This window comes from Anastrepha obliqua, chromosome 4, assembly GCF_027943255.1.
Source record: "Anastrepha obliqua isolate idAnaObli1 chromosome 4, idAnaObli1_1.0, whole genome shotgun sequence".
Classification (NCBI taxonomy): domain Eukaryota; kingdom Metazoa; phylum Arthropoda; class Insecta; order Diptera; family Tephritidae; genus Anastrepha; species Anastrepha obliqua.
Genome location: NC_072895.1, coordinates 71,769,295 through 71,913,473, shown reverse-complemented (window position 1 = coordinate 71,913,473; position 144,179 = coordinate 71,769,295). Strand labels below are relative to the sequence as shown.

The following is a 144,179-nucleotide window of genomic DNA, read 5'->3' as shown; positions in this document are numbered from 1 at the left end:
TAGATAAAAACAAATTGTATTTAAAAAGTTTCAAGTGTACTTTCGACAAGACCAATTGTACTTTAAACAAATTTGTACTGTAATATAACATAATCGATTCATCAGGAAGCAACTTTATTGCATCTGGCGCCTTATTATCTGTGCTTAGCCCAGTAGAAATAATATAGGGGCAAATAAGTCATGTTAATTTCTAACGGGGATTGAACCGGCTGTTGTTGAACAAAGGATGCAGTATTTAGAGGGCCTAATTAAAGACTGTTAATATCGTTCACGCTGCACACCTAAAACTTTAACATTTAATTTAATAAGAGCACGAAGATTAATATGCACGTATGTATGTTTCTTTAACATAAAGAATTACTTGTTTGTTTACAGAGCCGCAAGATGGCGGCACAAATTTTTTATTATAGTAATAAAAAGTGACTGCAAGTAATTCTTTTATATTTAAATAAATCTAAAACTTCCAAAAAAAAAAACAAGGTTTTCCATTGCTTGTCCAGGGGCGACCGCTGTTATAAAAACACTTTTTCCACCATTTGGTGTGTCATACCCGTTATTTTGCACCCGGGCTATAACAAATGGTAGTCACGCACAAACCCATTCTAACGACGATTTCAAAAACCATTATATTTGACACATTTCAAAAACTTATTTTTAAGATTTTTTTCGAATAATTTTTTGTTTATTTACAATTATTTGGTTTTGACTCCTTATTATTTTCAACATGCGGATTTTGAGTACTTTCTACTTTCTATATTCGTATTGATTATGTTCCGACTTTTTTCTTAAAATTTTATGTAAAATCCATACCTGCTAGAAAGAATGTCGAAAAACGTTCAATACAAATTAGCCCGCCCCAATGTACATATATATGTACTCCCAACACATTTTACGAGCATACGGCATATGTTTTTTTATCGAAAACACTGTATGTAAATAAATGCGCTCACACGTAATCAATTTTAATCAATTTAGTTGTTACCTGTTGACAGTCAAAGTATAATTAGCATTAAATTATGGCAGGGTGCACTCCCATACATGCAAATGCTCTATTTTTGCTTTTCACGGATGGAGAGAAAAGCTTCGAAAGTGCTTCCTGACTTTAAGCGACTAACAAACAACAACTTGTGCCGCGTCCACATACAGTTGGTAAACAAATAGAAACTTACGTATCAAATTTCTATATACAAGCAATCAGGGGAATCATCAATATTAGTAGGAGCGTTTCTTCTCGAGGTTTGGATGGCAGAAGATTTAAGCTATTTGTACACAAAAGTTAAGTCTCAGAAGAATTCTGATAGTGCCATCAGCGAATTGAAGACAAAGGTTCTAATTCAAACCATAAGTTTATATGTATATGCATATGTACTTATGTATAGAAGTAGACATTAGGGACACTTGAGCAAATATTCCTTCTACTCACTTCAAAGCTATTGTTTATGTTTATTAATTATTCTGTTAAGAATGCACGAATACGACAGGTGACAAAAGCAAAAACAAGCCGCACAGATATCGAAACGAGAAAACGGAAAGCTTAATATAAATACTGAAAACAATTTGTAGAAAACGGGTCACTGACATTTTACTAGATTTCAATAACAAATTTAATTGACATTTCTAGTCAACTAATTGAGCCACCCAAAACATAAAAAGTAAATAGAGAAAAACTACAGGTATGGGAAAAATTTGCAAGTATATAGTTATGTACATACATATATTTATGTACATCCATGTATATGGCAGTATACAAATTTATATAATAATCTTTGTTCTGTTGCAAGCAATTGCGAGGATTTACATTTGCTAGCGGAATAAAGTGTAAATAATTTGAGCAAATAACAAAATATATAAGAAATTTTCAAAAGAGCAGAAAACTTTGGGAATGCCGTATTTGGTTTTCATCACATATCATTTTATGAATGAATAAATTACTGATATCGTGCGAAATCGCAGATGTGTATCGCACCAGCCATATGAAATCAGGAAAACAGGTCTGAAGATCGAAAGCTGTGAAAGTGATAAGAACTGCTAAGTAAGTTGCTAATTTATTTTGCACGTTCATGTAAAAGGTCAGTTACATGTAATAAAAATATTAATTTATTAAAATCAGTAATAAATGAAATATATTTTTGGGAATGTATGAAAATACTCAAAACATGTTAACAACCAAATGCATGAGCAAACATATTAGGTGAAGTAAAAAGTTCGTTATGAAATTAATTAACCAGCCGGTTTTCTTGACTAATTTTCAATTGCTGGGTAACGCACTGAGTGCTACCTTGATGACAACATTTTTAATAAGTATGCGAAGATTTTTTAATCATCGACATCCTTATTACCAGAACAGAATCATTAGGATCGCATTTTTTGTTTGTTTTTTTATTCGATTTTTTATCTTGGCTATAGTGGTACAATCCGTGACAAACGATATCACATCAACATTTAGACAAGTTTTGACTATTTTTTACTTGTTTTTGAATGTTCATTATTTTAGTATAAAGGTACGAGTATAGCTAAGTTTGGAGCTAATTTATATTAGCACTTTATTATACTAAAATTAGATAAGCTTTAAAACTGCATACTAAGAATCTTTTTAGAAATTCTAACTAGAAAACATAGAAGTGGGATATATTATATGTTGAATATACATCACTAAATAATGTAACGAATTTTCTTCTTTTTTAGCTCTAATTATACACATAAGGATTTGAGCAAACATAAAACTGTTTAGAAAGAATTATCAAGCTTAATGCCACCTTTAGAGCGCCTTATACATAGTATGATAACCTGATGAATGTATACATCGCATCACTAAAACATTTACGCAAAACATTTACAACTTTTTACTCCACCTAATACTAAACATATTAATCTGAGAACTTTTTTGTAAAAAACAAAGCTTAGCACCTTTCAACTAACCGCAATTTAAGAGGCAGGCCAGTTGTTTATTAGAGTGAAGGAAATTAAAGGGGTGTTATATCTTTGAGATGCGAAAAAGCAACAGTGTGCTGCTTGTTTTTTAATTAAAATAATGGTTCCGGGAACACGCATTAGTTCTGTTGCTCGAGAGCCTCAAAAACTAGAGGTCGTGCACTTATGAACTTCTTTGATTTCCCAACCAAAAGTGAAGTTTTTAAAGATAGCGGACTTGATAGCTCAAAAAATTCGATCTATTGGCTTGAAATTTCCACAAAATACCTAGAAAATACTTCTCATCAATCACAAGTTAAAAAAAAAACAGTCTAATATAGTCAAATGGCGGTTTATAAGCGGCTGACAGTCAGCAAAAAATCGGGTTTCAATTTTGGAAAATAAAAAATCCGTTAACATGGCTGTGGTTCATTTATGAAAATTAAAATTGGTCCAATGTCTCACCAAACCGAAATTCACACTAAACAGTCTATCATTATGAATTGCCGGCTTCTTCGGATGACATGTGGGTTTGCGACGCTCAAATACCAGCATTATGTGTTTTGTAATAACCGCGGAGCTGCAAATGAGTTCTATCTGCAAAGGTAATTTTTCGATTAAAGTGCTCATGCTCAACCAAGCCTTCTTCTTCTTAATGGAGTGAACAAAACGACCAATTTTGTAAATGCCCAACCATAAACTAAGTTTTTTACACATTAGAGATGTTATGTTAGCCGCCAAAGTTAAAAAAAAATATAATTTAAATTGCAAACATGTTCTGACAAACTCAGTTTAACTAGGGAGAAAAAAGTATTTTTAAATAACATTTATTAAATAGAAAATATAAAGGTATCAAACATAATTCCATGCCATCAAAATAAGAGTTTGCAGGGATAAAAGGTGTTGGCAAAAGTTGGTTGAAAAGCAATTTTTTGCTTTTAACAGGACTATCAAAATTACAATAAAAAAATTTATGGTTAACTCTCAACCCCTCAAACATATTAATTTCGACACACTGGATACAAAAACAGAAACAACTTTAAATCGGAAAAATTAGCAATGCAGTCTGCATTTGACTATAAATCAAATGAATTGCCACATATCATCATAAAAATCTAATATAGTTTTTTATGTCACACCCAGACCAATGACTACCAATTAACAAAACCGCAAACCGTGGCATGCGTGGTGGCAGCGTCGAGCACTCAAAAAACAGACAAAACAACCTGGCGTCGACGGTGATCATAAAAGTAGAAAATTTTCAGAATAGAATTGATTAAACTTAAAATTTTTTTTAATAAACAATGACCTCGCGTGACCCCAGCGTTAGCATAAGACTAACGATTTTTGTTTTTTTTGGTCAAATTGCGCAACTAGAACACATAATTGAATTAAAAATTGCAAACCTGCATTGGTTCATATATATGTACATACGCACATATGTAGATGTGCATATTTGTATAGGTGATGTGTACAGGTGATTCACCGCTTTCATTGTCAAGCTCGTAATCGCCCAGTTGTCGCGGGTACTGAAAATTCGCAAATTAATTTCGTTTTTTTTTTCAACGCCATGGCGCGAATACTTAATATTTTTGCCTATGCATAGAAAACTATGTATGTATAAGTAATACCGTGCCAGAGCTTGCCTGCATGTCACTACGAGTACGTTTTAATATTTGTTTATTAATTTTTTGCATGCTTACGAAAATAATTTGCGTATTGCCGCCCGTACGCGATTTATTCGAACGATCGTTCGCTTGGTCGGTTGCGGTATACTTGTGGGGTATCTTCCGGTACGGAAGGAACATTTAAATTTTCGAAAAAAAAATTTTGCACTCGCATTACTATGTACAAGGGTAGCTTGGCGTAACCCTGTGGGAAAAATCTGAAAAAATATATACTTCAGAACAATTTAGAGCGATTTCTAAGCTGTGACATGCGTATCGACATCGAAAAATAAAAGCAACCCATCGAACTTATCCTACATTGTAAACGCGACTACGGCTGCAAGTGCAGCAGGTTACTGATTCGATTCAACGAATTTGAATTTTAATAAATTTGTGCCACATTTGAATTCTAATAAAATGTACTCGATTAAATTTATAAATTGCAAATATACGTACGGTCATGCGCGAATAAAAAGGGAAAGGAAATAAAAAAAATAAAATTGTTTTCTACTAATGATAGGCTAGTCAAAGGATGATAGATTACCAGGTTTGGCCACTCGAAGCGAACTTCTGAGATTAACTTCGGTTGCCACGTCAACGGCCACTCGGCAGCCGAATTATGCCCGCTCATTTCACACGTATTCACACACTCGTCCAACAAGTCGTTCTGTAGACCACAACGATGTAATGAGCGGCAGTTATGTTGATTTTTTCCGTATATCACCAACACAAGCTCATTTTTTTCGTAAAAAACCGCTGCCATGACCTCGGTTATGTCAGCCAATCAGCTGATCCTTTCAAAATCGCTCAGAGCCAGTTAACGGTTTCATGTTGGCCACACCTTTGCATTCTGTGCATCGTGACGCCAGCGCATATGTTCTACTCTATCGACTAGTGCGGCAGCAGCAGAAGTGCTAGTTAGAACATAATTTTTTTTATAGACCTAAACCGTCGCATATAACACTGGTTTGGAACACTCCATGGCGTTTTGTTTGGCAGATGTACAGAATATATAATTTACTAAAAATTAGCACGATTTCCCTCAGGAACCATTATATTGTATTCGCCTTTATTAAACAAAATAAATTCATATAGATCGGGTATAATGATGCGGTAGTTAAACACAACTTGGAATAAAAAAGTTCGACAATTCGTTAATTTCATCTAAATGGTTTTGCTGAAAACACCATATGAACTGGTACAAAAAAAAGAAACCATAAATAAAAAAACAACAAAAAAACCAAATAAAAAAACTGCCGCATTTGGCCATTGAAAATTCACTGCAATATGTTGAAAAGCCTTTACATTTCTCTAGTGGTATCATCTTGGATATACTATTTTTTCTTTGAAAATTAAGCGGGAAATGCATTTAACATTAAGGATATAAGATATCGATATATGCTAACCCTTTCTTTTTTCTTGGCTTATCTTCTATATGTGGTTTGAATAAAACCATGTGACATGAGTACCAATAAATTTGTTGCAAACGAGATTCTTCGGAAAAATTAATTTCACAATATTCTGAAGCAAATGCGTAATCAAGATCGCAAAATTCACGCCTTGGCGCTATTTTCTATAGGATCATCTCACCGATAGGGTTTATGCAAATATACCAAAAACTATGGAAGTTTTGTATAACATTCAGCGCGAAAATACCGAGATAGTGCCCTAATAATACCTAAATACCTCCGAAAATTTTACCGAAGAGAATAAGCATCAGCAAGTGTGCACTCAGAAGACATTTGGGAAACATAATTGTAGAAAAAATACCATTTTTGATAAGATACCACTACATATCGTGCCGCTTATGAAACAAGAATGTGTAACAATAAAAATGTTGGGAACTCAAGTTTCAAAGTTTGTTGCTCTATGAAAATTAGGTTTGGTTTCTGATAAAATAACAATTATTTGTGGTTTCCTTGTACGCATGGTATTATGGGTTTTGGTATAACATAGAGCATCTAGAGGGTCATGGAGTAAACCGATTGGCTCAAAATTGGAAACTTTGCATAAGTGAACGTGAAGTAGTCAAGTACCCACATACATATTTAGAAATGCACCAATCTGCTATTAGTAGTTTTCCCCGTTGGGAATATTTTGAATTGCTGTTAATTGCCAGTTAAACTTTATTTACATAGTTTTTCAATTTGATTTTGTTTGTTTCTAGGTTTTTCGATTTTTGTTTTGCATTACTGTCACTTGCGAAATTCAATGTCAATAAAACAAAAGGTGATGCATACTAATATATTTTATATGAATTTGTCAACGCACTTTTTGCTTAAAATTATATTGCAGAAATGATTGTGGTAACGTGTAAATCTGAAACAAATCTTAAAGCAATTCATTTGGGAAATATCGCTTTTATAATATTTATTGAAATTCGTCCTTAAAATAAGTGCATTTAGGACACATATTACGAAATTAAGGGACCTTTCTAAAAAATCGAATCAAATAAAGCTTAAAATATAGTATTAAACTTCTTTATTGTCCTTATTTTTATCTTCTGATGATTGATTTTTTTGATAAAGATTTAGGTTGATTCTGGATGCTCATTCTGTAGTAAAAACTTGGTGTTTCGAAGCTCTGCTTTCTTCACTCAGTTGGAAAAATATACCAAATTCTATATAAGTAAATAAATAAACAATAAAATACAACAATAATAATAAAATTGTATTTATTCCGACTAGCAGGTTGGCCACTAACGGGAAGGAAGTATGTAATGGGTTTCGGATAATGATGCGCCAAGAGAAGAAATTCCGTGTATTCTGTGGTCACAAAAAGGATAGCAACACTTTGCCAGTTTTGACAATTACATACATACTTTTTTTGTCGGAATTTTTAGAAAAATTCTGGGAATGCAATAGTCCATCTAATTTTATTATATTATTGTGCAAGTTTAATTTGCAATCAGAAATCCTTTTGTGGAATACAAATACAATTTTGTTTGACTGAATAACTTTACATATAATATGTACAGCAAGTTTTTTTGTCATCCATGCTAGCGATTTAACAAAAAATAAAAAATAAATGTTGAGCTAATTTTATTATAAATCAATAACTAATAATACAAATATAATAACAACAATAGTAACACTGTGTCGAAATGAATATCAAAGTGCACATTCACGCCTTATTTATATAAGGCTTATTCTGCGTGAGATAGGAAATATATGTCGCGACTCAAAACTTTGTTTTAATTTACACAAAGTTTCAAACTTGGAGAATGAACTTTGTTGTCATAAAATAAGTATAAAATTACATATGAAAAAAAAAATGCCAAAATTTGTCAGTAAATTCCTATACTATAATTAATAAACGCACTGAGTATGTAATTCAAATCAATTTGTAAGGAATATAATAAAGCATAATATAAAAAAAGAATTAATGGCATATTTTAAGCGCTTAAAATAAATTTTTAAGAACATATTTGGGGTAGCCTTCGGTAAACTCTTCTTGGGTAAGGCCTTCTGTTTTCAAAAGTTACGGCAAATCCGACGGTAAGTGTACTAACTACGCATTCACTTTAACTTCTGCTCGATAACTTAAGCCCTTAATAACGCGCAAACGGGTTCTCGCGGGTATACTGACGATGTACTCAAATATTTACAAATACAACCAGCATTCACTACTTTCTGTGCTAATTCACACATTTCAAAGAACGTGCATAAACTTAGGTCTTAAGTACTACAATAGACGTCTAAAGCCATCGTACTTGACCTAATGCTTTATCGATTTCAAACTTCAACTGAATTGAAGTAAGAGAGGACCTCACTTTAGATATATGTATGTACAATTAAGTTTAGGAACGACGCAGTCTTGCCAGCTTCCAAGTTCTCACACACACCACATCATCATCACTGCTTCAGCGGTCTCTCTGAACTTCATTTTCCTACAGAGGAAAGGCATTTCCTTAAGTACATCCGGGAGGGTGTATGATACTTTAATTCTGGGATTTTCGTGGGATGTTGACTGATAAAAATGTGTGCAACCAAATATAATTGCTAAATATTATTTAATATCTCAAAAAAGGGAAAACAAATAGTAATTCATCACGATATTGCGAAGTTGTACAAATTACATCAACGATTCCAAGAAAACCATCACCTACAAAAACGTAGACAAACACAAGGAAATCGAGAGTGAGTAATATGTTGTCAGCAAAATAAATATAATTATGAATACCATTTACTCCAGAGCTAAGAGAAGCAATACAAAACAAATTGACACTTTTGTGAAATCATCTGCATGAAATAATTGTTTTCTTTAAAAATATTTAAAGAAGCAATTAACAGCTGTTAATGTTGACACCTGCTTAATATTGCATGCTTTAAGAGGGAATCTGCCGAAGTGACGAAACAAAAAACAAAATAATTATAAGAAAAACAAAACAAAAACAAAAAATAAAGATAAAATAATCTACATAAATTCGCGAATTTCAGCTTAAGCCTGAAAACCCACAGCATTTAAAAATCAAAGAGAAACAAACAAAAGAAAAATTTAACAACGAATTATTTATTATTTATTGCGCATTGTAGTATACAAATTTCAGACTAAAATGTTTAAAAATGTATTTTAGTTAATTTTTATTGAGATTCATCTTAAGCAGCCAGTGCCAGTTGGGACATGGTTTAGGAAGTAAGCCAATAACAAAACTAAAATATGAAGCGCGAACGTCAAACAACCTGAATATGATTCAGAGAAAAAGCTAACCAAAAAACTACGAATTACAGAGAATTTAAAAGGCAAAGCGCTTTTGGGCAAGGGAACCTGTTCGCTTGGATTCCCCCAAAAAGACAACAAATAATATCTCAATGTTATGGCGCGAAAACGAGATACTCGATGATTGAACTTTATTTCCACACAACTATCAAATTTTCGAATGCAATTCGCAGAATCCAGACCCATGGAAAAAACGTAAATAGTTCGTTTCCTGTTACCGAAAATTAAAATTCAGTTGAAACATATGTACATCTGGTGCATACTTTCAATGGTTATTATAAATTGAGATGACGTCAATGGTTGTAGCTGCATATTACTTAGACAGATGAGCTAATTGCGTGTGCATTCCCCGAGGGGAGTTTGACGCCATTAAAGAAAAAAAAGTAAAACAGAAATTACAGCATGGATAGACAGGTTTTCAGCGTCACAACGAGTAATGTAGAAAAAACCGTTTGCGGTGGAGAGTTTATGTGAACAAAATTCATAATTCCCAGAATATGTAAGATCGCTTTGTGTATTTTTTTTGGAATGCAGAATATGAATCCGTAGCTGACTGAAAAAACCAAATTGTGAATCCAAAATTGAGGACATACAATTAAAATAATTGGTACCAGTCGCTGATTACGAACTCTTAATCATAATTTGAAATTTCAAATTGGCGGATTCATTATGGAAACATAAAAGTCACACCAAAGTTGGTTAAAAATGTCATTTATTTCCAAATACATACATTTGTGCTATTACTGATCGTTGGTTTAGTAAAATCTGTAGATTGTTTTTCTTTTTTTTTTTTGAATTTCAATTGCAATAATTTTTTAAGTGAGCAAATAAATATGGTCAGTGCCTGTAATTAAAAAAAAAACGTTATCTACATTTGATTGTTTTTTAATTCTTAATATCTAAAAAGAAACCTTTAAAAGTAATTACCACATTTGCATTTTCAATTTAGTTAAATATTAATATATTTGCTCAGTTAAAAAATGCTCACTTCTTTAAGTAAATCAATCACCTTTCTTGCTGAAAAATAAGCATAAGACAGTTCACGCTCCATCATCTCACGCACTGAATTATAAAAATTGTAACCAACTGAAGAACTTGATATAAATAATTATTAATAACTCTAGAGGCTTTGTGCAAAACTCTATCGGAATTTTGTAATTTTTCAAAATTATGAAAATAAAAATTTTAATTCACTTAAAACTTGCACTTTATTATACTTGAGTTGAATGGAAGTGTATCCCCAAGTTTAAAATTTGATAAACTTTTGTTCCATTTTTCACAAAGTTTGAAACTCTAATCCGTATTGACTTGATTGTTGTGGATTCTTATGTATTCTAATAAAAAATTATAGAAAAATGATTTGTCAATTTATCCGATATAAAATGTTATTCCTATCCTATTATTTTCAACACAGTTTGAATTTATACCATAAATACAAGACCGATGTGCATTAAAAAAAAACTTTCACAGCAATATGATGATAATGAATAGAGCAAAATCTTTTAATGACTTTGGCCTAAATTTTTAGTCTCCTGGCTCACTGTACATTGAATATTTAAAGCCCGTAATAATGCGGAATACAGTTACCAATGAAGCATCTATTTCTAAGACGAATTGCCATTGTTTGTGTAAGAGGTGAACAAGTGCGACCGCAAAATGCGAAGTAAATTATAAATATAATGTGTTATGGTTTTGTAGAACAAAAAGAATCGGAAAAAAAATAAGTTTTTTATTTTAAAATCTTCAAAAAGATATTAATATTGAAAACAGATTTTTTCCCCGTCACAGTGACGTGTTTTTGATTGTCTGCAGATTTTATCTTCACTTGTGTAACAAAAGATTCCTAGCAACAGAGGAAGCACTCGAATTATTCGCGAAACGAGTCGTTCCTCATGCAGAATAAGGCTAAGCTGTAAATAAATCGAATCGAATGTTTAGAAAGTTCTAAAGTACTTTTCATTGTGAAGTTGGCCAATCTTAAAAGCTTTTAAGAGAAAATGCAATAAATAAAAAAAGTGTAGAAGTAAACGTTCTTGCATAGGTATGTACAATAACTCAAACGTGGCCCTAAGCCCATGTTGATGGGACGTTCGCGCCCGACGCTTATTTTTACTATATAACGTCAAAAGAAAATTAGAAAAAGTCATAAGGTATCTTCTAAGCTTTAACTAAACATATTCGAAGAGATTTTTTCAAAATTGTTTATTTTAATAATATTTTATCATAAGCAAATGGTATGAAACATGCAGCGTGCAATAGTGTCATAGAAAATTCATGATTTCTCAACGAATTGGCCGGACAAGAATGGCCCATCAACATGAGATTAGGGTTAATGGTACATAACTATCCTTCAACTTTTAAACAGGTTTCATAGGTTTGTTTGGAATACAGGATGTTTTGTCATTTATTTATAGTGTACTCAACTTAATCACATAATACAAAATTATATTATATTTATATTCAACATTTTTATACTGAGAAGTAAAAATAAACAAATTCGGAGAATTCATGTCAAAACGGATAATCGTATGCATGTAAAGGTATGTGGCAGGATCTCATTATATTTCAAGCAGGCGGTGAACATGCACATTAAATTCCATGAAAACCACAGTTTTTAGTTTGGTATGAGTTTTCAATCGATTAACGTAGTTCATGCCCAAAGACTCCGTCAGGGATACAGACAACTAAAAATCAACGCCGTCTGATTGTTAAATTGCATGAAAAGTGGAAAGATTTTAGAGAAATCGGCAATTTAATGAAGACTCATTCTACAGCGCAATACACAATTAGCAGGTACAAAAGTTACTCTTCGATAGGACATAAAAACCAAAGGAAGAAACTTAGTGATCGCGAAGAAAGCATGATTTTAAACGAAGTTAAAAAAATCGCTTTGTATAAAGGAAAATATTAATAAAGTCGTTTGTGATGAAACAGTTCAAAATGTATTCAGAAAAGATAACTTCCACGGTTGATGTGCGAGAAAGTAGCTCTTCATTAGTCCGAAAAACAAGAGCGTCTGCATGAAATTTGGCACTAAATATGTAAATAAATCGAATGTTAGGCAAAGTAGGGGACGCTTGCGTATAGAGCACAATTTTGGTTTCTGTCAGAACAACAACCCAAAGCCCACAAGTTGCCAAGATGTAGCTCATCTACAACTGCCCGAAACTACTCACCTCCCTCATTTGCCTTATTTCAATATAATCGAGCATGTTTGGGAGGAATTTTCCAGAAAACTAAAAAACAAGGTTTTTCGGAATATAAACGAACTGAAGGAAGCTCTGAAAACCGAATGGTACGATATTTCACCAGACATATCTATGTAAAAGACTTGGTATAATATATGCGAAGACGTTTAAGAGTAAGAAAAGACAAAGGATTAACCACAAAATATAAAAAAAAATTAAATACAAATGCACTAGACTCTAAATAAATGGCAAATATGCGTTTTGTGAAAATTTATTATTGTACTGTTCCGAAATCCTGTGTTAAAGTTGAACACTGAGTATTCACGATTAAGCGTTGGTGCCGCTGTATATGCTCTTTTTTCACTGCATTTGATAACCAAAATTAAAGTGTAAGAAAAACCAACTCATTCCGTAAAATTACATATCACTCAAGATGACTAAAGGTAAACAACCACAAAAACTTACATGGAATTCTACTTGACATAAAAATCGTATCGACTGGCTGGCTCCTTGAATGGCAGACCGACCGGTAGTAATTTTATACTTGGCGTATAAAAAAATAAATTAAAAACAACACAAAACAATAACAGAAGGCAACAAATTTATTCAGCTGTCGTTGCCAGATTGTCGCCTCATAATTATGTACATATGCATACATATATATGTACGTCGCACTTGTAGGGAGGCCGGCCCCAACTAGCAGCATTCAGTAGATCCACTTACAGCTTCAGTTGACGTAGTACTCGTAGTTGCTGTAAGGAAGTGTGTGAGAGGACATGTTGGCGACAGCTGGAAAGAGTGGTCATAAAACGCACGCGTCACATGTCACTGCAATAAACAACACTGCCGTACTGCAGCAGCCTTGCTCGGCTGCCTACTCGCCCTTCTACACATTTATAGCTTGCCGCCTGCCTCCTGCCGCCTGCCTTCCTGTGCACTTGTATTCGTTAACCCACTTTTTCGATGCACGTAAATAATGGCAAGTGTATAGGCGTTTGGTGACTTGCATCGGATGTTGCATCTACAAACTTCATCTGCATCTTCTTTTGTTGGCTAACCACATGACACAAAGAAATGATGTATATGCAAAAGCCCAAATATTTACGTGCATTAAAGGGTAAGGGCTTAGGATATATTAAGTAGGTGAAATGCGAAAGTAGTCAGAGAATGAACAAAAGCAAACAACTACAAATCTCACACATTGTAACTTGCGTGCCGTAAATTGAAGTTATTGCAAGCGATAATGTGTTGTTATTTTTAATATTCACAGAGGCGGACAAAATTATTCTCACAATTTTTTTATTAAAAGTGTAAATCGTGCTGAGGGGCCGGCATATGAGCACTTACAAGTATTTCATTACCCAAGAAATGAAGATTAGGCAGAAAGTGGTTTGAAACTATTTGATTAAGGCTAGTCACAAGAAGAAGCTCCATGAGTTGACTCATGCATCGATGCAAAACAGACTTTTGGAACGAATTGACCCCAGCGATTCTTTACGGAAATCAACGAAGAACACCTCTTTTTGAAACAAATTATAACTGGTCATGAATAAAATTTCACATTCGAGGACAACCGAAAAAGTTCGTAGTCGAATCGCTGTGAACTGGCGCTAAAGGTGGGCAGAATTGAGGGAGAGGACGGTCTTTCTGTGCGCTTGTTGATATTGGGTAGTCGAAAAAGTATTTTCGTATTTTGTCAATAGATGTCGTTGGAGTCATCTATCTCCAGTGCTACCAATTACATTGTGTCATATCATATGGTGTAGGAAAGGTGATATTTTAAGCTTCATTTAACCAAAAAAAAATTAAATTCGGAGAAGTTAAAAAAAAGTTATAGCTGTTCAAAAATGAGTGAAAATAATGAAGAAATTCGCTAAATTTTGAAATTTTTGTATAAAAAAGGGAAGAATGCCACGCAAGCCACCAATGAAATTTGTGAAGTTTCCGGAGACAATGCTGTACCAGTTCGTGTAGCACAACAATGGTTCGCTCGCTTCCGTTCTGGAAATTTCGATGTGAAAGATGCACCTCGCTCAGGTCGACCTATCGTTGAAAAAGTCGATGCAATTATGGAAAAGATTGACCAGGACCGTCACATAAGCTGCCATGACATCGCCAAGGCACTAAACATTCATCATCAAACGGTTTTGAGTCATTTAAAAAAGGCTGATGGTTACAAAAAGAAGCTCGATGTTTGGGTACCACATGAATTGCCTGCGAAAAATTTAATGGACCGAATTAACATCTGCGATTCTTTGCTGAAACGAAATAAAATCGAACCATTTCTGAAGCGAGTGGTAACAGGAGACGAAAAGTGGATCAAATACGACAATAATGTGCGAAAAAGATCATGGTGCAAGGGTGGTGAAGTTCAACAAATGGTCGCAAAGCGAAGATTGACGCCTCGAAAGGTTATGCTGTGTGTTTGGTGGGATTGGAGAGGGATCATCCACTATGAGCTGCTCCAGCCTGCTCGAACGATTGATTCTACACTTGACTGTCAACAACTGATGAGATTGAAGCAAGCAATCGAAAAAAAAAACGGCCAGAACTGATCAGCAGAAAGGGCGTCGTCTTCCATCAGGACAACGCTAGGCCACACACATCTTTGATGACTCGGCAAAAACTGGGAGAGCTTGGCTGGAAAGTTTTGATGCATCCACCATATAGCCCTGATCTCGCACCATCGGACTACCATTTGTTTCGGTCAATGCAGAACTCTCTTAATGGAGTAAAGTTGGCTTCAAGAGAAGCCTGTGAAAATTACTTGTCGCAGTTTTTCGCTGAGAATCCACAAAAGTTTTACACTGATGGAATAATGTCTCTAGAAGAAAAATGACAAACGGTAGTCGACCAAAATGGTACATATTTGGTTTAATGAAGTTCATTATAAATATAAAAAAAATGAGTTGAAGTTTGATTAGAAATACGAAAAGACTTTTTCGACTACCCAATATTACCAGGGTATTCCTACTCTGAGCTTCTGTTGGCAGCAACACTCCTAAAATACGAGATGTACCTATTATTATTCTTGTAGATATTGTCGCGTAAAATAAGAATCAAAATATAAAATTTGTTGAACACGCCCAAAATCCTTTTGGGGGTGTGAATATCCAGTTCAGCGTACCTGTGCGAGCTTACAAGCCTGTACCTTAGTTGATGATCAACCGGTGTTATCGGTTTTTGAAACAAGAAACTTGGACCATTCGAAAGGTTTAACTCCTCTTGGGCTATTCAACTTTTCATGAAAACAAAATTATGCAACACCCTAAGCAATGGGAAAAAAAAATTGTTCGTACTAACATAGTATAAATGAAAATTATGTCAACGGAAAAATGTAGTAAATTGTTAAAAAAATTTTAAGAAGTGACCATTTGTGAATACTGTATAGTCATCGAGGGTAAAGCCGCTGATTTGCTAAATTTTTCGTGTCGGCATCGGTGTTCACACACTTTCTTCCCAAGTACTAAGTAATATTTATCAAGAAATGCGTAAAATATGCAAATGCATTCAATGTGGCAAAAAATATCGTATGCGATAAAAACAATAAAATTAGCTTTATTACTCTTTAAATAATACTTAAAGCGTGTGCGAATCGTGTTTGATATGTTTGCATGCTTACAAAAAATGGCACGATATTTTTGTCACGCGAATTAAATGCAAACGAATGGAAAATTTATAAAAGAAAATATATGCAGAAACTGCAAAGGTTTGCAAAAGTATAGCCGTTTTGGTAAGTGAACTATTTTACATAATTTCAATTTATTTAGGCCTTACTAGCATATTCAAAACATTTCTAAAAAAATTCAGATTAAAAAGTTGGGATTTTTTATGAAAATTTCATGATTTTTTCTGAATTTTGCACAAAGTTTGGATCATATGGATTTCGCTAAGGAACGAACTATATTTTTTTAAGGAAAATTAGTTAGAATTAAATTAAAAAGAATTAGTAGTGCGTGGGCTTATTCGTCGAGGGGAAGAAAGAAACAAAGTACAAAGGAATATTAATTTAAACAATTTTAAGAATAATTTAAAATAATAACAAAATTTAATCAGAGTGTAACAAACAAAATGTGTTCAAAAAAATGAGCAAAGCTTTAATTTAAATTATTTGTGTGTGGCATTGGGGCGCAATTGATAAATAATAGTACAGATGAATTAATTCTTATGGCCACATCGGGCATCACAAATTATAATTGAGAACATTTTTATTGCAAAGTATTTTTTTAATGGCGTTGCCTCTTATTTATTTCATAATCTCGAAAGTATTGAAATTGTCTTATAATAAATAAATCGAATAAAAATGTCAGCTAAAATCAGAAATTGTTTGCCTTTCCATTTCAAAAAATTTAATGTTGTTAAGGGAGTGTTAGGGTAAAATCCATTATTAAGTATTTCACATAAAATATAAATATTGGTAGGTTATGTCTGCTGAAATTCGATTCAGGCCATTGGTTAATTTCATGTAATGTCAGCCATCTGCTGCGTATTCACAGAGAGAAGCAGTTTTTATTGGAACCCCAACGGCTTCAAACCGCACGATCTCGCTATCCGTTGACAATAATATGTAATGTGTTTGTGATAATTATGACATTTTATTTCGATAATTATCACAAATTATGAAGTTTGGGTTTGCAAAATATTTGCAAAGAGGTGGAAATTGAGAGAGTACAGTGACATTTCATTCTAAGGAAAGCTACGAATTCTTGCTGGAAAATTTTTACCTGTTTTACCTGCAATAATAATTTGCCAGCACGAAAAAGCTTATTACGAACTTTGATCACTTTACAGTATTGAAAAAAGTAACAAGTATTGAAAAACTTAGAAGATTTGCGAAATGTGACCACAGCCGAGTTCACCTGATTTTGAATTCTAGATTTTTGCTATATTCTTTATTATTCACTTCACTCCTGGTGGATTCTAACGTTATCTATTTTAGATATTTCTAAATTCAAAAGGCAACACGATTAGGTAAAAATGAAAGTGAAGATTTTGCGTGCGGATATGGTCTTGAATCGTTTCCTTTTTTGTTTTTACAAGTGAAATATTGTGCCCTAGTGGAACTGATACTGCAAGACATAACGACGACACTGCTGTTTCTTATAAATTAGAAAGGTCTTCTCCGAGCACTAGCCAAGGTTTTAACAAGGTGCAAATTATTGATGATACTTCTTCAAATTCATGTTAGGAAACGTAACACAAGCTCCCATTTTTTACTCCACGGGCCTCAGAACGGCTCTCTGCGCCTCCAAAAATATGGGCCAAGTGGCCTACGAGGAAACATTGAATACCTTCTGGCTGCCAAAAGGGGTAAGTATTCCACTTCAGCACTAGCTGCATTTTTTTTATAATGTACGATTGGCTTTAAAAACTAGACTCGTTTAGGTATATGTATGTAACGGGTGATTTTTTAGCTATTATATTTTTAAACAGTTGGTTTAAACAGCTGACGCACGTTTCGTGTTTTGTTTCACTGTCAGATTGAAGATCAGCCAGAAGAATTGCAAGAGCTACCAAGGTATCCAGAAAAGGTCATAGTTTGGTGCGGTTTATTGGCTGGAAGTATCATTGGACCGTACTTCTTCAAAGATGCTGCGAATCGCAACGTAACTGTGAATGGTGAGCGCTACCGTGAAATGGTATCCAATTTTTTTTGCCTAAAATGAAAGAGCTTGACTTGCATGACATGTGGTTTCAGCCACATGCCACACAGCACGCGTAACAATGGACTTGTTGAGAGGTGAGTTCGGTGAACATTTTATTTCATGTTCGGAACCTGGCAATTGGCCACCCAGATCGTGCGATATAACGCCTTTAGATTATTTTTTGTGGGGCTATGTTAAAGCTCATGTCTATTCAGACAAGCCTGCTTCAATTAACGCATTGGAAGACAACATTAAAGCATTTATATGTGAGATACCGGCCGAAACATTGCAAAGAGTAAGCCAAAATTGGACTAAGCGGATGGACCATTTGAAGCGCAGTCGCGGTCAACATTTGCATTAAATAATCTTCAAACCTTAAATTATATGGACTATACTATCGATTTAAATAAAAATTTGCATTTTTCTGAATTTTAGATGTGTTTTTTTGAAAAACTTTCCTATAGCTCTTAAAAAATCACCCTTTATGTTTGTGCCACCTCGATGATGAGATATGTGAATCAGTAGAAGATTTAATATACTGGTGCCAGTCAACTGGGTTAAAAGAAAATGCCAAGAAAAAGGGGTTAAGTTTGAAGTAAATTTTCAAATGATGTAATAATATCTTTATTAAAAGTTTTACAATAAAAAACTAGTATAGTAATTTCAAAATTTTGAAATTTCATTACTCTCTCCATGGTTCGTCGCAGCAAATGAGATAATACATAATAAATAATCACGAGATTCCGGGGATCTAATGTGGTAAATAATTACTGAAAAGAATGACAAATAGTCACACACTTATAAAAACTTGCATAACTAATAGTTGTCTAGTTTCAAAATTACTACATAGCTGCATACAGAGAAAATGCGATTATTACAAGTTTATTTCTATAAAATATAGATAGTTAGTTGCATGCTAAGTTGTAATAGGAGGGGGAGCAAATGAAGGAGCAAATATATGAATAATTGAAGAGTTAATTAGCGTTAAAAGTATTTTCACACAATTAATTAAATAATATGTGGGTTTCAGTAAAAAACGTATACACAGCTATTTTACACTTTTTTGTTTTTGTTGTAATACTAGTATATACGAGGTCTTATTGTCAAACAAGTACAACAGCGGTAGACACGATTTTTCGGTCTGGCTTCTGAATCTCTGGTTTTGAATCTGAATTTTAATTACTTTGACGTTACTAATAGTGGGTAAAATAATTTTTGTGATCAAAATTTGCTTTTGTAGAGCCCAGTCCAATTTTTAGGAAAATTATTTTTCATAATTTTATTATAAATTTCAATTAAAAATAAATTTCCTGAACATCAGAGCCTTTTTCATTTAATAATTATTAGTAATAGCATACAAATGTTAAATGATAAAAAATCAAGTTTAAAAGTGAGTATTCTTAGTCATGTTTTTGTATGCGCGCTGTTGCTTATTCGCTCGCTCTTAAGGGGGTAGTATGGTTAATTCGGTGTAAAACAAGCATATTTTTCGAAATTTTTTTTGTCGACACAGTTGATTTATTCAAAATTTTAAAATTACTTCATTATAAAGTCATATTTAAAGAATATTGTGTGAAATTTTCATTGATTTTTATGAAGAAATGAGTTGGTGGCAGCGAATCTTCGCGGACGTCTCATAAAAAAGTTTTATTGCGGTGTCCCTCAGAACTCATTACTGGATCAACTAAAATCAAAAAACCAAATTGATTTCATCAGCTAATAAAGTTTCGCAGGTAACAACGCCGAATTTTTTTTTTTTTTTTTTTTTTTTTTTAATTTTTTAAAGCGCTTTGAAGTCAAAACACCGATTTTTCATAAAAAAACTTGAAAACTTTGTTGTTTTAAAATATGACAAAATTAAAAAAAAAAAACTCGACGTCATTACCTCATGAATAAAGTAAAGAAACAAAAAAACCAAATTTGAAAAGAATCGGTGCAGTAGATATGAATCTACAGTGGACACCGACCGTAAAAAAGGCAAGTGTGAGAAAAACGCGTTTAAAGATTTGTGAAGCGTGAAATCCGGTTGGAGAGGTAGATACTTAATCCTTTGTGTCTTTGTCAATTTTACTCTAATGCACTTCAAACTTTCACACAATAATCTTAAGATGTTATAGAATAATTTAAAAAAAAAAAAAAAAAAAATGAAAAAAAAATACCATACTACCCCCTTAACACAATAGTTTAATTTTTTTCTGATTAGTCGGAACATATGATAAGTTTGAAAGATTAGGAATATATTTAACAGGTGGCAATATAAATTAGTTCTTTTCTTGTTGTTTTTGCAAAGCAAAATTATATTAACAATAAAAACCTCAACTTTTGCAAGTGACACCAAAACTATACATTCAAAAACAAATATTTTAATTTAATTTATTCTAATTTAATGATTTCGAAGATAGGCTAACTTTTTGAGTTATTTTATTACAATTTTCCAGTGTAGTCCTTAACATTTTTCGCCTAAATAATACTCCAAAAATGGTCAAATGGCTTTTGTTATTATTATTAGTGTATCTACCTAATGGATTGTTAAACAACAAAAAGAAAAAAATATATATATCTATATAAAGTATGTATGTACATATATTTTAACAAAAAGAAAAATCGCCCATTAACGCGTTGAACACCTTATCGACAAAAAACAGACACTTTAAAAGACAATTTATTGAAATTTTATGAAATTTCAAGATTTCGAGAGTTATAATCATATTTTTAGATTTCTTTTGATCACGCAATTTTACAGGTATTATTATCACCAATTTTTTCTACAAACAAAAACTAGCGTGAATTCGTTCTATGGAAAAAATGCCCATAATTCTTAAGTGCTAATAGAAGACTCACTTAAAATTTGCACCACACCAACAGGCCTAGAACTTCAAAAAAAATTGCAAAAAACTGAAACGTTGAAAACACTCTAAAAAATATCCGTACTTTTTGCAGTTTCACCCACTGTGTGTACTCGTACGCAAAAGTAGGAATTCCCATCAAAATAAGCACTCAAAATGGTACCTTAAAATCTACATCGTATGGTACTTAAGGGGGGAAACCAGTTTAGACTTATCAAAAAATCGACTTTTTTATTGCATAAATTGTTAGTATAACTACTCAAGAATATGTGGTGAAAATTTTAAAGCGAAATTCGCATTATTCCCGATTCTATGAGCACTTAAGTGACTGCCCGTCGGTTCCGTTTTTCTCGAAACTACTTTTTTTCAACTGGTGGACACTCTAGCTCAAAAAGTTATAGACCAATCGTTATCAATTTTTTTCGGAGTATTCTTTATTCAATCCTAATCCATATGAACCTAATTTTGAGATTTTATTATCATTAAAAAAATTTTTTAAGCAAAATAGATGAAAAAATATGGTATGAAAAAATTACATTGTGTTCAAGCGCCTCAAAGATATGCAATTTTCAATATTATTTTATCACAATTAGGTTCATATGCTTCGGAAAAATGTTGTTAACGAAAAAAAAAATGTTGTTGATTACGGAGAAAAATTAATATACAACTTCAGGAATGCCCACCAGCAAGGTACTCGGATGGCGATCGTCCATGGATAACACGCTCTAACGCCACTATTTCCGGCGGAAATGACTTGAAAGAATTTTAAAGTGTACTTAAAAATATGAGTAGAATACCCTCCATGTTTAAAAAATTTCTGATTATTCCTTCCTTGTTCAAAAAATTATTGAAAAACAACAAAATTTCGGCCTCCTAAACCGGTTTCCCCCCTTAAGTGACTACATTTACGATAAGCTACTGTTCCCGCAGCTTCGCACCTTTTAAAGCACATTTAATGGCGATTTTGGTTTCATTTATTTTTTCTGTTAATTATTCGCAAGGCCCAACAATGAAATGAAATTATTAAAAAAAAAGCATAAAAAATTAGCATGAATTGTCACTGAAATTCAGGGGCGGCAGGTAACTAAATGACAAACGTGAACGTGTGGCGCTGCCTTTAAATTGTGTAATTAGGTTGATTAAACTTTTCAAGTTCCTATAGTTATGCGAATGTATGTTTGTTGTAAGCGCGGGTTGCAAAAACATCACAAACAAAAAATAAAAATAAAAAAACAATTAGAGTAGAAATTTATTAATTTCATTGCACTGAGATAATAAGAAATTAAAAAACAAAATTGGTATCGCTAAAGACCAACTCAGCTGTGCAATAGAAAGAGCCTTTCCCAGTATTTTAACAACAAACGATGTTTCTGGGATTTGAATGCAGCAAATAATAAAATATTGATATTTTTAACTCCAAGATAATTAAGAAACGAGTTTTTAATAGAGATTTATATTTATGTATCTATTACATATCACATAAACGACAGCTTCTGTGCCCCCCATAAGCAGGCAGCTAGCTCTCTTGACCGGCAAAACTCCTGTGGCGCTTGGCATCCGGTTATGAGGAATTTTACTGTATTTACAAATAAATATTTTGCCACTTAACTAACGAAAATCGAATTATTCTTAATAAAAACTGGCTATTAACAATTAGACGTGATCAAAATTGTTACAAGATTTTTCGACATTGAAAAAAATTGAATTATGGATTTTGAACATCCAGAAGTATAAAAGTATAGTTACAATAGGTACTATAATTTTTTAATAAATACTATTTTTGGATTTACATCTATTGATGTACAGGCAATAGAAGTAGTAGAACTGTAGTGTTTGTTCGTTAGCGTAGTATTATAGTGACACTGCTCCATTGTCATTTGAAACAAGAGTATTACGATTTCTTCTGCAAGTGCAGTAAATAGCATACATTGCCGTTGCAAGAAAACGAAAAGAAAATTTAAGAATTAATAATGCAATACAACTATATTGCTGCGTTTACAAACATGGCCGTAGTTTTAAAGTATACGTATCTAGACTTGTACCTATACTCCTCGACGATACCTTTTTTGTCAATAAGACGGATGTAAAATTGTACCCAATAGAACAACGCGCTAAAATTATTGAAACTTATGAAAATGGTCGTCCAAAAATTCGGTGGAAATAATCATCCGAATGAGTCGACAATTCAACGGTTGGTGAAAAAACTTCAAGAAACAGGTTCTGTCGAGGATAGAAAAAGGACTGGCAGTCCAAAAACTGAACGTTCTGTTGAGAATATTGCTGCTGTAGTACAAAGTGTTGCTGCACAACCTTCAACACCGATATCTCGACCTTCTCAACAATTAGGCATTCATGAATCGACTTCCCATTTAAATTATGACATTATTCACATATACACTTAGCGTCATAAGCCTACGCTCCTTTGTGGGTAGTTGAAAAGGTAACCTGTAAAATGTTTTTAAGGTTTTGAAATGATGTATTCTTATTTTTAATTAATATAACGACATTAAATTCATTAGATTTTATTTGTAAAAATTAAAATTTTCAAAAACTATCAAAAATATGATCCTTTTTAGTAGGTTGTAGGATACCTACGGCGTTTCAACAATTTCCGCGTCTATTTTACATAGAGTTTACCACTTTGGTAGGCTCTGCGACAGAAATCTTCTTCCATTTCTACCACACAACATCTTCCAATACCTCTTATAATTTGGTGCAATTTTCCATATATTTCTTTGCAGAAGCGCCCATAAATGTTCAATAGGCGTTTGTGGAAGTTTCCATAACTTTACTTTATGAGCCGTGTGCTTTAGGTTGCTGTCTTGTTGAAAGCAGTATTCATTTGATCACCCCAGCATCCCAACGCCTTGCTTTAAATTTTGTTTAAATATCCAAATAATAAAGTTATCCATTGTTGATCTGTTATAAATGTCAAATCTTAATACAATAAAATATATTTTCCCACCGATATTATTACTATACGTCTAAAGCATTTTAAGCTCCTCCGAGTGGTAATTTGGTATGTTTTCATTTACTTCGTATGCATACTAGTATGCATGTGTTTGTTTGGATGGCTTCTAAGTGACTCGATTGAATAGCTTATGTCTATAAAAATTATTGCATACATTTAGGCATGAAATTACAACAGTATGGTGTCATAGAGAAAGCTTTTTATTTTGTGCTGCCATATGGAAAAAATGTCGATTGAATTAAATCAGTAGTAAAAAGATAATATTTTAAGTGTTTTAAAAGAATTGTGTTCACAATAATAATATGAAAAAAAAAATTAAATAAAAAAAATAAACAGAAAAAAAAAATAAATAAATAAATAGAAAATAAATAAATGAATAGTCAAAACTTTGTAATATGTCGCACTGCTATTATTGTGAATACAGGTGTGCACATACATATATACTACAAAATAAAACATTTGTATTATTTGATATGATACCTATATGCATATCTGTCATTTACATCTTTTGCAGTTGATTCTAAATTAATTTCCTAATGAGTTGAACATTTTCAACATGCAGCCAAGACCACTGAAGGCATATTAATACAAAGTAATAATTTATTAATATAGTAAAATGGTGCTAGGGTCGAAATATTTGTAAAATATGTAATATATGGTATGTAAGTGCAAAGATTATTTTGCATGGACAAAATTTACACAATACGTTATATGTAAAAATGTCAAATAAGTTTAACATTAATTTAAGTGTTTATTTCAATACTTTTAATGTCTTGTTAACATTTGTTGAATTATAGTTCAATAGGTTTAAAGTTTTACTTGTGTTCAGAAATCAATTGTAGAAAAGTAATCTCGCGACTTCTCAACTTTCTGGCTGCTTGGCAACAATCTCGCACCCAATACGTGCTCAGGACTGCCATTTTTTTAAAATGATCTACACATTTCAGACTTTATGTCAGTTAAAGAGAAATTATAAAAGCTTGAAATTGAGATATCAGACAATAGATAATTGCACTAAGTCACTAGACTCTGATTGCACTTTACACGATACATCAATCATCGGTATGAGTTTTCTCACCGAATGCTGCTTTTTCGATTCAAATATGTATTACAAGTATTTCATAGCTATTAAAAATTCCAATCACATATTGTTAAGACAACTCTCTACGGCAAGGTTAGGAGAATGGTATAAAGTGTTTTTAATAAAAAAATTGTTTGCTTACATTAATTAACTATTTTTTCTATTAAAATTAAATAAACAAATTTGCAAATAAGCAGATGGTTTTTTTTTAATTCTTAAATAAAAGCAAAAATATACTCACGGTTCAGCTTCTATAGATTTCAATTTGGCAACATAATTTGATGGTATATAACCCTCTTGACGTGTCTTCTTGCTGCGTGCCAGCCACCAGTCGCCCTGAAAAGAAAAAATAAAAAACAAAATCAGCTAATAATTTCGAAAACGCTGAAATAAAATTAAGTTAGGTAAATTAAATTCAATTGCTCTCTTCTTTTCGAAAAGTTAAGGTTAAGGTTTTTGTTTTTTAATTTTAGGCAGTCAATTCATTTAGTTAATTTAGAAGAAATTACTTTTCACTGGCAGTTTTTCTTCTAGAATTTGCTATCAAACCCTTCAAATGTTGCCGTGTGGCATTGTTGGTGAAATAATAAAGACTATTAAACACAAAGTTAATATTAAAACAGTTTTGCTATAACAAATATTATAATTCTATAAATCTTTTTATACATATTATAGTCGCCCAAGTTCCAAAAATGCGCTTAAAAACTTTCCATTATCTCGCAGCGGTCAAAATTTCTTGCCGAAATATGGTAAGTAATAGGAGAGTACATTAATTTCTTGTCAAATCAGAAATTATTTATTCTTCTTTTAATTCTATTTTTATATAAAAACTTAAAAAAGAGGTCATAGAAAAGGGAGATTATTTCTTGAGCTCTGTCAACTATCTTAAGTAAATTCTACATAAGAAATTCTTGAATATTTCTTCAGGGTTTTTGTATGAAGTTTTCGCTTCTCATAAGAATATACTTTAACTTCTCATAAGAATATAAACTTTAATCAAAAATTGTTTAGCTAAACTAACGAGTGAAATAAGTAAGACATATTTGTATTTGGTATTGTACCGTCTGAGTTTGTATGTTGTGTTCTGCTGTGTACGGTCGGTGAATGAGTTCCAAAACAAGGACAGGGATTGACTTTTGTATTAAATTTCGCAAATTTTTTTACTGAAATGTAATATACCAAATGCTTAAGGTTTGTATTTCCTGAAAGCGAACTTATGAGAGGCATAAACGATTTCAATAGAGCAGATCAAATACCACATAGTGGAACCAGAAAACATCGATCAGGTCTGAGATTTTATTAAACCTGATAAGGAATTTTCTATGAATGAAATGGGAAATTCCTCAGGCAAATGTGTATTGCATTTTGGCCCAGTCTTCAGAACTTCATAAGCCCAATTTAGCCCTCACACGCTGACGGACTACCAGGGACATTATTAAGTGTGTGCGATTTACGCTTTCCGGTTCGCTTCACGACGGTACTGGCTGAAGAAAATGTCCAAGAATTCGACAAATTAGTGCTCGCCGACCGAAAAATTAAATTATAGCAAATAATAGAAGAACCAGAGATTTGTAAAGAATGAATCAGAGAACTTCTGCACGAACATCAGAGAACTTTACACGTAAAAAAGACAAATTAGTGCACACTGGATGTCGCGAATGCTTACACCGTTCGACAAACATATAGAAATAAAAATTGTGAGTAGTGTCAGAGTGTCACAACATAGCGACCGTTGATAAAACCTGCGCTCGTATGATCCGGAGTGCAAACAAGAACCGATGCAGAGGATTAATAGAGAAGAAAAGCCACCACAGAAATTCAAAGTTGAGCAGTCGGTGTTCAAAATGGTGGCTGCTATTTTCTGGGTTAATTGTGCTAATTCATTGCTTGCCTAAAGGGAATGCAATGAACTGTTAGGTCGTTAAGCAACCCAGAAGAGTGTAAAAGAATGCGCTCGTTCACACTATTCGGGTTGTGACAAATGTCTTCAAAGTTACAGAATTCACAGAAATCAACGCCCAGCCTACAGTCCGACCCTGCCACCCAGTAACTTTTCCTATTTGCAAATTTAAAAGATCTTAAAATATTTTTTCAGTGGGAAACAGGTATTAATGGAATTCAAAAAGTGAATATTATGTTTCACTTAAACGGGATTACATTGGAAAATAATAAATATAAAACTATACTTTGCATTTATTAAATACCTAAGTATGTATATCTGAGCCGCCCCTCGTAAATATGAAACCTAAAACATACGAGTGTAGGTATATTCTCAAAAACGAAATTCAGTTACAGAAAATATATTTTAAATAGTGAAGGGAAAAATAAGCGGTCAAACTTGCCAGCAAAAGCAAAATATGCAATAAAAAATGCAAAAAGTAAAAGCAGTGCCAAATGAGAACCTGGCACGCCTACGAAATTGGGTTAGATTGAAAAGCAAATAAATAATGCCAATCTTATCACGGCAAAATAACAAAAGAAAGAGCTGTTGTTAGCGCAGTTTGGATTGTGATTGTGGCACTCGCTCACGAACGTGCATAAATTACCACAAAAAACGCATAAAAAAATTGAATTAATTATAAAAAAACAACCGTACTAAAATTTGGCTTAAGCACAGCTGGTGGATTCGCAGTTATGGGGTGATAATAAGTGCGAATAAGGTTTAAGGATTTTTGAAAATGATATTCAAAAATGTTTATTTGTAACAGTAAATTATTATACTTTCTACTTATACAGATGTAGAGGAATTGCTGTACTTGTAACAAAACGTACCAGAGTTAAGTAGTTTAACCGTTATTTGGTTTAGATTTTATCGCAATGGAAGCAAAAAGGTAGATTAGAGATAAATAAAAATGGAGGGGGAAATATAAAATTTAAAATTGGTACATTATATAACACAATATGGTAAAAATATACTATATATGAAACTACTTATATGGGGAATGGATTGGCTCAAAAACTATTGGACGACGAATTTTTTTGTTGTATATCTAACAACTCCAAAAGCCATATATTTACAATACAGAAAAACTTGTAAATGTTACAGTTTTTTCAGGACACTCTTTCATAGTGGGCGTCATAGGAACCTCTATTTTATCTGGCACAAGTAAATGAAGACTTTAAAGTTTGATACATAATAAATGAAACGAAGCAATCCATTTTGGGAAAAACATATTTTACGGAATAGAAGTGCAGTGCCATCAGGGCTGAATGAACCCCGACTTAACAGAACTCCTTGATCGAGTGATTACAAAATTTCCTTCATTGAGTACTCCTTAGAGTGAACACATAAGGTATGTATTTTATTTTGTACTGGGTAGCAGTATGAAAATAATGTGATAACGGTGTCAAAAACTATATAGTCTATGGCTAAGTTATCGTGTGGACCGAAGGAAATTCGAATTTTCTTGCATTCCCACGACCGGTGCACAGTGTGACTTTTTTCACTTTTAGGATGCCAAAAGTAATAACAGTCAAACCAATGGAGCAATTCATTTCAAATTTTGCAGTGTGGTTGCAGATACCTAAATCTGATTTGAGAATAAAAATGGGCGTGATACGCCCCATTTTTCTCCTTGCCCACATATAAGGTAAAATTTCGCATAATCATATTTTCTACTTTAAAAGCATTTTCCAGTGCCAATTTAAATACAAATTGTTTAGATTTCTTAACTTTAGCTCAGAGGCTTATGACTAATATTTAAAAGATTTCATTCAGCCCCTGGATACCTTTTCCTATTCGAAAGCAATTATTCATAATACTTCTTTCTGGGCCAGCAATGCAATTACATCTTGAGGCAAAGTCCCGCGCTTGGTTTTCGATGGCTTACGTAAGCTGCAAATGTAGGGATCGGATGATATTAGAAGCCTATGCAATAAATCCTCATTGGTTTGAGTTCATGAATTTTTCATTGTATACCATTCGCGATAATTTCTGACATCTTTGTTTCTCGATTCTTGCGCTTCTTCGGAAAGCTGACCAATAGGAACCATGCATAACGATATTATATGTCTTGAATGGAACAGTATTTTATGCAGACTGACTGGCATATTGTACCACTCATATTCCCTCAAATAAAGATCGCGTGTGTCTCTCACGTATACCTCAAAGGCCTCAGCATTTATCTGAAATTCACACCCTAAGCAAGACAATATGGTGAAAAGCCTTTTTAAGAGACATAAGTTAATGCCTGTAATGTCTGCAGTAACTTCTGCATTACTAAAAAAACGTCGTGCTTTGTTTCCGTCATTTGTATTGCCAGATTTCTCTTTTGGCATATCAATTAAAAGCCCACTTTCGTTTCTTGGTCTGGCGATAAACTTTTGTTGCGCTCTTTCGAAAGTCGAGATTTTTTCAACACAGTACCTCTTGACGCTGAAGACAAACACAGCTCTTTAAATAATATTGCGGAATTTCTCTTACCGTTTGATCTAAGTCCCATTTCTGCCGCCATTAACACTTGTTCGCTATTTCATACTGCTAAAAGACTCTTTGCTTTTCTTTTCTTTGTGCGAAGAGAAGAATCGGAAAACGCCACATGTGGTCTACCTACATTGGATCTAATAGAGGATGAAGTTGATGGCCCAACATCAAGACGGATTTTCCAAAGTCTTCACTCTTGGAAAACCAACTATAATTACGGGCTAGAACACGGGCCTTAACTCGGCAAGACCCCTCCCACTTTGAAGAAAATTGGTAACACAGTTTTTATATACGCTCTCCTAGCTTTTTAGTATCCACGTCTCATCCGATCACCGCAAAAATTTTCTCTAACACCGCATCACGACACGTTTCTTTTGAGCTCGTCAATTTCAAAAAGTTCCATCCGAGGAATCGCCAGGAAAACTTCTTTTAAAGCCGTGGTAGCAAATTGTAGCAAAATTTTATTCCAGTATCTGAAACACAGAATCCTAAAGAACATTTCGCTGTTAAAGAATGGACGGAACTCGATGGACCAATATAAGTTTTTCTCAGTAAATTATCAAAAATAATATTAAGCTATGGCTGTTTTAGTGATATTTTACTGAGCGGATTTGTATCGATAGTAAAAACTTTATAATCCTCTTACTTACCCCTGAAGTACAAATTTGTTGAAATTTAATCAGCAAATACTCAATTTTATGAAATTGATACTTATTCGTATTATATCTTTTGACAAACTTCACAGCGATGTTCGGATAATAAATAAAAAATATTCAATTGACGCACCGGCTTGTCTTTGTTAACGGTTATCTTTCTTAAAACTATTGTTTTGATAAATTCTGAGTACACTGTCGTAAAATTTGGTCATTTATACACAACATACATACCGAAAGATAATCATTTTCGCAGAACTTTTTTTTTTTTAATTTTGGCATCGTAAAACGATAAAAAGTCACAGTGTGCGGTGGTTCAACGTTAACGGAACGACTCGCATTTATATTCGACCAAGGAATGTCACTCCAGCAGCACATGGGGTGCAGAATGAGGAAACTTATGCTTTTAGAACAACAACAACAACAACGAATTCTCTTGATAAATTACTTGTTCGTCGAAATTGAGTTGAATCTGCAAAAAGTGTCTTAAAGGCGAAAAGGAAACAAACCAATATTAAAATACTTTTCTGACAAAAAAAAATGTTCTAAAATGCTTGAATTAAAAAATATTATTATATTTTTTAAATATTATTATATTTTTTAAATAAAATGTTTTTATTTAATAAGTTAATTATTTGGAAAATTATTTCATTTTTATACTCATCCTTTTGAGACCTGTGGTTTCGAGAAAAACGCAAAAGAATATAAAAAACGCTCTGCGCTCACCTGAGTCGTTGCCTTCAGTTAATCATAACGCCTCTAACTTTGAGATGTTCTTCTTAGCCGACTTTTATATACTTTTTTTTAATAAAGCATTTGGATAGCCTGGAAATACCATTTGGAAGATAAGAACTTTTTCATGACATACATAATTTGGATTTGGTTATCATTCAGGAAATACATTTATGAAATACTCCGGAATATGTGTTGTGGGTGGGAAATATCCCCATCACCTTCGTACCTGTCACAAGAACTTGGTCTTTCTGCGTATTCAATTGGCGACACTCGCGTTGACACTTGGGTCTACACCGGTATAGATCCTGTGTTCACGCCTACAGTTTCGTATTTGGCCCGATTTCTCTAAAAAAAAACAGATTCCTCGACGAGAAGATGTTTTTGAAGAACGGATGTGTAAACAAGTTAAATTGTCGAACTATGTACATGACTACCATTCGGGCCTAGGTGCGTTACCCACGTTGGGCTTGAAATAAATAGTAAATTATAAAAAGACTGCTATTAGAAAGATCACCCTGTAGCAGATAATGGCAAATCATTGTTTGTATTTCTGTCTTGAAAAAGCTGACATAATCACATAATCATAGCCTCAACAACGACCGCTGTAGCAATAAGAGTATGCCATGGTGCATATAACAAAGGCAACACGTTGATATTTTTCAAAACCGATTTGATGATATGGTTACCAGACGCTACTAAAATGAGACCTAGTAGTGCGATTTAATGCTTTTTGAATTATTCCTTTAGGACAAAACTAAATCATAGACTTATTAAAATAAACAATTAAGGGTGGCACTCTCAAAATAAAAATAACGAACGTTATCCAACATATTCAGCAAGATTTCTTTGACCAAGTCATCACCGAAGGTCATGGTAATCATTGTGCTAAAGTTCCACATAGCACGCACGGCCTAGGTTGATTGTTTCCTGTTCCAGAAAAATATTAAATTGGATTATAAGAGTATAAATAATATATAGAAATACCAATTGTTATTTTTTATGAAGCTTTTAAGGGGTTAGTCTACTTTGTCACTTTAAAATTTTTCAATTTTTTTTTTTTTGCATAATTTGAAAGTATATATATCCAGAAATATTGTGTAAAAATTTTAAGAAAATCCGAGCACTCTAACTATTTTTTTTTTACCTGAACATCATTTCGTCTACCTGCGCGTATAGCGCGCATTAAAAACTTTAAACGCGTTTTTCTCAAAACAACGTTTTCAAAATCTAGCTCCACTGTATCTCAAAAACTAATCAACCGATTTTCATAAAATTTGGATCACCTATTCTAGACATAATTTGCACCAAATTGACGCTCGGGGGTTTTGAAATTTTAAATTTTTACTATATATTTTTTTTAAATATGCGAAAAAAAAAACCGTTCTATCAAAAATTTTCCATTTTTATCAGCCATTTTTTTTGTCTTCATTAAAACCTAATATCCGAGGGTCATTTTGTAGCCAGTATCTTACTGAATCTGAAACATTTTGATTTTTTTGTTTCAGACAAGCCGTTCTTGAGTTCTGATGGAGCTGCCTCACCAACCCATGTTTGAGACGTTACGCTTCACTGCTATTTTTTTACTAAAAATACTATAAAATTGAATAAAAAAAAATTTATTTCTGAATTTTTAGACTTTATTTAATAAATCAAACAAATTTTATATTACTATCATTTATAGTTTTCTCAAAAAAAAAATCACGAATATAGCCTTTTTTTCGAGTCTCCAAAGTAGACTGACCCCTTAACTTACGCCACAATATTGTTGAAGTATACAAAGTACTTGAGGCGCCCGCTACCAATTCTTTTTCGTTCCTAGTCATGCTATCACAAAATTATTTTATTATTTTTTAATTAATGTGTCATTCCTCACTTAATGCTGCAAAATTACATATCAAATCCTGTAAAATGATATCTGGAGCAATGACCAGCATAAGACAACTTTGCTACCCGAAATGAGTTTGTCTTGCTCAAAAGCTTAGGGGTACAAAATAACAAGCTTATCTGGCGGAATTTCGCTCAGTGGACGCATGAATGAAAACCAAAAATGAAAAAAAGGATGGAACATTAGACAGATGTGCCAAAGTAAACTCGTTAGGGTTTTGCTACTTACAAACTACATACAAACTAGCTGAAAATTTTTTTTCCATTAAAGATAGCAAAACTTTGCCATTTTGCTTTGGCAGACAAACTACAGTTTAAGCTCTCCATTCATGCGCATACAACAATGTAATGTATGCTCGAAGTTTTACAAAAGCAAAAAGTAGTATCAGATATATGTACGTACATTAGGATGCATCACTCCTCACAAAAAAATTGCTACGGTTTTTTCATCGGAATTATAAAATTAATTATATTTCAAGACTTCCGCTGGGCCGATTTGAAAGTCTCTCCAAAAATAGAGCTCTTAAAAAAAAATTAGTGATTAAATACTATACAAAAATTTATGTTTAACACGTTCGCGGACAATAAAAATTTCAGGGAGCTGCAAAAATAGACAGGCAATTATTTTTGAAACTAGTTGTAATATGCAAAATCTGATTATACATATTTTATAAGAGTAGTAAGAACATCGTATTTTAACTGTTTTATGAAAGTTATCGTAAGTAAAGTACTTAATGAATCAAGTGGTCATTACTTTGGAATGTATATTAATTACATAAACTTAAGGTTACATGAAATTAAATGAACAAAACTTGGCTCTAAAATTTGAATGCTGCAGCACGTCCGCGAACGTGTTAAAAATGCAAAACAAATTAAATCCGGTGATGTAAGAGTTTGAGCTTAAAAATCTTTACAAACTTTTAGCAACGGCATCCACGGAACAAAGGTTTGCTGATATTTGCGAAAAAGGTGAGAAGATAGCGTTCCAATGATCCCTTAGAAGTCTTATTCGGTTGATATTCAGCTATTTTATTAAAATTTTCCTTAAATCTAGCTCCTAAAAAAGTCAAAATCGCATTATTTTCCGCTGATACAATTTGTAATAATAATAATGTAGTAAATTTAATGATTCAGGTTGAAGAACAGCCAATTTTATTGGTGAATCACTCTGATGTACATATGTATACAAAGTAGAAATCCGCTGAAGACCATTTGAAATACAGGGGGGAAAAAGTATAAAAAAAAAACTTTAAAAAATTTGAGGTGACGAAACAAGAAATTGGAGAGTGCAATCTTATTCGTATAGTAGGTCTAACATATCATTTCTTTGCAATTTCTGCAAAAACATTATTTCACAAGTATCAATATAAAATTTTCAATTGAATCGGACCATGACCGTATGGATTTCAGCTTTGGTATAATATTCTGCTAGTTTAAAGTGTCCAAATATTCGCTTTCTTTTGTTTTAACCGTCGTACACATTTTTTTCCATATCAAAAATATCGAGAATTCGTATATCACGAAGTGTCTATGTGTATGTAAACATGTTTTGAAGTTTTAAAGGCGTTTTTTTCGAAACCATGTTTTTCGAATTAAAGATTTAACTATAGATTTTCAGATTAGTTTTCTAAAACGATGCATTAAAAAATAAATATTTCTTAAAACATGATTTTCTATTCTTAAACTGCTGTCATTTTGCGATAAAATTTTAAGTATTTTAAGAGGCGGCCGCCGTAGACGAATAAGTTGGTGCGTGACTACCATTCGGAAGTACACATGTTCGGAAACCCGTGAACGAAACACCAATAGATATAAAAAGTTTCTCCTAATGGCGGTCGCTCCTCAACAGGCAATGGTAAACCTCCGATTGTATGTCTGCCATGAAACAGATGTTAAAAAATTTATGTACCGCTCAACGATGACCAACCATTTTTTATTTTTCAATTGAAAAAGTATCGTACATACATAAATATATACCAAACTATACACTTAATAAATCACTAAAACTCATTTTTATCATTCTATCAATTCTATATTGATTATATCTATGATTGATATATTCTATTCATACTCTATTGATATTCATGAACAATTTTTTTTAATATAGTATACTGCCATTCGTTGGTAAATAAAAGCACTAATTACATATAAGTAATTGTGTCATTTTTTTCATCACCACTTTCAAAGTAAATGGTTAAAATTTTAAAAATTACTTTTATTCACCTGTTTACAGGAAAAAGAGACGATTATGTGCTCTTGTGAATCGCAATGTACATATTTCCGTTGCTACTTCCTTACTTTGAATGCATGACTCTTTCCTTTATTTATTCCCCTCACCTACCTCACCTAAGCAGCATAAGTATGAGCTGTACAACCGACGTGCTGCTAAATTACAAAAAAGCAAACATTGTAAATAGTAAAATGTCTTTTGTTTTTTCTTTAACTTTGCAAAAACAAAACAAAAATTTTTATTGAATATTGCCTGATATTTATTCCGTCTGCATATCGCTTTTAGCTAACCGCACTATTTACCATAGCAACTGTGTCTGAATAAAGCCATGCGGTGACGGCTGTCGTCTGTTGTCTACCACATATTAACAAATCAAATACGTGTAGTTGTAGCAAACAAAAAAAGAAAGAAAAATGAAAAAATTCCATCTACCTTCTCTGTCCGTAAGGGTCTATGGAATTGTATTGTATATTCATACAGCTACGGTCAGCTAATTAACAACGACATGCAGGTTGGTCAATTTTTTTAGCCCAGGTCAGTTGTTAATGCCCCATATCAAAGGGACTCGTTTATGGAAAGTACGTGTTTATTTAATTATCGATATTTTTGCACCAATTCGCTATCCTTGCAAGCCCACTCAATCACGGAATCGGCAATGTGCAGTTTGGTTATTACTCAAAATAAAATGAATAGTCCAATATATTTTATTTTGGACACAAATTCGTATTTTAACTGTTGCGTGTTTATTTTTTTATCAGCATTAACATCATTTTTGTTATTCTCTAACGCAGGGGTCTTCACACTTTGAAGCCTTAGGGCCAGGGGTCTCGCAACTTTGATACCCTAGGGTCATGATAATTTTTTCGAAAAACAAAACAATTTAATCCAGGGCACCAGGCATCTAGTGGCAAGTAGTGCTACTAAGTACTATACTACGTCATATCTATTTCAGCTATACACAACACTAAAGAGACAGAATTTCCCGTCGATTTTGCAGTCGAAACTTTAAGTACTTTGAACAATAATTTCGATAGTCGTTTCTCAGACTTTCATGCCATTGCGAATGAAATTAAGCCTTTTCAAAATCCTTTTGATTCTGACATTGAACCCCTGGCTCCGGAAATCCAAATGGAAATTATTGATTTACAGTGCAGTTATATGTTTAAGAACAAATATCAAAATTCATCTTTGTTGGAATTTTATAAGAGTCTTCTTTGCATAAGTTTCCTCGCGGATTGTTTTCTGTGTTTGGTACTACGTACTTGTGTGAGAAAACGTTTTCCAAGATGAAATACACAAAGAATGTTTACAGATCTAAATTAACCGATCAGCATCTTAAATCTCTTTTAATAATTGCTACAACTAAAATTAATCCACAACTACAAACAATGGTCGGTGGAAAATCACAACTACATACATAAATCTCATTAGTATTTTTTTCTTTTATTACTGGGACAAATTTCAATTAATTATTTTTTATTTATTAATATGCTTAGGTACTTCATATTTCTGTCGTGAAGTTTTACCGTGCAAGTAAATAAAATCGAGTAATTATCATTGTTTTCATTCTCCTCCACTAAAATTATAACAGCAATAGTAACAACAGTAAAACATTAGCTATCGTGGGTCATATTGATGACAATAGTCTTAAACTGTTGCGGGCCGGATGGATGCCACTAGCGGGCCGTAGTTTGGAGACCCCTGCTCTAACACAATGGTTCCTATTTTTACTTATACCTTAATTGTAAAATAATAGCGTCGCTTCAGTCCAAAATCCGCACCAAACAGTAATTATTTGCGAACGCATTGACTTCTAGTGAAACTGTTGTGGGGGTTGAAGGTGGAGGTGCAGGGCCAAATCCTTCGTCTTCGGACAGACACTGGCGAGTTAGCAAACAAATGTGGGAAAATATTCTTTGAAGAGCCATTCCGTCTACAGCAACGTTTTTAGTAACTAACAGTCCGTATAGAGTTATTGGGAAACATTTGATAAGAAAAATTAAAATATTTTGAAGAAGTAAGTCAAATTTAATTAATATGAACTCGTTAGTATTACCAACTCAAATTTATAATTATTAAACTAATTCGCTCTGGCTCTGTTGCTAATTAGTTGGCCGTGTATGTATGTAAATACATTTAATTCTGCGGATATTACAATTTCGCCATTCTGTGCCACATTGTATTGCATTTGCATTAAAAGTGTGCAGTTACAATTATAGGCCCATATGTACATTCCTAATGTCTACGTATCTAAAGGCACACAAATATGCGTAAGCATTTGAGACTTTAAACACGTCGCGCAATCATGGTGCGATTCACCCGCGCTGCCAACGCCCACCAACCAATACCGCCTACCCCGCCTCACCGAATGCCTAAGAGTCACTATATCAAACAAGTGTCTGTCGGTATGCATGAATATAAAAACGTACATGTGTGAGTGTGTATGCGCGCGTGGTGACTTTTACACACCATTCGTCATTGATTTTTAGAGAATTTTATTTATTTTGTTTCTTCCATTTCATTTAATTTCTTTTGCGGCACTGGCCTCTGCCTGATTGCACCACCATCGCTTCGTTTGTTTGGGAGTATTTTATGTCTATTGCCTTTGCCACTATAAATCTCAGCCGATTTATGCTCGTAAGACGTAACGTTTGTTGCATTACTACTAGTTGTTATTGTTTCTATACGTTTCTATGAATGTAGAAGCTATTATTATTTCCTTCTTCTCTTATTACGTTATTGGTGATCGTGTGTAGTGTACTCAAACTCAAACACTTGTTGATGGTAAGAAACCCAAAAACCAAAAATGAAAAACAAAAATATAAGAAAAGTATGCACTTTTCCACTTATTTTCAACCACAAACCGAATATTGTTTCCATTACTGTTTTATTGCTTGTTTTCTTGTTTTCTATTTCCTTTATGCATTTACTTGTGCTTTTGGTTTGTTTTTGCTTTACAAATTGCTTTGCCCACAATTGCCACCATCAACACTTCCACCAACAGGCGTCACCGCCAATTTGAGTAGGTGCTTTGTTTTTTTGTTTTTTTTCTCTTCACCACATGGTTGTTTTTCTTTCCATCCACATACGCACACAGGTTTTTTCTTGGCAACACTTTCCTTCCCCTTCACACTTTTCTTTTTTATTTGCACGAAGGGTCATTGAACGTGTAAAATTCTATACTTTCATTATTTATATAGTGCTAACATTTATTATTAGAATATCTCTTAAATCTCTGAGATATTACCTCCCACTGGTAACTTTACCTATACGTATATGTAGGTACATATGCATATATTCATACCTATGTATAGTATGTAAATATATTCGCATACAATGAACAATGTAGATAATCAAACCTCCACACATACATATTAGGGTGGTTCGAATTCCAACAAATTTTTCAAATCAAATTCTAATAGTGCGGAAAAGTTGCTATGGAGTAACACAAGTATTTTGGTAAAAAAAAAATTGAAATCGGTTAATATCTTCTGTTCGCGCAACTCACTTAAAGTTTGAAAATTTTGTCGAAAATAGTGCATTTTCTGAACTTTTTGAAAGTAAGATTTAATTGTTATTTTTTATTAATATTTTGTTACTTATGCTGTCAGATTGTTAGTTTTGTCATAATAATTAACTTTATGTTGTTTTAGACAATTATTTTTTAAGATCTAGTGGAGGTGAAAGAGTGAGACTGTGACTCTTGTACGCGATATTCAAAAGTCAAATAATATTGACTTTTACTGGCACTTTTTACGAATTATTACCAAGCTATATCACTTTCTTTAATTGTTAAATGAGTGAAAAAACAAAAAAAACCCGGTTTCATATTTCTCGGAAAGATCATGTTTGTCCAATATTTGGCGCTCCTAAGGATTTTTCTTTAAGAAATCTGCCCTCTTATGCTGACGTTATTCTTTGTTGTTTTGAACAAAGATACGTAATGTCATCATCAACAGAATTACCTTCACAGAAAATTGCTTTTTCAGAAATAGCGAATGTGGTAGCTCAGAAAATTAAGATGCTTTATATGACAGCATCTATCCCTACAGTTTCTCAAACCAGGGTTGAACAAATGATCACTGCATATCATGCAAAATATTGGAAAAAAAGAAAGTCTTACAAAAGAGATAAAGAAAATCCTAAGTTTCAGAAAGCTCATGAAATATTCAAGACCGAAGCAGAGAAAATTTTTGACATTTCTTCATGCAAATGTCAAATGACTGTAACTGCGGTAAACCTTTGTCATTATGTATTTGTCCAAACCCTATTTCTATTGACTGTGGATGTGAAAAAGATCGTAAAATTCCTGTCATAGAACGTAAATTTCTTTTCGATCAAAGAACTGCCAGAGTCGGAAAGATTGGTTCTATAGATGTACTTGAAACTGCAAAACGTACTCGTCGAGCTGAAAGAAATGAAAAAACGAAACATAAAATGACATCCTCTAGTACTTACACTTCTTCTGTTGACAATGCCAAAAGTTTTTCAGATGATTTGGATGACAACATTGAAGATTTCGTCGAGAATCGTTCGCCTGAAGTACAAGAACATGTCAAAGATCCAACATTCGCTCTCAGCCCATCAACATCATACCTTCAAAAGCCTTCTACCTCACAAATGCGCATTAATCTTCCTGAAACTGCAGTAATTAGTGACCGATTTGGTGTTTCGGAAAGAGCAACCGCTGCAATTGCGACGTCAGTTCTGAAAGACCTACAAATCGTTACTGATACGGACTTGACTTTTGTTATAGATAAAAATAAAATCAGAAGGGAGAAATCTAAAATCAGAAAAGCCTTGCAACAGGAACCTAAAACTATGTCCGAAGCCCGAAAAGATGAGACCTTATACCAGGAGGAAGTAGGCTCCAAGCGTTATCGCAAAACACGCAAGGAAGAACATGTCTCTATTATAATGGAACCTGGTTCTCAATATATAACTCATGTAACGCCTATTTCTGGTACAAGCAAAGGTATCACTGAAAGTATGATATCTCACTTAAATGAAATGGAATTTGATTTTAGTGAACTTCTCCTAGTTGGTTGTGATGGCACAGCAACTAATACAGGCTGGAGAGGTGGTATTATTAGGCGTATTGAATTATACTTGAACAGACCAATTCAGTGGAATATATGCTTGCTTCATACAAAGGAATTACCTTTGCGACACGTATTTCAACATTTTGATGGAAAAACAAGTGGACCGAATTCATTTTCAGGTACAATCGGAAAACAACTTCAGGGCGTTGAACACTTGCCTGTTGTTAATTTCAATAAAATTGAGTGTGATTTAGTACAAGTCACATGCAGAGACAATTTGAGTAAAGATCAAAAATATCTTTACGACATTGGGCAAGCTATTCATTTAGGTAATTGTTCATCTGATCCGTCTCTGCGAGATCCAGGAAAACTCTCCCACGCGCGTTGGCTCACTCTAGGAAACAGAACGTTGAGATTATACATATCAAGTGAAGACCCTTCTGAAAACTTAGTTCACATAGTTACATTTATAATGAAAGTGTATTTACCTATGTGGTTTCAAATAAAACTGAACGATTCAATTGCAGATGGTGCGAGACATGTCTTCACTATGATTAAAAATTCTCGGTACTTACCAGAACATCTTCTGAGAGTAGTTGATCCTGTGATACAACACAATGCTTATTTCGCGCATCCTGAAAATTTGCTTTTATCTATGATCACAGATGAAAATCGGAATGTACGTAAGATTGGGGTACAAAGGATTTTAAAAGCCAGAGAGACAACTTCTACTGCGAAGAATTCGGTGCGCTCATTCATTTTGCCAAAACTGAACTTTAATGCCACTAATTACTATGAAATGATCGACTGGTCTTCTACAATACTATCACCTCCTCCAGTACTAAGAAATGTCTTAAATGCAGATCTGTTATCTTCCATTGATAACCAACCATCTATCTCTCAATGGAACTTGTTTAGCTTTCCATGCCACACTCAAGCGGTAGAGCGAACTGTTAAGCTTGTCCCTGAAGCGTCGAACAAGGTATGTGGTTATCAAAATAGGGATGGTCACATACGGTCAACTTTATTTTCTCGTTCTAGTTTGCCTAAATTTGATCACAGTTTGTAATTAACGCATAAAGAGAGTTCACTGTACAAATCTTCACGATCGTAAATTTTTTTAATGATAGTAGCAAACAAAAAATTTAAAAAACAAAAAAAAAATATTTAAAAAAACCAAAAAAACATAAAATATTAAAAAAAAAAAACAAAAAAAAATTATAAAATATAAAAAAAAAACAAAAAAAACATAAAATATTAAAAAAAACAAAAAAAAAATTATAAAATATAAAAAAAAACAAAAAAAAAAGTGGGATCAGATTTTTCACCACGTCCTCGTCGTTGATCCTGGGGAAAGCTAAGCGTGAAAAGCCTTATAGAATGCATGAATAAACTGTTTAAATACAAACTAATCCTTATAAATAATTAAATTTAAACATAATAATAAGTAAAACTTTGGAAAACGACATTTAAAACATAATTCTAAAAAAATTAGGAAATATGCATTTTTCGACAAAATTTTCAAAACTTTAAATGAGTTGCGCGAACAGAAGATATTGACCGATTTCAATTTTTTTTTTACCAAATTACTTGTGTTACTCCATAGCAACTTTTCCGCACTATTAGAATTTGATTTGAAAAATTTGTTGGAATTCGAACCACCCTAATACATATATCGTGTAGAAAAATGCCGTTAAGATTTTATACTTAGATAGCAAGCGTGTTTCTAAGCACTTTTAATTCAAGTCACAACTTTAGTAATTTGCTGCTTTTCACACCTCATTTTGCGCGTTCTTTCGTTGATAAGTTACAGCTGTTGCACATAAATGGAAAAAATTTAATTAAGAGAAGGTATGCGCAACGGTATTACTTTATAGATACGAAATACATGTATTATTAAATTCTACTATCTTAACTTCTACTGTCCTTTTTATTTCGAAAAAAAAATGGCCCAGAATATTTGCGTTTTGATCTACATATGAAAAGCGCCTACAGCTATAGCTTCGAAAGAAGCATCAAAGCAGTACTTGTGCTCTAAAGCAGACAGATAATTTTAAAATTATGAAGAACAAAAAAGTTTTAGTATTCAAGAACGTCAGCCGGAATATATGTACAGGGTGGTCCATGCAGCATAAATATTATTCAATGAATTTTTTTTACTGGATACAGTAAACCTTGCCTTATAGTAAGTAGTCTATTCTGTCAACTCATTTTTCAGTACATTTTCGCGAGTTTAGACACTTTTCTCATCAACGGCCACTTCGATTTCATCTTTTAACTCTTGTATCGCTACTGAATGATTTGCACAACATTCTTCCTTAACTGCTCACAGTGGTATTATGGTGGCAAAAAAATAAATATTTCGACCATTGAATTTCAAAAATCGAATGTTGCAGTTTTAAATGGAAATATTTTCTCCCCTCTTTCAGCAAAGTTACCTGAGGATTATATACTAAAAGCAGATGAATTTTTCATGGTTTCAATGCATATTTTTGGATAAATGGATATTTTATTTTACATCTTTCATTATGCATCTTTCTTCAAAAAAAATTTTGTGGACAGATGAGTCCAAGTTCGTCTTACTAATGCCCACTACGAGGCTCCGATAGATGAAGGCAACTAAAAATAATAGGAAAATAAAAAGAAATTGGAAAGTCGCTGCCACGTTGTCATGCAGAAATCAAAATCCAGTTCACGAACCAAGTCAAAAGTCACGGTGTAACACATCTATGTACCACGAACGAATATCATAAACAGGCTAAACAGTGCGGCGTGCACACATAGTGGATCTCCTGACCATTTTCTATTGTTTATTAGAGGTACTAAAGAAGTAGTATTTGGAATCGATGATTGGTTATGTTGAACTAAATGCTGAGTCTTTCCAATTACAATATTCTTCGAATAGCATACCTTTTTGGATAGCTGCAAAGACATACTTGTTTTTAAAATAATTTGCAGAATAGTTATCATATAAACAATTGTTTAATGGTGTGAAGTGGGAAACACTTAAATAAATCGTAAATTCAAAACCTTATCACACAGGTTCAAATATTATTAATAATTTTTATTGATTGGCAAGTCCAACTTGAATGAGCTGATAGAAGACTTCCAGTACTGTTTCGCATTATGGAATATTTGTTTTAGCGACTTCGCTCTGAAAGCATACTCTTTTCGAGAATCTTTTCGAATCTTTCCAAAAAAGCCTTTTTCACACAACAGTCCTCTGGCCACCTGCCAGCTAAGCAGCTGTTTTTCGTCAAAAATACTCGCATTTCGTTTGCGCTAATTGTGCGGTAACTTTGTGGGTTCACGTACTATTGGGCCGTCCAATTTAGAGACATAATTCGAGATTTTTATTTGAGACACTTTTTCGAACCTTTTTAGCCGAAAAAATTTATTTTTTAGATATTTAGTGAATAGAATATAGCACTCTTATGAAAAAGAGGTGTTTTGTTATAAGCACGAAATTAATACAATCGCCGTACAAAAAATACCTTAGTAGCACATGGGCTGAAAAATACCGGACCTAACACATAGATGGCATTTATTGCATTCACCTTTTGTCAGTTTGTGCTAACCTTAAAAAAACAGTTGTTAAAATTTCATGATTTTCTATTCATTAGTTCCTGAGTTGTGCTAAGAGTGACACTACTTTTGTTATTTTCAAAACAATGGATTAAAAAGAATTTCGTGTTTTAATTTTACACTGCTTCTTGATGGGGAAAAATACCGTTCAAGCGAAGCAATAGCGTGAAAAGTGTTATGGCGACTCCGCTCTATCCGAAACAGCAACAAAATTATGGTTTGCTGACCTCAAACGTGATCGTAGATGATATACAACGCGATGGACGTCCAAATGAAGCGGTAATACCAAAAGCATCAAAGAAATCCACACAATATCAAAGAACGTGTTGGCTTTATATTACACGAGCATTTGACTATGAGAAAACTCTGTCCAAAGTGGGTGCCGCGTTTCCTAACTGTTGATCAAAAACAAGAACGTGTTGATGATTCTACGCAATGGCAAAACTACATGAATTGAATTTTAAATTGCTCCCACATCCACCGTATTCGCCAGATTTGGCTTCGAGTGACTACTGCCTGTTCGCAGACCTAAAACAATGCTCGCCGAAACTGAGGCCTATTTTCAGACAAAAGATAAATCGTTTTACAAAAGTGATATTTAAATGATAGAGCGGCAATGGAATGATTGCGTTTTTCTTGATGGAAATTACGTTGACGAATAAATCTAACTTTGCAATTTTCGTGAAAAAATACGCGCAAACTAGATCTTTAAAATATAAAGCTAGATCCGGACGGCAGAAAAATACCACTCTTAAGGATGGAAACTCTTAAAGATGAAGCCTGCATTCACACAAAATGTACCACAAGTACAGAGAAATGAGCAGGGACAAGTTACAGTTGAAAAGGGTATTCAATAAGGTATTGACCGTGTAATCGCATACAAATTTTCACTGGGCAATCAACACTAGAGTTATGACAGAAGATTACTAAACTATTTTCACTCTCGTATATTCAAAGTCTTGGTTTGTATTTAACGAAGTTCGGGCAATAGGGTAGGGCAGGGTAAGAAGGTTAAAGCAACAGACTAATGGTATAGTCTAAAAACAAATCTGGGTATGGTACAGGCGCCAGCGATCATGATGTATGAGTACTACGTATTCAGCAATTTTCATCCCGTTTTGTAGTATCAAGATTATCACAAAGATGACGTTAAAGGTATAGAATGACATTTTGACGATTATTCTTTAGTAGACACTTGCTTAAAATGCACATAGCCAATACCAATACCAGGCTATTAAAAAGTATTATGGACGCAACAATAAAATGAGTATTATGAACACATTCACATATGTACATGTGTATGTATGAGTATATTTAGGTGTATAAGTAACATATAAATAGCACAGAATGAAATGACAATCCAATGTAAATATGTAAATAAATGTGTGCCCGTTGCAACAGAGGAAACGTCAAAGCCGCTTGAAAAGCCATGCAAATTAAAGATTAGCTTGGAATTGAAGAACGTTAACCTTCCAATGTGATATTCATTTTCGTATTGCCGGGCACGCCCCGAACAAAAATAAACTAAAAGAGCAGACGAACCAAACTGGAAAAGGAAAGGTAATAAAGAAAACAAAAAACGCTACGAAAATGTATAAAAAATATACATTTGAATGAACTGTAAAACAAATAACAACGAGTAAACAAAATGATGCATGCCTTGCCACCAGCAACGTAGAGATAGACCTATTAAACCCTGTAGGAAAGGTATTAAAACCCATCACTGGCGATGTGAATACATTTGGAACCATGACTAGTTCACATTTCTTCACTTTTACATGTAAGCACTTGGTTACGGAGTGTTGTGCTAGATGGTGCCAATTCTGCCCATTTTCAATATTTCAGGACTAACATGTTGAAATTTACTATTCATATCTATGAGAAAAAAAGAAATATTATATAAGTTTCAGAAGCGTAGGGTATTCAGGTGATTTAAGATTTAATTCGTAGAGAAGCAAAGAAATGTTCGATGAATTATAGTAACATTTTACAAAAATTCACAACATTCGACTGAAGAAAGATTGCTTGCTATATTTTTCGGATGTGACAGTCATAATTGGAATGCAATTGTGGATGACAGCAAATTTTCCAAGCAATATTGCCTATTGTACCTACTCAAGGCCTAATAAAGGAATTAAAGGATAGAAAAAGACAGGTGGAGTTGACCGCGTTGGAACAATTGCGCTTAGAATATTGTAGCAAGTTAAACTCCTACCTATTCAGAATCGACCTCGACATACTCAATGTATATATTCCCAGAATGTAAAGGTACCCCGCACGAGATTGACCAGCTATTCACATGCCCCCTCAAACTCACTCCTCTAGCACGCCTCTCCTTTTGTCGAGGAAAGGAACACCGAACAGCTGCAAAAAAATGTTATATATTATTCTCATCGTCCAAACAAAGTGTACATAGTGGATCGTCGATGGTGACTATGGTGACCACATGACGTTCGCATAGATTGTGCTCCGTAATTAGCTCTATCAGAGCTCTTTGCTCGCTCCTTTATCTCTGGCCTTTTCAGGAAGTACTTTGTTTGTTTTGCACTTGTCAGTACTGCACTAAAAACCCGTATGAGCTTTAATAACATTCCCACGACAGTCGCTTCTGCGTTACCAGAACGACACGAATTTATATCCCGCCAAGGACTCTCCAGCAGCATTCCCCGTACTCATATGAGAGACTTTTATGCTACTATAATAAAAACAACATGAGCTTTATTGAGGAAACCTTGATGTACGCGATTGTTCCCTAAAATTGGATCTGGTCTAATTGGAGTTCGTTGCCTTGAACACCACAGTGACCCGGTACCCATACATGGACAAGCTCATACCATCTTGCAACGGAGTTTAACGATTTCTAAGGCCTATAGAACAGCTAGGCTGCCACAACAGACCCTGGTTTTATATCTAGACAGTTTGAAGACAGATGCCGCTATTCGTAGCATGAGACGAAAGCCTGCTTTCAAGTTATTATTTGGTTCACCAAAAAGAACTATGATTACGTACTTAAAAAACGCGACTAATCGATCACCCTAGTAAGAAACTATGTGAGTAAGTACATATGTATTTGCTATATATAAGGCAATTATGGCGCTAAGCAATTTTATTTATGCGCAAGCATATGACGTCTCCTTTGGCAGCGATCCAAGTGGGAAGGAGGCCAAAGCGCGATTACAATGACGATGAGAAGAAAAGTGCCAGCAGCGACAGACATTTTTACGAATTCGAAGTGTGTTATTGCAGTAATGGATGCAATCTGTAATTGTAGACAGAATAAAATGAAAATCATAATTTTATCATTTTCCATACCGCTTTAATTCTAATTCTGTTTCGTATTGCTGCTGTTTTTTTTTTTAGTTTTCTCCAATTGTAAGCAGGCAGGCAGACAGACTGGCAGACGAAGAGTAAAAACGTATAAAATTAATTGAAACAAAAACAAAACGTTGCCAAGTGCTCTGAGCATTGTAATATCCCAGACATTATTGCCACACTTGAGAATCCTTCAACTTTTAACAAACGCCAAGAGGGCAACAAAAGCAAAGGCCAAATTAATCGTACATTCAAATAAAGCTTCAATTGCACTGGATCAGGCGTATGATATTTGTAATTAATTAACAACAGTGTGGAGTAGAGTATTGCGATTAGAATATACAATACGCATTTAATTTGTACAAAGCCATTTGTACATTACACACAATCACACATGTGCATACATATGTAGATGTAATGCAGATAGCTTACAAGCAGCAGATAAATGATTGCCATTTCCGGTGGCTGTTAATTAATGGGAACCGAAGTTGCAGCGCTGCACCAGGCGGAGAGCAGCCAGCATCATTGCATACATATGTCCGCAGTGTATTGTAATAGTTCATGATGCAATTGCTTTTATAGCGTTTTTGTTGTCGTCGTTGTGTTCTTTGTGACTTTTCAAAGGCAGAAAAGACCATATACGACTTTTTAATGCAGTATGTATGAGTGTATGTGTATGTAAGCAAGTGGGCGCCTGTCAGCCATTTGTTTTTTACACGTCTACTTTTTCAATTCTTTAACTTCTTCACGGCATTATTTGAGTGTTTGTTTTAGCTTTCATAATTCCCATTCTCTTACCCAGTTTCACAGAGTACGAATGTAATGTAGGAAGTAATTTACTTAGCTGAGAAAAGAATGCTCGACGCTTGACAAGATTTAACTGGCAACGCGTTATGCTGGCTCGAGAAGCTGTGCATAATAGTAATACAGCAGTGTACATAACAATAAGAGTATTAAGTTTAGTTAAGTGTGGCGCCTTAAAAAAAGAAGAAATATGTATATATATATTTGAAAAGTTTGTTCAGGGTGACCCATCTAGCGTTTGGAATTTATAATATCGACTTTTTATACTTTGATAGGTACAAGAACATCCGTGATGTGTTCGAACATTACAAAAAGGGTGGCTTTTCGTTTGAACAAAGTTGAAAAATAATTAAAACAATCGTAAATCATTTGAAATTCATTTTATATATATATTATATAATTGGCGCGTACACCCTTTTTGGGTGTTTGGCCGAGCTTCTCCTCCTATTTGAGGCGTGCGTCTTGATGTTGTTTCACAAATGAGGGGACCTACAGTTTCAAGCCGACTCCGAACGGCAAATATTTTTTATACGCTGAAATTTACTTTATCCGATGAATTTTTGTGCGCTAAACATGTTTAAGGGTAAAAAACATTCGAAAGTATTCAAAAAATTCACTTTCGTTTTTTGTTTATTGAGACTGGTTTTCGATAAATTTGTATACGCTGAACAGCAGTTTGGGGTGCAAAATTTTCGAAACTCTTTGAAAATTGAATAATTAAACATTTTTGTGTAAGAAACTCTCGAAAATATGCTGAAAAATTAAGTTGACAGAATGAGCTAATGCCAGCCGAGGAAGTAATTTATGTGATTAATGATATTAATTATTGTAATATTAATATTAATATTAATTATTAATTAAACAAAATCATTGAAAAATATTCATGGATATACATGTAGTCGACACATTCAAATTGACTTTGAAAATATGACGGTAATATATGAACATTTTTGTGCTATAAATTGTGTATTAATTCTTTTTATTATTCAATTATATGTGATTTTATACGATCACTTATCTATGGCAAAGATTTCTCCACGTACTTGGCAATCGCTCAAAAAATTCCCGAGTAAATTTGAGCCACAAAATTCTGGAGAAATAGCTTAAAAAAGTGAATCGAAAAACGCATAAATACTGATGCAAAACATGCGGCGAGTCAAATATGAAATAAAGTTAAAAAACAAACAAATAAATAAAACATGTACACTACAAATCAAACATTTTGCTAGTCAAGAAACATAAAATGTTTTTTTTTTTAAATATATATGTACATATGTATGCATATTGATGGATGAAGCACTAATTTTATTTTGTAATTAAGACATTCATTCAAAAAGTTCTGTCAAACACAACAATGTTTAGACCATTTTTTTTTCAATTCTAAAGAATTTGGAATCGAAATATGAGAAAAAATAAAAATATCCATGTGGGTTGTAAGGATAATTTGTTTAAATGCCATTTGGGGAGTTTAAAATGAATAAAGCTGATGATACTGCCTTCTCTCTTGTGCCACGACTTTGTATTAGAATTGTTTTTATTCTTTTATTTTGGCGAAAATTTTCTGGTATGTATGTATTATCTTGTTGGTAAGCCCAATATAAGCCGATATAAGGTATATTCCTTTTCGATTCAGAAGACATTAAATCAAACTACTTTCGCTGGCTCAAGATGTGATTAAGGAAGTGGTTTCGCCCATGTAAGAAAATAATATAAGTCCTCCTTTTGGGCGCTCCATATTCATAGACTTTGGCCGCCTACCTTTGCAAGCTAATTATTGGGTTCTCGGCGAAATTTTTTATAATTAAGGGAGAGAATGAGATTTATTACCGTTTCTATAACTTTTGTGTACCCGAACTTCCTAAAATTTTTAGCACTTATTTCCTAGTAAATAATTTTGATATCATTGAAATACATTTTATATGTTATTTATTTTGGAATGAGAGTTCGTAAAAATACATTCACCATATAAAAAATATGAAATTTTCTTAGAGGGTTTATTTACCTGCATCGTAAAACAAACTTAATAAAAATAAAAATATTCTATTTTCTTAAACACCGCTGTACTGTAAATATGTATTATATTATATAAAAGCACATACGCGTACATTTTATTTCACTACAGCTCACTGTTGTGTTTATTAGTGGCTGCGGGCATTTGTTGTGTTGTATTTTACTTAGATTTTCATAAAGGTATTGCACATACATATAATATATACCTCTTTAACAAAAAAAATAAATCTAATGTTTTGTTGTTGCTGCAGTGAGTGAAATGCTTTCAGTTTGCAAAGGCACAAATATTCAGGTTAAGAAGCTGCAATGTTTATGTGTATAAGTCAAAGTGTTTTTTCATTGCAAGCGAATGCTTTCAAACTTTCCATTTTCAATGCACAACAACAAAACTATGCAAGGCTGAAAGGTATGGCAAAAAAGCAAAAACTTTCATGCTTTCATTAGATAGATGAAAATGGTGGAGTGAGGGCTAAGTTAAAAAAATGTATTTGTATGAGAGCTGAAGAAGTTTATATGTTAATAATTGCTAGGTTTTTTGGAAAATAAAATTTTTATGAAAACTTTTTATGGGTAGCTTACATTTTTTACGAAAGAAAAGAAAAAAATCGTATCAATGGAGCTGGAGTCAATTTCGTCAAATTATTGATGGGAAGAGCCGTCTTGTTTGATTAAAAAAACAGTTCTTTCTGTCCTCATTCATCAACAGTTCCAGGCGCTTTTATCCGATTTCAATGGGATACAGCAATATTTGTACGCTCCTCATTTAGTTCAGGAACTTGGAGTAGCTTCTACAACTTAGATGTAAGAGATCACATGAGTGGGAGTCACGCCATCTGAAGCCTCGTTTGGTATCAAGCAGGTGGGGTGGATTTTCTTATATCTATATAAATTCGTTCTATATAAAAATAATATCGTTATATGGATGCGGAAGACCTCAGCGGAAAAAATTGTCAAAAATCAACGCGAATCAAGCCATTTGAAACTTGCACTATATTATGCTAAATTGAACGCGCTACCGAATACCCAGAAAATTCTGACTAAAAAGTTTCATATTTGTATATGCCGAATATACAGGGTAGGCCATTTAAAGCGGGCCCATTTGTTTCTGAAAAAAAACATTGAAAAAAACATTTTTTTTTGTGTTGATATGAAAAATCATTTATTTTGATTCAAGGAGATTTGTTTCAGCTAGTTTTTGAAAATGATATCCTTCAAATGTTTGCCTCTGGCCTTGATGGCCAAATGTGTCCTTTTTTCGGCGTTTTCCATCGTTTTGACCAATATTTCGGCCGGTATGGCGGCGATTTCGCGTCGGATATTGTTTTTAAGTTGAGTTAGAGTCCTTGGCTTGTTGATGTATACCTTGGATTTCAGATAACCCCACAAATAAAAGTCCGGTGGCGTCAAATCTGGTGATCTCGGTGGCCACGGAAAATCACCATTTTTCGAAATCAACCTTCCAGGGAACAATGGCTTCAAAAAATCGATTGTAGCGCGTGAAGTGTGGCATGTAGCCCCGTCCTGTTGGAACCAGTAGCCTTCCATGCGCCTGAGTGTTGTCCTGGCGATGCCTAATTCCTGAGAACGACGATAACTCGATGTTCGCGGAGCCTCCTCAACACTGGCTCGTACAGCCTCGATATTTTCAGCAGAACGTCGTGTACGTTGTCTGGATGCGTGGCTGGTATTGCTGAGACTACCGTGGTTAATAAATTTTGCGTATAAACGCTGTAAAGTGCTTTTGGATGGCGCACTTTTAACTTTATTTTTTTTTTTAAACGCACGTTGAGTTTTCACAATTGAGAACTTATTTTGGATGTAAAGCTGAATTATTTCAGCGCGTTCTTTTGGAGTGTACTGCTCCATGGTAAAAATTGTCTTGTCTCATTAGTCGATCTGACGTTCCTGTCAAAAGTTATAGGGTTGCCCGATGGGCCCGCTTTAAATGGCCTACCCTGTACAACCGTTGAAAAATACTTAAGAACGATGTGATGTCAGCCACATATGAGTTCCTTTTATCGAGTACGGTGCCGTATCGGTACTTTTTGATCTCGAATATATTTGCTTGGATCACATTCATTCAAATACGTTCATTTATGTACTTATATACGCTTCGTCCAAAATTTTGTGAATTTCTTACAGCATTTTACTTTAGTTGAAACGATTCAATAATGTCGAAAGGCAAAATTGCACTCCAGCTCTTCGACAAGCAATCATCGAGCTTCAAAAGACCGGTTTATCCTACATTGATATTTCAACACAAATAAACGATTGACAAACGATGGCTTTGAAAGCTTTGACATATTTTTCTTAGTAAAAAATAGCCGAAAAGGTTCCCAGAAGAAAGAAAAAATCGTTAGATCGTCAAAACAGGATCCCAGAAAAAGTGCTGCTGACATCCATCGAGAAGTTTTCGTTCACCTTCAAAAGCCAATAACGAAAAGAACAGCTAAGTTTTGATTGACACGGAAGAAGGTATTGTTAACAGCATCACAACGACAACGCTGAAGAGTTTGCTCGAAAGTACATATCCTGTAGTCAAAAACAGTGACGTGGGGCTGCTTTTTGTGGAACGGTGTAGAATCAATTCATCGTAAGATGGATGTGGTCAAGGTATCCAGAATGCTCAAAATATAATGCTACCTTGTGTGGACGAGAATTTACCGGTAATTTGGAAATTTTAACAATATAATGATCCGAAGCACACTTTTCGTGTTGCAAAAAAGTTTTTCGTAGATAATTTGATCACTATTCTGGATTGGGCACCTTCGAGTGCTGACATAAATTCAATAGAATATCTTTGGATCGACGTAAAAAATGCACTCAGTACGTCAAAAGAATATCATCAAATTGGATCAATTATTTGAAAAGGCCGAGGCTGTTTTCCTGTGGAAAGTTATAGATTTAATATTGTCAATGAAAAGGCGCTGTGCCGCGATAATAAATCAAAAAAGATTTTCAACAAAAAGTGCAGGTATACTTCTTCCTTTCATTCTGCATTTATTTTACTTTACTATTATTTTGCCTAATTCTTAAGTATTTTTCTCAAAAGAATTATGCATTGTATTAACTTTTGCAAATGAAGTAAATAAATTTTGTTTTTCTTAGACAAAAAGGCTGATACAGATTGAAAATATTTTAAATTTATAAAATAAAACCTAATATACAAAACATGATTGAGTGATGATGATGAGTGATCTCAAAGCAAAAAAATCTCAAATGAAGACAATTGGATATCGTTCTTAAGTAATTTTCAACTGGTGTATGCTAAGTTGATTTGTTTGCCTTATTAGGTCTAAATCGACACTAATACAAGTCAAATTAGTTTATTGAAAATAGACTTCATTAGTTGGCACACACTCGATTGGAAAGTTATTTGCAATATTAAGAAAACTAACTCGACAGTAACTGAATTGCAAAATCTTATAGTTTTACAATCCAACCACTCGGCAATATGTTAGCTCGGGATGTTTAGTTCTTTATTCTTCAACAGATTGTAGTAGTGCCCTTTCGATAATTTCTGTATGCTATAAATGTTGGTCACCAGATAAAAGTAGTCTCAGATAAAAAAACAACTTATTTTGAATATAATAACACTCGAATCAAATATTTAAGAAATCGTGACTGGTTGTGCCAACAAGCTTCTGAAAACTATGGCACTCATACATACATATAATGTGTAGGACCTGGCAACGACAAAAGGCCATTCATTGAGTTATTCAGCTAATTTTCTAGCTTTCTGGGGATACAAAGAATATACAATCAATTTAAGAACTGACTGGTAGCTTATTAGACATAATCTCTATAATACTCTCAGAGATCTCAACACTGTTATCAAATTTTTTGCTTGTTCACTATTAAACCGCCAACAAATATTTTGCACTCTGAGCGCTCCCAGATTATCATTGTATTCGTTAATAACTGAACGATTTGGCTCAGAGTCTTTATAATAAGGAAATCATTTTATTATCACCAATTCTTTTTCACTAATAACTTCAGCTTGTAATCAACTTTTCTATAAAATCGCTAGGTCGGGTAACTAACTAAATCTATCTATAACTTCAGCGAAATTTGTTACACGGGGGAAGATAAAATATTAAACAAAAATTTTCTCAATAAGTAAATAACGCTGGTACTGGTAAAAAGATTAAACTTCGTTATCTACGAATAAGATTGTACGAAAATTATACGAAACTAAAGTTTCTGAACAGCCAACTACTACGACCAAAATATGTTTAACAACAGAAGAAGCAGCAATGAGTAGAAGAGTATGCGCAAGTATTTATAGGGTCCGCCATATAACTTTACGGAATTAAAAATGCTATAAAAAAGAAACTACTCAATATTTTTCCAAACTGTTTTTTTTTATTTTGAAGTACAATCCTTCCGGTTAATGATGGAACACAACTTAATTTATATGGCTGTCTCGGCTAGCCATGCACCATCCCATACGATCGGTCTAATTTTTCAACACATTTTCGATTGTATGCGGCTGTATTTCAGCTATGACATCGCGTATGTTGGTCTTCAGTGCATCAAATGTTGCTGGTTTGTTGGCATAACACTGGTCTTTGACGGCACCCCAAAGATAATAATCCAACGGCGTCAAATCGCAGCTCCGAGGCGGCGAATGATATCAGAATTTCGGTTGATAATGCGATCTTCGAAGACAGTGCCCAAAAGATTGATCGTGGCATTCGCTGTGTGGCAAGTAGCGCCATCTTTTCAAAGTAATGTCGCAATATTTCCCAGCGTTCTTTGAGCGTATATATGTACAACCATTTTCGTTCAGCGGAAGAATAAAACTAATTTTCCGGCAAATCAGATGACAGGTGTTATCCATTCTTCAAATAATACCTAGTTCAAATCCGTAACGATAGATGGCGGGCCCTTATAAGTATACATATGTGTGCATTTGTATATGGCTGGGAATCGCAATCAATTGAGAAGTCAAACGACGCGTAAACAGCGACAGAAAAGGTAAAAGCAAGCAGAAAAAGAAAAATGACCTACGGCTGGCAGACTGCTAGTGACTAAATCAATGCTATTTAACTGATATAGTGGAAGTGAATACGTATGCATGTATGTATGTATACACAGACGATGGTTGGACGCGCATAGACAGGCTAAAGCGAATTTCAGAGCGACGCTGAAACTGTTAACACTGGTAATAGCATGGCAATGACGTTGATGAAGACGAAGCTGCAAGAAGCAGAGAGATAGTTGCAGACTTGACGGACGCTACTTGCATAAATATTTAGTATAGACCGTGTGTTGGAAACTTTAGCGCGTAACAAATGGAAGAAAATAACAATGTTTCAAAACACGTTAAGAAGCGTACCTATTTTTGCTTTCCATAATAGCAGGCATTAAAAGACGTCGAGTCTTAACAAGGGAGGCAACCGAAGCGTTGGTAGGAAGTGAGAAAAGATGGAACATACCTATATTTGATTGTTCTAAAGGGGCAAAAGCTATCACTAGCATAAATAAATATATTTTTGTATTTATATATTTTACATTTAAAGACCCTTTTGTTATTGATGTGGAATAAATTATCAATTAGCTGCGAACGATCCTATTTATTCTATAGAAATTTGCAAACTTACAAGACAATACAAATCAATTAATTTCAATTGCAAGTGCAGCAGTGAATTAATAAATTATTGGAGCGAGAAAATAAATGGTATTCAGACACATTGAAAAACACATTTACATATTTTACCACTTAAAATAAATAATATTCACTCTATCACTCTAAGATAAATGCACCCTATGCACCACTAGAAGTTAAAAAAAAACATAATTAGTAGCCATTATTAAAACAATCATTAATTATTTGTTATCGCAGGGAGGAAATATGAAGATAAATGATAAACAGAACTTCTGGAAATCAATATAATAATTACAAAAACAAACCCAGCTTAAGATATTATATGAACTAAACACGACACGAACCACAAAAATCAAAACAAACCCAAATAAAACAAAAAACGGAAGTAGTATCCATATTATGTACATGTGTATAAAATAAGTAAAAAATGGTATATTATTACAATAAATAAAATTGAAATAAGCACTGCAAATTAATAAAAATAATACGAAAATTAACGAAAAAAATAAAAGCATATAGAAATTAAATTCAATCAAATATATTAATGTACGAAAATAAATTAGTAGAATAATAAAACGTAACAAGTTAAAATATAATACAAATATTAAATAAAAAAAAGTTTAAATATGGGTGGGCCATATAGCGTTTGCTTTTTGAACCACCTATTTTTTTGAGAATGGTAACACAAATGACATGTCAAATGTGTTCATAATTTACTTATAGGTTTGACATTTACGAAATGGGACGATTGAACAAAATTGGGAAATATCGAAAACCTATTTCCAAAGTGGTGAGTCTTCTTCTTCCTTTCTGATTTTCACATCGGTGGCTACGTCAATAAGCAAAGTTGTCGGATTTGGGGCTCAGAAAATCCACACGTTACTGTAGAGAAGCAAATGCATCCACAACGAGTCACTGTTTGGTGCGGTTTTTGGTCTGGCGGCATTACCGGGCCATTTTTTTTTTCGAAAATGAGCGAGGAGCCGTGGTTACACTAAATGGCGAGCGTTATTATTTTATAAAACTATAGTTCATACTACACAAAAAAACTATACAACGCAAAAAGTTGTTTTCAAAATTTCATCAAAACCTTAAACTTTTTAACCAGAATCTATTATACTAAAATTGAATGGGCTATAAGCCTCTATACCCTGAAGTTTTCTAAAGATTATTTATTTAATTATCTCAATTGTCGCAACCTTACTGACTAGATTTACAGAGTAAAATTAATTTGATGATGTATTTGACAAATAATGACGCCCAGTAAGTGACTTAAAGGGAGGCCTTGGCATCGCACAATCAAGATCAAGTCCACTTTTAAGATCTGAGAACTTGAACATAAAATGGATATTAGGCACGTTGAAACTTATTAGGCTGAGTAGATCTGAACAGTCAATGGTACCAGATATGATATTGCATATAAACATGAAGCTTTGAACAAAACTTTTACTAATTTTGAGTTTCATTGCCAGAAAAGTGGTACTCGAACTCATACCCCCGCTACAACGTGCCGGTGCGTAGTAGTATTATACAAGTGATTACTTTTAGAAATTTGAATATCCTTTTATTCAGAATTGAGTGCATCGCGACATTGCAACAAGCAGTGGCTACCTAACCAGTTAGTTAACAAATAGTTATTAAAACATATATATACATGTATTATATATAAAAAATATAAAAAAAGTTGAAAGCGTACAAGATGTAATATCTTTTGACTCGTCACTACTGTAAAATAATTTAAAGAGAAAAAAACAAAAGGCAAAGCGACAAGAGTAGCGGCAGCAAACCGTAAACGAGCAAGAAACACCAACTCAAAAACCACTTTATAAGCCATTCAATGAATAGAAAAATTGATTATGCGATAATTGCTTTCGCATGTATAGTAGCATAGCAAGACAAGGTACATAACTGCATACATATACCTCCATATCTAATGCACACCACATGCAAACATAGTAGTTGTATTAAAAAAAACTATTTTGCGCCGCACACCCACCACGCCTATCGGTAACTTTTTTTTGATTCACCATATCTATATGTATGCAAGTGCGTAAGTATGAGTGCATATTACAATCAATGCCGGTCAGCTTGAAAGTTAGTCAGGCGTGAAGGCAGCCAATCATCGTCAGTCAGCAGTCGAAACACTTGAAGCAAAATTATTTACTCGACGTCGAAAGCTGCTTGCGAAAAACTATTTTTATCGCCGTTTTGTGGTTCAAAGTACTTTCTGTTCGAACGAAAACCATAAACCGTTTGGAAGTTATTTGATGCAACTAACACTCATTTTCTCCCACTTTTTATACCAAGTGCATTTTTTATAACTTTGAGACCTATTTTATGAAAAAACTAGCCGTAGTTACCGTTACGATCCGTTGTTGTTGTTGTAGCCGTAATACAAGCCCTGTCAGTGTAGTGTATATCACCGGTCGTCTTCGCCTAACTCATCTAAAGGTAGACCCAGGAAACGTGCAGGTTTGAAAAGGTGGTTAGTGTCGTACGGGGTGGCTTCACATGCAGGACATACATATGTTTGGTAGGTCGGGGTCAATTCTGGATAAGGAGGAGTTTAACCTACTACAATATTCAGAACGTACTTGTGTCAATGTTACGCGGGTCTCACGGTGAAGCTAGAGCTCTTCATCTGCTGTAGGTGGTGGTTGGACTCCGATTACTGGATTCGGTGGTCGGGACCTTAGGAAGGTGGTGACGGTTGAATGTCGTTTATTGTCTGTGTAAACACGTCTGGTCCAGTAAATGTCTGTCCTGGATCTCGTCGGCGTAATTGAGGTGTCTCCTGACGTGCCTGGGAGGCGGCTCTGGCTCAAACAGGTGTCTGCAAGGGTGAAACCTGCGGTAGCACCCTAAAAGGAACTTCTTGCTGAGCAGTTTATTGTGCTCCATTACAGGGAACATCTGTGCCTCCTTGTGAAGGTGTTGAAGAGGAGACATCAGGGGGCAGCCCGTCGCTGTCCGAATAGCAGTGTTTTGGCAAGTCTGGAGCTTTATACACCGAGTGTCACTAGTTCCAGGCGACCAGACAGGCGCAACATAGTTTAGAACCGACCGGCTAATTGCCTTAAATGTCGATAGCAACAATTCTTTATCTGTGCACCAAGTGCTGCCGGCAAGCGATTTGAGGACCTTGTCGCAGTTAAAAAGCGAGAAAAGTCGGTGAGGTAGATGTCCACTTTGGCGCACAGGCCATCAATGTCATTGCCCGACGCCATTATCGTGCAGTCGTCAGCGTATCAGATCAGGAGACTCACTCGGGTAGTTGGGGGAGCTTCGTTAGATAAAAGTTTAACAGCAAGGGTGAAAGGAACACCTTGTTTGATCTTCCTCTGTTTGTGTGGCGTTAGCATCTACATTCGTAACAGTATTTCATTCTCAGTCATCTTCAACGTGAGCTCACAGCAATGCGAGGTTGTTGGTCTAAAATTACTGGATTTTAAGGTAAATATAATTGGATATTACAGATCCCACCAATGTAGCTTTGAGTCCTTTATAGAATGCCTTTGTCAAAAATTCATTTCTCTCGGGTGTGTTAAGTCAGTATTCTGTGGTGATTCTAACATTAATACAATGAATGAATCTAATGTTTCAAGAAGCTCCTTAAACTTTTGTTCAAGCTATAATTATGAGCACCTCCTATTTCTGATTACGAGACCCTTGAGCAATAGCTGCATTGATGACTTGTTTTCTAACGGTTTATCGCCAATTAAAATATCTCCCATTAATTGTGCCTTTAGCGACCATGTTATCATTCATGCCAATCTTAATTTCTCGGTAGTTAATCATTTGTATGATGAATATGTCATTAAGAAGATTAAGTACGGAGCATTAAGACGATAGATTCAATCTTTTGTGTCTACGTCCGATGCCAGCACTGTTAACTGCGATCTTCTTATGGACTCCTTATCTTCTATTGTCAGATTAAATACCCAGTTAAGGACAATTAAGGTGAACAAAAATAAAAAACTCGCTCCGTGGGTTAGTGGTAATCTTGAAAAGCTTATTTCGATAAAGAATGAATATTGGTCTAAATTCAAGAAAACCAAGAATAACCTGTTTCTTGAAAATTTCAAACGTCTTAATTCATTGATAAAACCGATTTTAAAAGAAAAGCGCTCCAATTATAGAAGAAATGAGATAGTAAAATGCCAAAGTGATCCTAAAAAGATCTGGAAAAGTATTAATTCATTGCTTCAGAAGAAATCTGACAAATCTTATCCAATATATGAGAACAATGTCTTACTTCACGATCGTGCTATTGCAAATAAATTTAATAACTTCTTTTATTCCAGCAGCCATTCTTTGGCATCATCGTTCACTTCTTTTCCGTCTGACGACATACATTTTTTTCAGTCTCTTGGAACTTGGCCTGGGAATCTCCCTTTTAATTTCCAAAGGCCATTAGTTTCTGAAATGGAAATTGTTATGGCCAGTTTAAGAAATAATTCATTTTCCGGGTTGGATGGAATTTCAAGCATGATTTTCAAAAACTCTCGTGAAGATCTTTGCTCAACAATTTGCCTCTTGTTCAATACAATGGTGGAATCGTGCAATTTTGCTGACTCCTTAAAAACTCAGAGTATTACCCCAATTTTTAAAAAAGGGGGGAAAAGTAACCCAGACCATTATCGTCCGATCTCAATTCCCCCGAAAAAATTATTCCCCCAGTAAAATTTTCGAAAAATTACTCTACAACCAAATGTATTCATTTATTTCAAATAGTGGAATTTTGTTCGAGCATCAGTACGGCTTTCGTCGAGGCCTGGGGACGCAAACGGCTCTTATCAAGCTGATTGACCTCCTGTGTAAAAATATAACACTTAACAAGTTGGTTGGTGGCATTTTCCTGGATCTTAGCAAAGCTTTTGACTCCATTGATCATGGTATTCCCCTTCAAAAATTAAAATTTTATGGTTTTTCGGACAGCTCTATCAGTCTAATCAAGAGTTACTTCAATAACCGCAAGCAATATGTTATCATTAACGGGGAAGTCAGTGACTCAAAATTTATTAATATAGGCGTTCCACAAGGCTCCGTTTCTTGGTCCCTTATTATTTTTATTATATTTAAATGATATCTCCAAGTTACCCCTAAGAGGAAAAATATTTTTATTTGCGGACGATTGCTCTATTTTCTATCCAGGCGATAGCACTAAAGAAATTAGGCTGAACATTGAGGCGGATTTGATCATTCTCGATGAGTTCTTTAGACTAAATGAACTTTTATTAAATGTTAATAAGACGAATGTTGTATGTTTCCGAAGTAGAAGGAAGCCAGTGGCCACTCTTGGCGTTCTCCATAACGGAATTCTGTTTAACGAGGTCAATTGTGTTAAATTCCTGGGTGTTAAAATAGATTCTATCTTGAATTGGAATGACCACGTTAACTTTATGGAAGGGAAACTATCAATGGATAACGGTCTCCTTTATAAGGTTAGAAATAACCTCTCAACTGAAACTAAAAAATTGATTTACTTTGGTCTAGCTCATTGCAACATTTTATTATTTTAATAACGTTCATAGCATTCAAGTGATGCAAAATAGAATGTTCAAAAATGTTATGAATCTACCGCATCGATACCACTCAGTAGACTTATATGTAAACTGTCGCATTTTGTCTGTAAAATTAGTGCACAGATTCCAATTATTATGTCACATCCACAAAATTATGAAAAATTATGCTCATTACTCTGTGCAAATAAGAAGTCTCCAACATAGGTATGAAACTAGAAACAGAGACCACCTTGTTGTCTCCCGCTCGGTAAATAGGATCTCATCCCAAAATATTTCACACAACGGTGTTCGTTGGTACAACGAGCTTGATAATTCACTGAAGAATTTAAATAACATGATGCTTTTCAGTAAGCAATTAAAAGAGCACTTATTAGAATTCGTAATGAAAATTCGCTGTGTAAATACGTTTATAGATGTAATTATTCTTTATTTTGTTTTTCCACAATAAGTTATTAAGCTGGTATCTAGTTGCTTGTTTATTTAGTTCGTAAGATCCTATGGTTTAACTTTTGTTTACCTTAGAATTACTATTGTATAAATTGAATTGGCTTATAATAAACAAATTAATATAAAAAAAAAACGTTTGATGATTTGCCAACCTTCGCTATTCTCTTTCAGTTCTCTCACACGACTTGTCATCTGGAATTACATGAGTTTCTATAAAATTTCGCTAATTTTCCACTTCAATCTACGTCTTGTATCAGGTCAGTCCATAAGTTCGTGCGTATTTTACCCATAATTTCACTTTTGTACGATTTTTGCATACAAAAAATTATTCGCGGAATATAACGGAACTATGTATTTATATTTTCTTTGACATATTGTGAATTCAACAAGTGATTTTAATCGCGGATAGAAGCACGTGTTTTTAAAAATAAAATGCAATCTCCGAACGCGTATAAGAGGCATATTTTGTATTATTCATTAACTCCGACGCCGTGCTCGAACTCGAGAAAGCTGAACCAAATTTGGCAGGCGATATGATAGCTCAGAGGTTAAATTCATCGCATGTTACAGTTCACAGGCACCTGGTTAAGTTGGGAAAGGTTTCAAAGCTGGGAAAATGGGTTCTGCATAGACTTTCCGTCGCCAACTTTCAGCAGAGAGTGAATGTGTGTTCTCAGCTGCTGCAACGGTTTGAAAATGAAGGTTTTTTGAACCATATCGTTACTGGTGATAAAAAATGGGTCCTTTACAATAATCCTGTTCGCAAACGCCAATGGTTAGATAAAGATGAAACATCAGAACCGCCCCCTAGAGATGGCTTCACCTCAAGAAGATTCTCCTGTCTATTTGGTGGGATATGACCGGTATTGTTTATTATGAACTTCTGGAACCAAAAAAGACGATAACTGCTGATTATTATTCCCATCAGCTAACAAACCTGAATGAGGCACTTAACAAAAATCGACCGTCTTTAGTGAATAGACGCAACTTGAAAGACGCAAGACCTCATACCCCACCATACCCTCCGGATATTGCACCTTGTGATTATCACCTTTTCCGTGGACTTCAATCCCAAGAACTACTCCTCAAAAGAAGCTGTAAAAAGGGATATCGAAGCGTATTTTGGCTCCAAGGACAACACATTTTTTGAGCAGGGAATTACAAATTTGCTAAACGTTGGGAAGACATTGTAAAAAAATATAATAATAAAGGAAAATATATTATTGATTAATAAATACTTTAAACATCCTTTTAATTCATTTTAAAACCACCTTCAAAAAGCCAACGAACTTATGGACTGACCTGACTGATATTTTATCAACCTTGATTTAAGTGTACATATTTTTCAAATTTGGTTTTATAATAAAAACTATATCATAATATCCAATGCAGACGTAGCTGGAAAGATTGGTGCGCGATTATTCGGTATTCCCCGGTTTCGAAATCCTTTGTCAGGCAATGGCAAGCCTCCAAGTTAATTTATCGAAAAAAAAGGTCCTCTTGGCCGTTTGGAGGCGGTATAAAGCTGTAGGTACCTCCCTAAAGACACACGTCAGTCGCTTCTACATTACGGGAACAACCGGATTTATACCCGTAATTGAATAGAATTTGTCGGGCCAAAATGTCAAGTGCATCTGCAGCAAAATATTTGAAAAGGCCGAAGACGTTCATAAATAAATGGGTGGAATGATATGCCGATGAGACCGAAAAAACAAAAAACCTCTTGAAAGAAAGATCAGAAAATAGCGTTAATGTATCCGAAGACAAGATTCGAGAACATTAACGTGCCGAGGACCACAAATTCCAGAGCACATTGAAAAAACATTTGCGTGAGCTGGGCAAATTCAGAACAGAATTTAACAATCGTAATATACACTAGGGTGGTCCAAGATCCTATGGTAAAAACTCAAGTTGGATGTAAAAGCCAAGGGACCCCCCAATTCTTTTCTATTTGATATAAGAAGTAAAGAGCTAAATTTTCAAGGTCATAAGTCACTTGGAAGGCAGTGCTCAACGCTGTTTAAAAAATGAAAATGGGAGTTTTTTTTACAATTTTCGAAAAAAAAATGACAAGACATGAGAGCTTGTAGGTCCCAAACATAATGTAAGTACTTTGCTCAAAATGATTTCCATTATGTGATGGCGACACGGCAACCATAGAAGTTCTTTGTTCAGCGTATTCTCAATGAAAGTGCATGCACCTCTCTTGACACCAGAGTTGACGGCTGTTGTGTCAAATCCCATACCAATGATTTTATCATCAAGATTCCATGTTTTAAGAGTTTTAAGTACTGCATCTCCAGTTTTCGAACCTGTTGCACTAGCCAATTTTGGCACCCCCAGTAGTTTCTCATTTCCACCAGCATAGGAAACTAGCACTGGTAGTCTATCTACTTTTTGTGAACCTAAAATGTCGGGCAAGATTTTGCTGTCCCAATGAACAACAACTGGTTCTTTGATGTCTAAGTTTGATTTCATCTCTGTTGAAAAATTCTGCCTTGCTGCTTCTCGTTTTCTCTTTATAGAACTTCTTGAAAGCGGCAATGCCGCAGGATCATGGCCAAGTGCGGCGGCAATAGGAATGATAAGCCTTACAGCTTCACGATCGGAAACTTTATTCCTGTCTAAAGCCCCTACCACATTCATGTCAAAAAGGCTCTTCTTAGCCTTTCGTTCAGAAACATCTTCGCTCTTGCCACCTAAATCTTTTTCTAAATCTTTTTTGGACGAAGGTTGATATAATTCATCATCAGAACCACTTTCAGAAATGCTTTTGGCACTTGAACTATCATTAAAGTCATCATCGGGTGGATTAATAGAAGAAGACGTGGATTTTGCAGCAGAAACAGACTTTTCTCTTCTCTTCTCTTCTCTTCTCTTCTCTTCTCTTCTCTTCTCTTCTCTTCTCTTCTCTTCTCTTCTCTTCTCTTCTCTTCTCTTCTTTTTCAAATCTTTCTAGTGCTCTTTCTTGTTTTGTAGTATACTCTTTGTCTTGAGATGAAATGATCATTTTTCTCTCAGTTCTTTGGTCAATTAAAAAATCTTTGTCTTGTTGTATTTTCATGAGAATTAGAGCATCTGAATGGGCAATGTCAAAAAGCTTTTCAATTTTGTCTACAAATGATTGATCGTTTGTTCTTTGTTTTTCTGTTTTTCTGCCTTTATTTTTCTTTAAAAGTAGCCACTGTGAATGCACACTTTCAAGTTTTTCAATCGAATCCTTGGTATATTTAGTCGGGATTAGGGCTTTGCTCCAAACTTCATTCAATTCTTTAATTGTGCTATGACTAGCGTTCCTGACAGATTTGTTTTCACTTAAAAAAAAGTGAAATCTTAACAAAACTTCTTTTGTTGTAGGAAGTTGGTTCTTCTTTGTTAAAGGTTCTAAGTCCCTAACACCAATTAAGTAAACACTGTCCACCTGACGCGTCTTAAGAGCAGTCATTTTGATTGAAATATAGTTCAAACCTGAAAAAAAAAAAGGCGTTAATTACCCGAAAGTATGAGTTTTTTATAGAAATTTATGAAAACTAAACGTTGTTGAGCACTGCCTTCTATATGTTCTAGGGTGCTAAGATTTTGCATAGATTATTATTTTATTAGATGTAACAAAATGAGAGGGTCCCTAGGTCTCTAAAAAAAACTTGAGTTTTTTGGACCACCCTAATATACACGGATGAATCTTCGTTTTGGACGAATAGTTGTTGGGTTGCTCGGTGGTGTACTACTGATAATCGACAACTTCAACGAACTATTAAGCATCCAGTTAAGGTTCATTTTTGGGGCTGCTTCTCCGAAAAATGATTTGGCCATTTATTTGTGTTTACTGCCAACTTGAATAAAGTTTCGATGAATAAAATTTACCAAAAAGCATAGCCAACCTTGGATTTTACAAGAAGCATCGAAACCAATGTTGTGTAGAGTGGAAACAGCAGAATGGGAATGTTGGATTAGCCTTTACAAACGCCTGTTGCCATTAAAGCTAATATTGCGTATAATAAATATTATAAGCCTATACAATGCTGTTTGTTATAATTCAATTGGCCAATTAGATGGGGACCAAGTTGGGCATTTTCACCATAAAAAAAATTTTAAGCATTTCTTATATGGAAGAATTGCCAATACAGTATCCAGATCGTAATTGAGCCAAAGTGGCGCGGGTCTCACGAGGCAGCTGAAGCTCTTCGTCTGCAATAACTGAAGTGAAAAGATTTCGGTTGGCATCGTTTGTAGTATGAACAACAAATGCAAAACAGACGTTTTCTTAGGAATTTCTTACATCATCAACAAGCTCATCGGACCTACATCAACACCGAGCTCTACCGAGTTTAACGCGACCAAGCCAGCAATGCTTATTATATACCATATTTTTGCGTGGCTTGTGTAATTTCGCTAGAATATATTTTTAAAATAACAAAAATACTTCTTACGAAACTGATATGGTTTGCGATAACGATTTTCTGTTTGTTTAATGTTATCAACAGAACTATGAGCACTGAATGAATGCTGCACAGAAACACGATAAGATAATAAATTTAAAAGAAAACAACTATCGGATTACACGTATAACATTTTTACTCGTCACAGTTCGCAAACTGAAAATCCTTCATAATAACTTAGAAGATATGCAACTTAAAATTACATATGCATGTAAGTATGTATAAGTATGTAACCCGGTACGACGATTTTCGATTAATTTCTTGCATCCTTATTCTTATGCACTCGCCATGTCATTGAGTCATAAATGTGTGATGACGCACGAAATTTATACATATACACATGTGTATGTATCTATGTATGTAATTATTGATATGTACGCAAACATGCTTATATGCAGTACAAAGTATGGTCGCTTGAGAACGATTTGATGTCAGATAATCAGTAGATACATTTTTACATAAGTATGTATATAGTATGATTTAATTATTACATACACACAAATCTTTCCATCCAAACGCTTAACACACTATTTCATTCCCACGGCAGTAGCGCCTACGTTATCGAAACGATAACCGGATTAATATCAGCCTCATTAACATCCCTCAGCAACAATCCCCTATACTTTATGACGACTTTCTTATGCTGTTGCAACACTACCAAAATGTGTTTCAGACTTACCTGAGTATCATTCAGAATCTCCAAATGTTCACCCTTACGGAAGCTTAAGTCCTCATCTGTACGTGCATCATAATCGTAAAGTGCTACGAATATCTTGGCATTCGCATTGGAAATTTCATTTTCTGGTATTTGTGGAACTTGTCGTATTTGCTCCTGTTGTTGCACAACACCTCGAATTTGATCCGCCGGCTGACTGCCTACACCATCCACATTGGGCACATTGAGTGGGCACTCAATCTGTGTTTTGGGAATGTCCGGTTTCTCTGAACTCAAGCAATTGCCCATTTTGGCAATGATAACAACGATTACGGCACTTAAAACAAAAAAGGCGCGTCAATTTTTCGCACTGCAATTGGGTGTTTATACTAAAGGAATGCTGATTTAGTACGCTGTTTGCGCTGCGTCAGTGGTGGATGTATCAGCACACAATTGTTTTGCCTGTTCGATTGATTGATGTTGGGTCTTGTTTGTTTACCAAACAATGCAGTGCAGTGCACGTATGTCCAACTTCTCTGCCGTATCCGTTTGCTTTTGCAGTGGTGGTAGTGCTACGTTGTCTGCTGAATTGGGGTGTTGGCTTTGTATTGATAATTGCCAGCGTTGCTTTATAATTTTCAATTTCTCTAGCGTTTACTGTTGCTAGTTGCACACACTACTCGTATATTTCATATTAGTATTTTAACACTTTTAATACACACTATGAAAAACTCTGCGCGGAAATGCATATATTTATTTTTGATTTTATGTATATATATTTATATATATAGTAGATGTGCGTTGATTTCTTTTTTAATTAGCCATTTTGCAAAGGGACGCGACATGTATTCGAAACAGGAAAACGCTACAATAATTATAAAAAAAAAATTTAGGAAAATATGAATATCACTTTTCATACACAACACTCCGTTTATTAGTTGTTCAAATATGTTTCGTTATTAAATATATTTTGTTATAATACAACTATTCGCATGCGAAAAGCAGCAGCCGTGCTAAAGTACGTGTTGACTGGTCCAATACCTCTATTTTCTTCATTTTCACCAGTAACAAAAGAACGTCAAAAACAAGCAGTTGATCAGCAGAGAAAAGAAGTAACATAATCAACTTTACAATTGGGAAGATGAATGAATTTCGCCAATTGGTTGCAAGCTGTCAGATGAATCGCATACAAAGCGATGCTATTCACAATAGTTTACACCAAAAAAGCGGGTGTAATCCCAAACGGAAAAAAGCAGCAACAAATTACAAAGAAAACAGCAGGAAGAGGCAAACCAAAAATTGTATGGAAACCCAAATTAAAGAGGAATGCATTTAAACAAATGTTTTACGAAATCCGACGAGGTAAATCTGGAATAGGTTTATATTCATAAATTTATAGATTAAATTATATCACTAAATTTTTAAGAGCACACTCCTCTTCTCGCCCTGTATTAAATGCCTTTTCTATTTTCTTTTTGGCAAATTATTTAACGCGAGTTATTCCACGGTGCCATACAAGTTTTGAAAAACCAGTATATTCATGCGCCAATTACGATTACCATGCAGTGCTGAAAAAATTACAAAAAGGCACACCAATTGCCAATCAGTTTGTGTTAAATTTTATTCAATTTTTTTTTAGCTAGTTTGATTTTATTATTTGCTTTTCTCTTTTGCGCTGGCGTTCGCACGCTGTTCCACACCTAATCAGAGCTACCTTTTCGTAATCGCTATGCTGCTGCTTTTCACAGAGAAATTTAAAATTTACCTTAACAATAGAAATAAAAAACAATAAACGACACGATTTAATTCACTGTCGAAAATCTTTTTTACACAAAAGATGCAAATTTTTAGCCATTTCAACGAATTATTCACGACTGCGACCAGCGAGCACAAACGACACGAATACAGCGGTACAAGTGATGCCGGATGGTCTTGAACAACAAGACTCAGAACATATTCACAATAATTTCCCACAGTGAACTAAGTTTGGAGGGATAAACAATAGTTACATCTAAAAAATGTCAGCATGGTCACCACGAAAATTTAAAAATATCCATATAGAATAATGAATGTTTAAATTATTTATAATAGTTTCACACAAAGCTTGCCACAATATGAAGTATTTTATCGAGTAATTAAAATAAAATAAATAATTATTAAAATAAGTAAATAAAATTTGAATTGAAAATTTACGAAATTTACTGTCTTTGAAAAATCGTGACCCTGACGAAGAGACAATTCTACCTGTGAATGTGTTAGTAGAATGTGTGAATATGGAGACCAAAGGCGGTCACTGTAACATGAAAAACCTATGGCCCTTATTATGAGCAACATTCGATCTTCGACTTTAGTCGAAAGTGCTGATCGAACGAATTTTTATTGGGTATTCTGGGGCTCATTCGCTGAAGAATATGACTATGGTGAATTTTGATCGCTCGACGCATTTACAATAGATAATTTTTTCTCAGCTGATACAGCAAATCAAAATAAAAGAAAAAGCGATTGTATTGAAATTCTTTGTTAACAACATTTTTAAAAGTAAAAAAAAGTATTTTTTGTGAAAATGAGTACAACGGAGTTGTGGTTCGACAATTCATCTCAATGCGATTAATGCAAATTTTAGGTTCGGGATCATGCACTGAAAATAACTTATATTATATATGTAAATGCGAAAAATCAAGGAGCTACTCATGATTCTATGGCTTTCAACATGTCGCCATTGCAAGCACATTTAGAGGAGCAATATCTCAGTGGCCGTCGCAATACTTGGTTTCTCGGTATGTAATAAACACCAATTGAAATTCCGTTTTTAATAATTTTTCTCTGCCTCAAGTGATGCTGGATACACTCTAAAACCATATTGAATGACGGCGTTCAGAAACTCTGAGGAAGGGTCTCCACAAAGGACATACAACAAACAACATGCTTAAGCGAGAAGTATCATTGGGAGAACAATTGGAGTCTTGAAAAACCGATTTAAGTGTTTGTTGCAGACAAGAGCTCTCCACTATTCTCAAAAAAAAAGCAAAACAAATTTATTAATGTGTGTGCAGCTTTGCACAACAGTTGTCTGCTTTACAATGTTCAACTTCCCTCAACGATGATGCTGGAGATATTGAAGTGCAGTCAAATAACGGAGAAGCAGAAAACATAAGAAATGAAATTCTTAGAATATTATGGAAAAAACTAAAAAGTATTAAATAAAAACCTTTACGCCATAGTTTCTTTTTAATTTTTGTTATAAATTTTCTTTATTCAAATATTCGTCTTTCGTCAGCCCATACCTGCCAAGGGAAAATAAAAATGTGTTTCTACAAGCATCATAAAAAAAACCGTTATTAACCTTAATCCATTTTGCTGCCATTCTAACTGGTGGTCCCAATCAATTCAGCTCCGTGGTAAACGCCTCCCATTTTTTTGCTGCTTGAACTTTTGTGCAAATCCCTTTTGCGAAGCCTTTCTAATTGCTGTTTGGTACTCACGATTGTCGACCTGCATAAAATTAACAACGTTAGTATATATGTATTATTTGGTTACTCTAAAACCATAAATAATCGCAAACAACTTACATTTTAACAAGTTTTCCCACAATACGCTACACAATCGAAAGCAAAATTGCATTCGACTCTAAATTCGGTATACAACGAAAATTTCGACAGCATTGCACCGCTCATAATATTATACCAAATTGACATTCGATTTTCGATCTTCGACAACCAACGAATATCGAATCTAACTCATAATAGGGGCCTAAATTGGCATTCGATTTTCGATCTTCGACAACCATTGAATATCGAATCCAACTCATAATAGGGGCCTTTATTATTAATTGTAATCCTTCCTGCTTAAACCAAATGCTTATTCATGTTTTAATCATTGAACTTGCTTTTGTTTTCCGTTTTCGTGCAAGATATACAAATCTTAAATCTAACGTTGCCTCTTCACGAAACTGTTCTTTTGAAATAAAAACGCCTGAGTCATTAACAACTTGCATTTTATTATCAACAACTGTTAAAATGTTATTCTTATTAACAGTTATTTCGTTATTTTAACTTAAATTTAATTTATTTCAGTAGTCAATAAGTTATTCCTATTCGTATAGTATTCTGCTTCAAATAGACCAATAGGAAAGAGTATGATTCTAATAACCATCTACATTCCTTTTTTTAAGTACAGAAATACATATGAAGTTTCAAGTAACCATCATCAATAAAGGATAAACAAGGGTAATGTTTCGAGGTATTATCGTATAATATTAAAAACATCATAGGCTTATTTTATCCCTGTTGCATATTTGGGCGGTTAGTATTAGCAGTAAAACTGTTTTGCTTTCCGCCGGCAGTAATTGGTTCATCCTCTTCAGGTTCTTGCACAGTGCGTCGCTCCTGCTGGCGTACCAGCTCGTAATAGAGCCCAAGTTTCGCCATTAACTCATCATGCTTGCCAGACTGCCAATTAACAGTTATAGTAAAGTAAATTTCATATTTATTTATAAGTATTTTACCATACCTCCACTATCCGACCATGTTCCATCACCACAATCAGGTCCGCATTTCTTATGGTCGATAACCGATGCGCTATTACTAGCGTCGTGCGGTTCAGAACTGCTGTATCTAAAGCCTTTTGTACTTCGGCTTCACTAGTCGCATCTAGCGCACTAGTCGCCTCGTCCAATATCAAGATTTTTGGATTTTTCAGTAATGCACGTGCTATTGCGATTCGTTGCCGTTGACCACCACTCAGTTGCGTACCCCTCTCTCCGACATTAGTATCGTAGCCATCAGGTAATGCACTGACAAAGTCATGCGATTGCGATAGTTTGGCTGCGTTGTAGACTTCATCTTCTTTAGCACCTGGGCGACCATAACGTATATTTTCAAGTATTGTCGTTGCAAAGAGTATGGGTTGTTGTTCGATGAAGCCGAGAACATTGCCACGTAACCAATATGGCGCAATGTCGGATAGTTTGTAGCCATCTAATTTAATCGTGCCTGCTGTGGGTTCATAAAAGCGTTCAACAAGTGCAGCGACCGTTGATTTTCCAGAGCCTGAAGCGCCAACAAGTGCTACTGTCTGACCGGGACGCAATATTAGGTTAAAGTCTTTTAAGACGATCTAATAAAAAGCAGGTCCACAACGTTAGAACGTTCTATATAAGTATGTGTGAAATACAGTAAGTTGTTTATGTCCGCTTACATGATCTGGCCTTGAAGGATATGCAAAAGATACGTTTTCAAAACGGATTTCGCCATTCAGATGTTTTTGTGGAATCTCATAACCCCGCAACAATTCTACTTTAGGTTGCAATTGCAGATACTGCAAAAAAATTAAATAAATGTAGTAATGTATGATATGCTATGTAGTTAATGAATATCTCTTTTACCTCAAATACCCGCGAACCAGCTGTCATGCCGCGGATCATGGTGCCCAGCAATATAGATCCTTGCGCTAAGGAGCGTTGCACACCTTGTGACGCAACTAGAAAAGCCATTAAAGCGCCCGGCGAAAGGCTTTCCGTGGACATCAAATGGCCACCCATGAAAAGCGTGGTTAGCACCAAGCCATTGAGGAAGAAATTTGTCAGACCCTGAAATATAGCAATGCCGTAACCTAATTCTTGTGCTAACCGCGCCGCCTCATTTGTTTCCTGTTTGAAAAGCTCCATTTCACGATATTCGCAAGCGCTGGAACGCACTGTACGTATGTTCGACAACGCCTCTTCACACACAGCCGTAGCACGTTCAGACTGCAAGGTGAGTTTTTAGATATCTTATTCCGAATTTTTGTTTTTTAATGAATTATACATACCTGCGCTTGTGAATTTTTACTCAAATTTCGCAATTTGCGCCCCAGATATGACATAAAAATCACAACCACTGGCACTGCAGCCAAAGCTATTGCAGCCATATGCGGTGAAATGAGAAATAGTGATACGCCACCGCCTACAAGTTGAGCCGCACTGCGCAGACCTTGAGAAAAGAATTGCTTAAAGCACGCTTTAAAGTCTTGCACATCTGCAGTAAGACGATTCACCAATTCACCCGTACGGTTAGCATCGAAAAAAGCGATATCTTGCAGAATTATTTGCTTGAAAAGATCTTGTCGTAGTTTTGCAGCTATGCGTTCACCAACACGACTAAGCAGATAGATGTAAATGAAGGTGAAACCAGATTGGAAAAAATAGAGGCTGAGTAAATTACTCGCTGGGCGTCTCACATCGCTGAAGAACGAATTATGCAGGGGATCTTTTACGTAGGTATTAGCATAGCGCGCTAAAGTATTGACCAGATCTCCGAGAAGGTTTGGAATGCGTATATTAATGAAAGCCACAACTAGAGCAGCCTAGGATTAAAAGAGAAACATATTACATATACATATTATTTTTTTATAATTTATAATCAATTTTAACTGATAAGACCAATAATAGCAGCCTTAAATCCTCCATCAAATTATCGGGCTTATCAATCCACATATTGATAAACGAGATAGCGATATTGCCGGAAATTATGACCTTAAAAAAATTTGGCAGATACTTTCAAAAGCGTGTGCGTGTATTTACCGCAATAGCGCCCAGCAGCTCCCACAAATGCGGCTCCAAGTAAGACCATAACCGTCTCCAATCAAATTTACTATCCTCCGATTGAAGTGTCTTCTGCAGCACACCCGTTAATCGACTGCCTTCGCAATGCACTTGCCTGGCGAACGATAGGTATGTGCGTGTGCCCAAGCCCAATGACACCCCGCAACCGCCCCATAGCAAAAGGCGCGTATTCAATATTCGCTTCCCATTTGTCTTTGGCACTTTGCTTGTTTGCTGTTCAACTACGCGCAGCAATTTGTTGGCATTTTTAAAATGAGCGCTAAAATCGCGGACACCATTTAATTGCGTATGAGGCACTTGATAGTATTTCGGCAGTTGCTGTGTTAAATGGCGACTATAAGAAAAGATAAATCGACCTACTAGTTATTACATGTTTCAATTAAAAAATATTTAGCAACAGAGTGCTTAATGACATAATCACACTCATGAACCGCCGCTTTGCAATTTGAATTCGTGGCCATACTTGCAATTAGCTGCTAACAATCGAAACATATTCGCCACTCCTTTAATTCACCAAATTTTTAATTGGAATACAACCGTTTGTGGTGCTGCGCTTCCCAATAAGAAGTTAACGTAAAGCACGTAAAAATGTTGAGGTTTTAATTTATTTTACGAAAAAATTAACGGCCCGCATGCACCGACCGAAACACCTGGTCAAACTCACTCACCCACCCAACGTGCAACAAAATCTACCCCACAGAAGAAGCTGAGAATATGTCAAAAAATAACAAAATAAAATCGAATTAAATGAAAACAATAATAAATTAGTATCAGCTGCTCAAAGGAATCACGACGTTGCCACCAGCTTTGTGCAATTCAAGCGCAGGGTTGCTCATAAGGCGCCTCTTTGGGAAATTTACAATAGGTGGCGCTTGCTGAATTGAAAAATTTATTTTGGTATAAAAGTTAAACCAAAGAATGTTAATGGAGTGAGAAGGAGCAAATGTTACTGTTAACTACTTTTAGGACAATTGAGATTTGAAAGATTTGTAGCAGAGAACGTTAATGTTCTTTTTGTCTAGTTCGGCCGTCGTTTTAATTCAAAATTATAATCGAATTGAAGCGAACAGGAAATATCCGCTGAAGTTAAAAGAATTGCTTTTCAGTGGATTCCGAGCACGTCGTCAGACGTGATGGTAAATGTAGGGAAAATTCCCTACATGTAGGGATTTTTGTCGAAAAATGTGGGTGTAGGGAAAAGAAGGACAGATTTTGTTAAATTCTAAATTATAAAAATCCGCAGTAATCCTTTAAAAGCGTTAATTCGGCAACATTGGCGTTTTCTTCTTCGTTAACGCTAACGCGATTTTTTCTTCGTGCGAAAATTCTTTGTTTTCTGGTGCTTTTTCCTTTTGAAGTAAGTTTTCAAATAATTTAGTTTTAGCTTTTTTTATATTTAAAATGCATATATGCTTATATATGAGTTCCCCCTCTTCGACTGACTCTTCGGAGGAACACCAAGCAAACAATGCAAGCATCGGAAACAAAAGTTCAATAACAAGTGGCTTGACGACGACAATTTTAGTGGCTGGTTGGAAGCTGTGGCCAACGATCCATTCAAATGAAAATGCGCTGCGTGCGACAAAGTTTTGAACTGCGGCAGAAGTTTTCAGAAGCACGCCGAATCAGAAATTCACCAAAAAAATATTAAGCCAATAAAAAAAAGAGGTTGTCTGTAAAGTCGGTTTACTGACGATAGTTTAACGTGATAACGTCATAAGAAAATACTGATTGAATGGTTGCATTTTTCAAAAGAAAATTTTAATTTTATTTGTTTGTTATATATTTTGTATGGATATAGAGAATGAGTCAACATTAACATAACATAATATACTTTAACATAACATAACATAACATAACATAACATAACATAACATAACATAACATAACATAACATAACATAACATAACATAACATAACATAACATAACATAACATAACATAACATAACATAACATAACATAACATAACATAACATAACATAACATAACATAACATAACATAACATAACATAACATAACATAACATAACATAACATAACATAACATAACATAACATAACATAACATAACATAACATAACATAACATAACATAACATAACATAACATAACATAACATAACATAACATAACATAACATAACATAACATAACATAACATAACATAACATAACATAACATAACATAACATAACATAACATAACATAACATAACATAACATAACATAACATAACATAACATAACATAACATAACATAACATAACATAACATAACATAACATAACATAACATAACATAACATAACATATATTAACATAACATAACATAACATAACATAACATAACATAACATAACATAACATAACATAACATAACATATATTAACATAACATAACATAACATAACATAACATAACATAACATAACATAACATAACATAACATAACATAACATAACATGCTGTTCAAGCAAGGTAACGACGCATGAGCAAGATAACGACGCATTTTTTGGTGCGTGCAGCCGGCTACATAGAATTATAAGACGTTATCACGTCAAAAAATAATAACATTAAAACAACAGGTATTATTAACAAACTTGGTTTTATTTTAAATTCTTCAAGTAAATCAAATTAATAATAATCAATAAGAAGGCATATGCAAATACAAATACGTGAATTTATATATGTACATATACGCATATACATACATAATATATATATAATATTATATACGCTCACTTAAGTAGGAGAGAGCAAGATGTCGAACGTTGCCGTTCGTTTGCTTTGTTTGCTTTGTCATTCGCTCCGCGCTTTCGCTTGCAGTTCATTCAAGGTAACGGCAATGAGCAAGGTAATACTAATGAGCAAGGTAACGGCAATGAGCAAGGTAACGACACATTTTTTCGTTCGTGCAGCCTGTTAAATCGAATTATAAGACGTTATCACGTCAAAAGACACCTAAAATAAACAGAATTTTTTAAGAAATAATCTGAGCATAATGTCACGATGCAAGTGGTGAACCATTTAATCCCACTCTTAAAAGAAACCGTGCCGGATTCTGAAAAATAAAAACTCTGCCTTGCCTTAAACAGAACTGAATGTAATGAAAAAATCTAATTTTTAGTCTTTTTGCTGAATTTTTCTTTACGATTGTGTTTCTAATATAATAAATATGTGTACTTATATAGATTTCAAATAAAATGTGTTTTTATTATAAAGTGTCAAAATAGCACCAAGTCCAAAACTTAATCAAATAATTCAATTTTGACGTTGCAAGTGCCTCATTATAGTGTAAACACAGGAGAAAAAATGTTGGAAATTGTATAGGGAACATTTTTTGTAAGCGTAGGGAAAAGTAGGGAATTTTTTTTGGGCTGTGTAGGGATTTTTCAAAAAATCATTTACCATCACTGCGTCGTCTGTATTTTCTAACAAAATTTGGTAAATCAGTTAATGGGCGGCTGAGAGAATACATCAGGTTATAAATCGCGGTACCAATATAAATTTGACAAAATCAGTTGTCGAGTTGATATAATTTTAGATATTTCCTATTTTCCTTCTATTCCTCTTTGCTTACATTATCCTACCTCAAGTTTCAGTTGTTTTGCAAATCTTGGAAAATTCGTCACATTAAAATTACACTGTTTTTCCAATTCAATCTACGCAACACTTTTATTTATCATACACTAATCATTTTGCAAAACACTGTATACCGTACATGATTACTTTCGGTAATGGAGTACCAACGGTCTCATCTAAGAAATATGTATCAGATTCGTCAACTTTAACCGCAGATTTCTGGCTGTCAACATTTCGCATATGAAGTTACAGGTGAAGACGACTAATATTAGTGTAAATTACTGTACACGAATTTTAGAAATGAGGTAGAGGCCACGCACAAAAAAATGCGTCGTTATCTTGCTCATGCGTCGTTACCTTGCTTGAACAGCATGTTATGTTATGTTATGATATGTTATGTTATGTTATGTTATGTTATGTTATGTTATGTTATGTTATGTTATGTTATGTTATGTTATGTTATGTTATGTTATGTTATGTTATGTTATGTTATGTTATGTTATGTTATGTTATGTTATGTTATGTTATGTTATGTTATGTTATGTTATGTTATGTTATGTTATGTTATTTTATGTTATGTTATGTTATTTTATGTTATGTTATGATATGTTATGTTATGTTATGTTATGTTATGTTATGTTATGTTATGTTATGTTATGTTATGTTATGTTATGATATGTTATGTTATGTTATGTTATGTTATGTTATGTTATGTTATGTTATGTTATGTTATGTTATGTTATGTTATGTTATGTTATGTTATGTTATGTTATGTTATGTTATGTTATGTTATGTTATGTTATGTTATGTTATGTTATGTTATGTTATGTTATGTTATGTTATGTTATGTTATGTTATGTTATGTTATGTTATGTTATGTTATGTTATGTTATGTTATGTTATGTTATGTTATGTTATGTTATGTTATGTTATGTTATGTTATGTTATGTTATGTTATGTTATGTTATGTTATGTTATGTTATGTTATGTTATGTTATGTTATGTTATGTTATGTTATGTTATGTTATGTTATGTTATGTTATGTTATGTTATGTTATGTTATGTTATGTTATGTTATGTTATGTTATGTTATGTTATGTTAAAGTATATTATGTTATGTTAATGTTAACTCATTCTCTATATCCATACAAAATATCTATCAAACAAATAAAATTAAAATTTTCTTTTGAAAAATGCAACCATTCAATCAGTGTTTTCTTATGACGTTATCACGTTAAACTATCGTCAGTAAACCGACTTTACAGACAACCTCTTTTTTTATAATCTATTTCATCCTTATTCTTAATTCTATTACAATTTTAACTTAAATGGACCGATTTACGAGCAACGAGTGGTCTGGCGTTGTCATGCAGCAAAATCAGTTTGTCATGTCTACTGTCCCATTCCTGCCGCTTTTCTTTGAGAGCTCGATTCAAACGCATTAGCTGCAGTCGGTAACGATCGCGAGTGATGGTTTCAGATGATTTAAGGAGTTCATAATAGATGCAATCCTTCTTATCCCACCAGATGCACAACATAATCTTTGAAGCATGCATTTTTTTACTCTTGAATTTTATTCGTAAATCATTCGAGTTTCTAAGGTGGTATTTCTGTGCATCCTTTACATATTCAACTTTATCAGTCAGATAAGTTGGCACATTATTGTTCTTGATTTTGAATATCATCATTAAGGTATTATATTATGTTATATTTAACCTTTTCTGCATTCCATGCATTATTTTGACAGGTGTGTAGATGTTGCATTTTATATGCATCTCATTCCTTTATTTTGCAATGCTTGTAATCTATTTAGTCGAGTTTGCTTGCAACAAGTATGTATATTGGAAGGTTGAACAGTATTCAAGACGTGACTTAATAATACCATTATAAATATTTATTGCAGCTATTGTGTCGATTTTACTTCGTATGCTTTTAAGAAAACCAGTCTTGTTTCCACTTTGTTTGTCTATATATTGGACGTGCTAATTAAATTTCATATTTTTATCTATAATTACACCTAAATGCTTCATTCCTCAATAACAACATTATCTCTTTTCTGCGTTAGTCATCACCTTGACAAGCATTTCGGTTTTTATAGCATCGATTTCGGCACGAATGCTTGCATTAATCTGATCAATAGTCTGTGGCTTGTTGGCGTAAACCTTACTTTACAGATAACCCCATAAAAAGAAGTCCGGGGGGTTAAGTCAGGTGAGCTGGGGGGCCAGCCGATGGCGCGAAAGTATCATAATCGATGCGCAATATATACATACATAATAGGCTCGTCACAATGCGTCCGTCGCGGCAATGAATTTGACTGACAGCAAAATAGATTATGTGTATTTGACTCGTCACACACGTTCCGTACGCCATGCTGGAATGCCCAAAGACTGGCAACTTTATACTTTTGTCGTATGGCAGGTGCGGCGAAAAAGTCAACTGTTTAAAGAACAATTTTTCATCGCGCAAATTTTTATCAATAGTGTTTTTTTTATTTCAAACTAAATAGAATTTAGATGAATTGAGTCAATTCAAATGCACCCTTATCTTCTCTATAAAATATAGAAAGAGTAGAGAAAAGGTTAGACTTAACCAAAGTGGCCTGAAAAAGGACTATGCATCCTGATCTCGAAGTTATGGTCGCTGTACGACTACCATAAATTCTATTAAAACCCTCCTTGGCTTTAATAAGCAATAATTTATTATATATTATTATATAGGTTGGCAAAAAAGTCTTGCGGTATTTTTATTGAATTTTCAATTGTTCATAAAATTGGTTATAATAATGTGATTCAGAAGCGATTCGCATGCATCCATACGGACAAAAATCACCTCTGAACCAGAACGAAAACGTTGAAACCATCGTTGTGCGGTGGAAATGGAAACTGTATCGGGTCCATAAACTGCACAAATTTTATTTTCAGCATGAGATGCATTTTTGCCTTTATCGTAGTAGTACTGTAAAATACGCCGTATTTATTTTGCTCCATGTTTGCGACGCTATAACTCACGAACGACTAAAAGCAAACAACAATTAATCAAACACGTGTTAGCACGTGAAAAGAGCTTTCCAAAAAGCTCTAGCGTGAACCGATGCGACGAATACAACTAGAACTACGCGCTTGCAAAGACAAGCTTGCGGAAATACCGCAAGACTTTTTTGCCAACCTTTATATATATATATATATATATATATATTGTAATTTATTATACACAACGAAATATAATATTTGCTTGCAGGACAAGAATTTTGTTTTTGTTTATATGCGGCATTACTTTTATTGTGGAATAACGGTACGTTTAACACGTCAGTCAAATGCGTTGCCGCAACGGACCCATTGCGACAGGCCTATAAGTAAGCAACGCATTGATAATTTTGTCACTGACTTCTCCATAAAAGTTAGTAATATTCACCTTTTTTGAATTTTTGATGGCTTCTTCATAAATTTTATAATAAAATTTTGAATTTTTTGGGAAAAAATTACATATTTCTTACGATTAGGCAGTTGCCTTCTGAAAAAGATCTAAGTGGTTTAGGCAACTTCGCTACGGGATGGAAATCAAATGCAGGTATTACAAGGGGCTTAGAACCACCGAGTGTCTTGTCTTAAACAAGCAACCTAGCTAACCTAACCTAACCTACGATTAGGCACAATAATATAAAAAGTAAACTTAAAAATTATTAGAGTGCTAATAGCCAGGGCCTTCGATTATGAAAAATAAGTATAAGTGGAGTCTTAGATTACTAAACTTTTTTTAAGCTTACTTTAAGATAACTAAACATTTATACATAAGTTTCCGGATTTTGGAATATTTTCTCCTTTTCTTAACTCGCTTAAGAAGCAAGAAAAGTGGGGATGACCAATAACATCTCTGTTGATAGTTACAATATTGCAGTAGTAGGGGCTTCGTTTACTTGGAAAGCAACATTAACACTATTAAGAGTCTTAGCAAAAAGTGACTAAAGTAGAAAGGGTGTAACTTCTATATTAAAAATCTGGATCGACATTCACTAATTAGGGATCTCATTCATTTTCAATGCTAGCGAGTTGTAATATATGAGTTGTAACTTTTTTGATTGAGAGGTTCTCTAGTGCCAGCCTGTAAGTATGAGTAAGCTATGAGCTTTGATAGGACTAGTTGCAGAGCACAACCCATGGGAACGACATATGGTTACCGATGGAACCGTGTGGAATCATCGACGATCCACTGCCTACATCTTCTTCTTTGGAGGATGAAGATGATAGAGAACACTTTCTCTGCCAGCGCTCGGTTTACGCCAGGCTTAGATGATATATTTTTGGGCCGGATAAATTGAGAATGGACTAGATAAGTTTTCTTACCCTCTCAAAAATGCTAAGATCCATAATAGAGTCTGGGAAGTTCGCGATCTGTATTTCGTTATCTTTAAACCCTCTCTCGAGGTCTTAAGTACTATGGGCTATATTGTGTTAGTAGAATTCATACAAAATTCATACACAATACACAATTGCTTTCCCTTGTCACGTATTTTGACCGCTCAACTTGCCGGGTTCTAGCATAGCTTTGAGAAAGTAATGCCATTAAAGCAGAAGTTGGAAGTTATTAGGCTATAGCTTATTTGTACACTACCATAATTCTACTCTAATTGAAGTGGTCTTGGATGTGTTCTGCTCATATGGGCGTTAAAAGAGAAAAGTGCACAACTTCTACCATCTTTTTAGAAGCGTGTAAATGTTCCATGGCTGGGAGCTTGTAGTATGAGGCAATCAAGTACCACGCTTTCGTCACTTTTAGTGTATACTTAATACTTATACATAAGATATTTAAAAAAATATTTCTTTTATTGAGTTCATAAAATCTACTGATGAGCTGGAGTAAAAAATTCGCATATGGATCTGCGATTGTATTTTTATAACTTTCTTGTTTGTTCAAAATGCCATACTCCACCATCGAAAATTGCAAAAAAAAGTATGTGTGCTATGCTTTATGAACGAAATACTTATTTACGCCCAGCGATAAATCTATTAAGTGAGAACTGCATTTTTCCCACCACAATAAAATGCCGAAAATGTCGCAAACACTTAACGAAATTCGCAAAGTAAAATGGGAATGGCAAATCTGCTCATACTACAATTTTTAGTATACATATACACATTCATACCTACATATATAAATATCTGTATATATTGTGCCATAGTGGGAGGGTATGTGTATATACATATGTGTTTGTAAATGGTTGTGCCACGCATAACTGGCATACTTTATGCGCTTATTTAAAGCATAATAAATGCATAAAAACTCTATGTATGCTATGTGTGTGTGTGTTTTTGATTGTTACGTGCACACATACATACACAATGTAGATTTGCATGCGTCCTCAGAAGTGTTTGTGCGTGCGTTGAGTGGCGAAATTTATGGGTGAAGCCCATTTTTTACAACACTGCCGCATACAATAAACCAAATCATTTTAACCCAATTAAGCAGTGTGCACATAAACAGGCACTTTACTCACATAAACGCCCAAACTCGAGCACATAATGGCACGCATCCATACACATATAGGTACATATGTACATGCATGCAATACAAAAGTAATGCGCATAATATTTTCATGCATTCACACATACACACATACGTAAGCACGTATAGGAACCGCATTGGCGGTTCGCAAAATAAGTTAAGGAGGTTCAGTACATTTTAATTTTTTTTATTTGGTACACACTAATAAATAATTCGGCCCCGTAGTGGAATGGGTTGGTGCGCGACCAACATTGGAAGACGAAGGTTCGAAACTCCGTGAAACACCAAAATGAAGAAAACGTTTTTTCTAATAGCGGTCGCCCCTCGGCAGGCAATGGCAAACCTCCGAGTGTATTTCTGCCATGAAAAAGCTCCTCATAAGCTCCTCATAAGCTCCTCGTTCGGAGTCGACTTAAAACTGTAGGTGCCTCTACTTGTGGAACAACATCAAGACGCTCACCACAAACACCCAAAAAGGGTGTAGATAAGCGCCAATTATATATACATATGTATTTATGTATATTAAACAAATTAAATATCTAGTAAAAATTATTCTTTTCAGGTAAAAATAAAAATATAAACCATATTTTTATAACGAACTAGCTGTACCCGGCGCGCGTTGCTATGCCAACAGCTAAAACAAATTTAAGAAAAATTACTTTAAAGAAAAATCAGTACACAAATATTCAATTCATTCTAAACCATTTTATTGATTTTGTTTATTTCGAAAAAATCTGTGGAACGGGGCGGAAGTTGCTATTCTGCAGCGCCACCTGGTGGCGAGTGGCAGCAAAGAGCATATTCTACAAACCTTCTCCGTGGAAAAATAGTATATATGATATAGGTATACCAATTTTTATAATAATCGGTCCAATAGTTTTTGAGTTCATCGAGGATATACAGACAAACATTAATTTCTATATATAAAGATTAAAAGAAAAAAATAAATATTGTAAAAAAAAATGTTGTGAGATTTATTTTTTTTATATTTTTTATATTTAAAACATCGCCATAATTCATGAATTTTTTAAATCAAAAAACGGTATAGTATGTACTCTATACCCGCTGAAGATATTGCTCTTAATATATCTCACCCTGTCCAACCTCTTAAGTTTGGTGTTCTGTTCGTATGTAGTATGTTGGATACCACCAGAGTGGTGTTCTGGAAAAAGAGGAAGGATGTGTTCCAGAGCAAAGGGTCTGGGGCAGTACATCTATATTAGTACTAGATTTTTCTAATATGTGGGTTCATATTTTTCTTAAGTATGATAGCGAAACCGGAATAAAAATTGAACAAAAAAGACAAAAATTTATTTGTAATATTTTAACAGCCTTTTAATAGGTTGTTTTGCCCACCATCTCTACAGGTACGTGAGAAGCAAAAATCTATTTTTACTTTTAACATATAGTGTGCAAATTTCCTAACATGAAATGCATAAATATTGTGTATGCTATAAAAAATAATTATCTTGTGCATGTAAAAAGATAGTTTTAAAATTTTCCATACACTTTGAACTAAATCTCTCAAATGCGGTCAGCAAATTTTCCCGATAAAACAAAATAAATGACCTGTTTTTTACGTTTTGCTTTTAATATAATAAAGTTTTAGCAACCAAGAAAGAAATTTCGTATTTCCATTTCGAATTTTCGTTTCGGTCCAAATAGGTTAAGTACGCTCATTTAACCTCTATGGATTTCCTTTATTTAAAAGTTGCTAAAAAGGGTTGAAAAATTACAGGCGACAAGTATGTACCATAATCTAATCTGATCGCTGCAGAGTATCACGCTTATTTTTTTCCAGCACTCGAGGAACGAATAGCACAAGGGCAGAATATTCGACTCACAAAATACTTTACCTCGATTGCTGCATGATGCCGAGATACACATGAATTCTTCTAGTGCTAATGAATGAATCTCGGATAATGACGCTAGCAATGCCTTGAATACTGTCAATTTGAATAGATTTTCGGAAAATGTCCATGCGTCAAAACCTAAAAATTAAGGGAGCTTTTTTAATGACTGAAACTCTTAATTTTTACGATTTAATGATTATACAAAAAATCTTTGACTTAATTCAGTCATTTATAAGCATAAATAACTCAGTTATTTTAATTAGTTTTGGTTTTTTGAATTTTGTTAATAAAAATATCTGAAAATGCTATGTAAACAGATGCATCGATGTATTGGAAAATGTCGATGTATCGAATCAAAAAAATACATCCATATATTTTTGCCACTGACATTATTCCTATAGCCCAAAGAAGAGGTGCCATAACCATAACGCCATAAATTTCCTGATCGAACCAACATATGCGCAACACTGTCATCGATTAGAGGTACCATGCCATAATTCTGCAGCCCTAACCATAACCATAGAGACCAATTTAATTATCGTTTTTCGTCGTCACCATAACCAGTTGCATGGTGTTGCGTTGTGTTGCATTCAGATTTGTTGCATTGTGGTATACTTTTTTTTGGTTTCGCACTTCGGCATGCACAAATATGTGATATTTATGTATATACATATATTATAAAGGGTGGTTAAATTTCAAGGGCCGATATTGAATGTGAACCACACCTAAACGCCAGGTTTTTTCTGCATTTCATTTGACATTTTGCAATTTCAGCCTAACTCAATTTGAACCATGGAAATATACACAATCGAGCAACGCGTTAAAGTTATTCAGGCTTCTTATGAAAACGGGCGTTCAAATCAAAATGTATATCACAGAAAATTATCTTCAGTGATGAGGCACATTTTCACCTCAGTGGATTCGTCAATAAGCAGAATTGCCGCATTTGGGTGAATGATAATCCAAGAGTTATTGCCGAAAAACCAATGCACCCACAAAGAGGGACTGTTTGGTGCGGTTTATGGGTCGGCGGCTTCATTGGGCCGTATTTTTTCCAAAATGAGGCCGGTCAGGCAGTTACTGTGAATAGTATGTATGAATCGTGAGATGATAACGAACTTTTTATGGCCAGAATTGGAAGATAGGTATGTGGACGATATGTGATTTCAACAGGGCGGTGCCACTTGTCACACAGCTAACGAAGCAATCGCTCTTTTGCGCGAAAAATTTGATGGCCGAATAATCTCACGTCGCGGCGATGTCAACTGGCCGCCAAGATCATGTGATTTGACACCGTTGGACTTCTTTCTTTGGGGTTATTTGAAAGAAAAGGTGTACGTCGATAAGCCAGCAACAATTCAAGAGCAAAAGGATGAGATAATTCGGCACATTAACGGCATAGAACCTCAATTATGCCTCAGCGTCATCGAAAATTTGGACCATCGGATGGAGGTGTGCCGCCGAGGCCGTGGCAGCCATTTAGCTGATATTTTGCTCCATACGTAATTCAGCTATACCAACATTATCATAATAAAGAAAAATGACAATAATTTAAAAAAAAATTTTATTTTATTCAAAATCAATGCCGGCCCTTGAAACTTAACCATCCTTTATATAATTGGCGCGTACTCCCTTTTTGGGTGTTTGACCGAGTTCCTCCTTCTATTTGTGGCACGCGCCTGATGTATTTCCACAAATGGAGGGACTTATTGTTTCAAGCCGACTCCGAACGGCAGATATTTTTATCCATCTTGAACAAAAGCAATAACAAATCGCATTGGCATCGCAATCTGCTTCATCCGACATGAGTCTGGCATCAAACCAACGAGCAACTTTAAAACAAATATGCAGCACTGGAAGTTTTATCGAGTAAACCTTAGCTGATATTGAGGTTAAGAAGAATCGCAACCAGAATCAAATTAAAACAGCAACAACATGTGCACATTGCCGATCGGAACAGCGCCAACGAGAGGCTGTCACTCAACCATAAATTTCCCCAAGCACATATCAAAGATCACAAGATCTTAAAGTTGCAGGAAGCAGGCTAAATTTGGGGTTCAGTGATTATTAGAGTGAACCACTGCAATATTGAACTAATGAAATATATGCTTGAAATAACACCTGCTTGTACTTTTGCAACAGCTTGTAATAAAATGGAATATTTTTTACTATGTACATTCGCACATCATTATAACTGAATTTTTAGCAATTTGAAATGTTGTTGAATAGAATCTTATAAATACATTATAATATATTTGAAACATAATAAATTTTAAGTAAGTATATACATACTTATACATATACAGGGTGTTTTTTTTAGAGGTTAGGTTTTCAAGTTGGCACTACTTTTTTCGTAGATGGTCTTTTTGACAGCTGTCACTTGATTTATGCTCAGTTTGGTTTGCCATTTCATAATGAATAGACTTACACCTGAACAACGTTTGCAAATCGTGCAAATTTATTACGAAAATAATGGTTCGGTTCGCGCGACGCATCGAAGAAAATTTTGTTAAGCGACGAAGCTCACTTTTGGTTGAATGGGTATGTCAATAAGCAAAATTGTCGCATTTGGAGTGAACATAATCCACAAGCCATTGCTGAGACGCCGTTACATCCTCAAAAAGTCACTGTTTGGTGTGCTCTATGGGCAGAGGGAATCATTGGTCCATATTTTTTTAAAAATGAAGCCGGCCATAATGTTACAGTCAATGGAGAGCGCTATAGAGCCATGATTAATGACTTTTTCGTGCCTGAATTGGACGATGTTGATGTAGACGACCTTTGGTTCCAACAAGACGGCGCTACATGCCATACAGCCAACGCAACAATCGATTTATTGAAGGAAACTTTTGGTGAGCGCATTATCTCGCGCCGTGGACCTGTGGCGTGGCCTCCAAGATCGTGCGATATAACACCGCTGGACTATTTCTTGTGGGGCTATGTGAAGTCGCCTGTCTACGCAGATAAGCCCGAGACGATTGACGTCTTGGAAGAGAATATTCGGCGCGTTATTGCTGATATACGGCCCCAATTGCTGCAAAAAGTGGTCGAAAATTGGGCCTCTCGGCTGGAATTTATTCGAGCCAGCCGCGGCGGCCACTTGCCCGAAATCATTTTTAAAACATAATGGCAAACCCTTATCTTTATAATAAAGCTAAATTCTTGGCCATAACATTAAATTATATACGTTTTATTTCATCTTGACCTCAACCTAACCTCTAAAAAAACACCCTATATTATTATGGCAACTGATGTTTTTGTTATTGTAACAGCATAAAAAATGTATCTCAAAACTTTTGAATGAAGCTGAAGTGGCAGTCCTTGGCCAGATATAATCTGGTCGGAAAAATCACGGATGGCTTCAGCATGATGGTACCACAGGAAAACAACGCAAAAGCAACCAACACAAAGCACAACGAGCCGAATGGTTTATCGCATTATTGACCGCCTTATGCATGAAAATCGTGTGGCAAATTAGAGATGACAGGCCAGAAATACAACTTTCACAGAGAAAGATTGCCAGCGGTTAGTGTGCTAAGTGAAGAAAAATTCAACAACAAGCGCTCCAAAGTTAACTGAAATGGCCAGAAAGGATTTAGGGAAGACTTGCCATCCAGAAAGTTTTTGAAAAATCCTGAGGGAAGCGAATTTAATTGGTAGAAGTAAGAGATTGCAATTTGAATAGAACTCCAGTATTTTGGAGGACAGTACTTTTTGGAGAAGAGGTGAATCTAAACTTATTTGGACCAGATGGCAGATACGTGGCCAATACGGAGCTCAAAGCGCAAATTTTGGAGCTACACTAAAATACGATGGAGGCAACGTTAATATGGACAAGCATGCCATTAAATAGAGTTGGAAATTAGACCTTTATCGAAGAAGCAATGAGCAAAAATGTTTATCTAAAACTTCTGCAAAAAATGTCGTTCAAAGCGCTAGAAAATTAAAAACTGAAGATTACTTTCGTTTTTATCGAGATAATGACCCTAAGCACAAGTCACAAATAATACAAACGTGGATTTGAACGTCTTCAAAAATTTGTGGTCGGTTTTGAAGACAGCTATAGGAAAATATGACATCCATAACAAATCAGATCTTAAAAAGGCAATACTTGAAGAGTGGAACCAAATTAGTCCAGAATACACAAAATATTTGGTTGACTCAATGGCACGTAGACTTCAAACTGTAATTCAAAATAAAGGATACCCAGCAAAGTATTAAATACCTTAAAATTTAAAAATTTTAAAAATTTTATAACTGTATTTTTGAGCTCCGGCGTGAATTCTCTGTATTTTTCTGCATTACAATGAAATGAGTGGACACGGTTTTGTATTTTATGTTGAGAAATGAAATAAAACAGGGTAAAAAAAATATCAGCATACTCTATTTTTCGATTTGCGCAAAATATTGTGAAATATATTATATAACACTTTACAAAAAAATTTTACATGTATTAGGTGCAAGTGACAGTATACTTATACACACCTGGTGTGGAGATAGTGAACCATCTTCTGTTTCATTTTTGTTCATAATTGGTCATACTGCGTTTACATACATTCCAACCCAAGACTTTTGCGCTTTTTTACACAGTTCCTCCATATCTTTACGTTGCTTAGTATGCATCAGCGTCTGGTAATGGTTGCCCTTTTGCCTCGGTGAGTACGTTCTTCCAAGCCGCTTCTATAGTGCCATATTTTGGGCCTAATTTGTACAAATTAGATGTTATGCTTTTGGACCTTTGCACGTTGGCGACGGCGATGGAACGATGAGCTGTAAGAGCTTTACGACGACATAGGCATAGCGCGCTTTGTTAAATCGAACACTTTCAGATTGTATCCATTCGGCAACATGACACAGCCAACAAAGCCGCTGGATCATTATTCCTTGCACCACTCAGGCATACATTTATCCGACCATATTTTCCACAGGAGCTGATGCATGCACTTTACCAGCTCTTCGCCGTTATGTTTGCTCAATCGGCAGTCCGTCGGCTCCCGTGGCTTCGTTGTTTTTTAGACGCGTTTTCACTATTATCACCTCGACGTGATCGACAGTTCCGTCGTCAACGATTGGGGTATCGGGATCTTCACATTCTCTGTGAAATGCGCGGTTGTCACTTATGGTGCAGGTGAATGAGGAATTAACATGAAGGTATTTATTATTTGCGATTTATTACTAGCGATTTTTCAAATCTTGAAGTTAGGTTGAAGAAGGTCTAAAGATTTGGAAGACCTAGATCATGCTGCCAACATAACGTCAAAAATAAAGCATCTTTTAAGTCAGCCTTCAAAGAACTTTGGTGGCTGTGGGCTAAAATCTAAAATACAATTTGGCTATTTTAATAGTGTATTTCTCGAAAGCTATGACGCAACTGAAGATAACTCGATATTGTAAATAAAACTGAAATATTCTATCCGAACGTTCTAATTTTACCATTGAGGGCGAAAAATTCGAAAGTTTGTTGAACCGTGTTTTTACATAGAAAAATAGAGAATTTTAAATTTCTTATTTCTACATAACTTCTTATATGCGGAATACGGTGCGGTACGCCCTTTCGCATTCAATTTTTGCCTCAATTTAAAGTTTAATTTTCTCTATTTATTTCGATATCTCAACGTAGAATGAGGCTAGGAAATGTCTTAGAATTCATATACTTTTCAGCTTTCGCATTAATAGCGGGGTTAGTTTAGCCCCCAAAATTCCCTCCACTGATACATTCTTGCATACATTTGGTTTGTAGTATCAATGTTTGTATGTGTGTATTACATTGCTTTAGTTTATTGGCAGGGCCAAACACTGCAAATGTACGCGTCAACACTAACTATTGCATACTTTTGAGCGCACACATTGCATTCATTATGCTTGGCTACTGCTTTGCAATGATTTTATAATTGCAAACAATACGTGATTGTGAGTCCAATTTGGTAGCGGTTTTTAAATTTTTGTTGTTGTTGTCTGGTTGGCACACATTTTTGGTTAAATAAAATAATTTTTGGTTATCAGGGTATACAATGCAATTCAGTGCATAATATTCCACACTGCGAGTACATTCTGCGCGGCTGACCACTTCGTCTATGGTTACACACACGCACATAAATGCATACACACTCAACTGCAATTTATACATTTTAGTGCGATTATATTGCCCAAACTGTGCGGCTTGTTGTTCATCGTCCTCTGGCAGGCACCATCCACTTCTGCACTATCAAAAGGCAGGGAAGGGCACCGAGCGGTACATAATGCCAGCGGCAGAACGTTTATGAAAACCATACAATTTCATTGCCTTCACAATCATTTTTGTATTTATGTACAAGTATGTAGCACAAGAAGCATTTCCCTAGCATTTTTCGCTTAGCCTTCTGGCGAGGGCCTGTCACACACTTGCACGTTTAGACAATTCTTGTACAGGCACCCGCATGTACGTCGTACGTATGTATTTGAGCTCCAACATGCATACAGATGTGTGTGAGATCGTATGGGCATGCATGCCTCCGCCACTTTAGCAGCGTCGTTCACACTCAACTAGCATAAATCAAAGTCAAAGTGACCGCCATGATTCACAGACGATCAAAATGCCTCAGCCAACACCAGCAGCAGAAACACCAATAAAAGCGCGGCGACAATGCATATCACTCAGTTACAACAATGCTTACAATAGTAACAATATGTGTATATTGTCGGGTGATATGTATGTATGCATATGTGTGTGCATGCAACATAAGGCACATAGGCATACGAACAGAGCGATAAAACACAATAACTCTATGCCTATTTGGCAATGAAATGTGAAAGTTATGTGCTTACAAAAACAACAACAGTTTGCGCCCTTATAAAACACTAACAAAATAAAAAGCGGCAGGGTAATAGCCACCAGCGGGCAACAAAAATAAAAGACGTCTTAGCATTTTACATAAAATTGAAGTTAACAATAGAGCATTTCCCTTGAGGTCTTGACGATAACGTCAATGCATGAGTGCTAAATCCACTTTGTGCAACTGTGTGTGTGCTATATTTTATCCTAAGGCTGAACTTTCAGGATGAAATTTAATTTGAATTCTAAACATTTCTTTTTACTATTTCCTTAGGTAGGCCAACGTGGAGAGAATAGAAATATGACCTATTAAAGTACCGCTACCCGCTAATTTCTTCGCTCCTTGTCATATCCGTTACAAAGCATTATTTACCGATTTTATCTGGGCAGAAATTGGTATAAAAATTAAAGTGTGGATCTCTAAATGCCACTAAAACAAACAAACAAAAAAAGGAATTTGCTAAGTTAAATATAATGGAAGTTGAATCCAATGAAACTGAAACATTTGTGGTAGACAATGAGGAAGAAATCGACAAAAGTGCAATAGCTGAGCTACGCATGTTGAATAATGTGGAACTGCCATATAATAAGGAAGAATAAAAGATGGATTACCCAATTCAATCAGAGAAAAAAAATTAAATAAAAAAGTTGGGTATAAATCCTTGCGGCCGCCAAAGCCGAATGGGTTGGTGCGTGATTACCATTCGGAATTCACAGAGAGAACGTTGGTTCGAATCTCGGTGAAACCAAAATTAATAAAAATATTTTTCTAATAGCGGTCGCCCCTCGGCAGGCAATGGCAAACCTCCGAGTGTATTTCTGCCATGAAAAAGCTCCTCATAAAAATACCTGCCGTTCGGAGTCGGCTTGAAGCTGTAGGTCCCTCCATTTGTGGAACAACATTAAGACGCACACCACAAATAGGAGGAGGAGCTCCGCCAAACACCCAGAACAAAAAAAGGTGTACGCGCCAATTATATATATATATAAATCCTTACTCTAAACTTCTAGTGAAAGGATTCAGAAACTACATTTTATGTTTTGAGTTTTTGAAATATAGATTCAGATTCATTATCACCGACCCCAAAGATGCCTGGATAGCTAGTTTTAAGTCAATCCGATAAGATTTCGAATAATTTACCCACACATTTGGTACATATTTGCGCCTGTTTTACCGTATTTTCCAAGACTTTCCGCAAAGATTTCCGGTAATAACTGTTAACATTCATGTTGAATATCCAAATAGCCCCAAAGAAAGACGTTCGGGATGTTAAAATCGGATGATTTTGCTAGCCATACCATGTCACCAAAGCGGGAGGTTACGCTATCAGGAAACTGTTTCTTCACAATATCCATTGCGCCCCGTGCTGTGTATGCGCTTGCATCGTTTTGTTGGAAATACGTATTCAACAAGCCCCGCTCATCCAATTCCGGCCGTAAGAAGTCGTTTGTCATGGCCCTGTAGCTTTCGTCAGTAACAGTGACCATATTGCTGATGACGTCTTGAAAAAATACGTCTCAATCACTCCTCATGCGTGAACGCCGCACCGCACAGTGGCTTTGAGTAGTTGTAATAGCTCGCAGATTTCCAGTGCCCATAAACCAATATTTTTCTTATTGACGTAACCTCTTAAGTGGAAATGCGTCTCGTTGCTCATGATGACTTTCGACACAAACTCGTTCTCTGCGTTGTTGAGATTGAGGATGGCTTACAGTAGTTCACATGCGTCAGGAGACATTAACTGATGCATTTTGTACGGAAACATGTGCAGATCTTTCATTGCAATTCAATGTGTATTTACGAGAGTAATATGAGGTCTTCATATATTCGAACAGTCAAGCAGCTATAAAAGCGCTAGAATTTAAAACGCACTCGTCAAAAACAGGCATAGAATGTTCTAAGTTTCTAAATGACGTATCCAAATACTACAAAGTATACCTTATTTGGGTGCCAAGCAACAGGAATATAATAGGGAACTGCAAGGCAGATGAACTTTTTTGAATCAGTACAACTCTTGATATCCAAGTGGACGAGACGCTGACACCAATGCCTATAGCCAATTGTAAACTATTTATAGATAAGGAAACCATCATCAAGTAGGAAAAACCTCACCACAAGCGAATTAAGTAGACAGACATGGCCGAAATGGAACGGGGGTCGCTCAAAGATCTTGTTAAGATTTAACAGGGAAGTTATAAGGAACATGATAGGGGTATTAACTGGCCATTGTTTAATAGGCAACATACCAGAAGATTTCTGTAAAAGTTGTTTTAACATAAAGGACATTTATGTGAGTGTAAAAGCTTAGCCATAAGGAGGCTATGCACTCTTGGTAAGGCATTTTTAACTGATGTAGCGGACATAGCGTATCCAAAACTAACGAAGCTTTGCTCGTTTATTAAAGCTACCGGATAGTTTAAAAAGGAACCCATAGTGTAAGGATAAATTCCAGTGGCATCACAATGGATCTACGACAGGTTCAAATGTGTCATTACGATAGTCACCCTACCTACCTACCTAGCTCTGTCTTCGCGTGACCTGCAACGGTAGATAATGCAAACATAGTTTATTCATTTATTATTAATAATTTCATAAGCAATTGACTTGACTATGAATAAGTTCGTGCGGTTTTTTTTGAAACTTTATTGACGTAAAATGGTTACAAATTTAATATTCAAAGTATTGTCCATCGCTTACTACTACTTTTTCCCATCTTTCTGGCAATTCACGGATTCCCTTTGTGAAAAATTCGGTCGGTTTTGCCGCAATCCACGAATCGATCCATTTTTTGACTTCATCGTAATTACGGAAGTGCTGGTCAGCCAGGCCATGTTGCATCGATCGGAAGAGATAGTAATCGGATGGCGCAAGGTCTGGACTATACGGCGGGTGGGGTAGGACATCCCATTTGAGCGTTTCTAAGTATGTTTTGACCACTTGTGCAACATGTGGCCGAGCATTGTCATGTTGCAAAATAACTTTGTCGTGTCTATCGGCGTATTGCGGCCGTTTTTCTCGCAGTGCTCGGCTCAAACGCATCAATTGTCGTCGGTAGACATCCCCCGTAATCGTTTCAGTAGCTCATAATACACAACACCCAGCTGGTCCCACCAGATACACAGCATAACCTTCAGGCCATGAATATTCTGCGCCGACGTCGATGTTGAAGCATGGCCAGGGTATCCATACGTTGCCCGACGTTTTGGATTGTCGTAATGGACCCACTTTTCATCGCCAGTCACAATTCGATGCAAAAAACCCTTTCTTTTGTGCCGTTGAAGCAGTTGTTCGCATGCCATAAAACGGCGTTCAACGTCTCTTGGCTTCAATTCATACGGCACCCAATGGCCTACCTTTCGGATCATTCCCATGGCTTTTAAACGTTTGGAAATGGTTGATTGATCAACTCCCAAAGTTTTTGCAACCTCTTCTTGCGTTTGAGCCGGATCTTGATCGAGCAATTCCTCCAATTCGGTATCCATGAACTTTGGCGGCGCACCCTCGCGTTCTTCGTCTTCCAAGCCAAAATCACCACTTTTAAAGCGTGCAAACCACTTCTGGCACGTTCGCTCAGCTAGAGCATGCTCACCATAAACTTCCACCAAGATACGATGACTTTCGGCTGCTTTTTTCTTCATATTAAAATAATGAAGAAGAATTCCCCGCAAAAACACATTATTTGGCACGAAATTCGACATTTTCAAGTGTGGTAAAAATATTGTTGTTTACGCTTCAAATAAAAAACTTATACTGACGTTTGTGCCTTACGACAGTAGCTCTCCAATGAATGTTTGGAAATGTGGATCGATGGAATAATAATCAAGTTACGCCATCTGTTGTAAAACCGCACGAACTTATTCATAGTCCTATTCATTTTTAAGAATTAATACAAAATAAAAATTAGCAAATATTAGCCACTGGAAATTAATTAAATTTTTAATTCATACTGTCCTCTATTTAAACAGTGGGCATATTCGGTATTTGTAATTTTTAATGCCCTTTCTAATAAATTGTGAAATTAGAGTGCTTATGGTCGTCTGATTTTGTATCATCTTGCCCACTTTCTATAACGAAATGAGGTGTTAAAAACTCCCCTTTTTCCAAAATGTCGCATCTAAGGTTGATGTAAATAACCTACCTGTTAGTAACTTTGTCTTAAGAACACAAATTTATATGTATGTATAGTTAAATATACCCTGCAGACTTACCACAGCAAAACTCTTTCACTTTCTGACGTGAATGAAGGCCCAATGGCGTTGGTAACTGCAAATACATCTCTCCCATGAGTTGAGTTTTAACTTGAAGCGCTTCAACGCTCTGGTGATATTCCATGATTCACGTGATATATGGTACAAAGTCCTGAAGTAAAAAGGTATAACAGCAAGGAGCGGAATTTTATAAATGCCGCTGCTTATGTGTTTTTCAAGTTTTTGTGCCAGAAGGCTGAAAGTAGTATATATGAATACTGTTACAAACATACACATATTAAAATCTAAATTAAATTACATGAAGTAAAGGAACCTAACATTCTACTGCACACATACAAATACGTACATATAACAAAATCATATAACAAATTCGAATCAGACTTTCATGTAAAAGTACATATGTATGTACTTATACATACATGCATGCATAACTTTGCAAATTTGAACACTTATGCGATTAAAAAGCAAAATGAAAAAAGTATGTAAAAGAAGCAAAGCAAAATGAAAATTGAAACATAAATCTCTAAGCGTGAATTTTACACAATTACGGAGTGAAAAAGTGCAAGTAAAGCATTTGAGAATGTGGGAACTAGCAAAAGCACATATGCAAGAATTTTGCACACATTTACCTACATATAATATATAAGTACATTTATGTGCGAGTTGAAAGTATTTTATATGCATTTAATTGCTTGCTCGAGGCCAACTAAACAGAACAACCTCACCTTGTTTAAAACGAGGGAAAAAGTGCTGAAGTTTTAAAAAAATCTAGCAACCTGCTTGACTTTCAGGACTATAACTCTGTAAATTTGGAGAGATGGATCCAATTCGAAATTCTTTCTATAGCTACAGCAGAAGAACCTTGAAGTTATGGTATGTTTCACTGTGTCCGATTACGATCTCTGCTACAAATGAGAGTCGCAGCTTTGCTAGTAGGTCCATTTGACCCATCCCCGGCCAGCATGAGTTCTCGGCCAATTCTCGTTGTGCTTTCTGAGGGTTACTTGGAACACAAGCAATCAGAGGAATCTCCACACGTACTTGGAAGCGTGAAATTCACTCAAGTGTTCCCTTTTTATTCAGCCCACCAGCCGTAAAGTTTGCCGTAATGCTTCTCTGACCTAGCAACTGCGGCACAAAATTATCTCAAGGTAGAAGTGCAAACCTTTATCCTATCCCATCTATCTTGCATCTGTATATGATACTCAGATACTACCGAAGGCTGGTCAGGTATTTTGCGATTAATTTGAAGCACACCACTAGCAAGTCTAGAGTCTTAATTGTCTTGCTTCCACATATTTAATCACATCTAATGGAGTGTGAATGGAGAAGCACTTAGTCGGACCCAATACACAGGTGGGTACACTGCTCAGTACCAGTGAGAATAAACTCGAGATTTTTGAGAGTTTTAGAGTGCCCATAGTTTAATCAGAGCTTATAACTCACACTTATTAAAATCAACAGATGGTACCTATGGGAAAATTTTTAAACTTCATACCGCACTTAAGCATTTTGTTTGTTAACGTTAAGCAAACGTACAAACTACACTCATGCACATGTACTTATATATCTACACACTTGCGTTAGTATTAAAAAAGGGATGTTTGGTTGAAAACATACGCAGTCTATACATGTGCAGCCATTAAATAAAAATAAATAAAAATTGAGAGCATTTTTGGAGAAAATATGCAGCACGTAGCTAGCGCTACGTATTTATGTCTATCTCACACAAACTACATGAATTCAAAATTACTCGAACGCGTTCCCTCATACGCACAAATATTTGTACATGTGTTAGAACACAGATTTTTGCAGAAGGTCGCACTAAAGTGCTTTGCTTGATAAAAGTTACGCTTTCGCCATATGAGCGGTGTTTCGGGTGCATACTCGTATATGCACTTATTTTCGCATATGTATACAGGTTTCTCTATGTGAATGCATTAGTATATGTATATTTGTAAGTGCTTAAGAGTATGGCAACAGAGAGTGCAGCGATGCGACCACTGTTCTGCTCAGTTGCCAGGTCCTACTAGCTTTGATCACTCTGCCATTTTAAAGGTCGTTCTCAGTATGAATAAATCTTATTTGCTACTAACATGGAAAAGGCATAATGTGCTTTGCATACATACACGTAAAGGTTATTATAAAAACATATTTTTAATATTCTGTTAAACTGAGTTTGAGTATTGTACGTTGTTTACACATAAAGGGTGGTTAAGTTTTAAGGGCCGGTGTTGATTTTGAATAAAAAACAATTTTTTTTAGAAAATTATTGTCATTTTTCTTTATTATGTTAATATTGGTATGGCTCAATTACGTATGAAATAAAATATTGGCAAAATGGCCCCCGCGGCCTCGGCGGCACACCTCCATCCGATGGTCCAAATTTTCGATGACGCTGAGGCAGAATTGAGGTTCTATGCCGTTAATGTGCCGAATTATCTCATCCTTTAGCTCTTGAATTGTTACTGGCCTATCGACGTACACCTTTTCTTTCAAATAACCTCCCAAGTCCGAAGTCCAACGGTGTCAAATCACATGATCTTGGCGGCCAATTGACATCGCCGCGACGTGAGATTATTCGGCCATCAAATTTTTCACGCAAAAGAGCGATTGCTTCGTTAGCTGTGTGACAAGTGGCACCGTCCTGTTGAAACCACATATCGTCCACATCCATATCTTCCTATTCGGGACATGAAAAGTTCGTTATCATCTCACGATAGCGAACCCTATTCACAGTAACTGCCTGACCGGCCTCATTTTGGAAAAAATACGGCCCAATGATGCCGCCGGCCCTTAAACCGCACCAAACAGTCCCTCTTTGTGGGTGCATTGGTTTTTCGGCAATAACTCTTGGATTATCATTCGCTCAAATGCGCCAATTCTGCTTATTGACGAATCCACTGAGGTGAAAAAGTGCCTCATTACCGAAGATGATTTTCTTCGAAAATGGGTCATTCATTGTTGCCGTTTCCTGCCACCATTCTGACCATTGCTTGATTGTGTATCTTTTCATGGTTCAAATTCAATTAGTCAAAAATTGAAAAATGTCAAATGAAATGCAGAAACTTGAACTTGAAACAGAACTTGACGTTTAGGTGGGGTTCACATTCAATATCGACTCTTCAAATTTAACCACATATGCACACAAACATATATGGTAGCGGCATATTTTTTACTTTAATTTAAATTTGAACTTAAATTTAAATATTAATTTTTCTTTTTATTTAATTTTAATTTTAACATTAATTTTTATTTTAATATTTATATTCGAATTTTCTTTTTAATTTGATTTTCGTTTTAATAAAAAAGTTTTTTTTCAGTGATTTTTGCTGATGAAGTGGTTTGAAATGCCTCATGCCTCAAAGCTGCCGTCGCGGTAATGGACTAAAAAACTCTACCTCGTTGGGAACCGTCGCTCACCTTGGAACAGTTTTCATAAGATTTATGCTTGCGTGCCGGCGTACAGGTCCCACTTTTTGATCCGAAGTATATTTTCCGCGTATCCACTGATGATCCGTGTTTTCTAGCTGCTTAGCATCATATATATATATTGTATATAATTGGCGCGTACACCCTTTTTGGGTGCTTGGCCGAGCTACTCCTCCTTTTTGTGGTGTGCGTCTTTATGTTGTTCTTCAAATGGAGGGATCTATAGTTTTAAGCCGACTCCGAACGGCAGATATTTTTATGAGGAGTTTTTTCATGGCAGAAATACACTCGGAGCTTTGCCATTGCCGGCCGAGGGGCGACCGACTGGTAGTCACGCACCAATCCATCCGCCTATGGCGGCCGCCTTGCTTAGCATCATACTGATTACATTTTCGGTGGTTACATGACCGACTGCATTCTCCACGTGTGTTCAGCGTCTTCTTCGGCTACATCACCGTATGTACATGTTTGTTCCCCAGTTCGAATAGGTGTTTCTAGAAATATCCGTGTTCCGAAATCTTCCAAAAGGATGATCCGAGAATATCACGTTTCTAGACGTAAACATCCTCAAAACCATTAGCTTCACAACGATGAGTTCGGCTTTATCACAAACAAATCAATGATCTTTTGATCATTGGGCCTAATTGTTTTTTTGGGTCTCGTCCGGGGAAGTCGTCAACATTTTCACTGCAGATGCACGTGATATTTTTGGATCTTTTTGGTGTGTACATAGGTACACTGCTTGAAGTCATTTTTCATACGCGGAACTCATTTTGTAAAAACACCGTATGTTTCTATTAGACAGACTGTATTTTGTATGATTCGCGGTCTATGCCCAGGGTATTACTATATTTTGCAAGTATGTCACCTTTGTTGCTCTGTAGCCATATTAAACAAGAATTATAGATTCTTCATATTGTATTCCTTTAAGTTTCTGACATGAATTTTCTCAAGATATGGCAAAGATAGTGTTCTTCCATGGTCCGTAGGCATGATCGATGTTGCCGGAGGGGCTTCGGGGCGCGATTGTACCAGTCTTTTCCAGTTGACTTCGTAGCATTTATAGTGACGTCCCCTTCAAACATTATCAAAAAAGTGCCTTTTATAGTGACTTTTAAGTTGGTTCCCTCGGTGAGTTCTACTAAGCGATCATTCGCCACTATTAAGCCATCGTCAATTTCTTTGATTGCGGCGATGTGGTCCGCTGAAGTGGTTTTGGACTGTGCTAAATTTCGATTTAGTAACTGATCCAAGCATGATGCTGAAAAAAGTGGTTGGTAGAATGCTAGATTGTGGCATTTTTGCAGCTTGTAAAAGGTTGGTTTCGAAGTGCATTATCTTTTTATCATGAATTACGGGCAAAAGCCTTACTCTTCTACAAATTTTACAAATTTTATGATATTTAATTAGAAAATAGATGTTAATGATAATATAACATCATGCAATATTCTAAGTTTGGAGGCTGTTAAAATATTACTTATAGTAACGTGATGTTTTAGAGTCTTCGATATCCACAATAGTAGGGTTGATTATACTGTGTCTTCCCAACGTTACCGAATGAGCAATATTCGTGAGGTCTGCCAGCACCGCAATGTTTCTTGCCATGGCTAACCCAAATAAATGATCTTTATCCACAACTGTTTCTCTCGTTATTTTTAACAAATCATTTATTGTTAGTGTCAGATTATTTATTCTTGCTTAGAGCTGTGTGTTAATTACAATCTGCCTTTCATTAGATGCTATAAGTTCGCGTTCTTTGGTCACTACCTCATTAAAATCGTCAAAGTCAGGTGTCCCAGCGATATATTTAAGTGCGGTGCCCATGATGTTAATACCACGCGAATACCGATGATGGGTTTAAAGGGTTTCTAGCAAAGCAAGAATTTAGTTGGCGTCTTCCTGAAGCAATTTTTTTGCAGTAGACAATCGGTACTGTGCAGTCAGTCCTTGTGTGTCCCATGCTATGGCTTCATAATTTGTCAAGCTATTTCTATGTATCAAAATTTTGTATTGGTCGTAAACAACAACTTTCCCCGCAGAAATCAGCACATAAGGTGAGTTGGTATAATTAAATAGCTTCGCCCATGTCCAGACAACAAACATCAAAACCAAATATATATTTAAATAAATTTATAAGTTTATAAGTTTCCCACGGTGGCAGCGTAATAGAAATTGCCCTTATCCCGCGGTGGCAACGTCTCTGCTTGACGTGAAATGCTTAAGTAATTATTTAATTATTCTCCCTATGAGAACTTTTTTATTTTAAATTTGTTTGGCAGCTGTTAACCCGTTTCTTTTTTTCAAATCAAGTTGGATTTTTGCCTCCTTGGCTTATTAGTTCGCGAAATGTTCTATGCACCATCTGGATTGTGTGAGTATCACAGCCACGTTAAACAAACGTCTTCTTATGAAGATTTTTTACGTTTAATAAATGTTGTTCCTTTTATAAGGATATTTTACGCGTGGCCCCACGTTGAGCGCCAATTAACCTTTTTTGGAATAAAACGATTTTTCTTATATTTTTATTATACGTTATTTATTCCTCCTAATACTTAGGAGTAGCCGGTTTAATGAACAGTTACAGTCGTGAACCTGCCAAAGAGTGATCTACAATTTTTAATTAATCAACCAAAGCCATGAAAATTATTATTTACTGATCTCTATTCTACCCTGCTCTAACTTACTGCTACCCTGTCTACCGTTTCTCTCGTTGCTGCGCTGCCGTCATTGCCTCTGCCAGCGCATCCGCTATTGCCACAGTTGTTTAATGCAATTCAACATGTCGTTTTGTTTGTTTTAATGTTTTGCATGGCATTCTCAAATAGCAGACTTATTGTCAGCATTTCTTGTGGGCAAATAATGTGTGAGTAGCTACCCTTGATATTGACTTAGCACATCTTGTTATTGTAGCAGCACATAAGCAGGAGCAGTTTTTTATTACTTCAAAATAAGTTGGAATGAAAAATAAGTTGGAGTGACAAGTGTCAGCCCCCAAAGGAATCTGCAAGTTTTTGTGTATAAGCACGTAGCCGGTGTTAACTTATGTAAAAAATTCAAAAACTCATACAACAAATCGAAGTTGCGGACAGATATTTGCAATCGATACACCCAAACGTGCATACAAACAAAATCATTGCCCTTGACATGGACATTCACCAGGGCTATAACATAACCACACATGCAAGGACGAATGAAGGTCATCAAAGACAATCAGCAATCAAGCGATCATACAGCTGCCTCTGCGCCACACCTTCATTAGTTAGTTATATTTCTTTCACGTAAATACTGGCAAATAACTTGCGCAAATTTTCCATTCATTTCTTTTCACTGCATTATTTTTATATTTGTATTTTTGCATTTTATTCGCAACGCTCTAAATTCATTCTGGTGCTGCTGCTGCTGTATAGTAGGAGTCTCGGCATTTCAATTAAAGTTAGCGGAATTTTATTCAATTCAATGTGTTTTTTTGTTCCTGGTGCTGCTCATGCGGAGGGTACACTAGCTAGCACTATCAGCAGCAATGTGTTTGCTTTTATTTTTCTCTTTCTTATACGCTGTTTTTTCTACACCACGTACACTTCCAACAGATTTTACATTTTAGCCGACTTTTTTCTCCTACATATTTGTTTTTGTTTACTTTGTTGGCATTCGGGGCATTTGTTGTATTTTATTTTTTCAGCATTCGCATACTTTTTTAAATACTCTTCATACATACATTTACATATACAAATTTTTTCCGCGTGCCACGCACCAAAGCGCTAGCAAACCGCCACAACACCAAAACCATTAATGCAACCACAATGGAGGCGTGGCATGGCGCATGATGTTGATTTACGAAGGTGATTTAACGGGGTGGATGGGCGGCGGTGGGAAAGTTGCGGTTTGAGCTGTGTTCAGAGTTGAGGCCACTGCGCCAATGATGTGTTGCTGCTGATGGGTGTCGGTTTGGACAGGAATGGGCACAATATTTGCTGAGCAGCGATTGTAAAAATTACAATAACACAAACAACCCCTAGATTCGTAACAATAACTACGGAAAGCAGAATAAGAATACAATTTCCATTATATATTTTTTTCAGATTTTTTTTTCTCCGATGCAGTTCGTTATTTCCATTTGCCCACTTCCATTTTCTGCAATACTAACACCCTTTCATGTTTGCGGTTTAGGTATGGCGATTTTTTAATTAAAAAGCATTTGACCATGCTGCATGCCGTAGTGAGCCCATAACTACTTGCTGCAATTCAGCTGTTCGTGCGTGCGTGTGTGAGAGGGTGTGTATTTGTGCGGAAATTTGCAACGTAGTACCGCAAGGCAAGGAAAATTCTTGTTGCCATGAAATTTTTTTCTTTTGTTTTATCTTTGTGCTGTGACTGTGATTGAGCGGCTGTTGGCCAATGCATTCGTGCATAAATACTACAATGGAGTCTGACAGCCCACCCGCTGCTCTATGTATACCGTCAGGACAAACGTCGACCACAGTAGTCATTGCCATTCTTTCCGTGCTTTCGGCATTGTTTTCATTTTCCATTTTGATTTTTTCCTTATCTTTGCCTTTTTGTTGGCTTTTGGTAACACGCGAAGATGCGCGTGTTGTGGCAACTATACGGTCTATGTATTAGTAGTTCTACGGGTGTGTAAGTATGTGTGCATGTGGCATACAGCACGCCACCTTTTTGACTAGCATCGTACGCATTTTACTATTCAATCTGCGAAATTCTTTTCGTCCTACTGCACTTTGGTTTATTTTTCTTTTATTATTTGATGCGCATTGAACCAACTGCCATTCAAAATGGAATTTTAATGCATTTTTCCGTTTGATAGTTTGATATAAAATAAAACTACATGAATGGAGGATGAAGAAATATACTTTCTTATATACTCTTACACAAATTTGGTTGCAAACTGCTCAGATTATTCAGCTTTTACACAGAGGGAGATAATAAATATTGAAATAAAAGAACTGTGCAAATAAATTTGCTGAAGGCCTGGCGGAGAAAATGTAACACGAATGAATATGATTTACCTGATCACCTGTTTTTCAGATCCCGGCAAATTTCGATAGATTTCAAATATCAAAAGCTTTTCAATTGGCAAGAAACTTGCTTTACAAAAAGGTGTAAATTGGTTTGGTTTGAAAAGTGAAACTAGTTATAATATTTAGATATAAATCAACTCAGTCGAACTGAGTAAGCGATTGTTGCTTAACAATTTAATACTAATGATTAATTTTCCTAAATACGAGTTTGGCACAGACTGCAGGATCACCCTTCTTATGGATTGGGCAGAGCAAACTTAAATTTCAAATCGCAGGCATGCTATCATCCGATTATATTTTGCATAAAAGCTGATGCATAAATCTTACCAGCTCCTCGCCGCCATGTTTGAATAGCTCAGCCGGCAGTCCGTCGGCGCCCACGGCTTTGTTGTTCTTTAGCCGCTTTATCGCTATTCTCACTTCGACATGATCGGGTAGGAGAACGACAATTCCGTCGTCGACGATTGGGCTATGGGGATCTTCACATTCTCTGTGAAATGCGCAGCTGTCACTATTTAACAAGTTGACCGTGTTTTTTCTCACAGGAAAACGCCCTGGTCTTGAAACCTCCTGTAAGCTGCTGAACTTTGTGGTAGAATTTTCGGGCGTTGTTGCTATTGGCCATCATCTCAAGCTCCTCGCACTCACGTATTTCGGCCTCTTGTTTCTTCCTTTGGATAATACGTCTTTCTTCCTTTCTTAGCTCTCGGTAGCTATCCCACATGGCTCGCGTTGCGTCCGGTCGCGGCGTGGCTCTATAGACAGCATCTTTTCTTTCTTACATTCCTCGTCTTACCAACTGTTTTTTCGGGCTCGCCGAAATGATCGATCTGGTTCTGCGTTTTTCGATCAGGAGACAGCCAGGTAACTTGGTGTATCTTCTTATGCTGGAATCTAGTGCTGTAGACTACCATGTTTCGGGCCCCGGCAAGGTCGATCAATCTGTGTCCGTTAAAGGTTGTTTCGTTGTGCAGGCTGAATTTTCTGGTTGTGTGACCAAAAATTCCCTCCTTGCCCACTCTGGCGTTGAAATCGCCAAGCACGATTTTTATGTCGTGGCGGGGGCAGTGTTCATAGGAACATTCCAGGCGCTCATACAAAGAATCTTCCATCGGGGGGTGAGCGCAAATCAGCGAGATGATAAAAAATCGGGCTTTGATAAGGATTATTTCCAGACGCTCGTCCGCCAGAGTGAACGACAGTACTTGGCGACGCAGTCTCTCTCGCACAACAAATCCGACGCCGAATTTGCGCTCCTTTACATGACAGCTGTAGTAGATGTCACAAGGTCCTAAGTTTTTCTTGCCCGTCCATCGCATCTCTTGGATGGCAGTGATGTTAGCCTTTACTCTCACGAGGACATCAACCAGCCGGGCAGAGGCACCTTCTCCATTAAGGGACTGGACATTCCAGGTGCATGCCCTCAAGTCGTAGTCCTTAGTTCGTTTGCAGGTGTCGTCATCAGTATAGGAAGTTCTCATCCGAGCCTTATACATCTTTTCATTGGGGGGGATACTTTAGTGGCGGGTCCCAAACTCAGCGCACAATCAGCTATCCTGCGATGCTTCGCCTTCTTATCTTAGCTCACTCCCAAACGGGTGTTCGGAAGCTACCCAGAGGATACGTGGTCTAATCCCGGAAGTTGTGAGCTGCTTGAACCATACGTAGAATAATCGTCCTGGCCACTCCCAAGTGCATGGCTATCAGTAACTTCCCCCACTTGCGTGGACTTCTACATATGGAACCGTCCTCCATGAAATTATATACCAGGTTATAATTAAAAAAAAATCATTCCAACAATATTTCTGTTCTGTATTACCATTTCAATTTCTCAAGTTCTTAAAAATCACCCGATACAAGGCCACTTATGGGGAACTTGCCAGTAGAAGTAAATGAGCACAAATGTAAACATGGGAAATTTACGCTCAATAGAAATTCAGGCCATGCTAATGGCTTCAATAAAGTAACCATTCTCAGCAACGGTCAATAACTCCGCACGAGCAACCGAAGAATTGCTAACGATTCATGAGCTGTTGACAAAAGCCAAGTAAACAACATCCAACAGCAATTGCCAAAATGGAAGTCAGCAATAATCAATAAAGAGGGCACATGCAAGTGCAACGTGACCTGTGGCCAATAAAAGATATAATTTTAAGTTAAAGAAATTATTGTAATTAATATTAAGTTTGATTCAAACCACTAAAGGCGAAAGCAGACGCAAGTCCGCTGGTTTTTAAAAAATAAAAGTTAATAAATAAAACTTTAAAATATACAATTATATAAAAGCCTTGCCTGGAACAGGCACATTTTGCCAAAAAGCGACAGAGAAAAATGAAAACTTCAACTTACCTTGGTTGATGAACCGGATAGCTGCACTAAACTAGACCACAAAATGCTGTTCCGTTATAAGGCAAATATGGGTGTATATTAACACCAATATCATACAGAGTGTCCGGTTGCAGAATTTGGTTTTAAATTGGAAGTTTCTCCGGAAAACGCGTTACCTTCGATATTCGTGTGGGCTGTTTAATTAAGATGCCGAAGTGGGCGGGTGATTTGAGTGCAACTGATCGACGTAGATTTCGTTCAAGCTACAATATTCAACATTGACATGCTCTCCCAAATGAAGACTTAATTTATTGCGAAGGTTCCGGACAACAATTTCGTTACCGAATAGCGCACGACTCGTCCCTTAAAGTTTGCAGTCCATGCGCAAGAGAGCGGCTGCCATGGAACTTCCAGAAACGCTTAGCGAAGAATCTTAGATTTTATCTCTTCAAAATTCAAGCTATGCAAGCGCGTAAGCCCAACGATTACAACTTGTGAAAAAATTTCAGCGAGACATTGCTGGAGCGATTTTGTACAGTAAACACTGCACGTGCCGTTTTTGTAAAACTTCTTGAAATAAACTCATATAATTAGTTTTTCTTTTTTAATTTAGATATTAATTTCTAATTGCGCCCCCTGACACTCTGCATACACCTGGAACACTACAACACGACGTTAAAATAAATAAAACAGATATTTTTGGAGCAGTAAGTTCACAAGTAGTATCACTCTTCGATTTCGCTCTTTTAAAAAAAAGCTCCCAAACAACTTTTAAAAGACAGCTAAAATAGTCAATATTTTCCTCGAGGCTCAAACGTGTTGAAGTGCCTTTCAAATTACCTTTAGTTTAACCAGAGCTCAGCTGTCTTAAAAGACAATTTTCCAAATGCAATAAAGTTGTTTAGAAAATCTGAGTGTTTTTTCCAAAAAGGTGTTTGTATTATTTTTAATATTGTATAAGAAAGTTTCAAATATATTTATTAATTAATATGGTTATATATATTTTATTTTCAATTGAAAATCATTAAATTACGGTAGTACAAATAACTGTAATTTCTTATCTCTGCGATAGGTTGTTTTATCGGTGTCTGCAAATTTGTTGGTTAATACATTTAAATTTACAGAGAATAAACTACTTCGAAGCCTCCACTGCGTATAAGCAACTTTTAAATAATAGCATTAACTATCATATAATGCGGATGAATATGTGGCGCTCAATCAACAGGCAACGCATTAATGGGTTGTAAATTAAGCTCAGGCCCATATACACACATACATTACCATTATCATACAGGACGAGGCCAACAACAATAACTACTCATACATGCTAGGTCGAATAACGGTGTTGAGAGCATACAACAGCGCGTTTACTGCAATCAACTGGATGTGCATTCAAACGAGCAGTTCATTCCATTACGTACACATATGTGCATACACATACATACACTTCCGAAAAGGTTAATGCATAATAATCGAGCATACACACACCGACATGGGTACATGAGCACACATATGCGGTAATAATTTAAAGATATGTCGTTGTAATAATGGCAAAAATGCTGATGCTGCTGATGACAGTTGCAGCAGAAATTTAATTTATGCCGCATTGTCAGCCGCATGTGGCACAAATGAACGTGTAAATGTTGGTAAGGATGTTTGCGTGCATGCACATACTTACTTATATCGTGCCTATAAACGCAGATAGGCGTGTCGTGCTGTGCGTGTGTGCCAGCGTGGTCGTTTTAAATTACGAGTGTAATGCGCTGCGGGGAGGGTGTTGAGTGATGGGAGGTGAATATGCTGATACTATTATTCAATGTAGGCTTGTGCGTATGCACTTTTACATTCACAAATATATCCATGCTCACTCTTACGTCCACATTCTATACCTTCTTATCCGAAAAATCTGCGCTTTTTATAAATAAAAAGAATTTATATTCCATTTTTTGGAACATTTTTGGATTGTGTAAGTGCAGAATAAAGTATATACTCACTTTCAGTTACAACTGTACGTACGAAAAATTTGATGCTCTTTTTAAAAGAAATTGAGATAAGAGTAAAACTATTATTCCAGCTATCGTTCAGTTGAAGATCATCTTAATATACTTGAAGCGTCGTAAACATTTAACCGAGAGAGCTACAGTGCCAAAAATGTATCTGCACATTTTGTGAAATTAATTTACTCCCAATGAAATGCTATATGTGAAAATTTACCATTTTTTTACAAACGGACTTCAAAAAAGATTTATTTATAAAATAAATGAGACCAGTGCGAAAATTTGTGTGAAAAAATCAAGTTGAAATGCTAAAAAAACAAAAAAAAAAAAAATTAATAATGGGCTGATCAACAAAATCGTATCGTAAATTAGTCAATACCTATAGTGTTAGTGGCAAGATTACTAAAAGGTATACTATAGATATGTGAAATAATAGGTGTGGTACTAACAGTATTCGTTTTTTTATGAGGAGGAAACGTCGAAAGTCCTCGTAAGTGTGGGACTGTAACAGGAACCAAACATCCGTCAATGTACCTATCCCCTCCCGGTACTACCGTTAAGAAAATTGTTGGGAGGCGGTTGAGCACTAAGCTTTACGCCAGTTACAATACTTTTTACATGCAGTCCGTCAGAAGTTATCCACACTTTAAGCCTCCCACAGTTTTGTTTACTTCCGAAGGAAACCACCGCGGTTGAGCCTATCCGCCAATCAGGTTAAAGGAGATTGTCCTCTGGAGACAATCTCTCAAGGGACATTGTAGCATTTTCGGGCAGTTAACACCGTATTTCTCTGAACTTCGAACAGATCTCTCTATCCGCAAACTAGGGTTTGAGGGTCCTGCTAGAGCAATCTTTCCAAATAGGCTGGATTGGATCGAGGGATCGGGAGTCCGAGCAGGGGTTTTCTCTAAACCAGCCAATTTATCTATCTCCTTTAAACTGTAGAACACTGCTAGTGTTTTTCAAGCAGAAGTCTTTGCGATCTTGCAGGCATGCAAAAAGCTGAGGGAACGCGGAGCGAGGGAGATATTAACATTTTCCCCGATAGTCAAGCCACGATTAAGGCTCTGACGACAACATGCTGCAGAACGAAATTAGTAAACTCATGTAAAGAAGAGATCAAATCTCTTGGGTGTGCAGGCAATATTTCTCTGATCTGGGATCCAGGACATAGGAACATAGAGGGAAATGAAATTGCTGATGAGCTTGCCAGGAAGGGGGCTGAATTTGCCTCAGAGACCTCCTACCCGGTCATCGGCATTCCCTTAATAGTTGCTAAAGGGGAACTGCGCAAATTATTTATCAGGAAATCACTGAAAAGATGGAGCTCCATTGCTTCATGTGCTATTTCGGCCCCAATACGATATACAAAGGACTCAGAAAGTTCTTTGGACTCCTCGCCATTCAATTTCCAAACTCGTAGCTGTGTTTACCGGTCACTGGACGAGCGGCACACACGCGGGTTACCATTTCACCCCCATTGCAGAAGCTGTGGGGCCCTTTCAGAGAAGGAGACTGTAGAGTATTTTCTCTGTAAATGTCCGTGTTTGGCAGCGAGAAGACTAAGGTCTCTCGGAGCTCCTTTCTCCGACAGCCTGAGGCAGTGCGCCAACCTAAATCCAATCAATCTTCTCCATTATATCAACAGCTCTGGTTGGCAGTACGAGGTCCCATAATGGTATCAAAACGGCGATTTAGTGCTACTTGAGGAATGCCAGGTGCACTTCAACTATTTCACCTACCTACCTACATTGGTAAAAGAGCATAATAGATTCTATATTAACATAGGGCATAAAATAGCTTAATATACTTTTTACCAGAATAAGTGTCTGCTCATTTGGTCAAAGCAGTCAGTCTATCATTCTGTACACGTTGCCATATTAATAATTTTGTACTGTGACCGGAAAGTTAGTTTCGAATGACCAAAAAATCGATCAAACTGATCATTATAAGCGCATCATTAAATGTGTTCGTTAGTACTCAAACCTTTTGAAAATGAGCGTTACTGGTAATAAGAATATGAATCAAATAATATGAGCTCGAAACTAAGCCTGAAAGTGCTAAATGGAGGGCCCTAGACGAAGTTAAACCTAAAAAAGTCATTATGCTTTTTGGTTTTCAGATTCTAAGGGAACATGGCATAAATAACCTATTTCGCTATATCAAGCTGCTACAGATGCCTTTCAAGTGAGTATCTTGATTCGTCTTAAATGTATCGTATTCGGCTAGACTATTGAGGAACTAGTAGTTAGTCACTTTGGTACGATAAGGCACCTTTCATGGCCAAGGTTAGTGAATTTCAGACATAGGGAAAAGCGATTTCGTGAAACCATTCGCTGTAATCACATGATTTCGCACGCTATGACTATTATATTGTATTCCTCCTAAAGAACTGTCACGAATCAATTGAAGCTGCTCATCCCGCTTTGACAGATATCCCAAAAACATTCCTAATGAAATATTTAGGTAGAAATGTATGCAATTGGAAAATAACCCTTTTTACATGAAGCCTATTTACCATTGCTTGCTTCTATTTTTAAAAAGTTTTTTTTTTTTTTTTAAGTAGAGAGTGCATTACTTAAAAATGCGCGTGTGGCAATCGATTGTTTCCCGAATGTAGTTGGTTTTTCAGCGTAAGTTACGGTGTGTGGACATAAAAGTTATTTAAACTACAACTGAATTGTTTTTTAGGCCAATTATACATGTACATACATACATGTAGATACAGATATGTGTTACAAATAATATGTACGTTGTACATACATATATGTGGAAAAAGAATAAAAAAATTACATCAAACATACTTTCGGTTCAATATTATTACCACTACCTGAAATGATATCTTCGTATTTCATATCGACCTGCCGAAAACAGGGACATGTTAAGAAGCACAGTCTTAACACAATCATTCCAGTTATAACGGGGCATTGCCTAGTCGGCAGGCACGCCCAGAGAATGGATGTACAAACACATGACTTCTACAGAAGTTGTCTAGATGAGGAAGAAGAAGAGACGATCCCGTACCTTTTGTGTCACGGTCCTGCTCTATCCAGACGCAGACTCACCATTTTAAGTAGACAATCCTTTAATGAATTGGAGGAACTTAGATCTTAAACGTACACACTGGCTATGAGCCTGAGTGTGTCGCACAGTGGGCAACCGCTTCAATCTAACCTCACCTAGAATATACTTAGTTTTACCATAAATTCTGTGACAAATTATATGCATTGTCTACTCATAAATTATACTCAGTCTCGTGGCAAATTTCGCTTATTAACAATGGAGTGGGAAGCTAAGGAAAATCGCACTGCAGTGATTGCATTACAGAAGTGTGGTAAAAATTCATGTGACAGACAGAACCATAAGCGGTCGTCCTCGTATGATTCGAACCAGTGTAGCCATAAAAGCCGCTCTAGAAAGAATTCACAGAAATCCCCTTAGGAAGCTGAAAAGCATGTCCAGAGAACAAATGTATCGACCAGATTCTTGTCAAGACTAATTAGAGATGATCTTCACTCGAAAGCCCTCCGTTGCTCAACTGCTCATATCTTGACAACGCGCTTGAAGAAAATTAGACTCGACAGATGAGAAAATTTTCACTGTTGAAAAAGTTTTTGGTAAGGAAAACGACAATATCTATGCTAAAACTTCTAAAGACGTAAAAAAATGTCATTCCAAGAGTTCACCATGGCCACCATCCAGTTTCCGTAATGGTTTGGTTGGGAGTGTCTAGTAAAGGCGTTACATCTCTTCATTTCTGCAAAACATAAGTTAAGACCGGGACAAAAATGTACCAGGAGGATGTCTTAGAAGGCGTGGTGAAGTAGTTGAGCAGTAGTCTCTTCACTGGAGAGCGTTGGATTTTCCAACAAGATTCCGATCCAGCAGCATTGCTGGGTTCATAGTCGCAGAAGATTGCCCGCCTGGCAGTCCAGATCTGAATCCATTAAAAAAGCATTATAATTTCATTAAAAAAAGTTCATTAAAAAAAGTAATATAATTTCATAGCTATAACAAACTTAACTTGTAACAGAACTTATGGCTGGACTAGATAGTTAGAATGCCATTCTTTTTTATGCGGCTTTGGTATACGATTTAATTAGCTCGATTCTGAATTGAAACTCCCTTCTGAGAGTAAAATGTATGCTAGGAGCACTGCATCAATGCAGATGCTTTAACAAACTTTGAAGGTTCTAAAAATATTCACACGAACGCCCTGCGCAGAGTTCGAACCAACAAAGTATTGGGTTTAAAATTCAAAACTTATTAATATCAAATAGCATCAAAGCAAATAAATTGTACATCAAAGAACAGAAAAAAATTGTTCTCTCAAATTTAGACAGCACTTTGTTTTCCACTAATTATTACTTGTCATAAATAGCAGACATAATTAATTTAAATATCCCTAAAGATTAGTGTCTGGTGTGCTTACTAGAAAATTGACTAACACTTCAACTATTCAAATTCAGCAAAGTAATTACATAAACGACAAAGGACTGCATTTGCAATGCGTTAAAATTGCATGAACAGGTAAGATGTTTTATTAAATTCCAGTCAGGCTTAAGAAAAATAAGGCAATTAATTAAATTTTACGCACAGTAAGATACTCAATGAAATTGGAGTAAACTATGATTACTAGCACATTAGCAGCCACAAATGTTAAGCATTTAATGAATTAGTGTAAATATATCTGTACGTATGTACACAAATTTCTATCAACTAAAAGTTTGATGCATAATATTTAAAATCTAGTTTTAATAAAAAAGGAGGTTGCTAACTCGACTTCAACTATCAACCGAACCTTTTTTTATTTGATATCCAACTTATACGAGTATGTACTGGGCTTGAGATAAGCGTCAAGAAAAACAAAATATAATATACTGCAATTCAAACAAGAATATAACTTAAATTGATTTATGTACAATATATTTTTAGTTCATTCAAGTAGGAATAGTTTAGAAAAATTTTACATCGCATTTTATTGCTCCTCTAAAAGGCATTTTAATTTTTTCAGCCATAAACCGAAGACACCGTACGGAATATTTTCATCTTGGCCGTCATCAAACACAAATAATACTTGGACCTTGATCGATTCGCCTCCGATACTATTGCTATGCGCGTCGATCTTAACAAAATTTCAGGCCCAAATGACCGTCTGTTCGAACTTCTTGCTTTCATGCCTTCTTTCGAATTCAAAGAATTTGAAGCTTTGCCTCACATTCTTTTGTTAAGGCGCTGAGTACAAAATGGACCAGTTATGCTACTGTCTACCACGATGGAGAGAATAACGAGATGGCGCCTATCGTGGTTCCGTTACTTTGCTCTCAGCGAATTTGACAATGAGTGACGTGATTTTAGCACCAATATGGCCAGATTAATATTTTCGTAACTTGATTTAGAATTTTTTTGTTATCTAGTCTCCGAGTTTTAGTTATTTCTTCATGAAATTTTTGTAATATGTTCTAATTAAAATGTAATGTTTATAATTTTGTAAAATATAAATTTTTTAAAAATTAGTTCAATAATTCACTTAGTTTTATTTAACTTTACTTTTTTTTAAGATCTGGTCACATTGCCCATGATTGCGGTTATTGTTGATGTTTATGAATATTCGTTTCTTTTTTTAATGTGCATTAATTAACCAAACGTTTTAGTGAATATTTACGCAAAAATAAGATAATTCGTGAAAGTGAAAAATAAGGAAAAATGAAATGTGCAGTGAAAAATTGTGATAGTAAAAACCTCAGTAAAGCGTGTGATATAAGCTTTTTTATATTTCTTATTAGCCAATATGACATTTCTCGCTTTATTTATAATACATTTTTAATTTCCAACTTTTTCTTCTTCTTCTCCTTTCAGCAGTCAAATCTATATCCCGCTATTGCAGTGTTGCCTAGCTTTGGATATAAAAACGCATTTAAAGAAAATAAAATACCAAATTTTTATTGAATTACTTGAAAAACTTTGTATGCGTGACAAATTGTCTTTAAAATGTGCGTTTTGTTTTAAATAAATGTGTTATTTTTTGGTAAAAGAAACTCTTTTGTTAAGGGAATGACTTATTTGCTGTATTGCAGGTTATGTAACAAAATAAAGTACTCTTTTTGTAAAAATGTCGTTATGGGTTTTTCAGTATTTTCTGGTATTTTGTTGCTTATTTTTACTGTGAATACACCCCTTGATGCCCTATAGCCCACTAAGGAATGAGGACCGGACGAAACGATTACATCTCTATGGTTTTAATTCACATTCAGTAAATTCAAACGCTTTTTAAAGGTTAAGAAGAGTTAAGAGAAGAAGATTTAATATTCTGACATAACATCAAAAGGAAAATAAATTTTCACTTTCAAAATACTAAATTTTATAAGAATCAACAAACTTTTATTAGCACTAAAATCTTCTCAGAGTAACCTTTTTTAACCTTCTTTTGTTTAATAATAAATTTTTTTTAACTTACAGTTTCGGTAGCCTTAAATTAAAAACAAAAAGAAACAAACACCAAACTTAAAAATTGTCTCATTTTGAGTATAAAAAAGCACTAAATTTATTGTGAAGAGCAAATGGTTGGCAATACTGCACTACTTGGCAAACGTGACGTCACGCACTCTCTGATAGTCGCAATCTTCCTTCTATCATTCTTGACTGTCTATGGTAAATAGTAATTTTGCACATTTTGTGAGTAAAACATGGCTTCGCCTACATCTATTTCACTTTGGTGTTTAGATATGAGAGCTGTTTTCACTCTCAGGCTCGAGAGATGGGAATCCCTGATGTAGCCTTATAAACTAAATATGCTTGAGTGGCTCCACCGAGTATCCCACTTACGCTCTTTATATTCCGTTGACAGAAATTTAATAAAGGGCTGTAATAATTTGCCATTTTTTGCGTTTTTCGACAAGAATTTCAACCAACTTTCGGTAAATGCTGAATTTTTAGAAGTTTTTAAAATTAAAAGAATGTCATCAATTTATTAAAAAATCTATTTTTTTATTTAGACTTTTCGGCACATCCGAAATCGGCAATTGGTGTCGAAAAGCTTGAGTAGTTTTATTTATTATTGCTTTTATTTTGATTTCAAACTATTTAGTAAATTAATTTTTGCCGCTTTTATTTACCTGATTGTCACAGATTGGTATAAAACTTAAGTGGCTACAATTTTCGTGAGTCTTTTGTTTTTGTAAGTGAAATGTGCAAACAAGAATTTTCATTTATTAATGACGGTTATACTGCGCTTCCGTTGCTTCTTCTGACAAGTGTAAAATTAAATATGTATGTACATGGGCATGTAATATGTTCAGAGAAATAGGTTGGAAATACTCGTAGGCTAGAATTATTTATGAAAAACAAATAAAGTGTATATACAAACGCAACAAACTACTTGGAAAAGGTTGTTAGGCATTTATCAAAATTAATAAACCAATTCATTTTTGAACGAACACTCCAATATGTATGTATGCAGTTGTCCAGTTTGCAGGTGAAAGTCAAATATTTTAGATACACGCACACACACGTAAATATTTTAAGCTTGATTGCTGTTGTCGGTTGCTTTTGTTGTTATTCACTTTATTATCACCTCAGTTTGTATTTATAAACTGCAAATGACACTTTATAAATTTCATTTTGCAGCTGATCCTTTTAATTTTCAAATTGTTTACAAAGCTTTTGAATATATACTTACATGAATATACAGAGAATGCACTCACATATATGTAATATATGTAGCATAAAAGTTGGTGTGAGCTTTCAGGCACATCGAAAATGTTAGAGAATTTACTGTAATATAAAAGTACATAAACATTTGAGCTTGTGTGAGGGTAGAGTGCAGACAATAGTTTTGTGCTAAAATTAAGTGAAATTCAATGAAAACTTATTTTAAGGTAGCAAATGTATATATGCACATATACTTCTACGAAATCCTCGTAAAGATGCCAAGCATACATACCCTACACATACAAGCATCTATGTATAACACTCGTTTACTCACATTTAAAAAAGTTTAGTTATACAAATTATACATATACAGGGTATTGAAAACAATACAAAATATATAAGCACATAATAAGATGGACCAAAAGAAGCAAAAAAGTCTTAATAAACTAACGATTTCGGAGATAATTAACCGATATATATTTGATCTTTTTATTCCTTTATGGTACATAGGATTTCAAAAAATTGTTTCTATTGGTCTCGATTTTGAGCTAATTTTTTAACTTTACTCCATGTTTTGTTCGTCTTTTCCATCTCCGCCTCAGTAATCCTTCTTCAAATTTGTTAGACGGTCTTCCTCTGTGGTGGCTGCACTGCGGGTTTCATTCAACTGCAGTTCTGGTGATATCATTATTAGGTCGGCGTAGTATTTGGCCAAGCCAGTCCCATTTCTGTTTGGTAATTTCCTTTAAAATTGGTTTCTCCTTTGTGGCTTGGCAAACCGAAGTATTTTGAATGGTATTCGGCTAGAATATGCGTAAACAAAAGCTGGAACTGCTTACGCATCTTTTCGTGACTGACTCCCCTTTCCAAAGGCGTAAAGGAGAACTGATTTTACGTTAGAGTCAAATATGCATAGCAGATATAGCAGATATCTGTTGAACTAAGCTTGCTGAACGCTGTCAGTGCTTTCTTTATTCCCTCTTTAATAACTGCACTGCATACTCCATAACAGTCCCAAGGTAAGTAAAGGAGATTACTTCCTCGATCAGAAATCTGTTTACGCTGAAGTTGGCAGTGTTATTCACCATAACTTTCTTAGGCTTGGTTTTTGTGATACTTATTTTCAAACCCGCTTTTTTTGCATGTTGTATAATTGCGTTCAATTCAAGCGTGGTCGTGGTGGTCATTTGCCTGATGTTATTTTCCACTATTAATGGCATACCTTCCTCTTTATAATGAAATAAACATCCCATAATTTATATTAAAAATTAGCATTTTTCTCTAAATATCAAAATAACACCTCTTATTGGAAAACCCTTTATTTCACACTCTGTATTTAATAACCTGTATTTCTAAAAAATATGGGAAATTAGATCTTTTTATGAACAAAAGTGTAACCGGCAAATTCCAAACTTAGAATTCTGTTACATACTTAAAAGCTGCTAAATAGGCGTATTCTTCTCACAATGCGCGTTGAGCTATTTGCTAGTTCTGTATGTATGAAAAGAGATTTGAATCAGTATTCCTATGTACACAACCTGAAGATCCAAAAATGAAAAGTGCATCTGCAGTCGAAAACGTTCATAAATAAATGGGTGCAATACTACAACGAAGTTAAATATGTTGACCTCGTCCTCGGAAGAAACCCAAAAACAAAAACACCTCTTCAAAACAAGATAAGAAGAACACTGATTCGTTTGTGACAAAGCTGAAATTATCGTTGTGTGAAGCTGAAGCTGATTGAAGGAAAAGTGGTGTTAATGTATCCAAAGACATGATTCAAGTACGTTTACGTACAGAAGACTTCAAATTCCGGAGCACATAGAAAAAACCGCTACCAACTAGGAACAACGAGCAACCAATTTTATATAATAGTTTTTTATGCAAATACGAGGGGGATTAAATAAGTACCCGTGTTAGAAATGAAGGCACCATCTTTTCAAGAAGATACACTTCTCCTAACGCTTAGACATTTTTTAACCTCTCCAAAAAATAGGACTTGTCGAACTCTCGAAAATACGCCTCTGCCTCGGCGATGGCTTCCTCGTTTGAACTAATTTTTTCTCCCGCGAGCCATTTCTTCATGTTAGGGAAGAACAAAACGTCGCAGGGAGCCAGATCGGGTGAACACGCTGCTTCGAAGTTAACAGTCGCATCCGCTTGTTGTCCACAGTGAGTAATCGCGGCAGTTATCAGGCCGACAATTTTTTCATCGCCAACACATCATGTAAAATATTAATTGCTATTCCGGTCCACACACCTATGACCTCTGCTACTTCGCGCACTTTCGTTTGTCGATCAGTGAGAATCATGTAGTTCATTCATGTTTTTGAATCATTTCCTCGGTAACGACGTCTGCCGAGCGTCCTGGTCGCTCCTCATCAAAAACGAATTCGGCCACGTTTAAATTCGTTGAACCAGTGTCTAACTGTGGTCATAGATGGCGAGGCGTCTCCATAGACAGTATCCAACTTTGCTTTTATCTCCTCGCATTTTTTCCCATCCAAAAACAAAAAGCGAATTACCGAACGGTACTGTCTTTTTTCATCTTAGCGAAAATCACGAAACAGACCTTACTCGAATAGTTGCCAAATCCAAACTAACCTATCAATCAGTCTGAAATTTGTTTTGCCGACGTTTGATAGATGATAGCACACGATGCTAATACCAAATTCCCTTAGGAACGCCCTCTGTCATCAAACGACACGCCCTCGAATAGCTGGAGTTTTTACTTATTCTCAAAGGGAGTGTCGTGTAGCTCAAAACGCCAAAGGAGTGTTGAATAACACTAAGTTTTGAGCGAAATAAAGTACTCTACGCACCTGCTTTGTAAGACAGGCTTACCAAGAATACCACTGAAGCCTCTGTCGGACATTGTGATAATATACCCTGAAACTGTAAGCCAATTTATATGAGTGTACATTAGGCCGGGTAGATTTGTGGGGAGGCAAAAAAATCGCCCATTGCTTTGTGAAAATCGTATTCTAAGGATCAAAATAAGAAACTTTACCGAAGGAACCATACCTCTAAAACGAGTTCCTACATATAACCATATGTCAGGTTTATAAGTATAAGGCAAAGCAAATGTGAACAACAAATAACATCAACTAACTTCGTCTCGTACATATTTTGAACTTTAGTGAGTACAATCGCATTTTATTGCACTGTGTGTCTGAAGAAAACCTTGAATATTTGAAAAAAGGCATTTTAAGGTTTTACAGGATGAAAGTTTAACGCTCGCAGATGAGAATAAATGAAAAACTATTATCCGCACTTACGCCCTAAAAAACGTCAATTTATATTTGAACAATATTCAATTTTTTGGTTATAATGCACTTCAAAACATTTTCAAAATCCAATTTTTGAGCCACTTCAAACGTGAAGTTTATCTATCGAAATTCCAAGGGCTATAATCCTGCTTATTCGAAATATTTCTAAAAATTCAGATCAAAAATTTGAAGCTTTGGCACTAACTTTGAATTTTTTAAATTTGCAAATGGTTTTTGTATGAAAAAGAATTATATTATCATAAACAAATTATTAAAATTAATAAGAAGAAAACACATTGCGAAAATTTGACAATATTTAAGTCCCTGAAATTTAGCTTCAAACTCACTGTATGTAAAGCAAAAATGTATCAGAGTCCGACTAGGAAACTTGCAGAGGCAAGTCTAAGCAATTATTTAAAACAACTAAAAAAAACATCTGAGAAGGTGCTTTCAAAAATTACCGAGAACGTTCTTATGGCAAAAAGTGTGAAAGAAAAGCTTATTTTATCCCAAAAATTTTAAAAACCGAAGGTATTGCACTACAAAAAAATCTATACCATTAATATCAATATGGAATAAGGCTTAAAGTTACAATATTTGTAAAACAAAAATTTTCAGTTGACTTCTTATGCTCAAGGCTGCAAATAAATAAATTTGAAGACTTGACGACAATGTCGCCAATTCTTAACCATTTGACGTAGATCGCTCATATATACCAGTACTGGTCTTATGTATCAGTGTTATTCGTACATACATATATATCTATCAAGGCCACGTCCTGAAATAAATTGCAATTGTGTACCTATAGTAGCCACCCCTCCCACGTTTCCTCTTTTGTTCTCTTATGGTGAAACTATCCTCATTTTCAGTCACATTTTTCACAGTCCATGACATAAGTGCCAAGACAGTTTAATTTAAACTTTTTAAAAATTCATTTCATGCCTGACGCACTTTTAAATACCGAGTCATCGTTTGCCCTCGACTGCTGTTGCTGCTCCTACTGAACACGCATTCTCCACACTATTTTTCTCTACCCCTTATGCTGCCAAGTCTTTTGCACTTGCGTGATTTCATTTCGGAATTTTTCATTATTATGTTTAATATATGTACGAGTATATTTGTTTATATATTTATCTGCGTATTTGCGAGGTCTTCTGGTGACTTGTAGAGGAAGTAGCCCCGTTAATAAGCTGAAAACTTTATATTATTCTGTAGCTGTAGCCAAAGGGAGTTGCGAAAGTGTTGTTTGCTAAAGAAAGGGAGTTCAAATGTTTACAGTCTGGTCACATAGGGAAGCCACATCACTCACAACATGAGCGACATATTGCACTCTGCGACATACTGACAGCTTCACTGGTGATTGACATACGCTAGCATGCACATATGCATGTAAGTACTGTATGCACATAAAATCACAAGGATTACTTGCTTCCTCCATCTGGCCATCTTTCAGCTCACGTACACATATTAAGCACAAATACTACTTAAACAGGTTACGCATTTTTTTCTTATTATCGTAAAATGATTTTGATTCTTCTGTTTATATTTATTTATCCCCTTTATTTTAAGTTTTTTTTTCTCCCCATTTCTACTTGCAACGCTTTCAGAAGTTTATAGATGCGTAAATTTTTGTTCATTTGTTTTGCTTCGCTGTTTTTGCATTAATCACCACACACTTGACTCCAATAGTGCCGCCGACATAACTTTCCACCATAGCTCGTGGCTGTTGGCAGCCGGTGGCTGGCTGCCGGTAGATCGTTCATGGCTGTCGCCGCAATCTTGACTGGTGTTGGCTTTTGCATATTGCTGCAAATATTTTGCATACTTCCCCACATGACTTGACTGACGTGTTGCACTTGCATTTGGCGCTGCTTGCGATGGTTGCAAAAGCAATTTCAAGCATATGAGTACACAAGCATAACGGCATAAATACCCTACAGAGAAAAGCACACGCAAGAAGGAGGATGGTTCCATGTGTAGAAGTCCACGCAAGTGGAGAAAGTTACTGACCGTCATTCATTTGGGAGTGGCCACGACGATTCTACTACATATGGTTCAAGCAGCTCACAACGTCCGAGATTAGTCCACGTATCCTCTGGGTAGCTTCCGAACACCCGTTCGGGAGTGAGCTAAGATGAGAAGGCGAAGCATTCCAGGATAGTTGGTTGTGCGCTGGGTTTGGGACCCGCCACCTAAAAATACGTTGACCATGACGAGGCTAAAGAACAACAAAGCCGCAGGCGCCGACTGACTGCCGGCTGAGCTATTCAAATATGGCGGCGAGGAGCTGGCAAGGTGCATGCATCAGCTTCTATGCAAAATACGGTCGGATGAAAGCATGCCTGCCGATTGGAATTAAAGTTTGCTCGCAGGATTAGTCTTCTAAATATCACCTATAAGGTTCTAGCGAGCATATTGTGTGAAAGGCTGAAGCCCACCGTCAACCAACTGATTGGACCTTACCAGTGTGGCTTTAGACCTGTAAAGTCTACCATCGACCAAATATTTACAATACGTCAAATCTTAGGCAATACCCACGAAAGAAGAATCGACCCACACCATCTTTTCGTCGATTTCAAAGTTGCATTCGACAATACGAAGAGGAGTTACTTGTATGCCGCGATGTATAAATTTTCTAATTCGGCTTTGCAAGATGACGTTGCACAACACCAGCAGCGCCATCAGAATTGGAAAGAACCTCTCCGAGCCGTTTGATACCAAACGAGGTTTTAGATAGAGTGACTTGCTGTCGTGTGACTTCTTTAACCTGATGTTGGAGAGCATCGTACGAGGCGCAGAACTCAATCGCTCAGGCACAATATTTTAAAGGAGCGTACGATTGTTGACGTATGCCGATGATATTGACATTATTGGCCTTAACAACCGCGCTCTTAGTTCTGCATTCTCCAAACTGGATAAAGAGGCAAAGCGAATGGGTCTGGTGGTGAACGAGGACAAAACGAAGTACCTCCTGCTTTCAAACAAACAGTCGGTACACTCGCGTATCGGCACCCACGACACTGTTGACAGTTATGACTTCGAGATTATAAAAGACTTCGTTTATTTAGGAACCAGCATTAACACCGATAACAATGCCAGCCTTGAAATCCAACGAAGAATCTCTCTTGCCAACAAGTGCTACTTTGGACTAAGTAGGCAACTGAGTAGTAAAGTCCTCTCTCGACCAACAAAACTAACACTCTAAAAGGCTTTCATCATCCCCGTCCTAACGTATGGCGCAGAAGCGTGGACGATGAAGCGACGCTTAGAGTGTTTGAGAGAAAGGTTCTGCATAAGATTCTTGGTTATTTGCACGTTGGCAACGGCGAATATCGCAGGCTATGGAAGGATGAGCTATATGAGCCTTACGACGACATAGAAATAGCGCAGCGAATAAAGATCCAGCCTCTACGTTGGCTAGGTCATGTCGTCCGAATGTATACAAACGCTCCGGCTTTGAAAGTATTCGATGCGGTACCAGCTGGTGGTAATAGTGGAAGAGGAAGGCCTCCTCTGCGTTGGAAAGATCAGGTGGATAAGGACTTGGTTTTACTTTGTGTGTCCAATTGGCGCCGGAAAGAAACTCCACGAGAAATGCCTCGAGAAAGAAACTCGGCCAAAATCGCGTAAGCGGTTATCGCGCGAATTAAGAAGAAGAATCATACTAGTTGGTCAATGACTAGAATAAGACCAGTAGGATCTTAGAAGACTTCCTACATAGTTCCATTCTTCATAGGGATGATATAATAGCACCCAAACCAATACTCTTCAGGAACTTCCAATTATAATTAATGAACGCACAGACTGGAGAACTAACTCTATCACTTTCAAACCTGACTCTCAGCTATGGTTTACTGATGGGTCCAAATTGGAAAATGGTAGAACAGGGGCAGAAATCAATGGGCCTAAATTCAAAAAATCGATTCCGATGGGATTCTACCCAACAATATTCCAGGCAGAAATACATGCCATCGAAATATGTGTGAGAGAATGCCTTAGCAGGAAAATCAGAGATACTCACATCTACATACTTTCAGATAGCCAAGCGGCTCTAAAAGCCCTTCTATCAACAACTATCACCTCCAAATTGGTAAATGATTGCCTAAACCTTCTCAACACGTTAGGGAACCTCAACATAGTAACACTAGGCTGGATTCCGGGACATGAAGGACATGAGGGAAATGAAATGGCTGATGACCTTGAACACATGGAGCAAATATGCAACTTACTGGTCCTGAGCCTTTCTGTGGACTCACAAAAGGCCACATTAATGAATTCCTTAGGAAATGGGAAGAAAGAAAATTTGCTGCACACTGGCTAAACTGTGCCGGTCAGCGTCAAGCCAAACTATTCCTAAGTCCCAACAAAGGAATATCTGACAAGCTTCTTTCACTAAGCAGAGTAGATCTGCGTCTTATAACAGGATATCTTACAGGTCACTGCAGCCTGAGGTATAATCTAAATAATATTGGTCGGTCTATCTGAGTCCAATGTCTGCGAAAGTTACATAGAAAGCTCAGAGCATGTGCTTTGTGAATGTTGGACAGACAGAGACTTCATCACCTTGGTGGTATCGTAGTATCTCCATGCAATCTTTGGAACAACAAACCCAAAATTGTGCTAAAATTTTTAAAAAGCCTAAAACTCTAGGGTTACAAAAATAGGCCTTTCACAATAGATCAGCTCTGCTCGCAGTGCGTAATGGCCTTCTAATAATAATAATAAGACCAATAGTAAAAGGATCAATTTATTTGCAATTTAGCTGATTTTTTTACGATAAAAGTCTCGTATATAAACATACATTTGTGACAACAAAAAAAATACAGAGTGTAAAGTATTGAATTTATCTTTGACAGACTTCCGCAATAAGGAGTCTGTTTCAGTATTCTATCAGCAAAAATCTTATAATTGTGCTTAGCAGTAAAATAATAATGGAGTCAACATAAGCAGACCCTAATGGAAAAAAGAACCCCAAAGACTATATAAATTTGTATGCTGTTTTTTTTTATAATAAATAGATAATAAATAATAATAAAATTTTTATAATAATTAGATAAATATAATATTAAATTTTAGAATAATTGCACTGCTCATTTAAAAGGGGTCGCAAATCATTTAAAGGGGAATAAAAAATGGTTTTCCAAAAAAGGGCCATAGCAAAAAAATCCTTGCAACAACGAGACACATAAAGTAAGATACCGGAATTTATATTAACTAGCAATAATTTTCTCAATGCCCCTAAATTTTCCAATGCTTCATTTTTGGAATACCTTAAATTTTATTTATTTCTGTATACACTCTTAATATGAAATATAATATTTTAAAACATTGGAATTGAATAAATACATTTTCATAATTTGACTAGTATAAAACTGGTTAGTTTAGAACCTTTTCTGGGTAGTATGAACTAGTATTTTAAATGGTATTGTGTTGATCCATTTTGTAGGACATCGCCGTATTAAAAATATCATTTGCTAACTTGGAAAAACCATAGAGCACTAACTGGTGGAGCTGGAAAGTGAACTGGTAGTATTCTATCTCATAATTAGTATATTTCCTACAAGGTACATGTGTGACAGCGTTGGTGTGTGTAGGCGGATGTGTGTGAACATGTGCGAGAGTTGTAAAAATGTTTTGATTACAAGGCGAAAGCACAGCCGTGCACTTTTAAGCAGTAGGTGGCGTGTGAAATACGCTTGTGCATTTAAAAGAAAAACTTCATAGGTGTGCGTACTCTCTGGCATGTGAAATGTAAAAATAATTATGAATTTCGAAAGGACAAATAACAAAGTTAAGAACATTCGTTTGTGCAGATTGGATTTGTTTAAATATTTCATTTTTGTTGGTATCCCAGTTGCTTTTAATTGTTAGTTGTCGTGGAATTAAAATCGCAAACCAGAAGTAGTTAATACCAAATGTGGAAATCACTCATTTGGACTTTATAAATTAAATTTAAATGGGACGTTTGTAGAAATATCCACTTGGCAGCATTTAAGCGAAGAAGAGTGAAGATCTTTCTGAGTGCTTCAAAGTTATGAGTTGGTTTTCAAATTTTCGAATTATTACAAAATTTTGCGCGTTTTCGTTCTACGAAGGCTTAAATTAATGGGCGAAGTAAAAAGTTCTGCTTATTCTGAAGTTCTGAAATTTGAAGGCAACTTTATAATTCCGCATTTAAAGAAGTTTTCGTTCCGATTGGTAAGTAAATTTTGATACGCCTGTTTGGAGGCCAGTTTCGTACCACCAATGAAATTTGGAATAGGGATACTCCTTACCGCTAGTTGTAACTTATGCGATAAAACCTCTCATCTAAGTTCTTTGACCTTCTGGCGCATCATTAAAGTTTTGTGCGGCCCACAGTGGCGGCCAAAAATAGTTAGCGTGCTCCGACTTTGATTTTGTTCGTTAAAGACATCTCATTTAATGTAGAAAAAATAAATCTGAAATACACTACAAATTGAAAAATGGCCACACCTTCTTTGCTAGCGAGCTGAAATATTAAAAGTGCTTCGATTTTAATGAAAATTGGTATAGATTTATATAGGTTCAAAAAGTGAAAGTATGAAACTTGGTAGATATCGGTTTATAAACACCCCCACCACACATGCATATGTTTCTACGCAAGCTTTCAGTGGCTATAAAATACCGTGGATTTTCACAATTTTTTCACTGAGGTGTAATGGCTTGTCCTTTATACAAGGTACATACATGATTTTTTTATATAGAGGAAAACGCCTAACACTAAAATGTATAGGCTATCAAATTGCATACCCCAAATTTTAAAAATTCTGATTAAAAATTTGGAAGTTGTGATGAAATTAAAAAAAAAATAAACAAAGTTTAAGACTTTGCTGTATGTGTTATTTTTGTAGTATGAACTGTATTTGTATAGAAAAAAAGTGATGCGCTCAAAGTTTTGCAAAAGTAATTTCGATCCATCATTGAACCATATCTGGGATCCAGGTTTGAAGGTACATAGTTGTCGACTCCTCTACAGTTGGTTTTAAGTTACCGGAACGAACAGGATTTTTATCCGTGCAAAGGCTATTACTTTAGCTGCATTCCCCAAGAATAGAATGATTTGTAGTATTCCTACAACAACAACACTGAAATATAATGGTCTGCTGGTCTGTCTGCTGGTTCATTTGGAGGCTTTTTTTATTGTAAGAGCTACACTGGTATTTTCGACGGGTCTAAAAATATTCCATCTAACAGGTATGCATTATACAGGGCCCGCCATCTATCGTTACGGATTTGAACTAGGTATTATTTGAAGAATGGTAACACTTAGCTGCCACCTGATTTGGCAGAAAATTAGTTTTATTCTTCCGCTGAACGAAAATGGTTGTGTATACGCTCAAAGGACCGACCACCCAATGCGCTTTCGCTTTGCTTCATGGGCTTGGGATCGACTTGAAGAAGATGAAGACTTTTACCGAAAAATCATCTTTTCGGATGAAGCTCATTTCCATCTCGGCGGGTATATTAACAAGCAAAATTGCCGCATTTGGGGCTCAGGAAACCCGATCGCACTCGAAGAAAAGCCGATGCATTCACAACGAGTCACTGTTTGGTGCGGATTTTGGTCGAGAGGCATCATTGGTCCATTTTTCTTCGAAAATGAGCGAGGAGTGGCCGTAACCGTCAATAGAGAGCGTTACCGGCCATGTTGAACGAATTTTTGTTCCGAGAAATTGAAGAGGAGGATATTGGTGGCATTTGGTTCCAACAAGATGGCGCTACTTGCCACACAGCGAATGCTACGATCAATCTTTTGCGCACTGTCTCCGAAGTTCGCATTAACAGCCGAAATTCTGATGTCGTTTGGCCGCCTCGGGGCTGCGATTTGAAGCCGTTGGATTATTATCTTTGGGGTGCCGTAAAAGACCAGTGTTATGCCAACAAACCAGCAACAATTGATGCACTGAAGACCAACATATGCGATGTCATAGCTGAAATACAGCCGCATACAATCGAAAATGTGTTGAAAAATTGGACTGATCATATGGGAGGGTGCATGGCTAGCCGAGGCAGCCATATGAATGAAGTTGTGTTCCATCATTAACCGGAAGGATTGTACTTCAAAATAAAAGAAACAGTTTGGAAAAATATTGAGTAGTTTCTTTTTTATAGCATTTATAATTCCGTAAAGTTATATGGCGGACCCTTTACATTAGAACAAACCAGTTTTTAATTGCCATTACCTATATCTGCCTCTATGGGTATTTTTTTGGGGAAGTAAGCTTAAGTAGGTGACAATTTAAATTCTTTTGTTATTTCTCTCAGTTTTTCCACTGTGATTAACATCGGTAATTTGAAGGTAGGGTATTACATAGACCACCGTAGCCGAATGGGCTTTTGCGTGACTATCATTCGGTAGAATTTAGGTTCGAAATCCATTGTGATTATAAACATCAAAATATAGAAAAAGCTATTCCAAAAGCAATCACCCCTCGGTAGGTAATGACAAACCTCCGAGAGTATTTCTGCCATTAAAAACTTCTTATAAAAAAGCAGCGAGCTCTTTGGAAGCGACATATTACTATAGGTTTCTCCGTTTGTGAAACAAAATCAAGGTGCAAACCATAATTCGGAGGTGTAGGTCGGCTATACTTATACAACCATCAAAGGATGTATACGCCAGTTAAATATATATGACTTCCATATTCCTCTTGCTTTATTATCTTCACAGTGCAATACAAAGCATTAAAAGCTCCTTTTAACTTAACATATATGTATATGCTATATTAATCTGATTTAAGAATTACCTTAAGAGTATTTACATTCAAACGCATTGAAGGAAACTTTCAAATTATTTTAAATAAAGCTTTTGCATAGTTCAAAAAAGAATCTTATGCACATTCATCCTATGCATTCAACTGAGTAAAAATGAGCACATAAATACAATTTTATAACTCATAACAAGAACAAATGGATTTTCAGCGCTTACATACTCATTTAGTGTAAATAAAATGAAAAACCCGCCTACCGCTACAACTGACGTTGACTTGACTAGAAAAAATCACACTGCTGTGCGTCTACAAACTCACCTACCTTATGACTTACTAACAAAATTGTGCTTTAGTTCATTGTATGTTTTCCATAGGAGTCTGTACGCTCCTTTCCTTCAACTTACATATTTTTTACACTAATATTATCTACACCTGCACTTCCGTATTTCTTGAACACCTGAAGTTTCCCTAAATCAAATGTACACACACACTCACGCACACATACTTGTATACGAGTACTTTAGCGTTTAGTTTTAGTTTCGCTAAATTCATATTAAGTATATTTGGCGTGGGTTAGTATGCGTGTAAATATACATAGGGTGAATGCTAGTGCAAATGTGTTGTTGTGGATGTTTGTGTAGGTGCGGTGAACAATTTCTGCCATTACTGTTGTTTATAATGCACTTCAGCGTGCACTCAACGCCATGGTAAATTCATTCATTCATTCGCTTGAGTCAGTCATCAGCCGGCAGTCAGCAGCCACTTGCACTACAAGTAGTCATTGTCAGACGGCGAGGGCGGGTACGTATAAATTCAAGCACACGCACATACATACATACAAAGCAATTGGCGGACGTACCATATACATATGTTGAGACACTCTGCTAGTTGCCGACTCTCCGTAAGTTTTCTACGCGCAGTTCGCTTTCATTTCTTATTTCATCTTATTGAATTTTCCATGGGCTAAACTACACAAAACTTACTACATCATCATAATAATGCAGCATTGGCGGCACAACTCTTGAGTGCTTTATTGTTATGTTTTAAAATTCAATGAATTCTAAAATTTCACTCATGTTTACTTTATAGCGCTTTTGCTGTTCTTTCTCACACATATACGTGGATGGTCGTACATATTTGCTTCGCTTATGCAGTCAAGCAAGTTGTTGCTGTTGTACTTAGCTGGCATCGTTCGCTATTACATTCTGTTGCATATTCATGCTACATTCGTCTGGGAAAGTTTATTCTGCATCCGCTCCCTCCCCCCGTCCCCACCATATCTGCATTATTTCGTTATTGCATGCACCTCTTATTCATTCACTTCTGCTGGATTCGCTGCCGTCTCCTTCCCTTTCGTTCTCTTATTCGTTTCAAGAACATTTTCAATTTTAATTTCAATGTATTTAGTTGCTGTTGCTGCAATTTTACCTGATTTCTGAGGACTTGTATTTAGCACCGCTTCTGCTTTATCGCCTTCCATTCTCCTTAATTTTCGTCGTAATTTTAGTCTGTTGTCTTATTTGTTGCATGGCAGAAATAACAGGATTTAATTTACCACACTTCCATGGCTTCTAAAATCATTGCTGGTTGCTGGCTGCTGTTTGCTGCAATGTGCTGAATTACGAAAATGAAACTGAATTTGAATGAATTGTTTCGGATTTGTACGCAAATTACACGCAACTGCTTGCTGCATTGCATTTGCGATGTTACGTATACGCCGAGGTATTTGCCGTTGTGAGTATTAAGTATATTCTTAGATGTTTTGCAATTTTGGGTGCTTTATTTTTCTTAATTATTATGACGCGGTTGAGTTATATTAAGAAAGACTTTTTTGTTTTGAATAACCAAATCTAATTTGTTTAAGGGTGCCTCTGTTCCAAAAAACTCTAGTTTTTATAAAAAAAAACTTATGAAGCCACCTTTTGGAAAGTGCTTTAAACTCAATATAAATATTAGTTCAGCAACATTTCGAAAAGCATATTTTTAGTTTATACATCTGTTAAAAAAGTACCGGGAATTGTTCAATAAAATGGAAAATAATTGTTTAATCCTCAAAATGTATTATGTCGCCTTCAAAATAGGCTCCATCCGAAGCAATAAACTTATGCTAACGATTAGCTCAGTCCTCAAAGCACCTTTTAAACGCATTTGAAGAGATCTTCTTCAGCTCCTTCAGCGAATTCTCCTTAATGGTCTCTATCGACTCAAGGCAGCGTCCGCGGAGTGGCAATTTAAGTTTTGGGAAAGGAAAAAAAAGGGCTAAGTCCGGTGAATACGGTGGCTATTCGATGATATTTGTTATGTTTTTGGTCAAAAAAGTGTTCACAATATGAGCCTTGTGAGACGGTGCGTTATCATGGTGCAAGATCCATGAATTTTCTTTCCACAAATTGGGCCGTTTCCTACGCACATTTTCTCTCAAACGTCGTATAACTTCCAAATAATATACATACTTTATTCCGAATGCACAACACCGAGTAGCATTTCTTTCACTTTTGACCGACTTTGACGTGGTTTTTTGGGTTTCGGCTCATATGGATAGCGCCATTCATCCGCCTGCTTACTGGTTTGCATGTCAAACTTATATACCCACGTCTTATCACCTGTTATGATGCGCTAGATAAACGTTGGGTCCGAATTCACTTGCTCAAACATGTCTTCAGCCACCTTCTTCTTCTTTTAAAGAAATTCAACTCTCTTGGAACGAGTCGAGCAGCCACGCGTCTCATGCCCAATTGATGGTTTAAAATGTGTCGAGTGGATTCGTGAGCCACGCTAAGGTGACGAATTATCTCCCTCAAACTTAAATTATGGTATGATGGTTTTCCAGCACCATTTCCTTGACTTTGTCGACGTTTTCATCCGTTGAACACGCTGATGGACGACCAGATCGGGGAAAATCTTCCACGACTTCTCAGCCCTCTGCAAAAGCCTTATGCCACTCGTAGACCCGTGTTTTTGATAAAGCACACTCGCCATAGGCTTTCTGCAATATTTGCAATGATCAAAACACAAAATTTAAGACAAATTCTTTGATCGATATTTCAAATCGCAGATCACAATTGCGTTTGACTGATATAATTAAATGCCAATAACAAGCTAACTGACAGACTACACCTCAAACTCTGCGGCACTATAGAGGGCAATTGTATCAACATTCCAGCAAAAAAAAATTAGCTTTTTAAATGAACAATTCCCGATATTTTTTTGACAGAATGTATATCAGTTCTCGTTGTTATGTTTTGCTCTGCGATGAGAAACTAAGTTTCAAATATAGAACTTGGACTAACTTTTGCATTAAATTTGAGGACTATCTTTCTTAAATGCTCCAAATCCTGGAAAAAGCAGAATTACGAGTATCGTGTTTCTATAATGTGCAAAAATGATGTGACTGATGTGACTATCCCGAACACATCGACAAAATGTACGCCTTCATTAAAAGTAGTAAGAATTGAAAATAAATGGAATGGACGACGGTCTTACACATTTTCACTGTGTCCTTAGATCATTACCTCATTCAAGATTTATATCACCCCAGCTAACAGATTGCCAAGAATTTGAATTGCGCATTATATAGATACCTATAATAGTGCCCTTAAGGATTCAAACTTTCTGAAATCGATCGTTACTGGCAAAGGGTAGTGATATTCTATTTCTTAGTGAAAATCTCTTTCATGGCAGAAATAGACTCGAAAGGTTTGCTTTTGTCTGCCGAAAGTCGATCTCATATTCAAATATACTCCATTGCAAAATTATAAAGTGACGTGCACTCGTGATGTGACATGGATAAAATGAAATATCATGGATAAAATTCATTGAGAATTTGGAGCCACTTCAAGCTAGCCCTTTCAACCCCATTCAGCTATTGCAAAACGCACGGTTTCCGTTGGAGAACATGGCCTGTCGAAGACATCACAGAAATTCATGTTCTCGAATTCTGACCACAAACTGTAGTCTAACAGATTTAGATATGGACATCCAGATGGCCAATCTTCTGTACCTATGAACTCAGGAATATTGTTTTTTAGCCATTGCTGGGGGGTTTTTGCCTTATAAGCTGGAGCGAAATCTTGTTGGAAGATCCAACGCTCTCCACTGAAGAGACTACAGCTCAAGTACTTCACCACGCCTTCTAAGACATCCTCCTAGATTTTGTCGTTTTGCTAATTAAAAACTTCTTCAACAGTGAACATTTTCTCATCTGTGAAGAAAATATTTTCACGGCCGTTGACCGCGTGACACCGAAGAATTTGCTTACATCTGCGAGTCTAATTTTTTTCAAGCGCGTTGTCAAAATGTGAGCAGTTGAACAGTGGACGGCTTTCGAGTGGAGATCATCTCTAATAAGTCTTGACAAGGATCTGGTGGATACATTAATTTCTCATGACATGGTTTTCAGCTTCCTAAGGGGATTTTTCTGAATTATTTCTCAAACGGCTTTTATCGCTACACTGATTTGAACCACACGAGAACAAGTCTGTCACTTCAGTAAGTTTTTTCAGCAATTTTTAAATCTCACTTGCACTTTTACCACACTTTTGTAATGCAATCGCTGCAATGCGAGTTTCCTTAGCTCTCCACTCCATTTTGTTTTGGTGACATCTGTCAAATCTTTTGTTTATTATTCAGTTGTTTATGCCAAATCCTCATGGCAAGTTACACGATTGAACAGCACGTTCAAATGATAAAACTTTATTATCAAAATGAGTGTTTATTAACACAAACGTTGCGCGCAATGCGCCCATTTTTCGGTAGACGTGGTGGCCCTTCCAATTTCTTATGGCCCATATTGAACCATATGGACCTAGACGACATGTGGTTCCAGCAGGACGGCGCTACGTGCCACACAGCAAACGCCATTTTATTCCATTTCAACATCTACCCGCCCTTATTGAAAAGCCCTTTATAATATTTGGGGATGTTAGAAAGGAATCATAGTGTTTTATGGCTTTAATAGGGGTATTCGGGTTGCCGGTTAATGTTTTTATGTCAGCCCATATCTTGCTAGGTGTGGAGGCGGGTGTGATTTTCGACGTAAATTCTTCTAGGCTTTTTCTTTTGGCTTCTTTTACGGGTATTTTAAAAGTTGCGTTCGCTTTTTTATATTCTATCAAATTCGCGATGGTCATACAGAGTTTGTAGCTGTGCCAAAGTCGTTGTTTCTTTTGTCTTAACCTATTTAATTCGCTGTTCCACCTGTGGATGAATCGTTTGCCAGAGCTTGGCTTGCCCTGAGGTATGTCTATATTAGCAGCTGTTCTAATGGCCTTGGTAATTTTCGCAACTTCTTGGTTAACATTGGTGGTCGGCCAACTTTGAAAGCATTTATTACATTCACTTTGATATAAATCCCAGTTAGCATAATCAAGCTTGAATTTAGGAATATGTTTTTTTAATTATGAAGGTGCTTTGCAGTGTTAATGTAGTGAAGACTGGGTAGTGATCACTTCGGTATATCGAGTCACTCACATTCTAGCTACAGCTTGGACTGATCTGGGATGAAACTAATGTTAGGTAGATGTGCGTAAATGTATTGTGCGTAGTGAAGTGCGTAGCAGATCCATCATTGAGGACAACTAAGTCTTCACAGAAAACTAGATTTTCACTTTTAGTCCCTCTTCTATTGGTGGTACTGGAGCCCCAGAGAGGGCTCCAAGCGTTGAAATCCCCTGTTATTATTAACTGAGAGTTAACTTGGGATATGTATGATATCAATTATTCACTCGGGGGTATATAAAGCGTTTTTCAATAGGTGCGCTTCAACTTTTTTCCGATAGGGAGGGCGAACGACGCAATTTTTTTTGTTTTTCGCTTGTCATTTGTAAACTTCATTAGTATACATTTCATCATGGAACGCTACACACTTGAGCAACGATTGCAAATCGTGCAAATTTTTTATGAAAATAATCGTTCTGTTGCTGCTACTTTAAGAGCATTACGACCATTTTACGGTCCATTTAACAAGCCGTCCCGTTTAGGGGTTATGTGAAGTCATTGGTCTACAGTAACAAGCCGGCGACGATTTGTGAGCTCAGAGCCAATATTGAACGCGAAATTGCTAGAATTTCGGCCGATTTATGCAAAAGAGTGGTCGAAAATTGGGTTCAACGATTGGACTTCGTAAAACGTGCACGCGGTGGTCATGCAAAAGAAATCGTATTTTATACTTAAATGTATATGTTCAAACTCGATAATAAAAAAAAAATTAGTTAAAAAGGTCATAGGTTAAAGGTTATAAGGATACCAACTTCTTGCTTTGACGACTGAGTATTGGGTAAATTAGAGAAGTAGCCAAAATAGGTTTTTGGGGTAACTATATGTGAGTTGGACGTGAGAAAAGAAATATGCGTTTCTTGCATGCATAAAACATCTGGATTATGGTCACTTAAAAGCAAACATAGCTCATTAAAATTATTGTAATTGCCTTTCATATTCCATTGAACTATTTTAAGTGATATATGTACAAAGGTAAGATACGAGAAAGAAAAAAGAGCGGTAAATAGGTGTTCATGTTGGTTTATTATTTAAGAGCGCTACTGTCATCGGATATGCTCGATTGATGCGTAAATGAATTTTTGGGTCTAACTGTTTCCGGAGAGTGTAATCGCGCAAGATTAAAGAGAGAAGTTAATGGTGTCGTATTTGTTGCTTCGCTGGGAAGATTACCAAGCGAATGAGGGAAATTTGATATGTTTGGCGTAGTGCAAAGAGTGTGAGAATTGACTGGCGATAGGTGGGAATTTATTGCAGGGTTGTTTTTTGCGAGTGAGTTGAGATTTGAATGCGAATTCAGTGAATGGTGCGTAGGCGCTTGAATTTCGTGGCGAGTTTCTGGTTCTTGTTTTATATTTTCTGTTTGATTGTGATCTTTTTCATAGGTTTTATTCTTCTCCTTTTCATTGATTTCATTCGTTCTTGCTGTGATTGCCGAGTAACTTATTGGGTAGAGTTCATTTGTTATTGTTTGCTTTCTGTAGATGTTAAATGCTTCACGCAAAGTGCATTTATTGTTTATTTTGATACGTAATATATCTCTTTGCTGCTGACATTTTTTGCATTGTGGAAAGGAGGAGGGATGTTCCTCGGCGCAATAGGCGCATTTAACGCGTGAACAGTTTTGTGGGAGGTGTGGTGGGAGACTGCAGTTTACACAGCTCCGTGGGTTCTTGCAATGTTTTATCGTGTGGCCGAACATTTGACAAGATTTGCACTTCATCGGGTCCGGAATATATTCACGTATTTTTACGTTATGCCTGGATATATCTATTTGGCTTGGCAAGTTGTAAAGGTCGAAAGTCAGCAAGACAACTCCTGTTGGTTTGATTACTCCATCCACGGTTTTTATAAATTTGTAAGCTGACACCACATGATGAGATTTGAGTTCTTCAACGATTTCGTTTTCAGGAATATTATTGAGGCATGGGGCGAAACTGGTACCCTTCACATAGTTAAGCTGATGATGTAATTTGCAAGTAATTTGGCAAATGCCTGCTAGATTATTGGTCTTTATAAATCTTTCTGCTATAGACTTCGTTTTTACCAATAAGAGGAGATTACCGTCTCTAAATTAGATATTGATATAATTTCTTTACTGATAGCATTAAGCCCTCTGTGTACTGCGAAGCACGAGTATGTGGAAAGGGGCGTCCCGGAGTCGGTTGATGCAACGACTACAAATTTCGGTTCTGATTTATGGATAGTTGGTAGTTCAGGAAAATCACTTTGAAGTTTCAAAAAAATCTTTTCTTTTTCGCTTTCGGGCTTTCAGATAGTAGGGAGAAACGATTTTCCCCAAAATCGGGGGGCCCGGGGGCCATCACTGAGACACTTGTGAACTATATAGAGAATTAATATAGCAATACCAAATGAACACGTGTACAAATGTAAGAAGCAGAAACTAAAAGAATACATGAAAATTCGCTGTTTATCTGAACTACTAGCGCAAATAGTAAAACTAGCGTCTGAACGTTGTGAGTAATAGTCGGAGACTGACCCAAAAGCTTAATTTTATATTCTCAGTCAAAAACTTAAGAATAAGCCTGAAAAAATTAAAATTATAAAATACTCAAAACTGAATTTTGTTTTTAAATATAATTTTTGCTAAATAAAGAAATGATTTTGGGTGATGGAAATATTTATTCTGACTTTTACCGACTTGCTTGTCAGTTCGCTTACTGCAACTGTCTAGTTCTAGTGCCAAATATGTTTGATGTATGACGCGATTTTCTAAAATTATAAATCCTCTGAGAGGGTGATTAATTTTGCACCACCTTGTAAAATAATATAGATATAATGAAAAATGTATGCTTAAATATTCTTAAAATTCCCTAATGAATTACTTTGAAATAAATATGTATTTTAAATGCTTATATGTATATGTATGTCGTAATACGTACTGTACTTTTTTCCTCTTGTTGTTTTATAAAAACATAAGAAAATAATTGAACTTTCCTCCTGTAAAATAAAGTACACGCAATAGATGCCTCCTTCTGCGTTGTCCCCTTTGAAACTCTTAAGTCCTTTAAAAAAGTTAATTGATCCGAAAATAAAGAAAACCAGTCTGCAGCATCAATATATCAAATCCATAGTTTCATGTGCACATGAAATATCCCCAAAACAAAAAATTATAATTTTTCAAAGCTGTCCGAAAAACTCTCAAGTTCTGTTCTTAAATATCACGAGCACTAAAATGGTCGAAAAAACAATTTCGCATAACCATTTAAAAAATTTGTCATGCATGGCTTTAGTTTCTACCAACAAACTTTTGCAATTTCAGGGAATACAAATTTCGTTCTTCAAAGTTCACGCTCTATACGCTAAAGTTGTTCAAAGTACGCTCCGTATACAATTGAAGCTAGTGGAAGAAAAAATCGCACCAATTAATCTCAAGCATTCAAATCGAAAAAACTCCAACAATTCTCGCCATTTCACGAAATTTCGTAGAATTTTTTGACTACGCACATTGCTAATGGGTCAAACTCACTTATGAAGCAAGATTTTGCTACGACTCGCTTGCCATTGCCTTGCAAGTGCCGTAAGCTATTTGAGAATGTGCGATGGCAACAGTAGACGCGTTGCCATTGATGGCGTGGCCCATTAAACTTTGGTATTAGAATTGTGAACAACTGTGATTGCATGTGAGTGAGTGCATCAGCTTTTATGGGGTAGTGGTTTCCTTGCGTGTATGTACACCTGTGTTTACAACAATAAGAACGCCGCGACATATTGCAAAGTTCTGATAATTTATTTATTTAATTTTTATAATTTTTTTTTATTATTTTACAAAAATATAGCACATATTACAATAAAAAATATATAACTTAAAGTTTTAACTTTATCCAAAATGAAAAGAAAACAAATTTCATAAAAAAAAATAATCGGTGTATATATATATATATATGTACAATATATAATTGGAGCGCACACCCTTTTTGGGTGTTTGGCCGAGCTTCTGGGCCTAGTTGTAATGGGTGTATTGCTGTTGTTCCACAAATGGAGGGACCTACAGTTTCAAGTCGACTCCGAACGGCAGATATTTTTTATGAGGAGCTTTGCCATTGCCTGCCGAGGGTTGACTGCGATTAGAAACAACTTTTTCTTTATTTTGGTCTTTCACTGAGATTCGAACCTGCGCACCTCTGAGTAGGAGCCATATACCAACCCCTTCGGTTACGGCGGCCGCCCGGGAATGTAGTATTTAGTAAAATATAGTTCCTGTTTAAGGTTGCTTTTTGATAATTTTTTGTTTGTTAACCTTACTATGCATTTTCTTCCACATATCGTATGTTGAAATTTTTTTTTAAATAGAGAAAATGCACAGGACCGCAAAAATATTGTCAAATACTGAACGATTTTGTAGCCGTTTCAAAATGAATTTTATTAGATTTAAATTTAGTGGCTATAAAATTGCAAATCGGAATTTTCCTAAAAGTTCTGATTAAAACGTTTTAAATTTTGATGAACGTTTTTGGAATTTTTTTTAATTTTGTGCAAAGTTTTAAATATCAAGTCACTTATATTTTTATATAAAACAAAAAAAAAAAGCAATGAATATAAAAAACGAAATAGTAATAAATACGCAAAACTTTGTCTGGCTGCTATTATTGTGAACATGGGTGTATGTGTAAAGGTATGCATTTTCACCTATGCAATGGCATGTCTTTCTGCGCCACATCCGTTTCCAAAATTTCACGTTCAGCATATTCGCTGCTGCATGTTCTTGGTTTCCGTGCTCGTGTAGTGGAGCGATGGCGATGGTGTGATTGTGATGGAAAATGGCGTTGAAAATAACGATGACTACGATGACTCTGTTGATTTATTGATTTTGGCGTTGTAGCGCGTAAAGTAAATTATTCTAGTTCACCTGCGTCGCTATGAGCGAAGCTATATTTGAAAGTATACATTAGAGGTGTCCTTATATGTGTGGATTGTGCAATTTTCCGCGGTAGTCGGTTTTATATGGTGGATCCTAAATGCAGAGAGCAACTTACGCCTTGGGATAAATACATATTTACGCATACAGAGTGAGTCATACAATCCAATACAGAATCACACTTGCATCTGCTTGTAACCTGCTGACCCAAGTGAGCCACAGCTCGCTTTCTCACATTACCTTACTCTCGAATGAGATTAGGCCATTGCAGCGGTGGAAAAAAGCTTATTTTTGGATATTTGGGATAACCAAGTGTATTAAAATTAGAAAAACTGTATCACAAACTCTTTAAAGTGTTTTCTTTTGCAAATAAAATAAAACAATTGGAGCTGCATAACTTTTCTTCGACGAATCAGTTTCTTCAGAATCAATTGTAATTTGTATATATTTGTATATGAATGTTAGACTCATTCATTCATTTGGCGCTTTACGCTCCTGTGCGCGTGCACTCCTGTGTTTGGCCGAGCTCCTCCTCGCGATTCGCGAATGGAGGGACCTACAGTTTTAAGCCGATTCCCAATGGGAAGAAATACACTGGAGGTTTGCCATTGTCCCACTCTGCACTCGAAGACCCAATAAAAATAATTATAAGACCAGCCGTTCGTAATTTAAAAGAAAGGGGTACTCTTCATGGCCTATCAACTCTTGCTAACATTTGTTGTCGACCGAATGTTGATCTGCCTGAGTGCAGAGAAAAACGGATGAATTTATGCAGGAGTTTAGTATGTATGTATGTACAATGAACATCTTTTTTTATAATGCAAGAGGATAGGTATGGAAATAAAAGTAAGTAGGATTTCTTTGACACATTGATTTTTTGCACACAAAAAAACATTCGCTAATTTTTCTTGAAAAATCATCATCACCATTGGTTCCAGTTTCTCCCACTGGAGCATAGGGCTTCAGTAAAACACTTACATCTGGTTCTGTTTTTTGATATCGTTCCAAGTTTTTCCTGACGTTCAACTTCCTTCTAGCGCGTTCTCCTCCGAGATATGTTTGGACGGTCAACCTTGCGAACACTTTGTGCATTCCAATTCAGTGCTTGAAGACATATTTCATTTGGGCATTTGCGAAGGGTATGCCCCAACCCACCTCCACTTTCACTGTTTTCTGACGTTCACGTTTACCATGTTAGCTACTGGCTGAATTTTGCACCTCTCATATAGATCGTTGTTACTTATGATGTTGGGCCACCAGATCTTCAATATCCTGCGTAAAGACCTGTTCACACAGCTTTTAATGTGGTTTTCAATCCAGTTGCTTGTGAGCCAGAATTCCGATTCCTACAAGAGTACTGCTAGTACATTTGAATTACATTTAAAATCCGTATATCTGTATACTTTATATTCGAAAACCAAATAGTAAGGACATCCCTTTTGTGAATTTAAACAAGTGAGCACCAAGGATGCAATGGTATTGGTTTGTATGCATGTAATTGGTGTAGTGTTCTTTTTCTAAGCTCTTACGTGCTCTGCTTCATTTTGGTTATGTTTGCTAATGCATAGTTTAGAGCTCCTTTAGTTCGCCTGCAGTTAAAACCTCAACAAGAAGTGTTTTTTTTCGTTTTTCATATTTCACATTCTCACATTTTCCGCTTGTAATATTTATTTTCGTTCTTTTCTTAGCTTAATTTTTTCTTACGCGTAGCTCACTACTGTAACTGTACATAAAATACAAGCTACTGTAGAACCAGAGGTTTAGGAAGAGGCTTGCCTGGTAATGTTTTTGTTACTAAGAAGACCCCTAGGTCTCGCTCATCTTACGCAAAATCGTCTCTCCTAGAGAATCTCTAATAATTTTGTCTTAAAATCTTTGTGATGAAAAATTCTTCGTAACCTTCTCTACCTTCTAAAGAAAGTGCGCTTTCAAAGGAGCGTTATTCACCGCCATGCCGTTGTTTCCTTACTCATTGTGGTCGTAAAGCTCATTCGGTTATTTGATCGTTTGCTGCACTTCCGGAGAATATTATATATCAAAAGAACAAAAACTATTCAACTATTCAAACAACATTTTATTGACTGGAAAATGAAAATTGTAAATGCTGTTAGTTTGACCTTACACCTTTCAACTAAAAGGTTTCAATCGAACAAAAGCTGTGTTTTCACCATCTTGTTCTATATTAATTTGAAAGAAAATTATTTACACAGTTTACGAAATATTTTATTTTCCTTGGTCACTTCGCGCGGGGACATTGGGCTGTACAGACTCTTCTCTCGAACACCGGCTGTTGCTTCTGCGACATCCAATACATCTGATCGTGGCATCCACCGCAACTGAAAAATTCTCTCAAAATCAAGTCTTACAAGATCTAAAAGGCGCCAGGTCTCACACGAAAGCAGCGACAAGTCAGACTTGAGAGAGCAAAGGAGTTGCTTCGCTTGGTCGAAAGTGGACAATTTCCAAACATTGTGTTTTCGGACGAGAAAATTTTTCAAATTGAGCAATTCGTAAACTCCCAAAACGATTCGACCGACCGTTCGTACGAGAATTTGAGTCATCGATTGGTCATCAGGAGCCAGCGCCCGCCACAGGTAATGGTTTGGCCCGCTGTAACCGCAGGCGCGCTCCAAACATTTCGGTGGCAGACCATGGACGTTTCAACAGGACTCGTGACCGTGGCATCGTCTCACAAAACTCGAGTGAACCAAACTCAAATTCACCAAACCCGAATCCAACGTATTATTCTCTTTAGACCAATTTGGAAACTAAGGTCCGAACTTAAAGATTCACCAGTCTCAAGGCGCTGAAAAAAGCTATTGTCCTCGTGTGGGCCAAAATGGCAAAAGGTGGCAATATCGAGTAAAAGTAAATTGATTCTTAATTTTGTATTATTTTCACACATTTTTACTTTGAATTGAATAAAAGTAATTTTCCAAACTAAATTTATGGCCTTGTTAATTGATTACACTTCGAGTGCCTGACCCTGTACTTATGTTAATTCTTTCTTAAATCGACTTAGGCGGGTATTGATTGTAACACCTTCAACTCATAATTCAATCTACATAATTTTTGTGATTTTTGGATCAAAGTTTGAAAAATGTAGCAGAAAAATGTAAGTTTTCAATGTCAAAATAACTGACAGCGAGTTTTCGCCATGTTTCAAAATAATATTTCATAATTTTTCTTCTTCTTATACTATGTGAGTAGTTGTTGGGTCTGTTGTTGGTAGTCCCAAAAGAGGGAATACAAAAATTTAGCTACTTCTCAAATCACTCTTCAGTATATTATTTCACATATCATTCCCATATACTCTTTTATATGTGCAGTTGTTGCTGCAACGAGCTGTGGCATTTTAAGCTTGCCAGCGCCACTAAACGAAAGTGGTTTTTTGTGTGGTGCTGACTTTCAGGTAAAGAATTTATGGTTTGTTCTTTTGGGCACTACATAGCGCACCAAAGTTGCGGGCTACCTTTACGTTGCTTCCAGAAAATGCCGACAGGTTCTCTGATCCTTTCTCTCTTTCTCTCCTTTTCTCTAATGGCTTCATCCAGGGAGTCTCTTATGCCACACTACACATTTTCATATGGCTGCATATACTTTTTTCATGCAAGTGTGAGTGTATAGCATGTTGCCGACTTACAGGTGATGACAATGTGCAATATCGCTCCTTTTTTGTTAGTGTCTTATGCCACTTTTTATTGCTGTTATTACCATTTTGTTTAGCCCTTAGTCTAGTTTGTGTTGCTAACATTGCTTTTGGTGGTATTTTGTTCAATAAGTGAACGCTTGTGCACTTTGTTAGAATGTGTGTGCTTTCCTAAATATTCATGCACATTTTTGCCTGTCACTCTATGCATAGAAGTATGTGCTCTGGCATGTAAATATGTTTGTCTAATGGATACTTCAATGTATTTGTAGCTTTGATGTGTTGACCCACTGTACCCGCTTTTCTGGTTTTGCAGTTAGTTTGGCAAAAGTTCAATTTTGTTTGCAAATGCACAAAATGAAAAGGAAAGAAGTAAAAATATAAATAAAAAAAGGTAATATACTACACAAACAGTTTGAATAACGGAATGCTGGGAAAATAGAAAAAAAAAACCATTCGAAATGCGAAATTGTCCGCTCATAGAAAAATTGCTGGCATTTTTTTTAAAGCTCAACAAATTTTCTGCGCGATAGAATTCGGATACTAGATGGCTAAGTTCTCTATGAGCAAGCGTACTTGCCATAAAGTGCTGCCTGCAGTTGTAGTTGATTTGATTGCCGATGCGCGTTTCTTGTTTTATTGCTGTTTTTGTTATTCTGTGTGTAAATGTTGTAGTAAACTCGTTAGAAGTGATTGGTGGTGAATTTGAATGTGATTGAAAATGGTAATGAGGCATTTATGCAGTGGAATGAATGAATGTTGCAAGCCATCGCTGTTGCCACTGTCACTGCCACTGCTGTTGTTGCAGCTGTAAGTGACCACTTGCCGAGACAACGACTTACAATGTGCGACAAAATACAACATGCACCTCGTTTTAATTATTTATATGTATATAATTGGCGCTTACACCCTCTTTTGGGTATTTGGCCGAGCTCCTCCTCCTGTTTGAGGTGTGCGCCTTGATGTTGTTCCACAAATGGACGGACCTATAGTTTCAAGCCGACTCCGATCGGCAGCTATTTTTTTATGAAGAGCTTTTTCATGGCAGCAATACACCGGAAGCTTGCCATTGCAAACCAAGGGGCAACCGCTATTAGAAACAACTTTTTCCTAATTTTGATCTTTCACCGAGATTCGAACCGACGTTCTCTCTCTGAATTCCGAATGGTAGTCACGCACCAACTCATTTGGTCACGGCGGCCACCCTAATTAATTATTTAAATTATTTGCTTTGTGTTTTTCAGAGTTTTCCAGAGCGATAAGGAAATCTGCAACAACTAAACAGTTTAAACTAAACAGTTTAAATTATTTTACAACAAGAAATCTATTCTGCTCCGAAATACATCAAATATAAAATAAATAAATTTGATTTATTATTCTTTTCCCCAAAAGGAAAAAAGAAAACAGGAGGATATTTTCGGCATGTTTTCCGCGCTCAGTGAAATAATTGAACATTCTGAGAATATCATAGACTGCATGCATTTTTTGTTTGTTTTAATAATATAAGAGGGCGCATAGCCGGACTAATTACACCTGCAATTTTTAGTTTACAGTGAACATGAAGTTGCTTTCTGTTATCCATGTGAATAGCTATAGAAGCACATAAGAATTTTCGATTTATCTTTTTTTGCAAGAAACGATGGAATATAAAAATCTTGTTAAAAAGATCATCTGAAAACTAGTTTTGGCGACCTTAAAATGTAATTTCAAAAATTGCGTCTAAAATTTACGGTACAGCAGATATCGCACTTAAAGAGGTTGCGTCAAAATTCAAAGTAGAAGTATAGACACGATTTTCTGTTCAACATTTTTTGAGTATGTGATTTAAGATATCCTTAAACCAAAAAAAGTATCGATGTTTCGCAATTTCTACAGTGACCTAATTCTGAGCTTGTTTTAAGCTGCCTCGACATTAATGCCAGTACTTTTGAGTCACTTCCGAGATTATTTTCTGACACTCAGTTACAAGAGTGTTTCTATTTGAAATTTACGTGTCATAAATGCTCAATCCGATGGTTGCAGTTATAAGTGTTTTCTTTATTTTGACGCCCACAGTACCATCATACTTACATGCATATGTAAATTTAAAGATATTTCGACAGAGAATTTTACATAATGCATATTTGAGTGTTGTGTCTAGCAAAAAGTATTATTATATTTCGTTAAGTTTTTTTGTATGCTTTCGGTGATTACATTATAATTATTAACGTTGAAACTTATGACTACGAACTACAGCCGGTCTAATACGAGCGTGACCGGCAAAATTCAAGCTTGGCATTCCGTTACAAAAAAATGTAAAAGCTGCTAAATAGGGATATCCTTTTCGCAATACGGGTTATGCAATTCGTTAGTTTTGTGAAAAAATTAGAAAGCGTACGTTGTTTCTTTGAAGAAAAAAAAAAACGATTTGAAGCAGTGTTCCTAAAAGTTCAAAAATGTGACATGAGTCTGCAGCAAAATATTTGAAGAAGTCGAGAACGTTCATAAATAAATGGGTGCAATACTATAAGAAAGTTAAAAACTTCGTCGGACGTAGATGAGAAAATTATTGACTTGTTTATAATAAAACCGAATTTATCGTTGCGTGAAGCTTAAACAGTTTTACGCAAAGGTAGTTTTAATTTAACCAAAGACACGATACGTGAATGTTTACGTGCAGAAGACCTCAAATTCTATAATACATTGAAACAACCACTGCTCTCATTATCACACATTACAAAAAATACTTTTATGGGCTAAGGCCAATGCAGAACTGAAATGGGCAAACGTAATATTCACGGACGAAT

General features: G+C 35.6%; 2 protein-coding genes across 2 annotated transcripts; both read right to left on the bottom strand.

Annotated features, from left to right (window-relative positions):
- Positions 1–23,344: 23,344 nt before the first annotated feature.
- On the bottom strand, positions 23,345–68,286 carry LOC129244211 (tyrosine-protein kinase Src42A-like). The gene is made up of 4 exons (XM_054881824.1): positions 68,148–68,286; positions 66,407–67,247; positions 25,269–25,363; positions 23,345–23,420 (listed from the first exon to the last, which is right to left on the bottom strand). Exons 2-4 carry the CDS (start codon positions 66,689–66,691, stop codon positions 23,345–23,347), a joined length of 456 nt encoding a protein of 151 aa, XP_054737799.1. The 5' UTR covers positions 66,692–67,247; positions 68,148–68,286.
- A 2,072-nt stretch (positions 68,287–70,358) lies between these two features.
- Positions 70,359–73,720, bottom strand: LOC129245500 (mitochondrial potassium channel ATP-binding subunit). The gene is made up of 7 exons (XM_054883694.1): positions 73,447–73,720; positions 72,942–73,317; positions 72,191–72,724; positions 71,766–72,128; positions 71,579–71,698; positions 70,892–71,497; positions 70,359–70,830 (listed from the first exon to the last, which is right to left on the bottom strand). The coding sequence occupies exons 1-7, from the start codon at positions 73,473–73,475 to the stop codon at positions 70,660–70,662; spliced, it is 2,199 nt and encodes a 732-aa protein (XP_054739669.1). The 5' UTR covers positions 73,476–73,720; the 3' UTR covers positions 70,359–70,659.
- Positions 73,721–144,179: the final 70,459 nt, after the last annotated feature.

What these genes read in the sequence shown, in the direction of transcription:
- LOC129244211 (XM_054881824.1), bottom strand. Translation starts at nt 66,691, where the DNA reads ATGGGCAATTGCTTGAGTTCAGAGAAACCGGACATTCCCAAAACACAG. An exon ending in AGATTCTGAATGATACTCAG is followed by an intron (nt 25,364 to 66,406) that starts GTAAGTCTGAAA and finishes TTTTCTTTTCAG; the next exon opens with GGCGACTGGTGGCTGGCACG. An exon ending in AAATCTATAGAAGCTGAACC is followed by an intron (nt 23,421 to 25,268) that starts GTGAGTATATTT and finishes AACATTTTACAG; the next exon opens with GTTACCTTTTCAACTACCCA.
- LOC129245500 (XM_054883694.1), bottom strand. Translation starts at nt 73,475, where the DNA reads ATGTTTCGATTGTTAGCAGCTAATTGCAA. An exon ending in GTAAAAATTCACAAGCGCAG is followed by an intron (nt 72,129 to 72,190) that starts GTATGTATAATT and finishes CTCACCTTGCAG; the next exon opens with TCTGAACGTGCTACGGCTGT. An exon ending in AACATGGTCGGATAGTGGAG is followed by an intron (nt 70,831 to 70,891) that starts GTATGGTAAAAT and finishes GTTAATTGGCAG; the next exon opens with TCTGGCAAGCATGATGAGTT.